The 111,787-nt window shown below is 37.0% G+C and overlaps 2 protein-coding genes across 5 annotated transcripts; one reads left to right on the forward strand and one right to left on the reverse strand.

The window, feature by feature from the left end:
• Nucleotides 1–3,651: 3,651 nt before the first annotated feature.
• Nucleotides 3,652–40,681, reverse strand: ODF2L (outer dense fiber of sperm tails 2 like). Of its 4 annotated transcripts, XM_055341147.1 has the most exons (17): nt 38,525–39,581; nt 34,128–34,300; nt 31,796–31,928; nt 30,999–31,127; nt 29,488–29,547; nt 29,312–29,383; nt 28,481–28,597; nt 25,037–25,222; nt 22,537–22,646; nt 21,451–21,586; nt 16,283–16,393; nt 14,789–14,893; nt 12,418–12,576; nt 11,039–11,124; nt 10,794–10,956; nt 7,345–7,470; nt 3,652–4,169 (listed from the first exon to the last, which is right to left on the reverse strand). In XM_055341147.1, the coding sequence occupies exons 2-17, from the start codon at nt 34,238–34,240 to the stop codon at nt 4,041–4,043; spliced, it is 1,935 nt and encodes a 644-aa protein (XP_055197122.1). In that variant the 5' UTR covers nt 34,241–34,300; nt 38,525–39,581; the 3' UTR covers nt 3,652–4,040. The 4 variants fall into 4 exon arrangements, with proteins under 4 accessions (XP_055197122.1, XP_055197119.1, XP_055197120.1 ...); XM_055341144.1 differs by lacking the exons at nt 12,418–12,576; nt 38,525–39,581 and adding an exon at nt 40,514–40,681; XM_055341145.1 differs by lacking the exon at nt 12,418–12,576 and having other exon boundaries at nt 38,525–39,580.
• A 16,712-nt stretch (nt 40,682–57,393) lies between these two features.
• CLCA2 (chloride channel accessory 2) lies at nt 57,394–96,280 on the forward strand. The gene is given in 15 exon segments (XM_055340427.1): nt 57,394–57,696; nt 58,572–58,709; nt 62,249–62,399; nt 65,455–65,563; nt 66,803–66,962; nt 68,989–69,216; nt 72,944–73,174; nt 74,208–74,385; nt 75,983–76,089; nt 78,217–78,441; nt 80,815–81,085; nt 83,934–84,104; nt 87,401–87,634; nt 95,744–96,141; nt 96,143–96,280. Coding segments are annotated over 15 exon segments (2,856 nt in total). The 5' UTR covers nt 57,394–57,486; the 3' UTR covers nt 96,188–96,280.
• Nucleotides 96,281–111,787: the final 15,507 nt, after the last annotated feature.

A 111,787-nucleotide genomic window follows, 5' to 3' on the forward strand; every position in this document is an offset into this window, starting at 1 on the left:
ATCACACAAGTAAAAAATTGCCAATTCGGAAAGAGTAGGAAGCTATGTGAATGAGGAGGATCCAGTGAGGCCAAAGTGAGGGAAAGAGTATTTCAAAAGGAAGGAAGGCATGAATTCAGTTTTCAGGGAAAGCAAGTGCAACTGGGCACGGTGGGTAAGATGAGTAAGGAGAAAGTGGTAGGAGTGAGGAAGTGGGCAGAGCCTTGAGGCCATGGACATGAGGGCCAGAACATGCAAGGCCATAAGGGTCACATTGAAGACTCTGGATTTTATTCTAAATGCAATCAGAAACAAGTAGTAGAGTACTTTGATTCTGTAGCACAGCGACCTGCTCACCTGCCCATGTTTACCCAGGATGCTTGCCCTTCACCTCTACCCCAATTCCTGACATGATAGATGGCTTTAACATCCGTGCCTTCTCAGTTACACGGCATCCTGTGTTCCAGTGACCTCCACTACACCTCAACCAGACTTCTCACTTTTTCCTTGTCCCACACTATTGCACCTGTGAAAATCCAATTTAATGTTTCCAATATTTCAGTGTCAGACCATAACCTCCTTCATTCCTTCCACTCCCTAACATGTCTACCATCCAACCTCTAAATTTTTTTTATCCGGTTAGCAAATAATTGAAAGTAATATGATCTCATTGGAATAAGTGGAATAATTACTATTTCCTCTATCCCTACACCAAGGTATGTAGGCTTCTCAACACCTTTTTCCATGCTTATGCCAACATATATGAACTTATTCACAAAGAGACGCTTGGTTTGATTACAAAAGGTGAATCATACTGAATACATAATTCTGTGACTCAGAAGGTTACAATAAAATTTTTGTAAAAATAAAAATCATGAACAAATCTCAAGCCAGGAGATACAGATTGAATTCATTAAGTTGCATTAGGTTGCATTACAAGCATTATTCTAGGTTCCCCTTCACAGGGGACCTTCACTTGTGGTTTGCTGCAACATCTTGCTGACTCCAGGACACCTTGAAATGGCGTTCAAGTGGAGTGAAAGTACTTCCAGTCTTGGTAGTAGAGAGGAACCAATGCTCGTGACTGAAAACGTTGGGAGCAGGAAGGTTTTTCACAGCCCTATAGCTGTGGGTAGCAGGTCTCAGGTCGTGAGAACTAAAGCCATCCGCCTTTCACCACCTGGCTCGCTACTGCCCAAGAAATGTGCAGGGCAGACTGCTGGCAGGTACTGAGAGAACCACAACCATGAGGAGCAAAGAAAACTAAAACTCACATGGGATTTGGAAAGAAAGATGGCTAACAGAAGGGAAACTGGAGATTCCTACTGTAGTAGAACCAATGGAAGAAACAGATGAGAATTTTAATGAAAATATAATGGAATTACAGCACTACAAACAAAAAAAAACCAAAACCCAATGCTTTCAGGAACTAAAAAACATGATTTCTTAATTAGAAATTCAATATCAAACAGAAAGAGAATGGCTGCCTTTGAGAACCACACTAGTGGTCAGAAAAATCAGGTGAAAATATCTCACAAGATACCCTGTGATAGACCCTGAGGGAAAAGGCAAGTTGTGTGGAGAGCATATCCAGGAGACAAAACAAATAGGAGGAGAAGAACATGTGGAGAGGTAATAATTGCATAAATAATGGAAAAAACCTTTTAGGACTCAAGAAAGTCTCGAGGCCCTGAATATCAGGGATAAAGAGAAAACCCTGCCAGGTTGTTGGCACCATGGGACAAAGGCTTTCTGGGATGGTGGACAGTTGGCAGTAGAGACACTGCTTAGGGACACCAGGGCACTGACACGGGGCCTCCTGAATGCTGAATTTGGTTCACACACCAAAAGAGTCCAATGTCTGTACTTCATGCTGCAGTTCTCCTAGGGTCTGGCACATTTCCTCTTGTCCTTTGTCACTAGTATCTGAGTTCAACCTCAGGGACTCTACAGTAGTCATTTCCTTCCACAGACCATGTGAAACACTGCAGGTACTAAACTACCTAGGTAAAAATTAGAAGTATAACAAAAAGAAAATATTCATAAGGGAGGTAGATGCATGATTGTTACAAGAAGCCTTTACCTTTATTTATGAAATATATATGAAGGTGGTATGGTCATAGACAAGAGCAGAGACTCTGGATGCCTGCCACTTACTAGCTCTGTAACCATGGGTAAGAAACCTTTTCTGTGTTTTGGTTTCCTGAAAAATAAATGGAATTAATCGCGGCTATCTCATTAAGTGCAAAGATTAAATGAGTTAGTACATGTGCCACATTGGGAGCTTTGGCACATAGCAAGTCCTTAGTAAATAAAAGCAATGCTGCTGTTGCCACCACTGCTTACAGGAAAACAGCACTGTACATAGAACTTTAATTTTAGAATCCGAAAAGTTGAGCTTAAATGCCAACTTTAAGATTTTAGAGTTTTATACCATAGCTATGGTAGTTATTCCTTCTATGCTTACATTTTTTATATGTAAAACAGGAAATATGAATACCTTTCTCTTTCAACATCCATCCATCTATCCACTGAGCATCTACTACGGATCAGCTATTGCATAGTGGCTGGAATAGAAATATGAATAAGATACAGTTCTGCCCTTCAAGAGCTCACAGTCTGGTGAGCAATATTCAAGAACCTTAGTTTCATTTCATCTCAGTATTTTTTTTAAATATTTTATTTATTTATTCATGAGAGACACAGAGAAGGCAGAGATATAGGCAGAGGGAGAAGCAGACTCCTCTAAGAGAGCCTGATGTGGGACTTGATCCCAGAACCCCGGGATCATGACCTGAGCCTAAGGCAGAGAGTGTTAAGATGCTTAAGTGCTGAACCACCCAGGTGTCCCCCATTTCAGTATTTCTTAAAGTTCTGTTTGCCTTAGAAGGTGAAGAAAGGACCACAAGGGTCAGCTATGTGCCATAGTAAAAAGCAAGTTCCAATTTCTGATCAGAGAAGAGGATAAAACATCTTGGGGAGACAGCTCTGTTCAGAGGTTGGACTACTAGCTCACAATTTGCTTCTCTGAATGATCTTTTGAGACCCAAGCCTGTTTGAATAAACAGCTCTCAAGCCACTGTCTGAGAGGAGCTACTCTTACCTGATTTCCTTGTTGACACATCAATCCCCTTTTAGAGTATGCTGCCTTGGCACACTGGGTAGGAGACTAGGAGGAGTAAGTTCTTGGTATCTCTTCTATGTCACTGCAATAGTAAGCACCTTATCCTAAAACTTGATATTAAAAGTGCTTATTTTGATCATCCCAAGCGAGTTGGCTATGGAAAGGGGTGGGAGAAGATGTTTGCCTTTAATCTTTTAGTTAACTCAGGGGATTTAGAATGACCATCCTGATAATAATTTAAGACAATTACCAATAAAAAATGAAATAGAAAGAGACTATGAATTTATAGGAGAGACCAAATGCCCATTCTTTATAAAGAAACAGTGTACACCAACGTGTTTCCATCTGTCACCATCAGTTGGCATTTAATAGCTATGATTTAAAACTCTATTATTAAAAGCCTCATAGAAATTAGAATGGCATCATACTTTAAACCATATTAATTTGACATTTGGTATCTTTAGAAAGTATGTAATTATACCATTATTAAAAATTAGTATCCAGAATATTTGATTTTATATATATATATTATATATATATATTATTTTTTTTTACAAAGTAAAACAAATTATATATGTTATTCAAAATCATGTATTTGGCTCATAACTGGCCTAGATTTATTACAAATTCACTTGAATGGTGGTTACAGACAGTAACAAAAAAATGATTCTGGCTTCTGTGTGTGTGAAAACCATTCTAAAAATCAATATAATTTAAATAAGTATTAAACCAGAGCTAAGTGGAAATTACCTAGCAAACAGGAATACTAACATCTGTATCTTATTTTAAAGTTGCAATTGGATAAATTGTATTTAAGAACTCTACATAAATCTACTACCACCCATAAATTAAAGTATATTTATTATTATTTTTGTACCTAATCATGTTTTAGACTTAGAGTAAAATCTTTTTGCTTATAGAAAATAAATCTGACAATTTATCCAAACATTGTTACATAAGAAGTTTTAAGAAACTGTAAATAATTCTTAATACTCTCATTTTGATTCTCCGACTTTTCAAGACTATGTTGTATTTCCTTCAAACATACTTCCTGCTGTTGTGCTTTCTAAATAAGAAAAGAAATAAAGATAATCAATAATGACATTCATATCAAAGGGTAGTCATAATGTAAAATTCATGTATACAATTAAGTACATGACTTTTAGTTTTTTAAGAGAAAGAAATTTAACATCTGATATATGCATTAACAACTTACCTTAGAGTTCATTTGTCTTTAAAATCCAGCATAACTAAAGTACATACCTGGTTGATCTCTACTGTGATATAGTTTGTTGTAATACACAGTCAACCCCATATAATTACATATTTAACATGATTAACATAACAGATTTTATTTAAAACTGCCATAATTATTTTTCATTACATTTAACATGACCTATTTTAATACTAGTTTTTGCCATTTCCTCTGCCTAAGAAATCATATTTCATACCATAAGATTTTTGCTGCCTTAAGAAGTGTCAGAATTCTAGTTTTTTTTTTTTTTTAGAATTCTAGTTTTGATAATATGGACATTTTGTTTTTAGAATCCTTTAAAAATAAAAAGAACTCTAAAAATTATATTCTTGAGACGCCTGGGTGGCTCAGTGGTTAAGCGTATGCCTTCCGGCCCAGGGCATGATCCTGGAGTCCCAGGATCGAGTCCCACGTTGGGCTCCCTGCTTGGAGCCTGCTTCTCCCTCTGTGTCTCTGCCTCTCTCTGTGTGTCTCTCATCATAAATAAATAAAATCTTTAAAAAGATAAAAATAAAAATTATATTCTTTGTTTGAGGGAAAAATTAAAAGCCCAATAATATTCTTTAAAAATACTCAGTTGCAAATAAATTCTCAAGTAGGTCTATTCACTGAAAATACTTCAGACAGATAGACAGCCTGCCGTTATCATTTAGCTTCCAATTGAAATGCAGGCACTTTAAAATGAGAAATCTTTTATTTCCTTCCTATCAGGTATATACCTGATTACTTCTGAAACTGAGTGATGCCCCTTGGGGGCAGTGGAGTGGTATGAAGCAATGTGCTAGGCTGGCTACAGGAAGTTACAGAATGAATATAGTGAATCTTTGTGGAACATCCATTTTACTCAACAGTTTGGAGAGAAAAATATTCCTAAGAACACACTTATATTGTAGGGTAGAATATAAAATGTTCATAGATTTCAGGATAATATGTTAGACTCCAAAGACATTTCAGGCTTTAGGCAGGTCGGCCTGGATTAAGGGAGTGAGGCCATGCTTCCGTCTGTGCATTCACTCTGCCCCAGCTGAAGCACTTGAACAGAAACTGTGAAGAAGCCTGCTTGTGTGGTCAGGGTGCTGAGGAAGACACTGGGATATAATCAGCTATGAGACCTGCTCTCAGGGCGCTTACAATTCAATTGGAGCTAAGATATGTATACAAAATAAATACGGACCTGCCCACGGAACTGTCCCCTGGAAGGGACAGAACACATAGACTCATTTTTCAGCAATATCGAAATCTGTGCTTATAATTCTCAATTTTTACTACTGTAAAAATTATCAGGTTTAATAGAACATTACATCTTAATTTTATTTTTAACGATTACTTAATTATTTATTCATGAGAGACACAGAGAGAGAGGCAGACACACAGGCAGAGGGAGAGGCAGGCTCCCTGCAGGGAGCCTGATGCAGGACTCTATCCCAGGATCCTGGGATCATAACCTGAGCCAAAGGCAGACCCCTCAACCACTGAGGCAAACAGGTGCCCCAATATTTTTTTTAAAGATTTTATCTATCTATTTATCTATTATCTATCTATCTATCTATCTATCTATCTATCTATCTATCTATCTAAGATTTTATTTATTTATTCATGAGAGACACAGAGGGAGAGCAGAGACATAGGGAGAAGCAGCCTCCATGCAGGGAGCCTGAGAGGGGACTCGATCCCAGGACCCAGGGATCACAACCTAACCAAAAGGCTGATGCTCAACCATGGAGCCATTCAGGTGCCCCTAAGATTTTATTTATTTATTTATTTGAGAGAGAGAGAGAGAGAGAGAGAGAGAGCGCGCAAGAGAGCCCAAGCAGGGGGAGTGGCAGGCAGAGGGAGAGGGAGGGGCAGAATCCCCGCTGAACAGGGAGTCCACCACAGGGCTGGATCCTAAGACCCTGGGATCATGACCTGCGCTGAAGGCAGACACTTAACCAACTGAGACATCCAGGTGCCCTAGAACATCACACCTTAAACTTATTTATTTTGGTAGCTTTAACCAAGCATTGGGACTATTATAGAGAAACCCAACTCATGTAAGTACTTATTTTTTCAGAAGCTTTAATTACACATATTTTACAGTATCAGAAACTCTGATGGTGAAAAAAAAATAAAAATATATAAATAAAAGAGAGAATAAAGGGAAGATCCATGTCAAATTAAAAGTGAGAAATCTTTGTTCTGATGAAGTTGCCATGGAAATTTTGATGGCGATAAAATTAAACTAATACTGCATGCCAAAAATAATCTAACTTCTGAACCTTTCACGTTTTTAACTTTTTATACATTTGGGAATGAAAAAAACAGTTTCTATGGTGTCTCCGGCTCCCAGAAAAGATAAACTATCATCATTTTCTATGTCATCAAGTATACAGTTTTGAAGTAATTTAGTCACGACTAGTGCTAGCTTCTGTAGAATCTTATGCCAATTGACGATTTTCATGAATATTTAGGAAGAGACATCAGAAGATTAATTAAACACAGCCAATTTAGGATTTTCATTTCATGGCTGAGTGGCCCACAGCACCTATCTTATATGCAGATATAACAACACTGAATATTTACTTAATACAAACTCATCACTTTCTAAAGTATAATATTCATTACTCAAGACAGATATCAAAATCTAATTCATAAGAGTTTAAATTGTGTATCTTAAAAAATGAAAAATTCATACCAGAAATTCCTGAGTAGATTATATCTGTAACTTTCATTAAGCAGCTGTCGTGTGAAAGTAATATGCAGGAAAGGGCCAGACGAGGCTTTGGGGAAATGTGCTAGGAGCTACCAAGGATGCACAGTAATAATTCTTTGGCATAACCATGACATTTTAAATTTTCATAGCTTAGATTATTTGTTATCCTTAATATTACCAGAAAAGCAAGAGTCCTGATTCCCTTCACTTCATACTTTAAGTCAACTACATGGTAAGAATGTTAAATGCTAATTTATTTTTTATGAAAATACATTAAGTCATACTAATACTTACACTGTTTATTTTGCAAACAAGTTGATTTTGTTCTTCACTTTTCTTTCTAAGCTCAGTTTCCAGATCTAATATTTTGATCTGTAAAGCCCTCTCTCTAGATGACATTTTCTCTATTTCTTCAGAAACCTGTAATTTTCATTAAAAGAGTAAAATAACTAAATATGCTTTTTTAAAAGTGTGATCTAAAACCTTGACATAGTTATAACTGTACCTCTTTCTCTGAACAGATACTTTAATTACAAGATGTTTAATGATGTTCTATCTTCAGGAAACACATAGAGCAAAAACATATGTTTACTTCTCTTTGCAGTATAAGTATCTGCAAAATTAGTTTGAGATGGAAGACGTATACATATTTGCACTGCTCTGTGACTTAGGTAGGTGTTTTGCCCAATAATATATTTTCATAAGCTACTGAGACCAGTGGGCATGTTTTACTGTATTTATATTCACCATGATGTCCAGACCGTGGTGGTACACAGAAAGTTCTCATTCAGTGCTGACTATAGACTGGATGGATGAGATTAGGCAGGGTAGGGGACATATACACTTCACTCACATACACAAAGGAGATGGCTTTTTCATTCATTCACTTCCAAAGTGATCTGAATTTGAGTTTTCTTATTTCTATGATTGCGTATTCTAGCAGAAAGTCTAGTTTAGCTATGTTCATCCAACAATTCAAATACATGGGAACCTATTTGTAAGAATGTTGTGTTGGAGCCACAAGGGTAAGTGTTGAGGCAAGGACTAGTTCAGGAGCAAGGAGCTAGTGGGAAGGACTGTCCTCTAACCACACTCCTATAAACTCAGTTCTGAGTTACTATAAAGTAATCTACAAAGATTTCTTTTGCACAAATTCCAAGGGCAGTTGTGTATAAGGGATGCTGGCAGGATCGGAAGCTGTAGGAGAAAGAGCCCTTGACGATGTCCTCAGAATGGACAATGGTGATAAGGCAATGATGGTACTCCTCACCTGGCAAGAACTAGAGACAGAGACAGCCCACATTTCAGTGCAGCAGGAGAGACAGAAGAAGGCAATCACATTTCTGGGAATTCTGAACACTTCTGAGAAGGAATCTGAGAACACCTAGCATTTCTGAAGTCCACTTAGGCTGAACCCAGGATAAAACCATTTATTTTCCTCTCAAAGGTTGATGGGGCTGAGAAATCCAGATTACATTTCTATCATTAGCAATACATTCTACTATTTAGCTTTTATTCAATGATGTATGTTTCAAAGTCAATTTAAATTGGTTTCTCAGAGTTAAAAAAAAATCAAAGTATATTATGTTTATATATATGTCAAAAAATATCAAAATATACATATGTGTGTGTATATATATATATATATATATATATATATATATATATATATGACACCAGTGATATAAGAGCTACACTTCAGGGATATCAGATTTTTTTTTAAGATTTTATTTATTAATTCATGAGAGACCGAGGGGCGGGGGCAGGGGCAGAGACACAGGCAGAAGGAGAAGCAGGCTCCACGTGGGGAGACTGACATGGGACTCAATCCCGGGTCTCTAGGATCATGCCCTGGGCTGAAGGCGGCGCTAAACTGCTGCGCCACTAGGACTGTCGGGATATCAGATTTTATCTATGTGGAATTGCCATTAACAGGCTTGAGAAAGACATGTGTGGAAGACAGTTTAGAAGGAAAGATTCAGAACTTGGTATTAGACATGTTAAGTCTGAGATGCCTATTAACAATGGAGATGTCAAATAAGTAGCAGAATATCTGAGTCTAGATTTCAGGGGAGAGAAAAGTCTGGGGCAGAGATATATATCTGAGAGTCATCATGGTAGAGACAATCTCTTTTTAGCATCATTCAATCTGATGAAGAAATTCATTATCCTCATTTCACCAATAAAGGAACTAAAGTTGAAAGAAGTTATTCAGGGCAGCCCCGGTGGAGCAGCAATTTAGCGCCGCCTGCAGCCTGGGGCGTGATCCTGGAGACCCTGGATCGAGTCCCACATCAGGCTCTCTGCATGGAGCCTACTTCTCCTTCTGCCTGTGTCTCTGCCTCTCTCTCTCTCTCTCTGTTGTCTCAATAAATAAAATCTTTGAAAAGAAAGAAAGAAAGAAAAGAAAGAAAGAAAGAAAGAAAGAAAGAAGGAAGGAAGGAAGGAAGGAAGGAAGGAAGGAAGGAAGGAAGGAAGGAAGGAAGGGAGGGAGGGAGGGAGGGAGGGATTCACTCTGGGTCAGGGTGTAATGTGTCAGAGGCAGAATTCAAATCTAGTTCCTGCTGGACTCCAAAGCCCATCTTAAGTCCTTTTAAGATTACATTTTCAAGTCATTTGATAAATTTACCTCTTCTTTAAGACTTTTCCTGAATCCTTTCCTATCACCCCCACATTAAACTAACGATGTCCTCCGGTATACCTTGTACACTCCCTCTGTTATGGCACCTACATGCTGGATGACATTTGTCTGTTCACATATTATCTTCCCACTGGACTATGAGTGTCCTGAGAACTGAAGCCAGGTATTTGGAAGAAGTTATAAAAAGACATGACCTCCGGGTGACCCACGAGCTGGACCTGGGCAACTAGAAGTTCCCCACCTTCTCCCCTGTCCTTGAGATAGGTATGTGTTCTGCTTTCCTCCTCGGTTCTCAGAAGCCGCTCCAAGTAAGGAGCCTTGAGAAAGGAATGGGGTGTTGAAGCTATTTGGACTGGGTATATGACTGAACCTAGTTAAGGGCCTGTACACAAACTTTTAAGATTCTGTCAAGTGGGTGTAGAAATCTACTCATCTTATGGTCATCCAAGACAACCCTCATGTTCCCTTGCTTATTAAACCTGTCTCCTTTCAACCTGGAGTGGTCTGCCTCTTGCTACAGTCTCTCCCTGCCCTCTGCACGCAGGTTTCTGATAACACCAGGGAAACTGCTGAGCAGCTTGTGAACTAACTAGGTCTTAATTATCTTTGCATCTCAAATACTAGAAGCGTGCCTGACACTCAGTGAGATGTTTATTAAAGGCTAGCAAAATGGATTAACTGGAATTTAATTCTTGCATGTATTCATGTAAAAACATTGGCCAAAAGAAAAGGGAGTTGAGCTCCACAGCTCACTAGGTCCTGACTAAAACCAAAATGTTTACTAATTTGCATAATTGCTTTGGTTTTATTTGAAAAAACTAAAAAACAAAAAGAAGGAGGGGGATCTCCTTCATGTTTTCCATTTCTGCCTTTTACCCTGCCACATCATCATTTACCTAGTTAAGTAACAGTACCAGTAATACAGATGTTTAGCTCCAAAAGGGAAAAGTAGTTAAAAAAACAAAAATGTAATTGCTCTCTTCACCCTGTCATCAGGATAAAAACAATAACTGTAGGTTTGGTAAGATGAGATATTGTCTGTTTAAAAAGACGACTCTTTGGTAAACTAATTAAAAAGTTTCTAAATAAAGGCCATCTGTACCTTTTGTCTTCCTTCTTCTAAAGCAGCTTCCAGCTGTCTGGCCAATGCTGTATATTCTGCAGATTTCTCTTTAAACTTAAGATTGCTATGCTTAATACATTCTTCTTGGTTTGCCAGCTTCTTTTCAAGCTCTTTATTTTCCGCATCCATCTGTTCTAATTTTCTTTTTACAGAAAACATATATTTTAAAATTATAGTGCGTAGAGAAAAATGTAACACCAATTTTAAGTCAATTTAATACTTACTGTTTAAGGTTTTCACACTTCAACTGAATAAGATAATTTTCCTCTTCCAGAGAAAGCTTTCTCAGAAGATTATGATTTGCATCAACCTAAAAGGGGAAAAGTAAAGTTTTCTTGGTTATTTCCTTTATAATCAACTTCCAAAGAAATCTATGTACTTTATTGTTAGAATAATCATAAAAAAACAAGAATACATAAATATTATTACTCCTACACAGAGACACACAAAGAAATATTACACTGTCAAAAAACAAAGTCCTAAATTCCTAGTTAATTCTAAAAACACTGCCTCATAAAAAATCACCTACTAAAATATTTTCTGGAAGATGGCAACTAAAACATTCTGAACAATGCTTTAATGAAAAAGAACATTTATCACGTGAATTTGAAGACTAACAATATTAATCTCCTTTTGATGGATTTTTAGGTACTCTTACAGTTTCCTGTTTTAACTAAAGATAGTGATTGATAATGACTACCTATGAAGTTGTAGCTATAAGTAAAAACTATATTTGTGAGAAACAAAACAAAACAAATCAACCAAAGACAATTCCTGATACCAAGAAAGAATATCTTCCCATTGCTTCAAAAGCTATTCTTATTTTAAGAAGCTTTGAAAATAAAATTTTTCTCATAATTTAATTAATTATTTAGGTTATCTATGCAGATTTGACATTTTCCTAGAAAAATCTCTTCTCAGAGATTTAAATTTACCAAAATTTTACTTGTATGCTTTTAAAAAAACAGGATGCATTTCAAAAGTAAAATCCAGATTACATTTGGAAGACAGGGAATTGTTCCTAAAATTGTTTTACAAATAACCAAAAACACATACATGCTTCTTTGAAAAAAACAAGAAACATTTATTAAGCACTTACTTTGTGCTAGGCATTGAATTGGGATGTGGCTATGTGGTGACTAACTAGGGACCCATAATCTCTATTCGGAGGGAGTAAAAAAGTATAATTTAGAAAGAAAGTAGTTGAGGATAATCCCAAATGAATTCTATGCATAATTCTAATTGAAATAAGTCATACTTTTTATAAGGTAAATTACAATAATTTAGCATATCCTGATGTCAAAAAATATATATATGAACATAGCATTGTCCTTCTCTCATGCTATTACCATGTTCTGAAATATATAAATACATATTTGTCTGAAAAAACTAAAATGAGAAATGTTAGTTACCAATTTTTCATGATAAAATAAGTATCTACAATAAACTGATAAGCTGATTTAGATGGGAGTAAAAACAAAACAAAACAAACAAAAAAACAAACCAACAACTCAACCCCTGACATGAGTGCCCTCAACTGGTGAAATCATTCCAAAGTGTTCCTTTAACATATCTAGTAGAAAGCAGAATAATGGCCGGACACCTGGCCCTGAAGCTCCCTAATGGTGCACGCCTGGTCTGCACATTTCCCCTTGTAGTGCTGCAGACTCTCCTGACACTCGTGAAGTCTCCGTTCTGCTCCCGTCAACGAATCATGGACGTGCTCTAACTCCTTCAGATGAGACTCCATCTGGCCTCTCATCTGAGTTGTAACATTAGGGAAATAAGTGCAAGGTCACACATTCAGCATTAATGTTTTTACTATCTTAAATACTAGACAGCCTCATAATATAATATGTATCTTAGGTATAAGGGTTTTAAACAAAACGATTCAACCAAATAGATACAGATAAACATTAAGTTAGACTCTGCTAACAAGAACACATACCTCAAAAAAGTAAGGTTGTACTTTAGCTTTCAAAAAGTTTGTTGAGTAACTATTATAATACTGTAAGTTAATTACATTAGAATTAAAAATATTTAAATAGTTTTTTAAAAAGTTGAGTAAGTGCATATAGTTATATTGGCCTACAGGGAGAATGTTTAACCTACTTAGGAAAGCAAACTTTTTGAATCCTGTCATTTATATTCAAGCATAGTCTTTTTTTTTTTTAAGATTTGTTTGTTTATTTATTTGAGAGAGAGCAAGAGAGAAAGAGACAGAAAGAATGAGCACAGAGTGAGCAGCAAATTCCCCACTGGGCAGGGAGCCCGATGCGGGGCTCAATCCTAGGACCCTGTGAGCATGTCCTGAGCCAAAGGCAAACGCTGAACCAACTGAGCCACCCAGGCAGCCCTGAAGCATAATTATTACTAGTAAAGCTGGTATGGCCATTTTCCACTGTCCAGCCAACAGTCTAAAGTAATTGTCACTTTGTCATTCAATCTTGTAACTCAGATATTTCAATTAGAACAGCCTTGCTGCACTCATTTTAGTCCAGATTGGTGGGGTTTACTGGGTATTATGTTAAGATAGCTAATATGATCAGTCCTCAGTAGACTGTCATTTCATCATTAATATTACTATGAACAAGTCTCTCTACTTGTACCTATATTCATCTCTTTGGCTACTGAAGTGCCTCACAGTGGCACTTTTGTGGAGATGTGACAAGAAGCAACCCTAAGAAATGTTTCACAATTAAGAAAAAATAACCAGACTTAGGGCATTTAGGAGGAAAACACAAGAGCCAGACTCTTGCCTTAAGACAGGGAACACCAAGAGCTACTTGTGCACATCTAGCATTCTTGATCACAAAAGATAGAATAAGAACAAAGCATACCTCTGGGTCCCCAAACACCCAAAAGCTCATGAGAACACCAGAAGATTTAACAGTAGAAAAGGAAAAGGAAAAAGTTCCTCTTAAAAAATGACCTTTCTGGTTTAATACCAGTTAGAAGACACTGTGACCTCACTGTATCTGAAAATCACAGGCTTGTGCCCCATCAGCCTTCTGAACAGGTTTTTTAATAGACTTTTATTTACAGTGCTGCCCAGCAAAAGAGGAGACCTTTGCGGTGGTGTGTCTCGTGAGAAAGAGAGACCAGGACACATGAAATGCTAGATGTGCTGCTAAAAATAGGTAAAAAGCAATTCTAAGAAAGTAGTAAGTTGCATGTTTGGTGGGCTATCTTTATCTCTGTTTAACCAGCAGAATGCCTGCTCTGGCTGACCTCTTCTTCACACTGTGCTTCACTCAGACTTCTCAATCCCAAGAAGTGGGGGCAATGCAGACAGTCACCTTTTTAAACTCACTTGGAAGTGCCTGGTAACATCCCATGACCTCTCCAGCCAGGAGTCAGTGTCCTACGACTTTCACTGCTTCCTTACCAAAACAACATGAGAAGACCCAAAGAGAGATGCGGTTTCATTTAAAAAGTTAAAAACATTCACAAAAACATCAAAACTTGCCAACACTGGCCTTTCCCTCATTCTGTTGCAATGGGGTGACAAAAAAGGAAATGATGCTGTTTTTTTAAAAATATTATTTTTCTTCCAAAAAGCACTTAGCAGAGAATATTTACTTTGCTTTTAGACACAAAAGATTTAGTACCAAAAACAAAAAGGTGGGATTAAAAATGAGAAATACTCAAGTTTCCATATTTATGGCTGATGAAGCCAATGATAAGTGATAACCATTTTTTTTAGATACGTGAGTCTGCTCTTATATCAGAAAAATTAAACATTTATGCTATTTTCCAAATATTAAGGAAAAAGTAAAAAAACATTCATACAAACAAACATTTCAAGCCTGGAAGAAACATTATCTCCTTAGAAAACAAACTCCTACAGAGACTTAAGACAGATAATTCCTAGGTCAAGACTAAAGAAAATGACTACAATGAAGGAATATGTATAATACTCATAAAGTACAAAAATAGAAGTATTACTTGATTGTTTAAAACATCAAACTCACCTTCTCTAATTTTTTATTTTTGTTTTTTGTAATTAGGTTATTTTCATGTAGCAAATTTCCACATCTGCTTTTCAGCATTTCAGCTGCTTCTTGCAACTTTTGTATCTGAAAATAAAATATATTAGAGTAACACATTTTATTAAGACCTTAATGTAAAATAAAAAGCAAAACATTTGAATTTTTAATTATAAACAAATCATTATTTCCTTATCAATACCCTCAGCATCTTTACCTAATGTCATTCCTCACTCAGTGCTCTACTCCAATACACAATCCTTTTATGATTTACCTGTCTTTTCCCATTAGTACTTCTAGACTCTCCTTGAGGCTGAATATTAGCGAAATCTTTATTTGCAGGTCAGTATCACTTTAAAGAAATAAAAAAAAAATCTGGAGACCAAGAAGTAATTGAAATATTGACATGTATGCAGATTTGGGAAAAGTCACATGCAGATTTGGGAAAAGTCACATTTATTAAACAAAATACATTTTTGCTTAAAAAATAAAAATCAACCTCTGGTCCAAACTAGCTCCCATACCAATTATTTTACACTCCAAAACAATGCTAAAAAAAAAAAAAATTAAAAAAATTAAAAAAAAAAAAAAAGCCTGAGCCCTTTATACAAAGCCCAGAGCCTAGAACATGCATATTATTCTTGCTAAGGATTAAACCCAAATACTCAGTTGGAGGACCTAGCTGACATTCTCAGTAACAGGGCCACAGTCCACCACAGCCTCTATCCTACCTCTGGTAAGTTCTTCATGACTGCAGTATTCTCACTGGACGTCTAAACTCCATCTTCCCATCTAAACCATCCAGATGAACTTCTTTCCTACTTATCTACAGAATGCCCTCCTTAAGCTTTAACCTTTAAAATTTACCTTTTACCTTTAATAATTCATTACGCTTAATTCAAATGCTCTCTCTGCTAGTAAAATCCAGCTCTTTATTGACCAGATTGTTACCACTGCTAAAGGAAGGACCTGGATAAGTCCCATCTTTCTCATAAAGTTTTTCTTGAATACTGTTTCCAAAACATAAGGTTTTGTATAAATTGCCATTGAACACAGCTCTATTCCACACCACATGTATTTTCATATTCTCTTCCAGGTCTTTCGTGTGAGTAAATCAGAATTTTATTTATCAGGAAAGAGAGAGTACTGAATTTTAATGACCCTAGAAGGGAGTCATTATGCTTTATAAATACCATTAAAAATATAAGATGACAAATAAATATAACTAAATTTAGCAAGATTATACAGAAGGTTCACATTATACCTATGTAACTAATTTTAGATCTACTTTTAGGAATAGCCAATACATACACAGTCAACGTCTGAATCAGGAATCAGCAGAATCATCTACTTATAATGATATATGGGACCTTAAAAAATACCTGGGACATATATTCTATCACAGCTCTATAACGTGTGTGTGTGTGTGTGTGTGTGTGTGTGTGTATAATTTAACATTAAAATCAGTGCAATAGTCACCTGAGTTTTATATACTTCAATAAGGGCTTTCTGTTGTTTTTCTACTTCTTGCAATTCTAAAAGTTCATTTTCAACAGAAACAACCTCATCCTTCAAAGCATCAAGTGTAGTCTAGCAAGGAAAATATAAACAGATTTTATAAATCATTAGTATTCATTTATACTCCAGTGCTAGCATTATAAAAACATAACTCATTTATCAAAAGGTTAATAAGATAATCACATTTATTGCATATAATTACCACTTAAATTCAAGATTTTTCAAAAATTAACAATACTTATGAATAACTATAGTAAGACTTATGTAAGACATATTTTTTAAACTTTTAAAATTTCCTGACAAAGAAAGACTTGGGAAATAGACCATGTTCTTAGATGGGAAGATTTGATACTATTGGCATACCAGTTTTTTTCCAAATGATTAACACCTTAAATGCAATTTCAACCAAAAATCTAACAGTTGGGAGTAGGGGGAAGAGGAAAAAATTAATTTTAAAACTCATACAGAGGGCAGCCCTGGTAGCGCAGCGGTTTAGCGCCGCCCGCAGTCCAGGGTGTGATCCTGGAGACCTGGGATCGAGTCCCATGTCGGGCTCCCTGCATGGAGCCTGCTTCTCCCTCTGCCTGTGTCTCTGCCTCTCTCTCTCTCTCTGTGTCTCTCATGAATAAATAAATAAAATCTTTAAAAAAATAAAAATAAAAAAAGATAAAACTCATACAGAAAAATAAATGGGAAAGACTAATTCTGAAAGGAATATTAAAGGTAGAAAATCTCAGTACTTATCATATTTTAAGAGGTACAAAGAACTAAAAATTTTAGGATACCAACATAAGAATATAAAGGTTAATGGAACAAAATCAGAAAAATACACTAAAATTATATTTAGTATATGATAAAGTTTGAATTTTTAAACCAATGAGGAAAATATGGATCACTAAATAATGGTAATGACTGTTAACTATTAGAAAGAAAATAGATTAACTACTTACCTCCAACATAATTTTTTTATATTTATTTATATTTTTAAAATAAAGTCAAAATTTTTGACAGAGGATACTGCTAAAATTTTGATTTTAGGATTGCAACCCTACTAAGCATAAAATCAAAAGAAAATATCAAACACTGTAAGGGTTTGGGATTTTGCCTTCCAAGTTGATAAATTACCTGGAACACACAGATTTGGGAATCTGTATGCTAGCAGAAGACATGAGACTCCTGAGTCAGACACACAAAACTTGATTACAGCAATAGCAGTAGCCAGTTGTCAGATTTGCATTTGTTTCCTAAGCCCCAGTTCCCCCAGGGCAACACAGTGAAGGCCAGATAACACCTGCATACATAGTGAGGTCACTGCAGAGGAGCAACCCCAAGTTTAGGGAGCCCAGATCTCGCATCAGGCAGTAAGCACGTCTACCCTTTGATAAGAAAACACTGCTGTCTTCCAAGGATGCTCGCTATACAAACATCCTTGAAAAGATAGTCTGGATTGCAGGCAGTCAGTGCTTCTACTTGTAAGATATGCAGAAATGTGACAGACATAGCAGAAGCCATAAAAGAAAAAAAATTCATCCACACATATGTGTAAATATATCTCTCCAAACTTCATTGCCTCTTCAAAATTTAAGAGGCAAACAAAATGTTAAAAATAGTAACAAATTATGACAAAGGATTAATACCCTTAATACAGAGTTCTTATGAATTAATTAGAAAAGAAGACATATAAAGGACAATGAGTAGGTAATTTATAAAGGCAGAAATGTAAATGATCAATAAATACATGAAAAAATGTTCACTAGTTATTGAAAAATGCTCTAGACACTGGATATTCTCCTATTAATGAAAAAAAGAACCAAAAAATCTTTTCCTTAATGGGGCTTATGTACTCTGCATATAGACAGACAAAAAGGGGATAGATGAACAGAAACAAGAATGTGAAGTAAGACGTATCCTACACAAAAGCTGGATATTGGGGATGGGCCGGGGAGACCTCCCGAGAAAGGGACTTCTGAGCAAACACTAAGAAGTAGTGTGGCTCTTTAGGGAAAGAGAATTCTCACAGAGAAAAGCAACTGTGGGAGACACTCTGGCCAGTTAGGGCAAAACCAGCAAGACGGTCAATGTGCAGGAAGGGAGAGAATGAAGGGGAGAATGGAAGGAGATGAAGTCAGCGGAGTACTGGAAAGCCAGATGCAACAATGCTTTCTTAGGTGTTTATTAACCAGATATCATTGGAGGGTTCTGGGTGGAGCAGTGACATGGTCTGACTTACATTTTTATGAGAACTACTCTGCTGCAGCTCTGAAACCTGACTGTAGGGGCAAGGGCAGAAGTAAAGTGGGCTCAGGAAATTACTGTAACTATGAGAGATGATGGTGGCTTAACCCAGGACAAAAGCAGTGGTGCTGGAGAGAGGCGGTCAAATCCTACATCTATGTGAAGTAGATCTGCTGACAGACTAGAAGCAGGTGGGAGAAAGGAGTCAACGATGACACCGGGTATAAGCACAGATGACTGCCGTTAACTGACATGAGGACAATTGTAGGATGAGCTAAAGGAGTTCTATTTTAAACATGCTAACTTTGAGACACCTATTAAATATCCAAGTGGAGATTTCGAGTAGGCAGTAGAATATATGTTTGGAATATGTTAGAAATATAAATTTGAGAGCCCCCAGGATACAGATGGTACTTAAAGCCCCGACACTAGTTGAGATTACCTACTGAATTTGAAGAGATTTGTTTTAAAATTGTCTACTACTGGAAAAAATATAGGGGCCCATTTTAGATGGGTAATTTGGAAATACATAACACCAACACTAAAAATGAGCCTCCCTTTTGCCCATGTAATTACAGTTCTAGAAATTTATCCTAAGAAAATAGATATGCAAAAACTCAAAGAAACTACCCATATTTTTACTGATAGTAGCAAAAACCTGGAAGTAGTCCAAAACTATATGCTAAAAATAATTTAAGTTTCAGTTGTGAGACTACAAGTGATTTTTAAGTATTTCCCTTTATGCTTTTCTAGTTTTTTTTTTCAACTCTTTATAATGAACAAATAGAACTTACAACCATCCAAATAGACTCTTGCAATTTTAAGAAAAGAGGTCACTGGGTCTTAGAAACAACATTAGCTAGATTCTTTTTTCATTTGAAACATTAAAAGTTAAAATTACCCTAAAGTCATTAAAAGTAACTAAGTACAACACCTCAGCAATTTTTACATTGCAGAAGCACATGCCAAACACACCTAGGTTTTTTTCCTTAAACAAAAATCCAGAGAATAATGCATTAAAAATACATGTCTCTGAATTATTAATAGAATATAAAATGTAAACTTTAACCCAATGATTTTTATACCTATGTAATTTAAAATTAATTCCATTTGCCATGTGATTAAAAATTAGATTTATAATTGATGAAATATTATTCTAATCCTTTCTTTCTGAAGGTTATCAAGGAAAGTGAGAAAATAAACACATAATATTGCTTCCTCTTCCAAGATAAACATTTTAAGCATTCATTCAACAAATATTCATGAAGAGCTAAATGTATGTCACACCTTCCCTGGACATTCTGGGCATACAAAGATGGAGTTTATAAGGACAAATTCATCCTAATTGAAAAGACTGGAGGGAAATAGCATTTGAGGTGAACTAACGTAGGTCTTTGATACTAGGAAAAATGATTCCAAACTGTAAATATAGTAAAACTATAGGAATAGATACAGGAAAACATGAACAAATTGCAGGAAATAAGGAGTATTCATATTTGGCGAGAGCCCAGGATCACTAGAAGACTACATTCCCTAGTCTCCCTTGTATCTAGCAGGGGTCATGCGCCTGTATAAGTAGAGGAGTAGAGTGGTATGGAACTTGTAGGAAGTCAGTCTCCCTAAGAGGAGGTGAAGGAAGGATGAGATGAAATAAAGGAGAGGGGGTAGTATAACTCATCTTTTCCCCCTTGCAATTCTATTGTTTGAAACTTGGTTATGATGGCTGGAGCTCCAGCAGTTATTTTGGGTCATGAGGGTCAAAACCCAGGAATGGCAGAGGAGAGATCTAAAAAAGAGGCTTGGTTCTCTGATGCTGTATCGGCTTCCCGCTGAGTCTGGCCTTCTTTACATAGATTCTTTTCTGTGTTCTGTTTACTATCCTCCAAAAATAGTATTAAAGAACTGAAAATGATGCCATCATCTTTAATCAAGTCTCATCCAGTTACATGTATCTCTAATTGAGAACTCAACTCAATTTCTTTTTTTTTCTCAGAAAGTACAAAAGCTTCTTCCCCATTTTTTCCTCCGGTACACATACAAACCAATCACCCCTTGGATTTGATTAAGTTGGAAAATTCTTTCTGGTTATGAAGCAGCCAGGAACATACTTTCTGGTTTCAAACAGACCAGGCCTGAGGCTATATCCTATCGTAACCATAACACCTAGAAAAAAATCTTATGCATTAAAGTTAATGTAATTTTGGATGATTCAATGGCTAAAATTGGAGAACAAATTTTTTAAAAGTCAAGACAGCTGTTCAACCTCATAAATCTTATGTAATATTACTGAAAACAACTTTATTTTTTTTTTAAATAATTTTTATTTATTTATGATAGTCACACAGTGAGAGAGAGAGAGGCAGAGACACAGGCAGAGGGAGAAGCAGGTTCCATGCACCGGGAGCCTGACGTGGGATTCGATCCCGGGTCTACAGGATCGCGCCCTGGGCCAAAGGCAAGCGCCAAACCGCTGCGCCACCCAGGGATCCCTGAAAACAACTTTAAAATGTTTCTGTGTATACATCTATAAACACTTAAAAATCTATATACAAATATGTGTGTCTATATGTATATACATAGATATATAGATATGATATATATGTAGCTTTAGAAGTTGCATATTATATTGACACTCTAATATCCTCACAAACATAAAGGACAAAATGACATAAGAGCATTATCCTAAGCATGCTATCATTTTCAGCTACCTCTACTGAACTGTCATTAGACTATACATACACATACACACATGCGAACACACATTACCTTTTTCTTTAAAGATTTTATTTTTAAGTAATCTCTATACCCGATGTGGAGTTCAAACTCACAACCCCAAGATCAAGAGTCGCATGCTGCACCAACTGAGCCAGCCTTCACCCCAGAAAACACGTTACCTTTAGTTTTGTATTCTCAAGATTCAGAGTTTCATTTTCATATTCAATTGAATGAAGTTTTCTAAGAATTTCTTCACAAGAATTTTTTCCAAGGTCTTCCACTTTCTTTAGGTCTTCCAAAAGATTAGTAATTTGCCTTTATGAGATAGAGGATATGTTTTATAAAAGTCATGGAAACTTTCATTCAAATAATGCTTTTTAAGTGCATTTCTGAAATTAGGTTGGTAGGGTACGCTTTCTCAAAAGTTAGGACAAGTCACAGAACAAGGTGAGCAGGAAGCAATTATCTACCAGGTTACTACTTCGGTAACCTTGATTAGCAATAATTACCCATTAATGATGCCAACGAAAAATTATACAACATTCTCTTTGCTATTCCAAAATGTCTGAACTGTCGTCCTTGGTACATCTGTCTCTCATTCACACATATGCACACACATATACACAATCTCAAAGCCAAGGTTAAATAAAAGGATCAAGTGAGACAGTAACTCACCTTTAGAAGCTAGCATTATCCATGCTAGCTTACAATGATAAAATTGAAGAGGATATACAGAAAATAAAACATTTAAAAACAAATGTGCAGGGTTCACAGTTTATCAATAATAAATTTCAAAGCATAAAAGATAGGCATTTTTACTCATTGATTTTCTTTGTCATGCAATTAAGGCACTTTAAGGAACAATAGTTTTTCGGATTTTGAAAGCATTTGTGTTTTTTTATTGCAAGCTCCATTATATACTCTTACTTTCACATTCTTAGTAGAGAAATATCACTTCCATTTTAAGATAAAATAGTATTAACAATTACTACAAATAACAGGTGACACAAACCCAATTCAAAATACTAACCTACAAAGTTCAAAATGTGAACACCAAGGCACTTTTTAATGGGTAATCATTTTATTGTATTTTTAGAATAGAATAAGAAAAGTTTTTAGAATTATAAATAGCAAAAACATCAAATCATACGGACAAACTTCTCCACATGTAACCCAGAAGAACCAAAACGCAAACTGCTTAAAGAGGAAAGAACAGAAAATACTTCTTACTAAACCATAAAAAGATTCTAAATTTTTTTTCTTACTTTTTCATTGTTTCAATCTGAACTTCCAATTCAGTTTTTTCTATTACAATTTTCTCATAATGACTTTTCCAGGCATTGGAAGCTGAAATTGTTTCAGACAGCTTGGCTTCCTAAAAAATACATCAAGTACTCATCTTGTAATTGAATAACACTTTGGTTTTGTGCTCTAAACACAAATACAATACAAACAAGGAAACACGTATCCTATAAAGAATGGGGCTTTTGATATAGAAAATTTTAGTGTACAACTCTGAATATAGGAAACTTTTAAAGTAAATGCTGATAAAATCTTTATATTAGTATTGTTTTATATGTGTGTAGCAGCACTAGCAACACAACATTTTAAGGGTGTTAATATAACTATTTTTTATCAACGTTTCATAATTAATGAAGATAACTTCCTTCCTATTTCCTGAACTTTTCATTTTGCATTCTATATTTGGAAAATGCTAACACTACATAAGCATCAGACAAGAAGCCCTCTATGATATATACAGAAACTTTCTGAAATTCCATAATTCCATAGCATTAAGTAATGCAGCCTTATTTATTGTAGCTATAATGATGTCAAGCTGTTTTGTAGAGGTCACCCCTGCTGACCTTCAAACACCGTTATCGTCAGCAAAGAGATGAAGATTATTGTGGTGGCTATTCCACTTTGAATGTGAGCTCCCAGAGGTAGAGATTTTTGTCTGTATTGTTCATTGCTAGGACCCTGAATAGTGCCTGACACATAGAAGACTCTCAACAAATAACTGTCAAATGAATCTACTCTTTATAACCCATCTGGTGAGCTATAGTTATTGTGTCCCTGTCTACATTCTAGAGAACAACAAACTCACTGGGAAGACAACAATATCAATAATTATTAATCAAAAGACCCAGAAGTAATAATGATAGCAGTTAGTACTTATTGGGGGCTTCTTTCTGTCCTTCCATCATTCCAATCACAGAACAAGCATTTGTTGAGCATCTACAATGTGCAAGACTTTATTGGTTTACATTTTTTTACAGTAATATTGTTGATACATTGATAAAGTCTAGTATTCTGTTTTCATATTTTATATAAAGTGAATTTTAATTTACACTATGAAGTATATAAGTTGGGCCATATATATGTGAAGCATAAGTTGGGCAATATACTATAATGTAAAAATATTTAGAAATTGGAAAGCTCCTCTGAAGAGATGTCCATTAAAAATATACCTGAATGATAAAACAAAACAAAAAACACCAGCTATTGTGAATCCAAGAAGAACACTACAGCTGGAGATAATAGCAAACAATAAAACTCTCCACATTAGAGGAATAGAAAGGAGGTTAACATGGTAAAAATGTAGGATGGCTAGGCACTGTGCTTTAACATATATTTTCTCATTTATTCACCCCTACAATCATATGAGATGGGAATATTATCTCCTATTTTATAGATGAGGAAATGGAATCTTAGAGAGGTTAAGTACCTCAACCAAAGTCACTAGATGAACAAGCAGATGGGCCTTCCTGTACCATGATCTGGGGTATGGGTGACATGATGCTATTTAAACAATAATGCCTCAAGAATGTTAATGACTCGATTAGCTTTTACCACTCAATATTTTCAGGCATTCAACTAGATCTTATGACTGCCTAGATTTTGAACTTAGTCCTCACTTCTTTTTCTCTAGTTAAATTCTTCTGAATGTAGTTCATCTTTAAGTGTTAACACTCAAACTTATAAAATATGAAGTTGTTTTGTTTACACAAGAGTTTATGCAAGTCCACTTTCATTTCTAAAAGCCTCTAATAATTCTATAAGCCTTAATATCAGATCTTAAGAGGTGGACTACTCGTGAGACATTAAAGAGAGTAAATATTTTGTTAATTGCTAATTGAATAAATATAATTCCTCAAAAACAACAAAGCACTAAGTCAAGTTTTCAACTTTGTACTACGCCCAACGATAACTTTCACATGGTGTGTTTACGTCAGTGAATGGCTTTAAGTGCATTACAGAGTTCAAATGAAGTGAATTACTGAATACAATCATATGGTCTAGTAACATAAATCAGCATTTCCCAAACTGGTGTTCCTTAGAACCAGTTCCAAGAGTTGTTTTGTGGGTAAAACAAGAGTTCTGTGGTTAAATAAGTGGTGAGAAACTCTGAGTTCAAAACTCTTGGTCATACTGCTTTACTTTTACTAAAGGCCTCCTCAGGATTTTTAATATGCGATTGTACATTGTCCATTGTCCATTTCCAAGGGAGAATATGTATTAAGTGTTACCCTTAGTTTACCCTAGATGTTTTGGGACACACTTAACAGATCCTTTAATAAAGTTCCCAAGAAAATACTGATATAATTCAATATGCAAGTGACACTTTATGTAATCTTTCAAAATAAAGTCTAAGCAAAAGAGTGTGAATAAAGTTTTTCTAGTATCAATAGCATTAAGATATTAAGCATTATGATATTAAGCATTATGATATTAACTACATTAAGAAAGAATGTATATACTTACCTGATCTCTAATTTGGGAGGTAAGGTTTTCCATGTCTCCAGTAAAGTGTTTAAGCCTTTGTCTGTAAATTTTAGATGCCTTTTTTAGAGCTATAGTTTTTTGCCTACTTGATTCTTTCATTGCTACAGCTTCATGCTTATTCTTCCTCACTTGTAAGTTCCATTCAGCTATCTTGGTTTCCAAGCTCTAAAAATATATTAGTAGTACTTAAATTATTTTAGAACTCCAATGTTTGTGTAAACATTGTAAAAATACATAAATAATCTTCCATAGATTTTATCAAAAAATTAATCATAGGATTAATAAAAAGCAAAACAGTAAAGAAACGTGGTTTCCCAATGTTTATTTATAATCAGCTATAGAATGCAAATTTAAAATATATAAGCCTACATAAAACTAATCCTACTCTTAAAGATATTAATATTGGTGATTATGGTACAAGCAATTTTTAAAAACTTTTTAATTAACTAGAACTTATTAAAATTCCAGATCTAGAATATTATATATACATCGTACTAGTTACTGAAGTTCAAAAAAACCATAATTGAACTGGAAACAATCCAAACAAAATACACAAAGCTCAAAGGAATCAGTAGCTCCCTGCATATGTTAGGACTCTTTAGTTGAAATGATAAAGGCTTAAACAACATATGACTGACATCTATAGATGACAAAAGATGTAGACTACTTCCTTACATATCTCTTTGTGACATAACTAGAAATAGAATATTAGGCTGGGTGGATGATATATGTAATTCAGTGTGATAATTTTCATGCTTTTATTTCAAATCATTTTCAGATTTTGTATTTAAAGTATTGACTCTGAAATACCTAAGAATTTAGAGACCTGAGATTTTAATACTTTTCCATTTTTTGAAAGTTGTGTAGTACTGAAAAAAAAGCTAAATTATTACAGAATTTAGGTTTTAGTTTAATATTTCTTGGACAATCATATTAATGAAAAAAAATCAAAGGAGTCACAGTAAAAGACTAGGTTTTTCTATTTAACTCCATGATCAACAAAAACTGTGTTTCTTAACTTCCATTAAAACTTAGATTTTTTTTAATTTTTATTTATTTATGATAGTCACACAGAGAGAGAGAGAGAGAGAGGCAGAGACATAGGCAGAGGGAGAAGCAGGCTCCATGCACCAGGAGCCCGACGTGGGATTCGATCCTGGGTCTCCAGGATCATGCCCTGGGCCAAAGGCAGGCGCCAAACCTCTGCGCCACCCAGGGATCCCTTAAAATTTAGATTGAGAAGTACATATTAAATAAGATTTAAGACTAGCCCTCTTTGAAAAGTGAACTCAGTAAATTAAGAGAAGCAGCAAAATACTCTTAGTCTTTAGAAATCTACTTAAACTAAAAATTCACATGAAATGTTTTAATAAGTAGTTGAGGGAAAACAAGTAAGCCCAAGAACAGTACAAGTCTACTTAAGACTCCACAGGAAATACGGCTGTCATTCCTCTATGAAACCACAGGGTGTCATCAGCACACTGTGAATAATTGCTACACTTTAAGTAATTAACCATTTTAAACACCAAAGGTAAAATAAATTTTTTGGAACAAGGTTCCAGTCAGGACTTTCTCACTAGATTTAGCCTATCCCACATTTGAGCACTGTTAGGGAGTATACTAAACTCTCCAATTATTTTTATTGTCTCAAAATAAATAACTCTTCACAGTCTTTTGCCAAATGAATGGACACCCATTTAAAGTCAACTATCTGCCTTTCCCTATTTCCAAAAAACTCTACATGCTGCATATTATGAAGATAATTATCCAGTGTCTTCTAAATAGTGAAAATATTCTATCCCTAATTGTTATATTATAAGGATCTGGAAAGAAAAATGGGTTAAAGTATCTTTGGGCTACTTTTCAGAGAACTACAATGTAATTTAAATTTTTTAGAGACCTAATATAATGAATTGACTCAATTGAGTCAATATTAAAATATTAAATGAGATTTATATTGCCAAATTGAGTTCATTATCTTTGTACTCCCAAAAGAATCTTGTGAAACCTAAATCAAAGAACTAAACTCTGACCCCCTCCAATTATTTAATGCCTTAAGTTCCAAAATTTGTGTTAAAGGGAAGGTAGATAAATCAGTAATCTAATGCAACTTCTTGTAATTATTTCTGAATAATAGGATTCTTGTAAAAGAATTTAAACTCAAAGTATTAGCAGAGTATCATGGCAAAATCTTAAGATTTTAGTCTTATATTCTTTAAATGATCATATGAAAATTGTTAACTTTAAAAAATCACTTCATTTTTAAATTGAAGAAAATACTTTCAAAAACTTCCCCAACTGCTATTTGAGGACATAATTAAAATTTGTGTAAGATAAATTGTGATAGATGATTATCTGAGGTGTTAAATTACATGTATTCTATTGTATTTACTATGGTACAGTAATGCAATATCAACTCTAGTTCATCTGTAATGCTCTAGGACACCTATGCAAAGGGCACAGGGAGTCCTTGGGGGAAGTGCTTAAGATCTTGTAGAAGACAAAGGACAAAACTTACATTCCCTGTCAGCCTGCTAAATGTCTCCTTACTGGGCAAAAGCTTTTCATCCTTGAAGGAAAAAAACAAACAAACAAACAAACATCCCCAGTGCAGTCTTGAAACATGCCATAGGTTGCAAACATCTGCTATGATTCAGGAGCGCAAAGCAAACAGAAATTTAATACAGATGTCCTCACACTTAATAGGAGTTATCTTTGTACACTTCTTTTCTCCAAGTGAGAACATTGTTTATTTTTCTTTTGGCAAAAATAATGACAATAGATCTAGTTAGCTTGTGTCATGTCATAGCAACCTCAAATTCTTATTTCAAAGTGCTAGTGAAGCTTCCAGAAGAATATTGAAACCACTGAGTTTAAACCAAAATATTCCCTTTACTTACATTGCTTAAAAAACTGCATCACAAGAATGTTACTCAGTTTTCTAAACACCAAAGCTAAGTAATTTTAAAGTTGCTACCATTAGTGACAAACACAAAAATAATAAACATATACCGAATGCCTACTAAAAGTATGTATTTATGTGTAGATTTTGCAAACAGACATTATATCCCAAGATATTAATAATGGTTTCAGTGTTTTTAAGTTATTTTAATTTTCTCTTTTATACTTAACATATTTTTCACAATAAACATCAATTAACTATATAATGAAAAAGATTTTTAAAAGCTCTATAGATCCTTCCTACTCTAGTATTAAAGAGAGAAACCATTTTTATCTTGGGATTTTAGGACCAAATCTCTAGATAGGCTAGAAATCTTAAGATTTGCCTCAAATATGTATTTCCCATGGCAACACTTAAATTGAATTCTTCCAAAACCACTGAATTCCAGAACTAAGGAAGGGCTTTATACTTGTTCATTAATTTTATCACTTAAACTATAAAAATGACTGAATATTTATAACCTTTATGTATTCTTTTAATTTATCATTCTCTGCTTCCTTTTTATGAATTTGGAACTGTAGTCGTTCATGTACTACTTTCACTGACTGTGAAAAACGGTTTGCTTTCAAAGCATTTGCCTGTAACAGAGAAAACAAACAAAAAGAAGTGTTGATATGTTTCTTCATAATCTCTAACTTTATCCATATTTAGACATGATCTAAAAAGTTGACATAAGCAAAATACCACTTTACATTAACCATGACCTCCCCCATTATAAATTTTATATAAAACCATGGGGCTATTTTCCCCATCTCCCCTTTTATTTAATGGCTCCTGATAATCTTTTAAAAATTTTTACCTATTCTAAGTAAATTATATCTAAAATGTTCCTACAAACCCTAAAATTCCTTAATTTATACTAAAATTTAAAATACAATTTTAAGATTTTATTTATTTATTCATGAGAGACATACAGAGAGAGAGAGAGCGGCAGAGACACAGGCAGAGGGAGAAGCAGGCTCCATGCAAGGAGCCTGATGTGGGGCTCGATCCTGGATCTCCAGGATCACGCCCTGGGCTGAAGGCTGCGCTAAACCGCTGAGCCACCTGGGCTGCCCAACTGAAATACAAATTTATTCATAGTTCCTATGTATAGTGATTTATGTCAATTACCCTGACTTAAATACCATAAGAATCTTTTAAAAAGAAACCTTAAGAAAACTTGTAAAATATCCAAATATAAAAACCTTTCTGTGTCTATTTCTGAGGATATGGAGGCCAGGATGGGAAAAAAGGAAAAGAGGGAGTAAATATTAAGAAAAGATGATGAATTAAGCTCAAAATTTGCTTACCTTTTCATTCTGAAACAAACAAGAAAGTTCTTGAATATAGGTCTCCTTTTCAAGTACCCTCTTCTTAAGATTCTTCAGCAAATATAATGTAAGAGTTAAAAATATCACAATATGGTTAATGTTGGCTAGTTATAAATAAAAATGTCAGAGTAGACACCAAGTATAAAAAGACTTACAGTATTTTCATTTTCATTATGAGTTAGCTTCTCTAACATGCTGGATAAACTGTCCCCTGCCTATGAAAAAAAGATGTTATAAATCAGTATTGACAAACATATTTCTCTACATAAAAAAGTAGAAAGAATAAGCATCACTTAGAAACTAATATGGACAACCATCATGCACACTTCAGATTTTTAAAAAAGTCATCAGATGGATTTTTGCCTAAGTGTTCCAAATCACTTTTTGTCCACAGGTTATGAAGTTGATTATATGCTAATTTTTAAATAATACCTCAGACAGTACAATCCAGTGACATAAAACCCACAAAAATCGCGTATACTAAGGAAGCTCATTGTGCTGTTTATAAATAGGTAAAAAATATAAAAAACCTTAACTCTATCAAGTAAGAATTTTTTTAAAGAATTACAGCATGTTAGTAAAAGAATTTTATGTAGACATTTTAAATGAGAACAAAGAAAAAATGTTTATTCATTTTGAGAGTCAGACTCCTGCTTGAGAATGTGAAAAAGCTATGAATTCCTTTCACCCAAAAACATTTATACCATGCATATATAATGTATAACTACACAAACAATTTCAGAGGGCTTATGGACTGCATGAAGCCCACTTTTGGGCTCTGCAAAGGTACAGAGTGGAATTGCTTGGCATACACAAATTTCCATTCCTCTTGGGTATAAACAACTTGTAAATAAATGTTCACAGCAATTTTATGCATAACAGCCAAAAAGCAGAAGCAACCCAAATATCCATCAGCTAAGGAATGGACAAATAAAAATGGAATAGGTCTACAATGAAATATTATTATTCAGTAATAAAGAGAAATGAAGTACTGACATGTGCTATAACATGGATGAACCTTGGAAGGCATTGTGTTAAATGAAAGGCCGGTTATGAAGAACCACATTTTATATGATTCTATGTACATGAAATGTGTAGAATCAGCAATTTGTAAAAACAGAAAGTAGATAATAGGGTAAGGAAGGATGAGTGGGGTTGGGAGGTAGGCAAACTTCTAAAGGATGTGGGGTTTCTTTTTTGTGGTGATGAAAATGCTCTAACATTGACTATGGTGATTACTGCACAGTTCTGCGAATATACTAAAAACTACTGAATTGTACACTTTAAGTGGGTGAATTGTATGGTATGTGAATTATCTCTCAACAAACTGTTACCCCCCAAAATAAATGAATGTAGGAATGCAATCATACAAAGGAACTTCAATTCTAAGAAAATTTTATTGTAATCAGCTAAAATGAAATATAACAAACAATGAAAAATTTTGGGATAGAAAATACTCAAAGTACTTATAAACATGCTGTTTTTACGTAGAACTATTTGTGAAATGTTAAGAATAAGGTTTGGTTTAATGATTGCCATTTCAAACAAAAATTCAAGAATTATTTCCATTTCAAATATGCCAGTAATTCAATTTCTACAGTTTCAGAAATAGTAAATCCTTCAAGTGAGAAATGTATCTATTAGATTAGTGCTTAGGGTTCCTTACTTGTTGGGATTCTGTCTTTCTAAGAAGATGTTCTAAAGCTTGTTTTACACGTTTGAAAGTGTCTAATTCTTTTGTTAATATTTCCTTCTGTTTAGAAATCTTCTTCAAAGAGGATGCAAAAAGATTAGCCTACCAAATATAAGAACCACATACACATTTTAAGATACAGCATTAAAAAAAATTTAAAAGATACAGCATTAAGACACTTCTAAAATACAATGCTGCTATTATCAAAGAATACTTTATTCTAGTAACAAAATCATTTTTGCATATAGTAAAAGCAAATTTTGCCAAGTTTCTTCGTAGTAAATAGGATCTTACATCATACATTAAAGTAATGAAATCAAAATAAGGACTTAAGCCCTAAGTATTTCAGGCATTTATTTAAATAAAGCTAATAGAATACAATCTATTTTTTTTGTCTCAAACTTTAGTACACTGAAATTTTAGAATACAGGTTTCTATGCCATATAACACTACAGAAGATAGATATATCCCATATCACGGAATATTTTACTTTAAATTCACTCTGGAAAATGTTGACTCTCTAGTTCAACTTCAGGGAAGTCAAGCACCACGTTATATACTTCCTAGCTTAGCCTCTTAAAAAGCGCATGCCTGAGATTATCTTTGAAGAACTGCAGTTAATGACGTAGAAATAAGGACAACTAATAAACCTGCAATTTTTAATATCAAATATCAATATGTGAGCATAACTATATTAAGACATAACACTGCAGTTAATACATTAGTATTATGCTAACTGTCCATTTTATTAGATTTTCATAAGTACTCACATTTTCAAAACTAATCTCTTCAACGGTATCCTTAAATAATGGCAAAAATAATTCTACAGAACAAGTTGCCAACTCAGCTTCCTTAAATGTTGCTTCCAGGTCAGTCTCTTCATTCAGGCTGTCTTGCTTTAGACTAATTAGATATGCACAAATAAAATTTAAGTTAAATCTGTCACATAAACTAGTTATACTTTTTATGCAAATATAGCACAGTTTAACTAAATATTACAGTTCCAAAAACTGCTTCCAAAATGTAACAATAAATTGTCACTGAAAATCTGTGAAATTTTTCCTATACTCCCCTATTTTTCTATACTTAATAAACACAGAAAAATAGTTTTTAAAATGTTTAGATATGTAAACACAAAAACCAACAGAAATACTTCACTGTGCTACTTTGTAATTATTTAATAGAATGTATTTGTCTTTTTTACTTCCCTTTCTTCTCCCTATTCCAAATCCAAAAGATTTTTCTAGACCTTATTCCCAAATGCTTTCTTGAAACTTCCTATTCTTCGCAAAAAAATTCCTCCAGAAGAACAATAAGCTAAACAAATGGGACACAAAAAACTAAAGCTCTCCAAATCTCAAAACTCCCTTTGAGTCTAAAAAATTTTTGAGAATACTCTATTTCACTTACATTTTTTATATGAACAGAGTTATTTGAAGTCAAAACCTACGTGTAACTAAGTTTGAAGGAAACTTTTCAGTATTTATAAATAAAATTCCAAGTGATAGGAAAGCATTTTGTCTTTAACAGGCAGCTTTTCTTTCTTTCTTTCTTTCTTTCTTTCTTTCTTTCTTTCTTTCTTTCTTTCTTTCTTTTTCTCTTCTCTTCTCTTTTCTCTCTCTCTCTCTCTCTCTCTCTTTCTTTCAGATTTTATTTATTCATAGAGACAGAGAGAGAGGGGCAGAGACACAGGCAGAGGGAGAACCAGGCTCCACGCAGGGAGCCCGATGTGGGACTCGATCCCGGGTCTCCAGGATCACACCCCAGGCTGCAGGCGGCGCTAAACCGCTGCACCACCAGGGCTGCCCAGCATTTTTTCTTTCTTTACAAAACGTGATATAATCACTCATCAACAGCTGATGGGAGGCTATGTCACAAAGCAGGCTGTGTTAATTACTGCTGCTTATTGTTATAGGTGTAAGATGCTGGCTATATGACAGTTATCCATTATTAAAAACGATAGGCAGACGAAAGTCAAGAATGGTTATATATGACCAAATATAACTGTCACTTTAACAAGCTAAACTAGAAGCTGGATTATACTACCAAGGTGACAATAATGGTATTTTAAGGCTGTCTTTTTATGGGGTGCCCAGATGGCTCTATTGGTTAAGCATCTGCCTTTGGCTCAGGTCATTATCCCGGGGTTCTGGGATCAGGCCTTGAGGCGGCTCCCTGCTGAGGGACCTGCTCCCCCTACTTGTGCTCTTTATCAAATAAATAAATCTTTAAAAAAATAATTTAAAAAAAGACTGTCATTTTGGTGAGCAATGAGTCATATAAATAGCAACTGTATTCCCTATTCTTTCTTTTTTTTAGAGATTTTATTTTTTTTTTTTGGGGGGGGGAGAGAAGGAGAGGGAAAGAGAGAATCTCAAGCCAACTCCCCACCAAGCATGGAGTCCAATGTGGGGCTCAAGCAAAGGAGCCTGAGATCATGACCTGACTGAAATCAAGAGTTGGACACTGAGCCACTCAGGCACTCTGTGAATACCTTATTCTAAAAAAGAAAGCAAAATGGGAGAGGTATTTGTTATATAGCAATGTTCCAAATAAACAGTGAATAAGTACTCATCAACTCCATTTCCAATATTCCATACTATTTCTATTTTCATTTACTTTAGTTATAAGGCTTATTATCCTAATAATTCTCAATAGATAAGGCATTCATTTTTTATGTTTTAAGATTCCAAAAAACTAGCCCAATTATGCTAAATTAGTACATCTGTAATCAGGTTAATTAAATATATGAACTGCTAGACTTGAAGAAGATACTCTTGAGAGAATGCTGTATTTCAGTCAAATAATTTCCAGTATGGACAAAACATAAAATGTAAAAATCAGAAAATTAGATATCTCCTGCCATTATTAAGAATACCAGCTGAGGGATCCCTGGGTGGCGCAGCGGTTTGGCGCCTGCCTTTGGCCCAGGGCGTGATTCTGGAGACCCCGGATCGAGTCCCATGTCAGGCTCCCGGTGCATGGAGCCTGCTTCTCCCTCTGCCTATGTCTCTGCCTCTTTCTCTCTCTCTGTGTGACTATCATAAAATAAATAAAAAAAAAAAAATAAAAAAAAAAAAATAAAAAAAAAAAAAAGAATACCAGCTGAGATGACTTTCACTGGCAGCCTGTGGTAAATGTTCATTCTCTGGTGTAGTTGTAAAATGAGAACATAGTTCTTCTGAATGACTTCCATCAACCGCAGGCTTCTCCATAAATTTGATAAATGGATTTAGAGTTGGCTTCCACAACGACTCCTCCTCCTAAGCTGAAAGCTAGGAAATATTTTAGTTATTAAACTTATCATTTCAGTAGGTTCTTTTTACTATCATTACCCTATAAAATAAAAATCCTAAGCATGTTAAAGAATAATATTTTAGAGGCAAAATAGAAATTACAACCGCTACTCATAGTGATACTAATTCAGAAAGTGTCAAAACTGCATTACACAACCATTCCACAATTGCCAATTCCATACAGTTTCCAAAAGGTCCATTATTTTCCATATAACCACAATATAGAAATTTTTATTAATATATTTCTTAAGTATTATAATATCTTAATCCAGTCAAACTAGAAAAGAAATATAAAAATATGGTTAACTCTGATCCTTAGTTTCATTATATCTACCCAATAGGAAATGTATGTTCTGTATGCCTAGAATAGTAGAAATTTAATATACTTTTGAGAGTATTTGGCAACAATTGCTACAATAAGATTAAATTATTCTTTTCAAAGTAGACCTTACAAAATTAATTCATTCCTATTTCCCAGCTCAATCTAGGATATTCTTTGGTGATAATGAATAGACAGATGATAATACTTGTAAGTTTTACTATTTTCATTCCAACTTAGAGATGTCATTTTTCAACTGTGAATACTCATGAATTTCTTCAGAACTGTTCCATTTTGGGACGCCTGGGTGGCTCAGTGGTTGAGCATCTGCCTTTGGCTCAGGTTGTGATCTCGGTATCCTGGGAATCAAGTTCTTGCAACAGGTTCCCCACAGGGAGCCTGCTCCTCCCTCTGCCTATGTCTCTGCCTCTCTCTGTCTCTAATGAATAATAAAGTCTTTAAAAAAAAAAAAAAGAACTGTTCCATTTTAAGTAATGAATTAGTGCTTTAGCAATCATTAAAGCTATGTTTTCACAACTCTAATATATGGTGTCTTCCTGAACTTCATTTCATATTTATACAAAATCAAATGCTATATTTAAGATCTCCCACATTTTTTCAGAGATATTTCACATCTCTGTAATTTATTTTTCTAAATCAGTATTATACATTTGTTCAAAAATTTTCAATACTGTAAGTAGATATGAAGAAATTATAGATTGAAAATTACTCGTATTTTTAAACACTTTGAAAGTATCTATAAAAATGCATTTATTTTTGTCTGAAGGTTCTATACACCACAGAAACAAATATTTAGGATAGAGACCAAAGAAAAGCATGCTCATATTTTTGAAATACCAGCAACTTATGTACAAATGAAACTGCTAACTAATCTACCGATAGTCTAAGATGATCTACTAGAATGCTGCAAGTCTGAAACATGTTAGTAGGGTGTTAACAATATTTTGAGTATTTTGAGCTATCTGAAGTCTTAAAGAATTAAAAAGATATATGGATACACAAAATCAATGAAAAACCAAACCTAAGAGTGAAGAAGAATATGATCTGGATAAGTCACTGCAATCAACAGTACTATCATCTACTGATCTGTTTGGTTCCAATAGCTACCCTACTACTCACAGAGGAACCTTTTATTCATTCACTTGTTTAAAATTTGTTGCTTTGCACATTGGAATCTCAAGAAAGAATTTTTTTTTTAAATTTACGATAGTCACGTACACACACACAGAGAGAGAGAGAGAGAGAGAGAGAGAGGCAGACATAGGCAGAGGGAGAAGCAGGCTCCATGCACCGGGAGCCCGACGTGGGATTCAATCCCGGGTCTCCAGGATCGCGCCCTAAGCCAAAGGCAGGCGCTAAACCGCTGCGCCACCCAGGGATCCCCAAGAAAGAATATCTTATTTACATTTGAATTCTTAGCACCTATAAGCCTCATAAAAGCTAAGCAATAATTGAAGGAGAGGACTCAAGGCTTAGAGCAGTTAACATGATGAATAAAGACAGTTGCTTTTCACTTACTTCACTGATTCATCTTTTAGGGGAATCATTAAAAGAAAAATGTTTCCTATATTTGAAATAAAAGTTCAAAAATATGGGCACCAGGGTGGCTCAGTGGTGGAGCATCTGCCTTGGCTCAGGTTGTGATCCTGGGGTCCTGGGATCGAGTCCCACATCAGGCTCCCCACAGGGAGCCTGCTTCTCCCTCTGCCTATTACTCTGCCTCTCTGTGTGTCTCTCACAAATAAATAAATAAAATCTTTAAAAATTTTTCAAAAATATAAGAGGATTAGGGATCTTCAATTTGTAGGCTTATTTTATAAGATTCAGTTTGGGATCAGTATTTTAAATGAATTCTTACTTGGCTCTGTGGGCTATTGGCAGCTATTTATACAAATTCTCCAAAAGTTTTATCACAAGATGAAATACATTTTTCTGCATCATCATCTGTAAGAAGTAACTATGTCTTTTCTTAAAGGGTAAACAAAATGAACACATTGTAAAAATAGAGATTCAAAAATGTTACCTTCATTATTGATTCTAAAACATAGAGAACTGTGTAAGTCAAGTCTCAGATATTTCCATAGAAATTATCAACAATTACATTCTTACAATCTAGAAATGTTTTCCGGGATAAAAATTGTTCAGAGATTCCAAGGCACTCCATTATTTTTGTGTTGTGATATTACTATAACCAAAAACATATGTATGCTCAACAATAATTTTCTTTAGCATAAAAAGTTCTACCTTTATAAAAAAAATGCTATCATTTTAGTGGGCCAAATGTATCCTTGTATGGAAAAGCAGATGTTTCACAAGAAAACATTTTCAATCACATGGAATTTACTGCCAAATGACAAATGTACTTCTGTACAACTTGGTGATGAAACAAAGACACATTCTGCATACATATTTAATAACCAAACCCCTGAAGATTAGAAATTTAAATATATTTTAATGTTCAAAGAATTAAATTTCCTGTACAGAGATGACTTTACCAGTCCCCTATCAAAAAGGCATGTACTTAAAGCTTTTTCCAGGCATGGTCATCGTTTATGCTGACCCAGCTACACTCACTAAAGTATGTTCCATTTTGGCCAACAACAAGCATTTGAGGGATGGCTGTTCAGGGACTGTAATGTTGGCCATAGTCAGAGAAAAGAAAGATCCCAGTTCATGCCCTTCCTCAGCATCTAGATTGTTCTAAGTAAACAAACCAGCTGCAGACAAATATATATTTAAAGCTAATCTATCTGAAGAGAAAAGCATAAGAACCTCACAGATTTCAATTTGTTTTGCCAAACATTAACTCTTGGAAAACGAGCTCCCATTGGCTTCACACAAAAGCACACAGCTTCTCCTGAAAAAAATCACTGAAATATTCAGCAAAAAATATAAAGTAGATATAAGAATGCTGCTCATCTCTCTGATTATTCTACACACTAGTCAAAGTCTACTAAAGAATTGCAGAATCCTGCAGAAACAATGTGTGTGTGGTAAAAATGAGGAGAAAAGGGCAATCTAGGTAGAGGGTCAAGTATAAGCAAGAGGAAGGAATCACAAAGGGACATGATTTGCCAGGGCAAGTGGCAAAGAAGGAGACTGGACACACTGAAGTGGTCACTGCACGCTAAGTTCAAAAGCTTGATTTTTTTTTCCCCAACGGTTAAGACAGACCATTAAATCATCTTAAGCAGGATCATAACAGATCAGAAGTGCATCTTTATTTTTTATTTTTTTAAAAAACATTTTATTTATTTATTCATGAGAGAGACAGGCAGAGACACAGGCAGAGGGAGAAGCAGGCTCCATTCAGGGAGCCGGATGCGGGACTCAATCTGGGTTCTCCAGGATCACGCCCTGGGCTGAAGGCAGATGCTTAACCTCTGAGCCACCCAGGCGTCCCAGAAGTGCATCTTTAAAAGATAAATCCATTGGTATTTTGGAGAATGGACCAAACCTATGGAGGGGAGAACCGTAGGAGCACTGAAATCAGTTATTAGGGTCCCAGAGAGATAAAATTCCAATATTCTCTGCCTAGAAAGTCTTGAAGAAATCGAACATTGTCTCCCCTGGTGATAAAAACATGAAAAAACAATGAAGGAATCCAAGTAGCAAGAGATCTGTACAGAAAGTGACCGAACAGAGCACCTCATGTACCTATGACCATCTGGATGGGTTGCTCCACATACCTGTTCCAGAAAACGACAGCGTATATCCCTTTAAGTACCGCATATAACTTATTAGTTTGAAGAAAATCTTCTCAAAGTCTTATTTTTTTCTTTCTCAAGAGGACAGGTAGCCTGAACAAGATTCCTTAAGGACCCAGAGCATATTAAAATGAAAGAATACTGGGCCAGACTCACCTGTTCTCAGTCCTTGGAGCCACCTGACACGGACAACTCTTAGTCACAGCAGGCCATTGTTGCCTCTTCTACACAGAGAATAACCTTTGCCAGCCAAAGCTGTGGGGAGGCTTGAAGGGCATGAAGTAGCACTTACAGGTGGGGCTGTTTGTTTGTTGTTTGTTTGTGTGTGTGTGTGTGTGTGTGTGTGTTTAACTTAGGGTCTCTTTGGCTCATTGTTGGAGCTGATTTCCCACCAGGTCTTTTTAAAATCTTTTTTACTCTTAAAAAAATCATCCTGAGGCAGTACCACCATTCCTTAAATCAATCAATCACTTGCGGGCCTGAGTTTATCTGTATGAACCAACTTCTTAAAAACAATTCTTTCAAGACCTGCTCTTCACAGGATCACTACAAATCACCTTCAAAGTAGTAACAAGGGGAGTGTCGCTAAACCAGAGCCTAAGGGAACACAACTGACTTCGAAAGGAATTGAGCCCAGCGAGTAGATAGATGCCTTGCCAACCTCATTGCTACACTCAGCTCCTTGGGTCTCACTCATTTGTACAAGATAAAGCTACTTTCTCATACCTTTGGTTTTGGATACAAAAACCGTATTGTTTGCACACAAGCAACCGTGAAAGTAGAAGAAAGAGAAACAGAAAACGGGACACCTAGCTGTTAATGAATTATGGATATGACCATGACACGCTTATTATAAGCAGAAGGAAAGCAAACTGATTATAAAAACAGGTTGGGATGCCCCGGGGGGCTCAGCGGTTTAGTATGTGCCTTGGGCCCAGGGCTGACCCTGGAGACCCGGGATCGAGTCCCATGACTGGCTCCCTGCAGGGAGCCTGCCTCTCCCCCTGCCTGTGTCTCTGCCTGTGTGTGTGTGTGTGTGTGTGTGTTCTCATGAATAAATAAAATCTTAAAAAGAAAATAAAAACAGGTTGGGACGCCCCGGTGGCTCAGCAGTTTAGCAGGTGCCTTGGGCCGAGGGCTGACCCTGGAGACCCGGGATCGAGTCCCGAGTCGGGGTCCCTGCATGGAGCCTGCCTCTCCCTCTCTCTCTCATGAATAAATAAAATCTTAAAAAAAAAAAAAAAAAAAAAACAGGTTTGTCCCTTTAACCAAGCAACTGATTTTTAAAACTACTCCAAGAACCTCATTAATTCAAAAACACCCCTAACCTTCCTATGGGTGAAGTAACAGGCAAACTCTGTTGGAACAAGGGGAGGTGGGCGGTGGCCTGGGGTGACCAGGTGACGGGCACTGAGGGGGGCACTTGGCGGGATGCGCACTGGGTGTTACGCTATATGTTGGCAAATTGAACTCCAATAAAAAAAAAATCAAAAAAAGAAAAAAGAAAAAGCAGCAGACCTAAACCGCAGAGCCGGCGTGGCGGCGGCGGCGTTCTCGACCCACAAGGGCCCCGCCACCTATACTCCAACCTGACGTCGCCTCACTCAAGGCCCTTTACGGCAGCCCCTCCAAGGGAGCCTCGTGGTCGTCATCCTGCAGGTAAGGGACGCGGGGGCCCGGCCCGAGGCCGCACACACTGGACGGGGTTTCCCACAGAGTCTGCACACCCAGAAAAACCCGGAGAAGCACTTAGGGGATTCGCCGCTAACGCAGCCGCACGCCCTGCCACAGGCTGGCAGACTCGGGGTGGTCGAGAGAACAGAAAGGCCGCCACGCCCGAGCCGGCCGGCCCCGCCAGCGAGGATCCACAGCCGCGCCGCCCTCTTCCCGCGCCGCGCAGGGCCTTCCGGGCAGTCACGCACGCGAACTAGCGGCCGAGGCCCAGCTCTCGCGGTGCACGCCGGGGCCGTCGCCCCCACCACCACCCCGCCCGCGGTCCCCGCCAACCAGCCGTCCACGCCCAAGCTCCGCCCCGCTCCCGCTGCGTCAGCACGCCGCCGTGACGTCAGCCCGTCGCGGCTCGGCTGTGGAAGGGCTGCGAAGATGACGCTCGGCGGACGTCGGTGGAAACCGCGAGCGGCGTACCTGAGCTTCCCCAGCCCTGGGTCGGCGGGGACAGAGCGGGACGCAGGGGGCAGTGCGGCAGGCGGAAGCTAGAAAGGTGGCAGCCGGCGAGTCGCTAGAACTGCTGGGGACGGAGGCGTGCCCGCCCGGTGCACCCGGAGCTGGTAACCATCGAGCGGCTTCTCTGGCAACGGCCGCCCCGCCCCTTCCGTCGGGCTGAGGCGACGCCGCCGATTGGCCGGGCTCGGGAAAGGCGGCGGCCGCGTCTGTTGCTATTGGTGCGGGCGCGGGGCGGGGCGGGGCGAGGGGCGGGGCGCCCTGCGTCTCCGGGTAAACTTTTCCCGCCCGCCCTTCAAAAGGCTGCGCTTGTGTGTAGTTACCGAAATCTTAATTGAGCTCAACCTAGAAAGGGAAGTAGGACCGACAGATTGCGAATTTTCCGGCACATGGCCTGGAAGTGCCCTTCTTTTTTTTTTTTTAATTTATTTATTCATGAGAGACAGAGAGGCAGGCTCCATGCAGGGAGCCCGACGTGGGACTCGATCCCGAGTCTCCAGGGTCACGCCCTGGGCTGAAGACAGACGCTTAACCACTGAGCCACCGGGGCTGCCCTGGAAGCGCCCTGTTTTTGCATTTAAAGGGGGCACTTGAAAAAGCCAAAGCAACAGCGGCTACAGGGAACCTGGTTTTTGAATACACGATATTGCTGTTTAACTGCGATCTTCTCTAGGCCTCTTTGCTTCTGTGAGATTGGGAGCTGGACGGTGCTCTCCAAGGCGCCTTTCAGATTTTAAATTCCTTGCATCTGTTCTGCACCCGGCTAGGATGATTTATGAACTCCTGAACACGCAAGGCGAGATTTTACTTAGAAAAGTAAAACAGGGCAGCCCGAGTGGCTCAGCGGATTAGCGCCGCCTTCAGCCCAGGGCGTGACCCTGGAGACCCGGGATCGAGTCCCACGTCGGGCTCCCTGCATGGGATGGGGCCTGCATCTCCCTCTGCCTCTCTCTCTGTCTCTCTAATAAATAAATAAAATCTAAAAAAAAAAAAAAGTAAAGTAAAACATTATCCACTTCAACTCTTAATGTTCATGTTCAGAACTGTACACCATCATGTGAAGTTCACAAATAGAGCCACTATCACCTCAGCAGTTTTAGCCCCGACGCGGCATACCTCATTATTGATTTTACTAAATATTTTCCATTGATGAGTACAGCAAAGCTTTTTTTTTTTTTTTCAGGGCTTATTGTCCAGTAAAACGTTCATGATAGTGAAAAGTTCATTCTTATCGATCATGTAACTGTTACATATATACAAATGCTTAAAAAAAAAAACCCACTGGGACTGGATTCAGCTCTTCCTGATGGATCATGACCTCTGGCAAGTCCGGTGACTTCCCTACTCTGGGCTTGTCTTCCCTTCCACTTAAATAAAAAAGGGGGGTGCGCATGTGGAGTTGGGGGAAGGAAATTAATTTTGAGGGTCTTTCCAGCACTTATCTGGGATGCTAGCTAACCTTACTAGTGTGTCATAACAAGATAAATAATTGCACACAGAAGTTAGGCTTTTCATGAAAACTATTTTAATTAAATTGCATCAGTGTCAGATGTAGCCACCTTTATAAGACATGCAAAAGGAAAAACACAAAATCTCAAGAGGATTATATTAGATTCTCAAATTGACCCTTTTAACAGAACTATTCAGGTAAACCTGCCATCTCTTATCTTCTAATCTGTTCTAATCTAAATTTGAAATCTTGTCAGATAGTGAATTTTTGGATAGAAAGATCCCTTATTGAGGTAGGCGCCTGGGTGGCTCAGTCCGTTAAGCATCTGCCTTCGGCTCAGGTCCTGATCCCAGAGTCCCAGGCTCCAGCCCTCATTCCCTGCTTAGTGGGAAGTCCGCTTCTCCCTCTGAACCCTCCTCCCTCTCATCCTCTCTTTCTCCCCCTCTAATAATAAAATCTTTTTAAAAATCCCTTATTTCATATTATTTAAATGGGAAAAAAATTCGTCCAGCCCAACTAAAAATGCCAGTCAATTTCCCCAAATATTAAATACTTGACTACCTATAAAATAATAAAGCAAGGATTTCCTCACAACTTAAAGCAGAGGCCAACACTTTTTCCGTAAAAGGACACATAGTAAATATTATAGATTTGTGGATTATACAGAATATATCATATTTAACTCTGCCATTGATGCATAAAAGATGCCATAGAGGACACATAAACACATGGTTTGGCTGTGTTCCAGTGAAACTTAATTTACAAAAATAGACACCAGGATAGATTTGGCCCACAGGACATAGTGTGCAGACCTCTGATATAAAGCATTTAAAATATCAAGTACTTCGTAAATATTAAACTCACAAGTGGTACAGTTGTGTGTAGGATTCAAGATACAATATTGATAGAATTCTGTTTTCCTTCCTCATGAGAACAAATATATACTGTGATGTAAAAATAGCAAACAATGAAATAGTTTAAAGATACTTGATGAATATAAATAAAGTTTAGCAAAATAAAAAAGCAATTTAAAAAATAGTTTGCTTGTGTAATTATTTTCATTGGGTTTATCCTCCACTCTGAGTTGCATGTGTTCTTTCCAACATGTTTTGGTTTTCTTTTGCGGTTTTAACAAACTTAGTGGTTTACAACAAGTGTTTTATTTGTTCGTGATTCTGTGGTGAGAAATTCAGGCAGGGTTCAGCTGGGTGGGGTTTTATCTCCATGCATGTGGAAATAGCTGGTGTCTCTCATCAAGCTGCAACTAGATTATTGCTGAGGCTGGAATATTCAAGATTATATGTTTGGTGACATGGTGGGCTCAACTAGAAGGCTAAGACTTCTTGCATCCTATCCATGTAGCTCTGCATGTGGCCAGCTTGAGCTTTTTTTTTTTTTTTTTAAATCATCCCTAGAGTGAGTGTCCCAGGTAGCAAAGGAAGAAACTGCATATCTAAAGCCACACAAGTGCATCACTTCTGCTGCATTTTGCTATCTAAAATATATCAGACGGCCAGCCCAAATACGAGGGAAAAAAGTAAAAGATTCCACCTCTTGATGGGACAGTGTCAAAGTCTAATTGAGTCTATGGAAACACAGTTTACCCCACAAGGCATTAAGGTATGTGCCATTTCCTGATCATCAGGTTCTATCAATACAGTATCATAAATGTAGACAAAAGTGAATGTCCCACAAGGTGATGAAATGATCATGGTCCCTACACAGGGTAGTATGACAGAGAACTAAAGACCTAACATAGCCCTTATGGAAAGCATAGTTGTATTTTCTGAAACAGTCTTTTGTGAATATTTTCTCTCATTTTGTATCTGGCCTATTCATTTTCTTTTTTTTTTTAAAGATTTTATTTATTTATTCATGATAGACACAGAGAGAGAGAGAGAGAGAGAAGCAGAGACACAGGCAGAGGGAGAAGCAGGCTCCATGCAGGGAGCCCAACGCGGGACTCCATCCCGGGGTCTCCAGGATCACGCCCTGAGCCGAAGGCGGCGCTAAACCGCTGAGCCACCCAGGGACCCCTGGCTTATTCATTTTCTTAATGATACTTTTTGGTGAGCAGAAATTTTATATTTTGATACAATCTAATAGACCAACATTTTTCCTTTTATAGTTTTGTGAATACATTGTATTTTTTCTACATGTTTTAGGAGTCTAAGCTTTTATATTTAAAGGTATGACCCATCTTTTTTTAAAGATTGTTTATTTATTAGAGAGAGAGAGTGGGAGAGAGCATGAGCAGGAGGAGAAGCAGGAGAAGCAGACTCCCTGCTGAGCAGAGAGCCCTATGCAGGGCTCCATCCTACCACTCCAATATCATGACCTGAGTCAAAGGTAGACCCTTAACTGACTGAGCCACCTAGAGCCACCCTGTATGATCCACCTTGTATTCATTTTTTTGTAAGGAATGAAGCAGGTATCAAGGTTTACTTCATTTTATATAGATTTCCAGTTGTTCTACCATCATTTATTTGAAAGACTTTGACATTGAATTAATTTATTACTTTTACTGAAAATGATTAGACCTTTCATATGCGAGTCTATGTATGGACCTTCCATTCTGTTTTAATGATGGATAATCTAAACAGATGCCAGCATTATATTCTGTTAATTACTGTAGTTTTATCTAAGTCTTACAATTAGGTAGACTCCATTTACTGTAAAGGTGGTTGTCAACAGGGTCACAGGGTAAGTCAAAGACTGAGCAAAGTCTTGGGGAACAGAAAGGCATCACTTTTCCTAGAGAGAAAATGTGTGTCTTAGTTTAGGCTCCTATGACTAAAGTACCATTAAGGGGGTGGCTTAAACAGCATAAAGTTATTGCTCACAGTTCTGGAGTCAAAGAAGTCCAAGATCAAGACAAGCTCTCTCATGTCTCTTCTTACAAGGACACTAATCCCATAATGAGGGCTCCACCTTCATGACCTAATTATCCCCACAGGTCTCACCCTGAAATACCATCACAACCAAGATTAGGGTTTTAAAATATGAATTTGGGGAGAACATAAACATTTAGTCTGTAGGAGTGGGCGACATGTTACCTGTTGTTGAAAGAAGTCCTTACCAGAAACCACTGAGACAGGCAACTGCTCCAGTTCTGCATTAACTCACTAAACCATTGTAGGTTGGGCTAGACATAAGTGTGGGGTGAGGTTGAAATGGGTTGTTATAACAACAGTGGTTAACAGCAAAAGCTTTGGAACCATACCAACCTGTATTCATGTTTTCTAGCTACAAGTCTTGGGCAAGTTACTCTACTTCTCTAAGCTGTGTTTTTCTTAAAACAAAACTAAACTAAAGAATAATTCTACCTGTCTGATACAATAGTTGTGATGATTAAGGTCATAATTGTACAACACATAGCTCTGATTAAATCCTAAGTGTCCTATAGGTGGAAAGTATTAGTAAACAATAGTTGTTTTAAGGTGTAAATTACATGATATAAAATCAAAAATGATTATTTCTCACTTAAGACTTTTTTTTTTTTTAGGGTAGTTTTAGGTTCACACCTAAATTGAGGGGAAGATTCAAAGACATGCCATATAGTTCTGGTCCACACACATACATAGTCTCCCCCACTATCAACATCTCCCACAAAACAGAACTTTTGTTATAATTGATGAAGCTGATTTGACACATCATTATCACCCAGAGTCCATACTTTATATTAGGGTTCACTCTTGTTGTTGCATATTGTATGACTTTGGACAAGGGCATAATGACATTGTATTCACTATTACAGCATCATAAAGAGTATTTTCACTGCCCTAAAAATTCTCTGTGCTCTGCCTTTTCATCTCTCCCTTTCCCCAAAACCTTTGCAACCACTGATTTTTTTTACTGTCTCTATAGTTTTGCCTTTGCCAGCATGTCATATAATTGAAATCATACAGTATGTGTCATTTTCAGATTGGTTTCTTTTACTTGGTAGCATACATCCATGTTTTCCATGGCTTGCTATCTCATTTCCATAGTATTCCATTGTCTAGATGTACCATAGTTTATTTATCCACTCACCTACCAAAAAACATCTCACTTGCTTTCAGGTTTAGGCAATTTAAGGCTGCTATAAACATCTGCATGGATGTTTTATGTGGACATATGTTTTCAATTCCTTTAGGTAAATACCAAGGAGTGGGATTGCTGGAGCTGATTATCTGTTTTCATCCAGATATTTTCCACAGAATTTGAGGCTTCGGACATGAGCCTTAAAAAAAAATAGTAGCATATGTGAATCTACTTTTCCTTCTAAACTATAAATGATTCCAGTAATTACCACAACCTGCAAAAATCTAGAATGACCAGTTAAATAAACACTGTCAAATTCAACCCAAGTTGTAGCATATGTTCAGTATTTACTCTCAATAGAATAATTTCATGTATGGAACATTTAATATATAGACAATTTTTAAATAAAAAATTTGTTTTAATATCATGCAGAAAATAACATTGCTTACCCTTACGTTGTAAGATAAGTATCCTATCTTATGGACATCATCATTTCTTTGACTGACCAAAGGAAAAATGATGCATGAGTATGAAATTTCCTTTTTAAAATATATTATTGTTTGGCTCTGATTACATAGTAAAGACTTTAAGAATAAACATAAGCAATTTAGTCTCATGGCATAAAGATGTGTGGTCATAGAGAGGATAGACACTTTTATTATTCTTGTATTGTTCGAAAATCTATTATATGGCATAAAGATGTTGTGTGGTCATAGAGAGGATAGACACTTTTATTATTCTTGTATTGTTTGAAAATCTATTATAACTACAAGCTTATTTGAGAGTTAGTTAACTATCTAAAGAATACCCAATTGCACAGCAAGGGAAACCATCAGTAACCAAAAAATGCAACCTAGTGAATGGGAAAAGTTATTTGTAAATGATATAGTCAATAAGAGGTTAACATCCAAAATATACAAAGACCTTACACAATTCAACACCAAAAGCCAAACAACCTGATTTAAAAATGGGCAGAGCTGAATAAACATTTTACAAAGAAGATACACAGCTGGCCAATAGACACATGAAGAGATGCTCAACATCACTAATCATCAGGGATGTGCACCATGAAATATCACTTCATATCTCTCAGAATGTGTACTATCAAAAATATAAGAAATAGGTGTTGGAAAGGATGTGGAGAAAAGGGAACCCTCATACACTGCTGGTGGGAATGTAAATTGGTGCAACCACTGTGTAAAACAGTATGGTTGTTTCTCAAAAAATTAATAATGGAGATACCATATGGAACTACCATATGGTAGTAATTCTTCTACTGGGCATTTACCCAGAGAAAATGAAAACACCAATCAAAAAGATACGTGCATCTCTATGTTTATTGCAGAATTATTTGCAATAGCCAAGATACGGAAGCAACACAAGTGTTTGTCAATAGATGGATGGACATAGTGCTACACACACACACACACACACACACACACACACATACACACACACAGGAATAGTAAACAGCCATAGAAAAATAATGAGATCTTGCCATTGGTGACAACATAGGTGGACCTAGAGAATATTATCCTAAATGAAATAAGTCAGAGAAGACAAATACCATAGCATTTCATTTATATGTGAAATCTAAAAAACAAAACAAATAAAGGAAAAAACAGACTCCCAGAGAGCAAAGTGGTGGTTACCTGAGAGGTGGTGAGTAAGTAGCAGGAAGGGTGAAAAAGACAAAGGAGATTAATTTCAAACTTCCAGTTATAAAATGAATAAATCATAGGGATTAATAGTACAGCATAGGGAATATAGGCAATAGTATTGTAATAATGGTATGGTGACAGATGATGACTACACTTATGAACATTGGGTAACATATAGAATCGTCAAGTCAATATGTTGTACACCTGAAAATAATGTAACATTGTATGTGTTATATCTCAATAATACAGCCATAAATAATGGTTATATTTCTATTTTTTTAAATAGAAAAAAACCCCACAAAAATATAAAGAACACTCTGAAAATGATAGATGTCAATTATGAAGAAAAATAGTCATAAGAAAACAGAACGTGATCCTTAGAGAAACAGAAGATTAATAATGCAGAGATACAATATGAAATTGGGATATTAGCACATTAGGGTCTACTTCGAGAAAAACTTAAAGCTAAAGGATGAGCTTTGTTTCTTTCTTTCTTTCTTTTTTTAAGGATTTATTTATTTATTTATTTATTTATTTATTTATTTATTTATTTATTTATTTATTTATTTATTTATTTGAGAGAGCACAAGTAGGAGGGGCAGAGAAAGAGGGAGAGAGAGAATCCCAAGCATATTCCATGCTGTGCATGGAGCTGGACATGGGACTTGAACCCAAGACCCTGAGATCATGTCCTGAGCAGAAACCAAGAGTCAGATGCTTAACCAAATGAGCCACCCAGGTGCCCCTGCTGTTTGTTTTTTTGAAAATTGTTTTCTTTTAGGGGTGCCTGGGTGGTTCAATTGGTTGAGCAGCTGATTCTTGATATTGGCTCAGGTCATGATCTCAGAGTTGTGGGATTAAGCCCCACCTTGGGCTCTGTGCTCAGCTTGGAGTCTGCTGCTTCAGGCTCTCTCTCCGTCTCCTTCCAGCTTGCATACACACACTCTCTCTCTCCCTCTCTCTCAAATAAATAAATACAATACTTTCTTTTAGGTTTGTTTACTTTGGATGGCCTTTTTTCAATGGGCCTTTGTTCCCTAGTTTATTGAAGTTCAGCATGACCCTTCTGTATGGAAGAGTAAGTTGCTTGGTCAAAATTTAATATAATATAAAACAATAATATAATAATATATAATTATATAAAAACACAATAATAATATAATATAAATATAATATAAATAATATAATATATAATATATAATATATAATTATATAAAAACACAATATAAATTACATAATAATATAATATAAAATTTTTTCATCAAAATATCACACAGTTTATATATTAAACCATGTTTCCAAATATTGATTGGCACTTTTTAGAAATTATGAATGCTATCTTTTGAAGTGCCTTTATCAGTTGTAACAGTCTGGGCTGGAAGTAATACCGAACTAATGATGGCTTAATGATACATCTCACTTCACATATTAAGATGTCTGGAGTTAGGCATTCTCCAAGTTGGCAAAGCTGTCACCAGTGCCATCAGAGACACAGGCTCTTTCTACCTTTCAGCTTTACTAACTTTCACTTTTTGGCTGCCCTCCTCACCTAAAGGCCATAGAGATTCCTTCAGCTTCTGGCACCCTAATAGGAAAAAAGGGTGGGATTTTCCTAGATATGTTTGTTGTTGTTTTTTTTTCCAGGGAGGAAAATGCCATCTGTAAACAATGTGAACATCACCATCTCTATCTCCTCCACCTCCCTCCTGCTAGCAGACTAATCCTTAGGTTCTTGGCTTGAGTCGGGTCACAGAGTTGGGCCCCAATGAAGGAGGCTTGGAAGAATGAGAATCAGATATTTTTACCTCTGTCACAGAAGGAAGGATCTTCCAGCAAGAAAGGGAAAGAGGCAAACCACTAGCTAGGCAACTAAAAGTGTCTAAGCAGGTGCCACACACACCAAAGAAAGGCCATAAATTAATACAGTTAATTCATAATTTTACATTTATTAAACTCTTACTGTGATCTGAACCCAATTTTAATCACATGTACTACTTAAATTTTACACCAATTTTACAAATGCAGAAAGTGAGACATGGAGATATTAAATAACTTACCTAAGGCCACACAGTTAGTAAAAGGCAGAGCTGGGATTTCAATCTAGTTAGTCGAACATCAAAGCCAAAAATTTAACCATTTACTCACTGCTTATACATGACCATTATAGTACAAGCTTAAAAGTGAATGCCAAAAAAAAAAATGTGTATAATTGAAAACAGAAGTGGTAGAAAATTTTATTCTTTGACTCTGGGATTTTTACTATTTTGGCTTTATCCCCTGCTTAGTAAGTAATTCACAGTGTGTGACTCATTGCTATAACCTATATTATAACTCACCAAGCGGAGATAAAACATGTATATGACATAATGACATTTAGGATAAATTATGACACTAAAAAAATTCATTCTTTTATTCTTCTTTGAAAAAGATAAAATGCTTACCAACAGTTTCTTTCTTTTTTTAAAAAAAGATTATTTAGGGATCCCTGGGTGGCGCAGCGGTTTGGCGCCTGCCTTTGGCCCAGGGCGCGATCCTGGAGACCCGGGATCGAATCCCACGTCGGGTTCCCGGTGCATGGAGCCTGCTTCTCCCTCTGCCTGTGTCTCTGCCTCTCTCTCTCTCACTGTGTGCCTATCATAAATAAATAAATAAAATCTTTTAAAAAAAAAGATTTTATTTATTCATAGAGACATACAGAGAGAGAGAGAGAGAGAGAGAGAGAGAGAGAGAGAGAGAGAGAGGCAGAGACACAGGCAGAGGGAAAAGCAGGCTCCATGCAGGGAGCCCGACGTGGGACTTGATCCATCGTCTCCAGGATCACGCCCTGGACTGCAGGCGGCGCAAAACCACTGTGCCACCGGGGCTGCCCCCAACAGTTTCTTTTTAAAAAATTGTCAGTTGCTTATAACCATTGCTTTTAAAATATTCTTTAAATTTTTATACTATGAACATCTGATCTTAGCTAAAATGTATCATCCATTGTATATTTTTAGTTCTTTAAATGATTGTATTTTAGTAACCAATTATGGCATTATATTAAAGAATTGATTGATTTTTCCTTTTCCCTAGTTATGTGACTCTAAAGAGACCCTACTCAAAAAAAGGAAAAATATTACTTTCTAATAGAGAAAAAAAAATAAAACATCTACGTAGTAAAAGGCATATAGCATCTAATCATTTCTTTAAAAGTTGCTCCCTATTCTTTTTGGAGGAGAATAGATAAAGGCAGAAGAGAAAGTATTCAAATGGGAGTCTTAATTTGTAAGTAATAAGGAAAACAGAAGGACATCAAAGATGGTCTCAGTTTAAGCAGAGCATTTACTGGGATTTTCTAGCAAGCCACAGCCAAAATTCTTGATACAAATATGCAGGTTATTTAAGAAAACAGGGATCAAAGTAGGGTGCTAGGCACTTGGGGATATGGGAAGAACCCTGAGACCTTAGCTATGCCCATTTAATTAAAGGAAAAAAAGCTTAATAACTTTAGGGAATAGAAATGATATGTCGTAAAAAAAAGAATGGGAGAATAAATATTTTAACTTCTAATTTAGAGAAGAAATAGAAATGAGCTGAAGCGGCTTTTGAAGTCATCCGGGAAGATGAGTGACTAAGCCAGAAGGATCTTTAAAAACCCTGGTTGGTCAGGATCCCTCCTGGGGAGAACACTTTATAACTGTCTGAGGTTGGAGGGGAGCCCTTCTAATATTCCCATGTTGCCTGGTTTCTGGGTTGTGCTGAGGACCTTGAGGAGCAGAGCACTCACTGGCTCTGTATGGGGCCAGGCAGGGATTTTGTTGGTGGTAGCTAGTTGGTTGCTTTCACTGTTGAAAGTAAGGAGAGGGAAAGGAGGAGAGATTATGATCCCTCAGGATAGAAAAACACTGAAACCCCTGGCGGTGGCGGGGGGGGGGGGGGGAGCGCTGGGGACCTCCACATTTGTGAAAAATTATTTCAAGAATGCTGATCCCTGGGGCACCTGGGTGGCTAAGGCAGTTAAGCAATCTGCCTTTAGCTCAGGTCATGATCCCAGGGTCCTGGGACCGAGGCCCTCATAGGGCTCTCTGCTCAGCAGGGAGTCTGCTTCTCCCTCTCCTTCTATACTCTCTCTGTCTCTCCTGCACTGTCTCTCTCTCTCTCTCTCAAGTAAATAAATAAATAAATAAATAAATAAATAAATAAATAAATAAATAAATAAATAAATAAATAAATCTTGTTAAAAAGAAACATCTTGCTTTATTTTTTGGTAACACAAATCCTTCTCTGGTTCCACCTACGAACTCTTCAATTAAGTCGAAATTGCTCACAAATAAGATACGTACCTGTTTCTTTGGAAAACTCATAACGCTGTAGTTGGAACAATGCGGCAAAGCATAGGTGCAGCCCATGTGGAACGAGAACACAGGAATTTTAAGAAATCAAGTGTGCAGGCAGGTGCTAAAATCTAGGAGGGGGACCTGTCTCCCACAGGTCATGGAGTTGACATAGATAAAAACCAGCCGTACGTATGGCTCTGAGGGGGCCCCAGCTGACAACAAGAGATAACTAATAATAGCTACTGTTTATGGAGCACCTGTGGACAAAGCATCAAGACCACAGCCTTATGCTGTAAACCTGGACTATATTTTTTATATCATTTGACTACAGATAACTTCAGATTATTTTCATGTCATTGCTTCTCATTTTATCTCTTAGCATTATACTTGGTATTTCTTGGCAGGCAAAGTATTCCTTGAGTCCTCTCTTAAAAAGCTTACAAGCTGAAAGGCTTTTTATTTCACTTTAACAGCAAAAAATATTCAATGGAGAGGAGAAAGGAAATGACTAGAAAGCTGAAGGAAGGCTAAAGGGAAACAACCAAGAGTGTTGTTTGAGCTCTGTATTCTGATGCTGTTTCTTTACAAAGAATATTTAAACAATGCTGTCACCGTAAAAATACATAATTAACACACTGTTTTAAATATCCGTAAAGACTACATAGGCCGTCTCTTTGTCGTGTAAGAGCTGTAATCACAAAGTAAATCCCTGGATATTCCCCAGGAGACTACTATAAGTGCGGATCAAGGACCAGCAGTCTCAGCATCACCTGGGAACTTGGTATACATGCCGAATGTTGGCCTCACCTTGACCTACAGGGTTGGAATCAAATTTGAACAGGTGATTCTTAGGTACACTAAAGTTTGAAAAGTACTACTCTAAATAGCTTTTGGTGTACTCTGGGAGAGAGGTCTGTACAGGTCAACTCCGCTGAGAGCTTTGCCTGGAGATTCAGAGCCCCTGGTACTTGCCCTCTGAGAACAGAAGGGGGAGCCCTAATCCCCCAAATGCCAGATCTTTCAACTGGTTGCAGCTGCTCCTGTTCTTTGCAGGCCAGGCGGGGTGAAATGGGACTATTAGAAACAGCACAAGGAGAGGAAGGAAAACTGAAAGACCTGCAGCCCCTTGCTGGGATTCGGGGCAGCAAGGGAATCTGGCAATACCTTAGAGCTTCCCAGATGGACAGAATCAGAGCAGAAAGAAAACAGGATGGGAGACTAGGGAAGAACTATGTAGTCTTTGTGCTTCTGCTTTTATTTATCATTCTCTGAGTCTCCCTGATTATTTTTCATCTCTTAAAAAAAAATTTCCACTACATGTCTGCTTTCTGCTTTTGTTCTTCCCTGGAAAATAATGATAAAAATAATGATAATATTTTACATCCACATGATGCTATATACTATCTGGTACATAATAGATACAAGAGTATTCCATAGAACACAATTTTATGCATGTTTTACAAGTGAGAAATATTCTATACCTTTTCTCCCATATTCTTTATCAGGTTATCTTAAAAAGTAGCTCTTGTTTTCCATTCATTTTGGCAAATTTTAGAGGGTTTTTTGTTTTGTTTTGTTTTGTTTTGTTTTGTTTTCCTGCACAGAGTCATCTGCAGAGTTCCTGGAATAGTGAGGATGGGGAGGAGGCTTAATAGCAAAAGTCTGGGGGGTGAAAGACTGCATAGGAAGAATTTTAAAAAGTGTAAGAGCTTCATGCTCTGACATGGTGATGACTCAACAAAACACAAATGATTTCCCGGGCTCTATCTGAATCATCCACTTCACTCATTTGCTTTGAAAATGAATATAAGTTTGAAGACAATGGGAAAAGGGAGGCATGAAATGTACAATCTGAGTCCCTGGCAAACTGTGTTTTATTCAAATTCTTAGTCTTTATAATTTGTTTCACTTCCATTTTGATTTATTTAATAAATATTGCAAAACCAAAGTGATCCATAAGCTTTGTAGCCATGCCACAGAGTGAACTTTCCTGTTCTAAATGAGATTGCTAAAGAGTTCAAACAGAAGCTTGAGAAGAAATAATTCAAAACTTCCTTGGACTCTTCAAGATGTCAGATCACCTGATTGCTCTGACACTAACTGCATATTTTACTCACTTTGACCGTGGTCTCTACCTGCAGACTGCATGAAAATAAAAAGGCCTTCTGGGGCCAAAAAGAATTTCAAATTCAGACAATGAACAAAAGATGTGCTTTAGATTCTTCAGTTACTGAAACTGAATAACTTATTTTCTTGAAAGCAAATAGAAAACAGAGCAGATTCCTAGAATTTCTTCAACTTGAAATAAATGCCTGAACATTGTATTCCCATTTTTCTTCACTTTAGGTATATTTCATTTTTGGATGTCATAAAATCCATAGACATGTGCAGTGAGTATTTTTGAATGAAAGGATAAATTGTGGGGTTTTTTGTTGACAAAGTCACACTCCACTCAGGAATGACTTTAAAGTCATTTAGCCAAGTCAGATTTTAAGAGCTTTTTACTTTTGTCTCCTGTGGGGTCAGCCTGTTCAGAGAGCAGAAGGCAGTAAGAAGAGATCTTTAGCTGGCCTGGCCCCAGGCCTACTTGCTCAGCAAAACAGAAGTGGGGAAAAAAGGCTTTCAGGAGTGAATATGATATCCCAGACACGATCAGAGAATGAGTCTGTGACCAGAGTCTTATAGGGACAGATGATAAAAGTGGATGCCAGGCAAGTGGCCAGACCTGGGGATTGGATTCTAAAACCAAGGAAGAAGAAAGCAGGTAGACAGGAATGGATGTCCTATCTGGCCTCTCAACCTAGGAGGAGCAAAACATACTCCTGATGTACTTGTTCAGGTGAAATTGGACACGAGTGTTCACATATGTCTGCTCTTTATAGAGCCACGTACAATCCCTAGCCAACATTCCACTCCACATGCTACAGGAGGCATCGCAACTGTTGTTAACAACAAGTGGAGAGAGGTCTTACATGCAAGCCCTCAAGAGCCCCTCAGCCGAAGAACAACTCACACAAGTGTGCACGATGGCAAGAAGAAACTCTTCTTCGATTGTCAGTGGAGAGCTACTCTCAGTATGACTTACAGGCTTAGTTTTTGAACATATTGTTTTACTGATGCCATAATGTTTTTCTTAATAGCACACGAGATTGGCATAAGAAAGTAAACTGCCAAGAAAAGTTGAAAGTAAAGTTCATTGTTCTGCTCAATGAGTCACAGTTACAAGCAAAGCCTTCAGAGTCACCACACCTCTGGGCTAGCACTCTGTAACACAGTGAGAGCCGGGGGGGGGGGGGGGGGGACCCACGGCTGAGAACCAGTCTGGAAAGACAAGACAGCTAAGCTGACCCCTGAGCTGTGGAGTGAGCACCTGTGGCAGCCTCCTGGCTACCAGAGACATTCCATTCTCCTACATACCCTCGGGGGAGTACCAGTTCCCCAGTGCCTTCTGACAAGACTGAACAAGAAGAAAACTGCTTTAGAACAGAAGAGATACATTTTAAAAGATACTTTTAAAGTTGGGGGGTGCATTTTCATACTATAATCCAGGGCTCTTCTGTAATCTAGCTTTCATTTCCTTCTCCTGATTTCATTCACTCAACAAGTATTTACTGATAGTTTCCTGAGCTAGGTGCTAAGGAGGTAGTGATAAAAACAGACAGAGTTAAGGCACCTGGGTGGCTCAGTGGTTAAGCATCTGCCTTGGGCTCAGGGCATGATCCCGGGGTGCTGGGATCAAGTCCCACATTGGGCTCCCTGGGCTCCTTGTGGAGAGCTTGCTCTCCTTCTGCCTATGTCCCCTGCCTTTCTCTGTGTCTCTCATGAGTGAATAAAAAAATAAAATCTTTAAAACAAAACAGACAGGGTAAGGTCTCTTCTCTCATGTGCCCTTCACTAGAAACAGAAAACCAATTACACAAAATGAATGTGACACCGTAACCATGATCACACTTCAAAGGAGAGGTATCTGATGCTATGAAAGCATGGAAGAGGGGATTTGACCTAATTAGGAAGCTCAGCTCAGGCTTCCAGGCCAGAACTTGAATTTGAAGGAAAAGCAAGTGAAAAAGCCAGAGAAGAGGTTCCACACAGAGGGACAGCAAGAGAAAAATTTCCTTCGATATCCCTCAATGTTGCAGCTCTTACCACTTTATTTCCAGTTCCCTGAGAATGCGAGACAAGGTGATATGGTGAAAAAGAAAGGAATTGGGAGCCAGTGGGCCTCATTCTAGTACTATGACAATGCTCGTACAGCCTTGAACGAGTTTATTTAGATTTTCTGAGCCTTAGTTTTGTCAACATAAAACAAGTATGATAAAACCCATCACAGGGGATCCCTGGGTGGCTCAGCGGTTTAGCGCCTGCCTTCAGCCCAGGGCCTGATCCTGGAGACCCGGGATCAAGTTCCACATCAGGCTCCCTGCATGGAGCCTGCTTCTCCTTCTGCCTGTGTCTCTGTCTCTCTCTCGGTGTGTCTCTCGTGAATAAATAAGTAAAATCTTAAAAAAAAAAAATCACACAATAAAAGTTAGTTCCTTCCTCCATTGGCTAATTTTCGATCTTTCTGAGCCTCAGCATCTTCACTGAAAAATAGAAGTAAGAATTATGCCTGCATCAGAGTTGATATTTAAATGGGTTCATTTGCAAACTCTAAAGAATTCGGTAGTTACCAGGTACTATTAATCAGTCATAAAATATTTGTGATACCTACTATGTACCAGACCTGTGATAGGTCCTTGAAAAATGGAAGGTAGACTGAAGCACAGCCTTGCCCTTAGGAGAGAGTTGCTGAAAGAGAAATTTATTCTTTCCTCTGGTCCAGGGAGAAAAGGCAGTAAGGGCAGAGGAAAAGGCCTCTGTGGTCTGCACAGGCATCTAAATTCCTGGCACTTGGCCCTCCCTGGGGGACATCTGATACCTTCCCCTCTGCCATCAGCTGAGAGTTTGCCCAGACGACCTGACCCAGGGACAGGCCTGCAGGATGGATTTCCAAATATTCCAAATAAGCACACAAGGGAATCTTACAACAAACAAAAAATGACTTGAGTGCAGTAGAAAAGTTGTTAGGCCGACCGATGAGGAAGAGGTTGTCACGAATGAGAAGGGTCACAACAGATTTCTGTGTTTTGCTGAAAGTGGAGTGAATAATCCAGATTCTCCGATTTTCAGCCCAGCCAGCCAGGCCTCTCTGCCTTTCTCTTTTGAGCTCCTTTTGTCTTATTTCCCTCTTCCTTCTGAGAAGATATACTGAATAAGGAGTAATTTCTTGCCTAACCATGATTCAAAAGGAAGCTCAGCCACAGAACAGGCAAGTGTGGGGTTGCCTAGAAAAAAAGGACATGTAGAGGCAGGTCTCAGAGAGATCCACCCAGGTTTTGCAAAAAAAGACACCTCCTTCACCACAAGTTCTAAGACCTTCCAAGTTCAGGAAGAAAGTATCAGCTTCCCCATTGATAACCAGGTGCAATGTACCCAGCAGGCCCAGTGTGAATGAACTGGAGGCTTCTCTACAACATGACCCATAGGGACAATGTGGATCCTGTTGGCAGCCTGAAGTTTGTGACTCTCTTGGTGGCCCTAATTCCAGAACTCTTATTCCTGGGAGCTGGAGTGAAGCTTCAGGACAATGGGTATGATGGATTACTCATTGCAATCAATCCTCAGGTATCTGAAGATCAGAACCTCATCCCAAACATTAAGGTAAGTGACAAGTGTGAAGTCAATACCATTATCCCATTAGGACAGGACTATATAGCCTTCTTTAAAGAGCTAACACCTTTGCCTGGTCTATATTTGAATAGTAAAGATGCCAGCATTTCTAGTAAGCACCAAAATTATAATTATGGCCAAGCCAGTTTGTTCACTTAATTCTGCACAGTCTTGGCTCATAGTGTTGATTTAGCCCTCCTTGATTTATTCTTGTTGGTGACTACTGCTTTTAGCGTTTTTGTTTTCCTAAATGACTATTTTTGGGGTAGCAGCTTAAAAATCTGGTCTTTGTGGCAACAAAGACCAGATGTTTGACTGATGAATAAGTATGATTGTACTTATCAAAATCAAGTTGTTGGATTCCATCCTGAGGCTGAAAATTCTGACAGAAAGAGAGTCTGGATGGAGTGCTGAAGAGCAAAATTCTTTTCACCTGAATGTTCTATAAAGTAATTGACTATTTTCACCTTAATGTGGTGCAGGAGGATCAGAACCCCATTACTTAAGAACCACTTGTTGGTATTGCTTTTAATAAATCAGTATTGTCATAGGTGTGGTCTCAAACATGCTAACAGGAGTGACAGGAAAGAGATTTATTTGGTAAAAGCTTAAAAGTCTTTCACAAACGTGGGAAAAATTACAAAGGCAAGCCCAGACTCACTGTTAGTGTCCTAAAATCTCTTCCAGTTTGAGTCTTATTTTGCTCCTAAGTTTTCCCAAAGTCTAAGTCCATCTCTAAAAGAAATGGGCTCCTTGAAAATATTTTCATTATCTTTTACTGCTACTTACTCAAGTATCACCAGGAAATCAAAAAACATAAAAGATCTACAAGCACCAAGATAAGCTTTTCTTTTATTTGGTTATAGGAAATGATAACCGAAGCTTCTTTTTACCTATTCAATGCTACCAAGAGAAGAGTGTTTTTCAGAAATATAAAGATTTTAATACCTGCTACATGGAAAGCTAATAATTACAGCAAAGTAAAACAAGAATTATATGAAAAGGTAAGAATCAGGATTTTCCTAAATGAGTTTAATTCTGGAGAAAAACAACCAATATAAACTCTGTTCAAACTTTAAAAGTGAGGACTTAGGCAAAAACAAGTCATTGATGTTAACATATAACTAATATTGGGAAGGTTGTTATTCACAAGATAAATGGAAATAAAATAAATGAGTACAAATTATGGAACAAAAAATACGTAAATGCCATTGCCCAAGTGGCCTCTCAGAAGACCTCCTCACTCTGTAACGTACAGTGTCCTTTCTGAAATTTTTGCTTAAAGACCCAAAGCTGGTTTTATCCTGTTGAGTATGAGCTGTGCAGGGAACAATTCCAATTATGACTACCTTCTTTTCCCATCCTGTCAGGGGCAGTAGACCTGCATGTCCAGGCAGAAACATGCTATAAAGTATGGCTGACTTTTCCTGGCAGGGTGTAAATTAACAGAATTTCACATGAGCCCAAGTCCAGGACACTGTTTTTGAGGAGTATGGTGATAAGAAGGAAGGCAGAAAGAGGGACACTAAGGGGAGGGGTTAGTTTTTCTTTTCCAACCAAAAAATAACTAAGGACTCTTGTAAGCTGCAGATCATAGTTAAGCATCCACGTCTGCGTGGTATACACAAATGTCAAATACATTTGGCAAATGACTGAAGTCACTGTGAATAAGAACCTGGGCAGCTAGCAGAAGGGGCAGGTACAGACACATTGAGCACTTAGCTTAGGACTTCAGCAGTGGAGTGGATTCTAGACCTGTAAACCACAGCTCAAACAGAAGGGCTGGGACATATGGTACAGTTTCCCCTTTTCCTCATTTGTGTCATTGGGTATGAAATTTTTTAAGATTATTTTAATTCTTAGCTTTCCATTGAAGTCCCTCTCTCAGTAATTGAATGGTACAGCAATCTGGATAGCACCCCAGTGTCCTGAAGAAGTTAAAGAGGCTCTTCAAACATTTGATTTATCGCCAGATGAAATCATTTAGCAATGCTCAGCCATGGAGCTAGGAAAGAGAGGAACTGAGATAAATTGGGAAGATAGTGTTTTGTTTTTGTTTTTAAAATTTGTTGGGATCCCTGGGTGGCACAGCGGTTTGGCGCCTGCCTTTGGCCCAGGGCGTGATCCTGGAGACCCGGGATCGAATCCCACGTCAGGCTCCTGGTGCATGGAGCCTGCTTCTCCCTCTGCCTGTGTCTCTGCCTCTCTCTCTCTCTCTGTGACTATCATAAATAATAAATAAAAAAAAAATTAAAAAAAATTATTTCTAAAAAAAAATAAAATAAAATAAAATAAAATAAAATAAAATAAAATAAAATAAAATAAAATTTGTTTCAGAAAGCAAGAGAGAGCATACAAGGAGAGGGAGGGGCAGAGAGAGAATCTCAAGCCAACTCCCCATTGAGCATGGAGCCAGGATACAGGGCTCAACGAGGGTCTCCACACGGGGCCTCAATCTCAGATCTTGAGATCATGACCTGAGCCGAAATCAAGAGTCAGATGTTTAATGGACTGAGCTACCCAGGTGCCCCTAGAAAGCCAGCATCTTTTAAAGCTTCCACTAAACACCAGGCATTTTACATATATTGTCTAGTTCTCACACACCTTAAAATTAGTTGCTATTACAAACTATTACCGTATGTTAGGAAACGGAAGTTAACGGAATAAAGTAAGGATTTTGTCCCAGTTAGTAAATTACTGAGCCATGATTTTGATCCATATCTATTTGCTTCCTAAACCCATGCTCTTTCTGCCAAGCTATGCCATCTCTAGCTATCTATATAGATGGTATTAATCATTTTGATCTTCTGTGAAATAACGAAGTATTGGAGATAATTAGTATCAAAACCAGGTCATACTCCTGATCCTAATGGAGGAGTAGGAAATAAATAATTAAAATAAAAATGATAATATTATTGAACTGAAAGATTAAAGGAAAGAATAAACATTGAGTGCTGTTTATATATCTGTTGGATACCGATTCCTTTAGCCTCATAATATCAATTAAGCAAACAGTGAATGATCATTATATACAGAGGTCATGCTAGGCACTGTAGAGGACAAAAAGAGAAGCAAGGTGGTTCTTGTCTGTGTGAATCCATAGTCAAATGCAGGTAGGAAACAGGGGAGGGTTGGGAGAGTTAGAAAAAGTAGGTAAGAGCTAGATTGCTATAGTCTATAGTAGAATGGAACCCCAACCTCTTGAGTATTCCATCCCCAGCAGAGCACTCCTTCCTTTTAGCTTCAGAACAAATTTCTAGATGTAGGAATGAGGTTTTGTCCATGATAAAACTATCCAAGGGCATGACTTTTGTAGCCCTTTTGTAAGTGCTGCCTTGCAAAGCCCCTGGCTTGAATTCTTAACTTTCTAAAATAAATGTTAATTATTATAAAAATAATTCACGCTCATTGCAAAAACAAGTCAAACACCATAGAAATAATGGAAAACAAAAATGAAAATACTACTCTCCTCTACTCCATGGTGTGCATGCACACACATATAAAACATTACACATATGGTACAGATAGTGGAAGTGTGATGTATATTTATAGGATCATATTAGATCTATAGCTCTAAAATCAACTCTGTTTAGGGGTGCCTGGGTGGCTCAGTCCCTTAAGCATCTGCCTAGGCTCAGGTGGTAATCTTGAGGTCCTGGGATCGAGCCCTGTGTCAGGCTCCCTGCTTAGGAGGGAGTCTGCTTCTCCCTCTTCCCTTCCTCCACTCGTGCTTGCTCTCTCTCTCTCAAATAAATAAAATCTTTAAATAAAATAAAATCATTTCTGTTTAAAAAAAGTTAACCACATACTTCTAAGGGCAAGTCTTGAGACAACATGTTATGTTTCTTCCTAACAATAAAAGAAACAATGTTGTATATAAAATTGTATTCTCTAGATGGTTATTTGAATAGATATTTTCTTCAGTTTTGGACTTAAACTACTGTTTTATCACTAAAAATTGAAATGGCCAGGGTACAAGATGAAATAGAACTTCATTCCGATGATCGTTTGGTGATCTATTTGATAATGGGAATGAAAGGATAAGGCTTAAAACAAACATGTCTTATTGTCCTGTACTGATGAAGTAAGCAACGGAACACTGCTCACAACAGACTGTAATACTTTACACTACAGTCTGAGTGACATTCACTGCTCTTAACATTCATCCAAATATTTTTACTATATTTTATAGTGTTTTATAATGTCAGAATTTTACAGTGTTGACTTTTGAGAAGATTTTAATCTGGAAAATGAGAAGATCAAATGGAAATAAAACTCCACGGAAAGTTGCTAAGCTTTTAAAATATTGATGTTTTTGAAAGTGCCAAATAATTTTATTGATATTTAGTTGTGCATGCATTTTAAACTCCATGTATAAGATACACATTTAAAAAAATCTGTTATTAAATTGGAATACAATTCCTACAGTAAAATGCACAGATCCTAAGAGTACAGTTCAAATTGTTTTAACAAATGTATATGTTTATGTCACCAACATCACAGTTGAGATATAGAGTATTATTAAGCATTTCTCTTAATTCAGGCAAATGTCATAGTGACTGACTGGTATGGGGCACATGGAGATGACCCATACACACTACAATACAGAGGGTGTGGAAAAGAGGGAAAATACATTCATTTCACATCTAACTTTCTACTAAATGATGACTTAACAGCTGGCTATGGACCACGAGGTAAGTGTGACCAATCCAGAAATAAACTTTGGGCAATACCATTTACAATATTCTGTGCTTGGTGCTGAAAAGCAACTCAAAGAACCTGAAACCTGCAGAGGACTTACCATCTGGATGGGGAGAGATAGGCTAATGTGCCCATGAAAAGGGAAGAGACAAAGTGAGCCAAAAAAAAAAAAAAAAGAAAAAAGTTGGACACCAGATTAGTGGCTCAGTGAGTACTATAAGAATTCAGTGAAAGGAGAGAACATTTTGCACTAAGGGTGCTCAGAAAAGGCCCACCCAGGAGAGGCTCTTCAAGTTTAATATGTTGATAAGTGGAAAGATGAGAGAGAACAGTGCAGAGTATGAATAAACAGCGGCAGCAGAGGCATCCAGAGCATATTTGAGAGATGGGAGTGGTAGCTGCTGTAATGGTGCAGAGAGAGCGTGAGGAGCGAAGTAGTGGAAAAACATGCTGAAATGCACGTGGGGATGGGTGATGGGGAGCCTCGACTGCCCAAATTAGCGAGTCACCACTGAAGGCTTATGGGCACAGGAGAGAAATCAACATAAAAGTGTTTTCAGAAGATGAATCTGGCTGTAGAATAATGATAATCTGGCTCCCTCAAATCAATGAGAGGGAAAGTGAGTATCAAGAGAATAACTAGAAGTCCAAGGAGGAGACAATAGACTTGAATAAGAATAAGGGCAGTGAGATGGGGACAGGAAAAGGTGTTGAGAACAATGAGGTTTTTTTTTTAAAAAAATATATTTATTTATTTATTTATTTATTTATTTATTTATTTATTTATTTATTTATGAGAAAGAGTGGATGAGAAAGAGAGAGAGCACCAGCAGGGGCAGAGGGAGAAACAGACTCCCTGATGTGGGGCTCAATCCCATCATGACCTGAGCTGAAAGCAGATACTTAACTGACTGAGCCACAATGAGAATTTTCTATGTGCCGGGTGCTGTGCCTTTTGTTTTTCAAATGTTACCTTATTTAATCCTAACAACTCTAAATCTTGGGAGATATTCTCCAGAGGGTAAAAAAGAGAAATAGAGGTCACACAACTACAGAGTGAAAGGCAAGAGGGGAGGGGTGTGTGGCAGCATTAAGGAGCACAGCAGGTTTATGTCACAGGTAGAAGGGACATCCACAGGTTTGGATCTAGGCAAGTTGATTGAGGGGAGCAGCAGATTGTTCTGGCGGAAAGGCTCAGCCTGTGATGGATGTGGGTGGCTGGAGTTTGGGAGAGAAGTCAGGGTCATAGATTTGGAGACTGGTGTTTAGTGGATGAATGTGAAGGAGAAACTGTACAGAGAACAGATCAACAGCTCAAAGGCTAACTATCCCATGCTTAATTTTTAGTTTTTGATTTTAACATAAAATAGTGCCTTTCAAATGATGTTTTCACTTTTAACTGCCATTTAAATCTATATAGATGTTGTTATCATCTAGATGGATAGCAGGAACTAGGGCAACACACTGTACAAAACACTTTATAAAACACTTTTTCTTTTTTTAAGATTTCATTTTATTCGACAGAGAGAGAGAAAGAGAGCACAGCAGGGGGCATGGTAGGCAGAGGGAAAGGGAGAAGCAGGCTCCCCACCGAGCAGCGAGTCCAATGTGGGAATTCATCCCAGAACACTGGGATCATGACCTGAGCTGAAAGCAGATGCTGAACAGACTGAGCCACCCAGGCACCCCTATAAAACACTTTTTATAAAAACATCTTTTTCCCAGTAACTATGGGATGCTGATATTCTCTGCCAAATAGATGACCTCACCAGCACTTCTAAATTGCATGAGTAGGCACAAACTTTCCCTTAATACCTTCAACTTATTTCCCCTCCCTTCCTTTGTCCCACGTTGCAAAACTTGCACAATAAGCTGCAGCCTCACTCAGCTCTTCAAACACTTGCTCTCAGAACTTAAAAGAATTCAGAAAAAAAGGAAAAGTGCACTTTGGGAGAGGGGTTAATCTTGAAAGCTTTTACTAGGGAATAGTTTTGATCAGAACACTGAAGGAAATGCAAGATTTAGAGAAGTAGAGATAAAGATATAAGGGATTTGATGCTGAGGATAGGCGTTTCCCTGAGCCGAGAGTTGGAGACAAAAATATAAACGTGGAGAATCAGAGATAAAATAACAGAGAAAGGATGATTTGAACTGGAGAGGAGGTTTAGGATCTTTTGTACTCCTTTGTCCCTCTCTGGCCCCAGGGTTTCAATCATTGTTCTAGAAAGGAGGATAATGTACAAGAAAAAAGTAGGCATGTGTGGATAACACAGACTAAAGAAGAGCAAATCTTTGTTTACATGTTTGGCATCTTAGTCTTTTTGGGGCTGCTATAACAGAATACCATAGACTGAGTGCCTTTTACACAACAGAAATTTATTTCTCACGTTTCAGGAGGCTGGGAAGTCCAAGACTGAGGCAATGGAAGATTTGGTGTCCAGTACCCACTTCCTGGTACATAGACAACCATTTAATGGCCTGTGTTCTTACATGGTGGGAAGATGAGGGAGCTCTCTGGGATCTCTTTATAAGGGCACTAATCCTATTCATAAGGGCCCCACCTTTGTGACCTAATCACTTCCTGAAGGCTCCACTTCCTAATACCATCACATGGGCCATTAGGATTTCAACATACAAATCTGGGGGGGACATAAGCATTCAGTCCACTCTACTTAGATATACTTCTTTCTCTTTCCCCAAATCTAGAAATGGTAGACCTGTAAGAAGCTACATAGAACTGTGCTACACAGCTTCACTGGAGAAATGAGACAATGTGGGACTCATCACTAGTTTCAAATAGGGCATGTGCCAAGTAAATCAATCACTGGTTTGCATTTACAGAACTAAATGTATTTTCAGACTGCCTCTTATATGATGGTAGGGGGTAAAGCAGGAGATGGGAATAGGTCAGGAAGAGAAAAGTGGGAGGATTACACTTCAACCCTATGTAGTGAGTATATATAGTCAAGTGATATTACATCTTCACTGGTTAGCAAAGCCCACCGCTGAGATTTCAGGAACTCAAAACAAAAAATCTCTCTTCCACAGGTAGAGTATTTGTCCATGAATGGGCCCATCTCCGTTGGGGTTTGTTTGATGAATATAACGATGAGAAACCTTTCTATATAAATGGGCAAAATCAAGTTAAAGTAACAAGGTTGGTACTTTTTCTGTTTAAAATTTTCTTTTTTTTTTTCTTTTGACGCTGACATGAAGCAGCTAATGGCAGCTAAAACCTAACTTGCAAGGAAGAAATCCTTTCATTTTACAATTTTATTTCATTTTTTTTAAAAGCTGATAAATGTTTATGTGGTTCAAATATGAAAACAGGGATGCCTGGGTGGGTCAGCCATTGAACATCTGCCTTCACAGCTCAGGGCATGATCCCATGTTCACGGGATTGAGTCCCGCATCGGGCTCCGTCATAGAGCTTCTCCCTCTGCCTCTGTCTCTGCCTCTCTCTCTGTGTCTCTCATGAATAAATAAATAAATCTTTTAAAAAATATATGAAAACAATATAAAAAGTTAACTCTAAGATATCTTGTTCCCACCCTTGTCTTCACCCATTTCCCTCTCATCCCCTCTAGGTAACCATTTTTTATTAGTTTCTTGTTTATTTTTTAGTATTTCTTCATGTAAATCTAAATAAATATGAATATATATTTTCTTTTTTTTCTTAAAAATAATTGTTTAGTGTTCCACTGTGTGGATGTACCATCTCACTTGCTTTCAACCGGTCTCCTATTGTTGGACAAGTGGGTTGTTCTCAATTTTTTGTTATTACCAATAATATTATAGTCATAATGCTACATATATGTAATTTCTCAGTATGGAGGCAGATCCATATATCTATAGAATAGCTTCCAGGAATTACTGTGCCCTCATCTATAATTTTGGTAGATAATGACCAATTATCAATTGATTATCAATTGGAAAATATTTCTCTTTTAAAGGTTGTATTGTTTTTCACTTCTATTGGAGTGTCTGAGATTGCTTATTTAGGAAAGAATCCTTTTAAATATCATTATTACATGTTCACTTTCTTCTGCTCTGATGTCCAATGGCAATGAGCTCAAAGACGCTGTGACGCAAGATACTATCAATCATGTTCCTCCTTGGGACCCCAAAAAATCATGTTGATTTCCTAGTATCTTTTTCTTTTATCCTGTTTAGTTGGTAGAACTTTTGGTAATACAGAATTCCTCATCCAGATCAAATGCTTTAACATAAAGTGGACTGCATTTCCAAATTAATGAGCTTTCTTAACAGAGTAGTTTTTTAAATGTTTTATGTGTATCTAGCAAGCTACAAGCCCTGTAACAAATTATTATATGAACCAATGAAGAAAAAACATAAGTATTTCTAAAGTAGACCCAATTTCTCTTTCTATTTTTAGGTGTTCATCTGATATCGCAGGCATTTTTGTATGTGAAAAAGGTCCTTGCCCCCAAGAAAACTGTATTATTAGTAAACTTTTCAAAGAAGGATGTATGTTTATATATAATAGCACCCAAAATGCAACAGCATCGATAATGTTCATGCAAAGTTTATCTTCTGTAAGTATAAAGACCTGACCACTTCCTACAACATGCCATCTCTTCCCAAAGTGGACTGATAATGTTTGAAGTATTTAAACAAAAAGACAATTAGCACTCACTATGTTTTAGAGCTTGGGGGCTTTACGATTTATCTAGTTTTTATTTCACAGATAAAAAACACCAAGACCCCAAAGATGATCACCAAAAAAAAAAAAAAAAAAAAAAAAAAGATTCCTTTAGAAAAGTGATTATTTGCTTTCTAGGGAAGGTAATTTAACAAGGAAGCTCTGTAGACTTCAAAATAAACTGCTCATCTGAAGGTATTGAGGAAAAGTGTATTGAGTTACTAAGAGTGATAAAATACATGATTATATGTCTTTCATTTGAAGTAGCAAACCATTTCCCAGCACCTCCAAAAAAAAAAAAAGTAAGAAGTAGCAAACCACTCTTATTTTAATTGTGTTTCCTAATTCTCTTTCCCTTGTTTTGCACAGAGCACAGAAATTAAAAGAAAAACCAGACGTTACCAAAAGAAGTCAACCAACCCTTTGTAGTTTCAGAAACTTAACCTTGTCAGTATTTTGCATTAGCAAGAGACTAGTGTATGGATCTAGAACACCATTTTTAAAAATTGTTATTTTAAAAGAGTATTCTGTCATGAAGATCCAATACTTAACATTCTCCAGCTAGTTCATTTTCTGTCTGAAGGAAGAAGCATGAAGCAGCCAAATTCTCACCAGAAGCCTGCTTTGAAGGAATAGAATCAGAAAGGAAGGAGACTGGTGATACAGAGGTTTACTGGTATCAGCCTTCATGACCTGACCTGTCCACCCATCTTCACAAAGACCTGAAACTCATGTGTGTGTGTCAAATCTCCCCTCCACAGTGCTGGAGCATGGGCGCATGCCTCTGTGAAGTTTTGCTTCCATAGATGACCAATGTTCCTTAGATTGACATACTCTTTTCTTTAAATAATTTTTTTCTTCAATCTGGTTTAGTCAAGGCTATGAGTCATTCTGCAACTTTAAAGTGATTTTTCATACTTCTTGTCTGATACATTGTTTTTAATTTATAGCTTTAATACCTAAGGCCAACTTAATTTCATGTATTTCATCCACATTGTCTGTGATCCTTTGAAAGACCTAATCACTAACATCCAGTCAAAAAAGTTTCACAATTCTCTAACCATAGTCAGGAGAGAAAAGAGTTAAAAAAATAAATAAATAACAACAAAAACGGGTTACATTCCCGTCTCCCCATGCTACTGGGAAACTCATGTCCTTAAGCAATTATCAGCCTTCTGAAGCTTTAGCCTCCCCTTCTATGAAATTAGAGATGGGACTGGGAAGTCTATCAGGTTTCTTCTAGTTCTAAGCTCCCATGGCTCTGGTAGCAGGAAGTATCTACTCTGTAGGAATATAAGCACTGGGAATAGGTGGTAACCTATTACTTTGCGATGCAAACCATACCTTAAAAAGGGGTGACATATGTTTAGTATTATTAAATGAATTATATCTCTATTTCCAAAAGGGGAGAAAGATCAGGAAGTAGATTTAAGTTGCTTTTTTGTTCATTATCCTATTCTTACAGAGATCAATATTTGAACTAGATCAATTTATGTTGACTGATCAATAAATAAAGGTGCAGCTGGGTCATTATATATAATTCGAAGGAATAGGTTGACCGAGATAACATTTTCTAGAGTGTTTTCTTTAACACACTATCATTTGAAAAAAAGTGGAACATTGTTTTGTTTTCTTAAGACGAAGATATATATACATGGTCTGCTCTCTGTTATCCAAGTGCAAATAGACTATAATAGACGGATCACAAATACCACAAGGTTGCCAGTGTTTCAAGCAAAGGGTGCGAAGATATATTTGTAAACTCAATATCATTCTTGAAGTAATAAAGGGCTGCTATAGCACTTCTGATATCTCATGTTTCAACTCACCTTTCCTTTTACCTTTAGTTGCTTGAGAAGAAGTATGTCTAATATGGGAGGAGTGCCTTTATTCTCTGATAGGCATTGTTCTTTTTTTAGGTGGTTGAATTCTGTAATGCACGTACGCACAACCAAGAAGCTCCAAACCTACAGAACCGAATGTGCAGCCTCAGAAGTGCATGGGATGTAATCACAGACTCTGCTGACTTTAATCATAGCTTTCCCATGAATGGGACTGAACTTCCACCGCCTCCCGTGTTCTCTCTTATTCAGCCTGGGGACAAAGTGGTCTGTTTAGTCCTGGATGTGTCCAGTAAGATGGCAGAGGTAATATTTTGCACCAAAGTGGCTGTAAACCATTCATTTTTTTCTATCAGTTTTCTATTCTTTTCATTTTCTAGCAGGTAAGGGCAAAGAAGGAGAGGCCAAGGTTTGGAACTGTTATGTATTTTTGTCTTTTCTTGGGGACAAGAGGAACAAACTTAGGATGTAGGCCAGAAATTGAGATAAGGCAGATAAATGAAACCCACAGATAATCCCTAACCCTGATTTTTTGCTACTAATTGCAACTTCTTTTCCAACCAAGACCCTTTCCCAAAACTCTGATGTGTAACAGAATCTCTTGTCTGGCTATATTTCACTCACTGGTAAGCTTGCTGAGGTAAGAGACATTGGATTTGCAAGAGAGTGTGATTATCCATTGTGTGTGTATTTTCCATGTCACTATGGATAGAAAACCATACTTCAGTCATCCAAGAAACTTGCAGCCTTCCAGAAATCCACTCCTGAAAACCCCAGAACTCTCAGTTAGTGGTTAAAGTCTTAGTCTCTGGAACCAAGCATATGTGCTTTAAAACCTGGCTTCTTATTTACTGTTATATAATCAGGAGCAAAATAACCTTCCCAAACTGTTTTCTCATTTGTAAAATAGGGATTTTAATGCCTACTTTTAGTGTTGTGACAGAAGCAGCTTATACTAGCTCATTAGAGTTGATTGTTAAATTTTTAGAAAATTTGCAAGCCAATAGTTAAATATAGCCATTATTAAAAATTAAACTATGTAGATTTAGAATTAAATACAGTATATTAAAACAAACATAATAAATGCTCAAAACTCATCACTTCCTGATTATTTTCCTACCTTTTTTTTTTTTTACCATTATCTATGAGCAGAATCCATAAACAACAGTTCATGGGCCAATTTGGCCCACCATCTATTTTTGCATAGCCCACAAGCAAAAATAGATTACTTTTTAAATGGATTAGAAAAAGAATCAAGAGAATGATAAGATTTCATGACTTGTGAAAATTATATGAAATTCAAATTTCAGTGCCCATCAATAAAGCTGTATTGGAACACAGCAATGTTCATTTATCATATCTATGGCCACTTTAGTGTTAAAACAACAGAGTTGAGTAATTGCAACAGAGAACATATGCCTAAAATACTTGACTAAAATACTTGACTTTCTGGCCCTTTTCTGAAAATGACTGCTGATCTCCGATCTATGCTTTTAAGATGATTTCTGGCCTACTGTATCTGTCTGGGTCTACTACTACATATTTCTTACCCAACTCTGCTTTCAGTGATGTCAAATTGACAACTTGAAATTAGCCATGGTGGGAGTATGTACCCCACAGAAATTATGAAATCAAGGTCTCTCTTTTTCTGCCAGAAAGCCAGTTTAAAAAAAAAAAAACATTTACCATCATACCATCCTCTATTTCATAAAGTTGTCAAAGGGGAATAAATGAGAAAATGAATATGAAGCTTCTGGTTCCTAAGTGGTAGTTATTATTTTATTATAGTACTTGTCCTAAGGAAGAGTTTATCCTCTTGTATTCTCTGGATCACTAGCTGTAGAAAATTTGTCTTTTTTGGCTTGTCTCTGAAACGTTAGGAGCACCACTCATACATTCAACATCTAAATAATTTTGTAATCTTGCCAACCTGCAGCTAACTAGGGCATGATCTTCTAAAATATGGTCTCCAGATGATTTATATTGGCTAGCTGCCACTATTGAAGAAGAATAGACAGAGTGAAAGTGATAGTTGGATTTGAGAGAAGATCTAAGGGATGTGGAAGAGAAATATGCCTAAAGTAACACACTCATAGCAAAGCAAATTTCCTTCCCTTTTCCTGCCAATATTGTCCTTGAAATGTCATGGTCATTCGTTCATTAGGCGCCTGTACTGTGCTGGCTTGCGGGATGCAGAAATGATAGGACATAGTCTCTGCTTCAAAATGCTCACAACTTGGGGTCCCTGCAGGGTGGCTCAGTTGGTTAAGTGTCTGACTCTCGATTTTGGCTGAGGTCATGATCTCAGGGTCATGAGATGGAGCCCCCAGACAGGGTCCAAGCTCAGCGAGGAGTCTGCTTAAGAGTCTCTCCCTCTGCTCCTCCCTCCCAACTCTCTCTCTCAAATGAATAAATAAGTCTATATGAAATGCTCACACACATGCACATGTGAATAAATACAATATAATGTGACAAGGCTTCAAAGAGGTGTGAGTTGCTTTGGGAACATTGATGAGGAAGCATCTAGTGCCATAAAAGAAAGTGACTGAGGAGGACTTCATTGAGAGGATGAACTTGGGGTTGAATCTTGAAGGATGAGAAGGTACTTGCTAGGTTGAGGGAGAAGAAGGGAAGAATTCCAGGGAAAGGAAGAATTTGTGCAGTGGCTGACAGGCAAAATTAGAAAAATCTGTGGGGAGTACATCTGTTGGTATGGCTACAACTAATATTGGGTGTGTCTAAGAAAATGGCGGATAAGATGCAGAGATGATACGAATCTGAGAGAAACTTAAGACTTTGATTTGGTAGGACCTGTTCGAGGATATGGGAGCTTATAACAGATGGGTAATGAAAGACAGCTCCACGCTTTTGGCTTAACTAGTTGGGAATGGAGATCATGATTAAGAATGGTGAATTAAAATTTTAAAACTTTAAGAAAATTAATTAGCTAATTTTAAAAAAGAATGATGACTTGATGACATGATGTTAGCAATAGCTGCTAATTACTGGGTGCTGACTATATACCCATTTTGCAGATGAGAAAACTGAAGCTAAAAAAGATAAGTAATTTCTCTATGGTCACATAATTAGCAAACTTTGAAGGCAGGATTCAAAGTCCTTGCTTCATCCACTGTACCAACTTTCTCCCCAATATTGTAAGAGAAACAATATTTGGGAAGGGAGGCAATGAATTCAAAGTGTGTTGAGTCTGAGATACCTGTGGGACATTAAATTGGTAATGTTTCCTAAGCAATGTGAAATGTAGTCCAGATATTAAGGGAGCTGTCTGGGTTAGAGATAGAGACTACAGTCATCGCTGAAGAGGTGGTCATAGAAGCTCAGTTTGCTGCTCCCATAGCCTTCAAAACAAGTGATCCTAGTGAACATCAGTACCATCACCTGTCCAAACCTGGTCACTAATACTAATTTATCATTGGTTAATGCTTCAGAGTATAACTGTACTGTCATTTATGTCTCTCAGTTGAAACTCATAGCGATTCTATTTAAATAAGTAAGAAAAATATTATTATCCTCACTTTACAGATGAAGTGCCCAGGCTAAGATGACTATGGTAACAGAGGATAGTGCCAGTACACATACCCCTAACTGCTACTTTTCTCTACTATCAGGTCTTTTTGTGGTGTTTCCTCTTACCCAGACTGGATTTTAAAAGAAACAGCTACAAATCTAATTTTAACTGGTTTCATAGAACTTGAATTCTGAGTTGGAGAGAAACAGTGTGAATAGGTATCCTTAGAGAGTGGTAAATACAAACAGCTTCTTGGAGGCACGGTTCTAAACTACTCCCCACTCTTTGAAAAGCACTTATTTTTTTTTTTTTTACAATTAATGAAATGAGGATCCAGCATTGTGTCACTCTTTACAGCTCAAAAAATTACAATCTGACATTGCTAATGATTTGCAGAAATATTTGCTGATTGAGTTGCTTAGTCATACTTTTGTCTACCAAACAAATGTAATTCTTTTTCTTTTTCTCTCTCTCTTTTTTTTTTTTTTCCTTTTTGGGACATAGGCTAACAGACTCCTTCGACTGCAACAAGCAGTAGAATTTTACTTGATGCAAATTGTTGAAATTCATACCTTTGTGGGCATCGTCAGTTTCAACAGCAAAGGGGAGATCAGAGCCCAACTACACCAAATTAACAGTGATGATGATCGAAAGCTATTGGTTTCACACCTGCCTATGACTGTGTCAGCAGAAGCAGAAACCAGCATTTGCTCAGGGCTTAAGAAGGGATTTGAGGTACAGTAGGGCACCCCAACCCTCAAATCACCCTCACTTTCCTTTTCTTCATTTTGTATCTGAGGTTCCTTCTGATTTGGGACAATCTGTTATACTGTGGTCATAACAGCTTTCAACTATAATGATGTTGATCCGTAATGATGGATTAGTTTTTTTTTTTTTAAAGACACATTTTTTAATTTTATTTATTTATTTATTTACGATAGTCATACAGAGAGAGAGAGAGAGGCAGAGACACAGGCAGAGGGAGAAGCAGGCTCCATGCACCGGGAGCCTGACGTGGGATTCGATCCCGGGTCTCCAGGATCGCGCCCTGGGCCAAAGGCAGGCGCCAAACCGCTGCGCCACCCAGGGATCCCAATGGATTAGTTTTAAGGTCAGGAATCATATCTTATTTACCATTAAACCCCATGTGCCTAGCAAAGTACCTGTCACATAATAATTGTTCAATGAATGCTTGTTGAAGGAATGAATTAATAAATAAATAAACAGCCAAGGATGGAGGACTTTAGTGACATCTAGATGATTTCTAACACTTCCTATTCATTCTGGGACTGTCCCAACTGTAGCCGTTTTTACACTTGGGTTTCCAGTCAAAATCAACATGTCTGCCTTCTGTATATAATCATTCTGGACTTGTCTAATTCTAATGTGTAGCCAAGATTGAGCCAAGAGCCAAGGCGTCTTATTGGTCATTCACTGGATGTCTGAGGCAGTGATAACACATAAGAATGTGCCGCCATATCCTCTATTATGGACCCTATTCTAAATCAGGGTCATATTGTGATGATTCAAACAGGAAGAGTCCCTCTCTACAAGCAAACCAGCAATGGCATGTAGAGTGATGCTATCAAGTCCTGTGATGAAGTGAATTGAGGCCAGAATAGAGATGGGCATAGAGGGCAGTGAGTCACAGAGGATCTGAAAGAGGCATATGCATCATGGGTGGGGATTCTGGGGTGAGTGAATTCTTCTGTTCAGTCAGACAATCTGAATTACATTTCCTTCCAAATGACTGATACTATATGTTCAGGTGGTTGAAAAGCTGAATGGAAAAGCCTATGGCTCTGTGATGATATTAGTGACCAATGGAGATGATGAGCATATTGACAATTGCTTACTCACCGCACTCAGCAGTGGTTCAACCATTCATTCCATTGCCATGGGCTCATCTGTGGTTGAAAATCTGGAGGAATTATCACGTCGTACAGGTAAACATATTTCTAAAAACTTATATTTTAGAGCATTTCCTTTAACTTGAATATTCAAAGCACAAACATGAAGCTCAGACTATGTCAACAGAATGTGTGGCTTAAGTGAAAAAAAATAGAAACAGTTATCTTAAGGAAAACAACATAAAAATTAAATTATGCCAAAATTACTTTTAATTTTTAATTTTTTCAGAGAGGGAGAAAGAGAGAGGGGCAGGGGGCAGAGGGAGAGGGAGACAGAAAATCCCAAGTAGACTCCATGCCTAGTGGAGCCTGACACAGGACTTGATCTCAAAACTTCAAGATCATGACCTCAGCCAAAATCAAGACTTGGCTGCCCAACCAACTGAGCCACCAATGTGCCCCCAAATTTTGCTGACTTTTTAAAAAAGATTTTATTTATTTGAGATAAGAGAGTGTGCGTGCAAGAGAGAGCACAATCGGTGGATAGAAAAAGAGAGAAGCAGGCTGCCCATCAAGCAGGGAGCCCAATTTGGGGCTCAATCCCAGGACCCTGGGATCATGACTTGAGCCAAAGGCAGCCGCTCTACTGACTGAGCCACACAGATGCCTCCAAAATTTTGCTGACTTTTAAACATTTTCCTTAGAAGATGCCAATTATATACATCGAATGAAAATATAATTTCATAATTTCTTTGTTAAATCACTCTGAGCATGTATAACACAAGGCTAAAAATATGTTTAATATATGATAAAGACACATACCATATTGTAAGACACATACCTTTTTTTATTCCATATGAGGCATAGAATAATTTTATCTTATATTCCTTATAGTCAATAAAAATGGGGATCCCTGGGTGGCGCAGCGGTTTGGCGCCTGCCTTTGGCCCAGGGCACGATCCTGGAGACCCGGGATCGAATCCCACGTCGGGCTCCCGGTGCATGGAGCCTGCTTCTCCCTCTGCCTGTGTCTCTGCCTCTCTCTCTCTCTCTCTCTCTCTCTCTCTGTGACTATCATAAACAAAAAAAAAATTAAAAAAAAGGAATATTGCTGACTTTAAAACTGAAAGTTAGGTTTTATGGAATTATCTTTGAAAAAATGTTTTCAGAATATGAATGTAAATGTAAATATACAGCAATGTAGACAGGTAGCAATTACCCTAGACTATCTAGGAATTACCTTAATTACAAGACTATTCAATAAATATTCATAGAGTTTTTATCCTGTGCCAGGGAGAGGTTTATTATTTTTTTTTAAGATTTTATTTATTTATTCATGAGAGACAGAGAGAGAGAGAGGCACAGACACAGGCAGAAGCAGGCTCCATGCAGGGAGACTGACATGGGACTCAATCCCAGGTCTCTAGGATCACACCCTGGTGCTGAACCGCTGAGCCACCCGGGCTGCCCCAGAGAGAAGTTTAGACCTTGACGTTACAGCTGTGAACAAAACCGACAAAACCACTCATCTCTGCTGCTTATCACATGGCTGGTAGGATGCAAAGCAGGTCAAGCATAACTCCTTTCCCCAAATTAACCCTCTTACACAAGAAAGGTTGTTGGATAAGACCTAACCTGTTATTTTTTGTTTTATTTTATACATTTTAATAGTTAACATAATCATGTATTTCAGGAGGTTTAAAGTTCTTTGTTCCAGATAAATCAAACTCCAACAGCATGATTGATGCTTTCAGTAGAATTTCCTCTGGAACTGGAGACATTTTTCAACAATGTATTCAGGTCAGGATTTCCTCAATATCATACTAACGGGTGGGGTTGGGTTTGGGGAGGTGGGGGGGGACAGAGAGAAGGAATCAAGAAAAATAGATGAATTGTGCTAACTGCCTCATTAACCTTATTTGACTATGTAATAATTCTTGCACAGAAGGCTTTTAATGAGCTTCTTGGTCTCACCAAGCCTGGATTCACTTTTACTTAATGTCTGTTCTTCACCACCTTAGGAATAATTTCCTGTAATTGCCACCTTTACCTTTAAAGGTCTGTAAGCAGAATTTGCTCCTTCCTAGTGGCTAAAATAGGTGTGGGGGTGGGGTGGAGGCAATGCCAAGGAGGAAAAGAAGAAACTGTGTCTTCAGTTTGAGTTCTATAATAACTTTCTATCAGTCATAATCCATTTTACTTTTTTTGGCTTCTTAAAAAACTTCTTCAAAGCTCCTCCCTCATATTAAAAGTATCAACTATTTCACTAAATTCTAAAAATTTTTAAGTACTCTTTCAACTACTGCAATTGACTTTGTTCAAAAAGGGCTTCCTCTACTCAAGCCATTTTTAAAAGGGCCAAATTTTTTCTAAGTAGTTTAAAGATATTTTGAACATAACTGAGTCTGGACAAAATTTCATCTGCTGTTTCCTCACAGATGGTAAGTGAAACTGCCAAGTTAATGACTTGTTGTGAACAATGAAATCAGTTAAATTATTCTTAGGAAATATTTAACATCAAGATTATATGTACACAGTAAGGCAATAACCACAGTTCCATTAGAAGTGAAAAAAGGTGAATCATAAATGAGAACATACATTATCATTAAATTACAATTGGTTGTTCCTAATAATCTTTCTATCACATAATTTCTTCTTTAATAATATGAAATAAAAACAAACATTTTAAAGTTTTTAGAAATTTAACAAAAGTTTTTAAAAATCATATGGCTCAAATTAGCCTCATGTTCCCAAACTTGGCCTCCTCTCCCCCAGTTGTATGTCATTAGCCCCGCTAGACCATGGACAGAAACTACATCTAATTCCCCTTCAACAGATCTGGCCCAGCACAGAATGTGCCCCACTAGTCAGCAGTCCACAAATGCTTGTAAAACGAATTTGAATAAATAATCCGCAGTGTTTTTGCTGTCATCTACCAAAAATTTTATATGCTTTCCAAGTTTGAGCAATATTACAGAGTGTTACACGGTGTGTTTATTTAATAAATACAAATTTTCAAAGTTATTTATTGACTTGTGTCTATTGTGAATACACAGTGATTAAATAAATGTAGGGGCTCTGGTGTCAGCCTGCTTGGGCTCTATCCCAGTTTCAGCTCCTTGCCATGTGACATTGGACAAATGACTTCTTTAAGCCACAGTCTTCTCATCTGTGAATGTGGATAACAACAGTACTCACCTCAGGGGGTTTTCATAGGATTAGTGAGATACCATATGTAAAGCATTTAACACTGTACTGTCATCTGTTTGCACTCTGTATGTATTGTATGCGCACACACGTGTGCACGTGGCTTATTGTGAATGGCTAAATAATTATTTTAATGTACCCAAGCCCCCTGAAACTCAGTGTTTTGTTTCTTATTAAAATATATAAAAAGGTAGGGGCACCTGGGTGGCTCAGTCATTTGAGAGATGACTTTTGATCTCAGCTCAGGTCTTGATCTCCAGTTTGTGAGGTCAAGCCTCACACTGGACTCTAGGCCGGGAGTGGAGCCTACTTGAAAAAAAAAATACATACAAGTATCTGGAGAGATAACATAAATCAAACCACTTACATTCACAAACAAATTTTTTTTTAAATTTGATATTATAATTGCTGATCTGAGGCTAATGTTGATTTGGATGAGAATTAGTATGAGAACAGTTAAAATTTCTCTATAAAAAATAATGAAGTGATACTTGTATTAACCATACTAGAATATTTTATATCCTCTGTAGTCCTATAATATAGAATATTTCACTTTGGTGAGGTATTTTTATAAAAAGTGATTTATATGAATATAGTTCATGTCAGAATTAAATTATTTTTTTGCCAATTTTATTTTTATTTGTCCAGAAGTAAAGGAAAAGATGGAATGTTTATGCCTACACTAGAAACTTTCACATATATGTGTGTTTTCTTGAACAGCTTGAAAGTACAGGTGAAAATGTTAAACCTCACCATCAATTGAAAAACACGGTGACAATGGATGACAGTGTGGGCAATGACACAACCTTTCTAGTCGCGTGGCAGATCAGTGGTCCCCCTGAGATTCTGTTATTTGATCCTAATGGAAGAAAATACTACACAAATAATTTTATCACCAATCCAGCTTTGCAGACTGCTCGCCTCTACATTCCAGGAACTGCTGAGGTAGGTGTTGTGAGCCTGTTCATAATGACAACATTTAGTTGAATACATAACTTTCAGTTGAATCACATAATTAAATGCACTGTATAAAGAAATCCTATTCTGATACATCAAAATTTTATTTCAAATTTATACAAAAGCATTTTGAGACTGTTAAAAATTTAAGAGAAACAACTAAGATATGTTCAAAACTTTAAATAATGGATACCAAAGTCTTCTCTCTTCAACAGTGGAAATTAGTATGTATGCAGTACAAATAATTTCTTCTTGCTTACTTTCTTTGCAAAATTCACACATAGTTATTTATACACTTGGGGGGAAAACTCTACCTAGAATTTATAATACGAATATATGCAATACATGTTTTTGAGTATCTGCTATATTCTAGGTTTTGTTCTAGGTGCTTTATATTAAAATACCATGGTAGGAACATGAACGGGGTACTCAGAGCATACAGGAGGGATGCACAGACTTCGGGGGAAGGTGACTGCTTCCTGAAAGTAAAAACATCAAAATAGAAATATGGAGGATAAAGAGGCCAGAGGTGTCAATGATATTGTGGGTGGAGGAAAAAAAATAGAATATAGCTTTTCATAGAACTACAAGGAGGTCAATATGGATGAATTACACAGCAGCATGTGAGGTGGGAGATTTAGGGGAAGGAAAGAGAGAAAGTGATGAGGCTAGACACAAATAGGAGCCATGTCAGGAAGGGTTCTGTATGTCCATAAAGGCAAAAAGAGCTTGAATCCTAAAGGGAAAGGGAACCACTAGTGGTTCCAAGCAGGGTGGTGAATTGCCTGAGTGCAGTCCTACTCTCGTGATTCTGCTGAAGCACAAATCTGATCAAACTTGTCTTCTATTCAAAACTCATTGGTGGTCTCAGGATAAAATCCATGTGGTTACTGTTACATATCAGGCTGTTTATGTTAGGGCTTTTGCCCAAGCTTTTTTCTTGACCCCCTTCCCAAACACCCTCTGCTTTGTTCCTCCTAACTTTTCTCTCAACTCATCATGTTCTTTTCACATCATGTTCTTTGCACAGGAGCCAAGAACACTTTACCTACTTTTTTCTGCCTTTGCCTGACCTCAGCCTGCACTAGGTGCCCTAGAACAGAACACATATTACACCCAAAGAGAAGTTTTTGATATGGAGATCTGTATTGTCTTTTACTAATGTTATGATTACAAAAAAAATAAATAAATAGATTATCTTGATACTTGAATTATGACTTCACAGGAATATGGCCAAGCACATGAATCCCAATGAAGAAGGTTGGGTAGGGTGTGGTGGCATCTTAACTTTCCACACTGAGTCATGACTTAACTCCTTGGTGCTTTTTCTCTTTTTCTTCCAGCTGTACTGTGTTCCTCCTGTTCTAGGGTTTAATAAGAAGCAACAGCAGGGCAACTGGATGGCCATTAGGCCATCGGCTCTTGGTTTCAGCTCAGGTCATGATCTTGCAATTGTGATAGGAGCCCTGTGTCGGGTTCTGTGCCGAATGTGAAGCCTGTATGAGATTCTCTCTCTCTCTCTCTCTCTCTCTCTCCCTTCCCCCAAACTTCTGTGTGCTCTCTTGCTCTCTAAAAAAAAAAAAAGAAGAAGAAGAAGAAGAAGAAGCAACAGCAAGGATGGGGATAAAAATAATGTATATAATCTTCTCCAAAGAACAAATTTCTGTTATTTGTAGTTTATTTTTTTTTCTTTCTGACATTCTTTTGCAGGTTTCCCCCAGACAGGCTAGACAGGCAAAAGAGAATAGTATAGAAATATTTCTATAAATTACTCAACACAGACATTGTAGAATCCTGACTTATTAAAAAAAGAGTATTTCTCTTTTTGGTCTCTTATAATGGACACGGGTTTTATTGCTTGAGATTTCTGGATATTCAGGGTGGGGACATTAAGGGAAGGAAGGATACCACTGCTTTTTATTTCATGTATTCACATAAATCATAATCATCCACTTAATTTGCTATAATTTTCTCAATTATAGAAAAGGAATATAAACGTTGAATTTTGGGGGGGGTGAAGCAGCTTAAATTAATATTATAAAATACTTTGAAGCTGGACACTTACTATCTTCAAAAATGTGAATTAAAATATGTCCTCCCCACAAATAAATTCATGGTATAATTCCCTAAAATGTTACTTAACAATAAAAGTAAGTTGTGCTGTGAAAGTCACATAAATAATAAATTGTTATCCTCTAACCCATATTAGCTTCCCTGAGATTCTTTTGTAGTTACTTTAGAAAATACAACATCAGCAAAACAAGGATTGAAACCCCTCAGAACTTAGACTTATGCTTTAAAATTAAGGGTTGATTTTTTTTTTCTTCACATTTTCCAAAACAAAAAGACTTTGTTTTGCAGCCTGGGCTCTGGACCTACACACTGAACAATACCCATCATTCTCTTCAAGCCTTGAAAATGACAGTCACCTCTCGCGCCTCCAGCTCAGCCATGCCCCCTGCTACTATAGAAGCCTTTGTGGAAAGAGACAGCACCCATTTTCCCCATCCTGTGATGATTTATGCAAATGTGAGAAAGGGGATTTATCCCATTCTGAATGCCACTGTTACTGCTACAATTGAGCCAGAGGCTGCAGATCCCATTGTGCTGAAACTTTTTGACAATGGAGCAGGTAACAGGGAATGTCATGCCATTTTTCATGTTCTCAAGAGCTGCTGTTGTGTTAGGATGCTCAATCTTAAGCTTATCTGTAAAGTTCTTTCAATTCAATTATTTTTCTCATCCAATCTTTTGAGATTCTCAAGTCCTTAGAGAGTCACTGACATACCAAGTAGCTACCAGTCACATCTACACAAAGAAAGAGAATGTAAACTTGGGAAGAGTCTCCTTGAGGTTCTTCAGTGTGGCTGTGGGGCTGTAGAGTGCATAAAAGTGGAGGAGGAAGGAACTTAACGCCTAGGTCTTGGCTCTTAGTTGGCCAGTAACACTAGCAACATGATGAGGTCACACAGAACAGGCTTATGTGTCCTTGTGACATGCCCATATTTCTCTAAGATTCACCAGCTTTATTATTCACTGAAATAATAAGATTGGACAATAAAATAGCAGATGAAAACCATAGAAGTAAGATGCAGTGGTAGTCTCCTCGACTCAGTTGTCAAAAGAAAATTGGAAATTGAACTTGTGACCCAGGAGATAACCCCAGACTATTCTTTAACCAAGTAGCAGGGTTAATAAGAGGGCAGAGCCAGTGTGTTTACATGTATGATTTGCTCACAACACAACCAGGCCAGCAATCCTAGTGGGAAGTGCTCTTTCTGCACCTAGAGTTCAGAGCCTCATCATCATACATCACAGACAGAATAGCATCAGGCCAGGAAATAGCAGCACCTAGACTCAGAATTTCTGACTAACTCTTTTTGACTTAAAAATGGACTCCTCTGGTGTTTTATCTTTCCTGTTCCATTCTTTCCCTAAACTAAATTCTCAGAATGGCAATAGACCTCAAAGTCTGTGTTGGCAGCCACAGGTGTTTGATCTACTAAAAAACTATACTCTTGCTTCAAAAATAAAAATTTTTTTCAAGAGTCTTAGGTTTGGCAACCCATTAGCATTTTGCCATGGCCATCTTACATGACATTTATGAAACAAAAGTTCTTTTAAAGGATTTTAGTTTAAATATACCTCAGAGGGACACCAAAGAAGTTCTCTCATTTTGCCTATTGGAATGGATTCAAATGAACTTCTCATGCTCTGATTGCTTATCCATGGTCACACCTTTTAGTTTTTGTATATCATCCAAAAATGCACTTTGCAGAATACTTCTCCTTTGCTTCAGCCTGTGGGCCAGCCTGGAGAATAGATCCTGTTCTCTTAGGAGAGCTCACCTGAGTTAGCTCAATAGCTTTTATGTTTATTCCCTGAAACCATTTCATTTATTTGATGTCTAAATTTATACTCTAGAGGCAACTGGTGGCTCAGTCCATTAAGCATCAGACTCTTGATTGTGGCTCAGGTTGTGATCTCAGGGTCATGAGCTCAAGCCCAGTGTTGGGCTCTGTGCTGGGAGTGGAGCCTGCTTAAGATTCTCTCACTCTAACTCTCCTAATACTAAACATATTAAATAGCCAACACTTATTTTTATAATGGAAGTAGTATTTATCTGCTGACAAATTCATGAACGGTGATAAAATGTACACTTATTAAATGCCTTATAATTTAAAATGTGCTTTCTCATGAACACTCTGAGATAATCCACACAACAGCCCTGTGAGATAACTTGTCTCGTTTTAAAGATAAGAACACTGAGGCTCAGAGAAATTGTTTTATAGCTACTGAGTGCTGAATCCAGACCTTACAATCAAGTCTTACGACTCCCAAGCTAGTATTCTTTTCCATTTCTTTCTTCCTCAAGGATTAAAAGAGATGGCAATAGTAACTGTGGCATGGAGAGAATTTCCTTCATCATTTCTTAACAAAGATAGACTTGATTAATCAGTAAATCACTAAATACCAAGATTTTATTTCTTTCCAATAGATAAAAAATGTCTAGATTTACTATAATAGCAAGTTGCTTAGCACTTTTTATTTTAATTCAGTATACTCCTACTTTTCTCATGTTAAGGAGCAGCCCTGCCTCTGTAGTGGGAATTTGAGAACATTTTCATGGTGATACAATGTTTAGAGTCCAAGGGCCAAACAGGTGGTGTGAACTGACTCTAGGATAGGATAAGCCATTTGCCCAGGATGCCCACCTGCACTTGAATAGTGAATGTATCCTGAGCTTGGGTTAAACTATACCTCCCACTGCTACCCTTGATTCTAGGCCTCCCCACTATTCAATCATGGACTTGGTTGGAATTGAACTGCTCTCTAAGGATGAGTGTAAAAGGAAAGAAGTCCAGCACTGGCCAAGCTTTCCAAATGCCTCCTGAAGCAAAGCACAATGGATAGAACCAAAGCCTGTCAAACCCCAAGTCACTAAACCCCTCAGAATCTAGAACAATAGTTTCATGTACCCTCTAATAAGGAAATTAAATAATTTCACACTACTTTATCAACTACGAGTTTTTTTTTTAATCAGGGCTGTAGGACACTTATAAATCCCTTGAAATTGCATGAAATGTATTTATGTGTATCTATGTTTATTTCCTGGGAACAGGATAGCTTTTATCTCAAAGGAGTCTATGACAATAAACAAAAAGAATATGCTTGATTTCCATGAAAAGCTTGTATTATTTTCAACGATAAGAAGGAGAGCTCTAAAGGTGATTGGTAAATGTTTTATTAGCACTGAAGTATAACTCACCTTCAGAAAATAATTTTTCAAAGGTTAAGGAACCACATGGAGAAGTTAAGGAGACATTGGATTTTAATATTAAAAGTAGTTATGACCATGACTATATTTGCTAAAATGGGAAGAATGGAGAAGAGCTTATTTCTTACTGATTTAATTAAATATTAGTAAACTGTGATGACAAGTATTGACACTGAGGTTTTTTTTTTTTTTATACATGCAGGTGCTGATATTATAAAAAATGATGGAATTTACTCGAGGTATTTTTTCTCCCTTGCTGTAAATGGTAGATATAGCTTGAAAGTGCATGTCAGTCACTCCCCCAGCATAAGCAGCCTAACCTACTCTATTCCAGGGAGTCGTGCTATGTACATACCAGGTTACATAGCAAACGGTAAGAATCATGAACACCATTATTTGAATAACACCATTTAATGTATATATCTCTGGTGTGTGTGTGTGTGTGTGTGTGTGTGTGTGTCTGTGTGTGTGTGTGTTAGAGATAGGAGTAAAAGAAAGAGAGATGGAATTTCAAAACTATGCTTAAGTCAATGTATGATTTGTTGCTATCTCTTCGATCCTCAGTGATTCATGGTAGTGAATCAGGAAGCAATAGATAATTCCCCAGATTTTGTATCTTCATTTTAGTCATTATTTTGACCTCTTTCTTGTGGCTGTTTCATCAGAATTACTAACAGATAGAGATTTCTTGAGTTTTTTCTCAGTTATAGCTCCTGTATTTCCTCTAGAGAGATTTAGGCAAGGAAAAGAGGCGAAAGTTGTTAGCAGTTGAAAGAAGGAATAAATATGAGTTTAGATGTTACAGACAACTGAGTGATTGCTGAAGAGGTCCTGTCTTCCTTCAAGAGAAAAACACCAAATAACTAGAAGATACACATATTTTCTTAACACCATTGTTATAGTTCCTGAAGGCAACTGGTGGTTAAAGTACAAAAGACAAACAAAAATATGCTATAATCATTTTAAACAATCTCAAAAACATTTCTAAATGTTATTTCCAAAACTGCAGAATCTTTATGAACACTTTTCATGAATTTTAGCAGCTACAACTGATCATTTGGACTATTTCATGACATGACTATATTTTTAGTCTTTATGCGCTTTTAAGGAGAAAATAATCAAGATGTTCCAATGAATTTGCATCTCCTGATCATTTCAGTGTTGCCTAAAACATAATTTACTCTCCTATGTATTTACTTTGGTTTACTTCAAGACCAGTATAAATCAAATTGCAAGGCAACATGGTTTTGTGGCATAGATAGGATTTCCCATCTAGCTCTAATATTTTACTTATAAATAAATATTCCTTCTTTCGTTTATACATCCAACATTTTTGAAGGCTTACTAAGTGACAGGCTTAGTCCTAGAAACTTGGGATAGCAGGTAGAAAAACACTTGATTCCTACTGAGGAGCTCAAAGTCTAGTCGACTATCTAGTCTAGTACCTCTTTAAAATCCAGGAGTTTAAAGGATACACATATCAGCATCTAGCATACAGTGAGATTAGAAAAGTAATATTCAATTGTGCTTTTCCTGAGTATTTTGTAGAGGCTCTTAGCACAGAAAGGAAAAGGTAGGTTTTCCTAGGCATGCCTACTCAGTATAACATTCACTTTAGCAGCTCACTTTTTGATGACCAACTTGAGCTCATATTTCATTAAAAAACTGGAGCTGCTCTATTTTAATACCACCAAATCTCCAGACACAGCAGTGTATGCATCCTTCTCCTCACCAAAAGCCAGCATCTGGATCTGCTCTGGATCCCATCCATAGGCCTTGAGAGCTCACCCTTGCATGATTCCACTCTACTGACCCCTCTGAGCAGCATTCAAGCATGATTTACCATCCCATATTTTAAAAAATTCTATTGTTGGTCACCCTTCAGATACTGTCCACCTCCCTGCCATCTACTTCCTTGACATTAATCTAAACCTGCTGACTGAACTTTCTCACCTCCAGTGTACAACACTGTGCACCACAGTCTGACTTCCACCCAAGTGCCTCCACTGGAATGGCTCCAGTCCTAGTCACCAATGAACACTCTGCTGTTAAATCCAAAGAACATATTTCCATCCTTGTTTTATCTGACCTCAGCAGTGTCTGACACAGCTGATTGATTTCTCCTTTGTCATTTCCTGGCTTCTAGGATTACCTCTTATGCTCTGGAATTTTTTTTGTGAGGCTCCTTTTCCGGCTCTTCCTTTTCTAACAAGTCTCTAAGTGCTGACAATCCTCAGAGATCATGCCTAACCTTCTTACCCTATCATCTGGAGCCACACTGCCTGGGTTTGGAATCTCACTCTTCAATCTACTACTAGTTGTGTGACTTTGGGCAAGTTACTTAGCTTCTGTTTGCCTCAGTTTCATCATCTTGATAATAGGAGGTGGGGGGCGGGGGAGTAATAATTGTACCCTCCTGTAGCATTGCTAAGAAAATTAAATACTCAATACATATAAGGTAGGTAAATGAGTTCCTGGCACATAGTTAACCAGGCACCCAATCAATGCTATTTATTATTATAGTTGAGATTGTTATTAGGTAACCTCATTAATCCATACGGTTTTAATAACATCTATATGCCTATAACTTCCCAATTCATAAGTTTAAAATTATTAGATCTAGATAAAAACATTTTTTGAGCTTGAAATCCATATCTAACTGGCTCCTTGTCACCTTCAATTAGACGTTTTAAAGGAATCACAAACCTTGTAACTTACATTTTTAGTCTCCTTCCCATTAAACTGCTTCTCCTCCCACGTTGCTCATTTTAGAAACTTGGGAGCTGCTTCTTTTTCTTTTCTTTTTCTTTTCTACCAACTTTATCTCCTTCACCATTCCATATTAAAATCCATCACCAGCTTTTATTGATTTTATCTCTGAATCACATCTCAAACTGCCTACTTATGCCCTCCTCCCCACTGCTGTCACCCAGCCCAACCTGCCACATTCCCTGTCTGTGGCAGTGGTTGCCTTAATGGCCTCCTGCTTGCTGCACTAGAACTCATTCTCTAACGAGAGCAGCCACAGTGACCTGTTAGGAAATAAATGTGATCATGTCACTGCCCTGCTTCCCCACAGCGTGAAAGATTAAACTCTAAAGCCATTGCAATGGCCCTCAAGGCCCTCTATGAGCTTCTCTCTCCTGTCTTATCTCAAACTGTTCTCCTCCTTGCTTTAATTAAATTTTTCTAATTTGCAAGTCTCTTTAGTACCTCAGAGTTTTTACACAACCTGTTCCCTCTGCCTGGGATAGATATTACCCCCACTCTGCCTGGCTGTCTCCTAGTCACCCTTTAGGATGCCTTTAAATGTTACTTCCTAGATACCACTAAAAATTATGAACCTGTATTATTTTTCTTCACAGCACCCCGCCTTTTTTTACTTAAGTTTATCACAACTTATAAATATAGTTTTTTAGTATGATTATAAATTCCATGATGGATACTCTTGTCTATGATTACTGGTGCAGCATATGCTCTCAAAATACTTATTTAGTGAAAGAATGGACAAATGAATGGATGAATGAATGAATGATGGAATAAACAAACTCAGCTTTCTAAAGATGTAGTAAAGCAAAGAAGGTTTTAAAACATCTTTCCATAATCTCTCAAACAAGCTATTTAGGAGATTGTAACTTGTTGTTTTGGCTGTTCTCTTCTTGGTCACAGGCAACATTCAAATGAATGCTCCAAGAAAATCAGCGGGCAGGAGTGAGGAGGAGCAAAAGTGGGGCATTAGCCGAGTCAATTCAGGAGGCTCCTTTTCAGTGCTAGGAGTTCCAGCTGGCCCCCATCCTGACATGTTCCCACCATGCAAAATTACTGACCTACAAGCCGTCAAAGTAGAAGATGAGGTGATTTTATCTTGGACAGCACCTGGAGAAGACTATGATCAGGGCCAGGGTAGGTTTCTTGGTTTCACTACCTGTTCTTCTACAAGGTAGCATTTCTAATAAATAAGTCAGGGGTTAGTTGGGTAAAAATAGCTTTAGGGGCTTAGAGCTGACAAAGCTGCAGAGGGTTATGAAAAGCTTTGAGTCGTTGATAGGGCTTTATATGCTGGAGTCTAGGAATGGGAGCTTGTGAGCTCCCCTAGAATTGAGAAGGCCCTGGTAAGAGAACTGACACTGATCATCTAGAAATCTTGATTGGAAACTTAAATAGCATATGTAAGAGGGCTCTAGTCAACAGAAATGGGTTCTGCATTACAGAGCATGGACTTCCAAATACTGGAGGCATTTAGTTTTGTGAAGATTAGATGGTGGATAGTGAACTCAAAGATTTATAAGTCAGGGTAAGGAGAATAATTCCTATGACTCATGCAAGACTTGGTGCACTTTCCACCCCCATTTCTGGCCATCACTTTTGTTAGGGAGACTAGAACCAGTTCCATTACTTGGGCTTTCTTACCCTTGTTTGGATGGACATTAATAAAATTCTTTCTTAACATTCCCTTTTTTAAGGCCTACAATAGGCTTCAGGCTTCCAGCATCATTTCTTGATCCCTGTAGCAATTCAACAAAATAACTTTCCTCAAAGAATAACTTTTCTAACATCTTTGCCATCACCAAAACATGGTTATCACTGACTATACATTCAGTAGCTTTTTTCCTGTTGCCTCTGATTGAGATTCCTGTAGGAACCAACCTTCTCTGTTGAAAGCTTATTCTGTCAATATCAGTCAATAACAGTGACCACCTTGGGCCTTTGCCAGTCTTGCTTCCAGCTTAGGTCAACGTTATTTGGCTTATAATTCTCTATTTATTATATTCACCAGAAAGCACCTCAATAACAAATAATTCTGTGCTGCTGGGGAACATCAGTTTGTAGCTTTGTCTTCCAGTTCTTTTATCAAAATCTATCTCTTCCTGTCAGAGGAGAAGGAAGTGTAATACTTTACACTCTGAATTAACGGTTTTCCTAATATAAAGATTGGAGATGTGCAATGATTAAAACTCTGGGATGGATATGTCTTTTGAATAAAGGAGAAAGCTGTAACTTACATGCCAGGAAAATATTGTTTCCACTCTGGCTTTAAGTCCTGCTTTTTGATCTTTGGCAAGTTGCTTAACCTCTATTGACCTCAGTTTCCTTATATGAAAAAATAGAACTACAGATATTTATTTCATAAGGTATTGTAAAGAGGAAATGAAATGAGACATATAAAATCAGAAAGGGGAGAGAAAGTGTGCCAAGTTTCCTGGGCTGCTAGTTTGTGTTGCTACTGCCTTCTCTAGCTTTTTTTTTTTTTTTTTTTTTTAAATCTAGAATAAGGAGCCATTATGGTTCCCATCTTTATTTAAAGGTAAGAGTGGTGCCACCTAGTGGTACCTAGTGAGAACCTAGTGTTCTCACTCTCCTCACAGCCTCAGAAACACCTAGTATTCTGAAAGAGACTAGTAAATGCAAGCTCTGGCTCCCATTACTACTGGAAATTGTTCCTTTCAAGAGCCATAAGATTTCAAGCACACTGCTGAATTAAAAGAGTAAAAAGAAAGTGTGCAGTGTTAATGGTTATTAATGGTTTGAGAAGAAGAAATACAACCATATGGGACTTTAGAATTGGTATCACAAAAGGCATTAATCAAGAGAATAAAGAGATCTTCATGCAATTTCACTGATGAGTGGTATGATTGAAGTGGATCTGATTTGTTATAATGTCAAAACCATAAACCACAAAAGATATGTAGGGGGAATGCCTGTATGTCTATTAAGTTGTTGAAATCACTGTCATAACTGATTTGATGACTCAACAATGGCAAAATTGACCAATTAGTCATGAACAGACCAACGAGCAAATAGGTACCTGTTTAATCCAGAAACGTGCTTTCATTGCCTATTTTTCCCCCACAAATTATTGTCTAGAAAGGCATCCTCACCTCTATGATCAGAGTTTAAAATAATGGGAAAACATCTCTGGCTATATAATTATAAAATGTCTCTGTGACTATTAAAAACTTTGTTAGCAATAAATGGATATCTCATATATGCCCAAGCATATCAGTATTTATCCAGGGGGCAGCTCTTTACTATACACAATATCCTAGAAAAGATGGCCAATTAGGTGGAATAAGCAAAACATTATCAGATCATTATTATGTTTGGGAATATTATGGAATTATGGAAATGGGTTACCTCCTTGGGTTTTCCTTAGAAGTCTAGGGTAATATAATTTCTAAAACTGAGAACCAAGCATGTTCTGCATCTCCTTTGTATTTATTTTTAGAAATTAGAGTGAAAATATATTTACTAAGCAAGTATTAATGCCCAGCACAGCGCTAAACATTTTATAAACATAATTTAAGACAGTCATTGCACTCCAAGAATTTATGATGGTATACTGAGGGGAAAAAAGGCATAACATGGTCAAAAATCACAGTTTAACACAGTGCCATTTATATGGTTTGGAAGCCACAGAAATGAAAAGACTGTAGAGATCAGTGTGGGTGGGAGCAGAGGAGAGGCCGGGTTCTTACACCAGGGAACCGGGCAGAGCCTTTGGAGTGGGGCCAGATTACAAAAAGCACCAATCTTGTAACTCCTTCTCTACAGTGACTACCTTCCCTTCAGCCTAACAACCTTTCACTCTGAAGAGTTTTCATCATGTTCATATATAATCATTGTTAGAATTTGTTATCCTTAAAAATTATTGAAAATGTGCTGCTTCTGAAAAAAGCCATTCAGTGACAGCAGTTGTTCTTCCCACTACCCCTTCCTCTAACCCTCAGTTATACTTCTACCCTGTAAGAATACTTAATGTAGGAGAGACCTAAAATAATCCTTAGGGGATCAACTGGATTTCTAAATGAAGAGAAGAGGTAGCACTGTTGTTGCCACCAGTGAAAACAGAGCTCCCTGAATATGGGACCAAGTCTTCAATTTCCTGTCTCCATCCTCAATAGAAACCCAGAGCTTTCCATACTATGAATTTATTGGTAAAGATGCTAATGAAGATGTAAGCTTCAGTAACTGGAAAAGTAGCAGTTATTGGGAAATAAGAAATAAGAGGGAGTATAGCCTACTGGGAGGCTGCATGGCATAGTGTTAAGGTATTGGGCTCTGGAATCAGACACATCACCTTTTACCTGTGTAACCTGAGGAAAGTTAATTTCTTTCAATTTCTGATTATTAATTTGCAGAAGCAGATAGTAAGAGTAGCTATCTCAGAGCATTGCTAAGAGATGAATGAGGTAAGGTGCAGAGAGGGATTAAAACAGTGTCTGGCCCATATTAAGTGTTCAATAAATATCAGCATTTGTAACATTTTGGAGACAGACGGGGTCTTAGAGATGTGCTAGTCTGACCCCTTTGTTTCAAATGTAAGGGAATGACCCTGAGAGTTTAAGTGTCTTGCCCAAGGCCACAGAGCTAATTTCATTGGTTAAAATATACTGTGAAAAAAGAGCTAGAGACCAAACCCAGAGCCTTACACCTAAGAGGTCAAAGATGCAGAAGCAGCCTGATTTCTCTTTCTCACAGGGAGAGGGGGGCCATAACAAGTACTGTAAATGGAAGGAGCCTCTCCATGAATGCATGAGTTGAGTTTGTTTTGAGTCTTTGAAGTTACATAGCTGTCCTGCACAAAGTTTAACAGATGCTAATAGTAGAATGTAATGGGATTTGGAATTAGAAGAAATGAGTTCATATCCAGCACTACGACTTCTTAACTGTTCACCATGCTATCACATTTAACTTCCTGAGTCCCCACCATTTTCTTTTAAAATGAGATGATCAATTTTACACAGAGAGAGCTGTGGATATGGAAACTGTAAATGCTAAGGCTTTTGAAATATTACTTGTTTCATTATCTAGAGGACTGGGAAAGCACCATGGAGAAGTCTTTCTCCGGAGAGAAAAATGGACATAGGAACAATGGATATGTTCCACTGAGAGTGTTCTGCAGATGGTCAGCCTAGCTTCTCACTCATATCTGTGCCCTTGTATTTGAACCACAGCAGGAAGCAACTCAGCTCCAAGTGGATTCACTCTGAGGGACTTGGCTGATTGATAAACTTGAATATAAAGACTATATTTTGTCTTGACAATCTTCTCTAAGGGCAACCATCTCTATTCTAATTACTCTTCAGGAGTACATATAGTCTATCAAAATTATTATAGATTTGGAAACTGCTCAAAACATAGTCATCAGAATATTTTCGTTTTTTTAATTAAAACTTGGACTGTTCTATGGTTTTCATTTCTCAGAATAAAATCCTCTTTTGAAGCTGCTCTGTTCATTGTTGAATCTATTTTTAGCCATTTTATTTATTTATTTATTTACTTATTTATTTATTTAGATTTTATTTATTTATTCATGAAAGACACACACACACACACAGAGGCAGAGACACAGGCAAAGGGAGAAGTAGGCTTCATGCAGGGAGCCCTGTGTGGGACTGGATTCCTGGACTCTAGGATCATGCCCTGGGCTGAAGGCAGGCGCTAAACTACACTGAGCCACCCAGTGATCTCCTTTTTAGCCATTTTAGAGAAGAGTTATGATATTATGAGAGTGGTCTACACGTAGTGGTACTACACGTGGCTTCCCTTTTTGCATCTAGTAATAATTTGTTATTCATAATTTTATTTTTGAATTGATAATACATTCACATGGGTTGAAAATAAAAACAGCATAACAATGTGAATGTAACACTTAAAAATGTATTGAACTATACACTGGATTGTACATGCTAAAAATGGTTAAGATGATAAACTTTATGTTATGTGTAACTTACTCCAATTTTGAAAAATTAAAACAATATAAGGAAATCAAAACAATAAAATTCCTGCCCTCAGCTTCTTCAAACTTAGCTGTTCTGTAACATGCAGTTTCTTAACCTATCAGTCTGCCATGAATTAATGTCATAGCACTTCACATATAATGTGAGAATCTTTCAAAAGTATAACTCCAAGTACCCTCTTCCATATTTTGTGGTTCTGAGGTCGTATATTGTGCTGGCTACAGTTTTATAAAGCCTACAATGTATTGTTATAGTTTCTGGGTTTTTTGTTGTTGTTGTTGTTGTTGTTATAGTCTCTGTTTTAAACAAGCAATTGTCGTTTTGATAAATTTTAAAAAGAAAAAAAATGACCCTTTTTAAGTAACCCATATAGTCACCATTTCTAGTCTTCTTCCTTCCTGTAAGTCTGAATTTTTATCTATCATCATTTCCCTTGTAGCTCAGGTCTTTAGGAGAAATTCTCTCAGGATTCAATTATGTGAAAATGTGTTCATTTCACCTTAAGTTATGAAGTACATTTTCACTAGATATAAAATTCTAGGGCAATAGATTTTCCTTTTAGTACTTTAAATATGTCATTTCATTGTCTTATGGCCCTAATTTTTTTCTGATGAGAAGTCAACTATCATTCTTACTGTTATTTTCCTGAGTATAAAGTGTCTTTCTTCACCTTTGGCTGCTTTAAATTGTTTTTATCTTTGGTGTTTAACAGATTGGCCATGATGTGCCTCAGTGTGGTTTTCCTTATACATGTTCTGTTTGGGGACTGTTGAGTTTCCTGGATCTGTAGAATATTCTTTTTGACCAAATTTGCAATATTTCCAGCTAATATATCTTCAAAAAATTTCTGTTCTATTCTTTTTTCTTCCTGGATAATGTTGATATGATACAATATGATTATATTTTATTCTACCCACATACACTAAATGGATATGTCAGTAGATCACAAAGATCAGTGAGATTCTGTTCAATTTTTCTCTTTGTCCTGAGTGCTACAGCTTGATTTTTATGGACTTGTCTTCAAGCTTACTGATTTTTTCTTCTTTTGTGTCCACAGTACTGTTAATCTTCTCAAATGAATTTTTTCATTGTTTTTTTTTCCAATTCTAGAATTTCCATTTTCTTCTTTTTTTAAGTTTCTGTATCTCTCCTCAAGTTTCCCATCTCTTCATTTACTATATCCAATGTGTTCTGTTGACTTTCAACATATTCATCATGGTTATTTTAAAGTCCTGTCTATTAATTTCTTTTTTTTTTAATATTTTATTTATTTAAGAGAGAGAAAGAGAGAGAGAAGCAGGCTCCATGCAGGGAGCCTGACGTGGGACTTGATTTCAGATCTCCAGGATCATGCCCTGGGCTGAAGGTGGTGCTAAACCACTGCGCCACCAGGGTTACCCCTGTCTATTAATTTCAAATCTCAGTCATTTGTGACTCATTTTATTTCTTGATATTTTTCTTAACTACATATCACATTTTCGACTTCTTTGCATGTTTATGGATGAGCATGTGGTAGTAAATTAGAGACTCTGGAATCTGTTAGATTCTTCTGAAGAGTTTTAAAATTTTTCTTTTCTTTCTTTCAGAGAGAGAAAGAAAGCAAGAGAGAGCATGTGCATGCAGATGAGTGGGGGAGGGGACAGAGGGAAAGAGGGAAGCAGATTCCCTGTTGACAAGGGAGATGACACAAGACTTGATCTCAGGACCCTGAGATCATGACCTGAGCCAAAGGCCGATAGATGCTCAACTGACTGAGTCAACCAGGACCGCCATGAATTTTGAAATTTTTCTAATACATAGTTTGGTTCACCTTGAATTTGAGGCGGCTTGGTTTTACTTTTGAGTAGGATTTGTCTATTTCAGTTTTACTTTTAATCCACAGTATATCCCTTAATTCTGAAATCCAATCTTTATTCCTAAAGCATGGCTCTTCCAATGTTTTAATGAATATCTCCAGATATTTACCACACTCCTCTAACCTGACAAGACTCACACTCCAAACTCTATACCTTTGGTGAGCATTAGCATAAAACTCTGCTCTGCTTTTCAGCCTTCTAGCTTTTATTTGTCCCTCTCTGGCTCCCTCAATTTTTAGCCACTCTGGCAATCCCATACTCAGTCTTCTGAATTCTCAGATCCAGAAGGTAGCTGGCTTTCAGTTCCAGCTATTCTATCTGTACGGGAGAAGGAAGTGCCTTAAGAGGAAAGGCTGTATACATATGAATCATTCCTACTTTGATTTCCTTCTTTTAAGGATTGTAACACCTCTGGTTTCTGCCGATTTTAATGTGAATCAAGTCCTTCAATAGCTTGTTTCCTTTGTTGTTTTGTTTGTCGCCTTCTTTGGAGTTCATACCTGTTACCTTCTGGAGAGTTAGTCTAATAGAAGCCACATAGCCATTCAAAGAACTCAGAACTAAACTTTTACCTTTGACTTAAGTAACACATATTTTTGTCACTTAACATTTATGCTTATATCTTGCTTAAGAGGATATTTTCCATGTGGAAGTTTTTCATTGTATGTATTCAAATTTATCAATTTTTTGTTTATGGCTTCTGAATTTTGAGTCTTAATTAGAAGGGCCTTTCCTACTTCAAGACTATACTGGAATTTATCTATCATTTCCTACTACATACTTAATATTTTACATCAAATTTCTTGATCATTGTGGAGTTTACACTGAAAAAAATTTTGTGATATGGATCCAGTTTTATTTTTCTACATCATTTTACCCAAATAGCGTTGTCACACACTATTTATCAAGAAATTTGTATTTTCCCCCCTTAATTTGTATTTTACCTCTATCATATACTTTCTGGATGTATTGTGGCCTATTTTTAGATAGTCGCTTATTCATGTACCAGTACTGCAATTTTTTAGTTATAGAGGCATTACAGTGTTCTTATATCTGATAGGCTTAGTCCTCCCACATAGCTATTTTCTTAGTCTTTATATGGCCAGCCTTGATTATTTATTTGCCATTGAAGCTGTACAATAAACTTGTTAAAAGAGAAACTAGAGGCACTTTTAATAAAATCATGTAAAATTTACAAAATAACTTAGTGGGAAAAATGACATCTTTATTATGCTGAATCTTCCTATTAAAAAAATCTAAGTTTTTCCTCTTTTCAGGTTTCAATATGAGTTCTTATATAATGCTTTAAAGTTTTGTTTATATGCAATTTTTTGTTGTTTATTTCTATTGTTGCTATTCTCATTAGTCATTTCTCATAGACTAGTAACCTTTCCATTTATATTTTTAAATTTCAGCTAACAGCTATGAAATAAGAATCAGTAAAAGTTTACAGAATATTCAAGATGACTTCAACAATGCCATTTTAGTGAATACATCAAAGCTAAATCCTCAGCAAGCTGGCACCAAGGAGGTATTTACATTCTCACCAAAGCTTTTCACAAATGGACCTGACCACCAACCTGATGGAGAGACACAAGAAAGCCACAGAATTTATGTGGCAATACGAGCAATAGATAAGAACTCCTTAAAGTCTGTTATATCTAACATTGCCCAAGCATCTCTGTTTATTTCCCCAAATTCTGCTCCTATTCTTACCAGAGACCATCTTATACTGAAAGGAGTTTTGACAGCAATGGGTTCAATAGGAATCATTTGCCTCACTATAGTTGTAACACATTGTACTTTAAACAGGAAAAAAAAAAGCAGACAAGAAAGAGAATGGAACAAAATTAATATGAGCAAATGTATAGGGTACCTTCCTTCTTAGATATAAGACACATGGCCTTTGTGCTTTAGAAAAACATACCAATAAAGTCAAATTAACATCAGAACTATTAAATATGCTTTGAGTTTTTGTATAATACAGATCAGATTTTTACATAGTAAACAGACAAAAAATCTGTTATAACGCTCATTTTTGGAAGGAAATTGGGAGAAACTTTTGAGCTTTGGCTATGCACAAAATAATAAAAATTTTTCTTTAAGGTAATGTCTTTAAAAGCAAAGGCAAGGGCAAGGTTGAACCAAAGAGTCAAGAAAGGCTTGTTTTATTGTGGAGGAAAAATAGCCCCAGGTAGAGGAAAGGAGGTTGGTATAACTGTCTATATGAAGTACTTGTTTAGTTACTTTGATTAATTTTTATTTCCCCTTATCTTTTCAGAATAGGTTGCTTGTTTATGATTAAAGATCAAGCTGCATTTTATATATGAAGCCCCTCTTGTAATGTTCTTCACCTCTTGCCATTTGGTTAACTATACTACAGATCAAATCCCATTGCTAGTGCTCAAAGAGATCTTTGTTCACTTTGAGAGTTAACGTTGAAATGTAGGTATATTACCCTAGTCCCCTGATATTAGTTTTGTAACAGAGGTGTATTGAATTTATTGCATATGAATTTGTATTGCCTTGGGTATTATTCAATAAAAATGGTTAAAATTCTCATAAGGCTTTAAGTAAAGAATGAAAGACATAGTTGTGAGCTTATTTTAATACATATACAGGCTATATAGTTTTATTTCAAACAAAGAAGAAGCCATGGTGGACCATGGGGGAGGGAGAAACTGACCTTTGTTAATGATTAACTGATTCTATCTTTTGTTTAAAGAAGATTCTAGGAATCCTTTCTCCATCAAAGTTTATTTACCTATGGGAGCCAGAATTGTGGGGTTGGTGAATAGAGGGTGAAGCATAGGTCAAAAGGAAATAAAAATCATCTTTCATCTAATTTTACTATCCTTATTTTTTTAAGATTATTGAGCAATAGAATAATTTGCCTTGTATATTAAAGAACTTTAAACCTTATTGGATAAATACAAATAATAAGGTGGAACAGATATATTTTAAAACCAGGACCTAAAAATGAAAATTAGATTAAGTTCTGGAGAAGCAGGAAGGGAATTGTGGGAAGCTGGAACAAGAGGAAAGAGAAAGAAGCATAGAACCTGTGTCAGAGATTCAGGAGAGTGCTGGGGAGTAAAATGACCAGCAAATCTCTGTACCAAGGCTGCCTCTTTGCAACTTAGACTATGTCCAAGGTCTGACCAGTTATATTCTAAGTCTCACAGTGCCTAAATGTATGCAGATGCAGACTTTAAGTCCCTAGGCAGCTCAGTCCCTCCTCCCTCTCTTGCCATTATGCCTGCTAGCCTGGGATTTGCTTCTCTGTAGCTTCAACGAGCTGATACTATACAATACTGAAGTGGGATGTGGTGAGTCTTAAGTCTTTAAATGTTTCCCTCATTTTATAGATAGGAGTATTAAAGGGTTAAGGGAGTAACCCAAAGCACTGTGCTAGTTAAGAGCAGAGGTATTTAGGTATAGAGCCAGGTTCTCATACTACTCCTTCACTCCTGTCTATTTAGGAAGGTGTGGGAAGATAGTGGGGATTATTCCTAGAAATGTTTAACTCTTTCAAAATCAGCAGAATGGTTCTAGCTTTAAGAAACTGAGTTCATTTGTTTTTCTATCTTGTGTGTATAGGAATGAATAAATGGACTTAAATCCAGAAATTGGTGAATTGAAAGAGGCAAAACTAATACAGATTAAAGATGCTAAAGTGGGGATCCCTGGGTGGCGCAGCGGTTTGGCGCCTGCCATTGGCCCGGGGTGTGATCCTGGAGACCCGGGATCGAATCCCACGTCGGGCTCCCGGTGCATGGAGCCTGCTTCTCTCTCTGCCTGTGTCTCTGCCTCTCTCTCTCTCTCTCTCTCTGTAACTATCATAAACAAATAAAAAAAATTAAAAAAAAATAAAGATGCTAAAGTGAGAAACTGAAATATATTATAGCAGGGTAGAAAGGATGAGCTCATAAAGTGGATAAAGCAGAAAAATGTTCAGTGGTTGTGAGGGAATGAAGCATTAGACAATAAGAAAGATGTAATAAACAGGGGAAAATATTGATTTAGAGATCCTAGCAATCATCAATATAACAGAGACACTGAAAAGGGAGGTGACATTGATCCTGACCAAATGGTAGAAAATAAAATAGACAAGAGTTGGGCCAAAGAGAATAAAGAACTATGAAACATTGGTTACTGGTGAACTACCACATGAATAGTGACATCATTAAAGATTTGATCTGAGATTGTAAGAGGAGGAAAAATGTGAGCCAGATACCAATTATCTGGGAGAATAAAGAGAAGTCTAGGGAATGAAGGTGACATAAGCAGGTATTATTATTATCTTCCAATACCAGGATGGTTGTTGTTATGCAATAAATAGAAATTTGTTTTAAAAACTGAGGGGAATATCCCCTCTATTTTTTGCCCTATTCTTTTAGGGCTAGCAAAAGAAGGTTAAATCTCAATGGGAGTGAGAGAGAAGTAAGAGATAGACAAATTTTAGGGGATGATGGGGCACTTGGGTGGCTCAGTCAGTTAAGTGTCTGCCTTCAGCTCCGGTCATGATCTCAAGGTCCTGGGATCAAGCCCTGCCTCAGGCTCCCTGCTCTATGGCCCTCTCACTCTGCCTGCCACTCTTCCTGCTTGTGTACTCCCCCTCCCCTCAAGTAAATAAATAAAATCTTCAAAAAGAAAAAGAAAAAAATTTAGGGATTGAGTTAATATAGCTTATGCACTAAGCAGATTGCTGATGTGTGCACTGTTCACTGCCCCAAAAATACATTTACATTTGCATGTTAGTACCAGAAAGTCTGTCAAAAAGTTATTTTATTTGCTTTAGGTTTTGTCTTCCGCTACAATATAATGATTCTTAGAAGTATTTATCCCTAAAAATATCATTCATTTAAAACTTAATGTGACAAATCCAATTGCACTAATGGCAGAGTTGCTCATATCAAACTAATCCTCTTGCATATTCTTAAAAAAATACATCCCTTTGAAGGTACTAGCTACCAGCAAAATTAGGTGAAACCGGTAGAAACCCTTGAAAAAAAGGAAGCAATCCAGGTGAGATCCACATTTAACTAGCTTTTCCCTCTGAAGGGATTCCCAATTTGATCACAGCATCTGGATAGAGCTTAAGCAGAAAGCAGCAGACTTACTGGATTGACAAGCCAGAGGTAAGAGCTCTGGGTTGCCAAAGCGTTTAGAAATTGAGGGAGGAGGGCAGCCCCAGTGGCGCAGTGGTTTAGTGCTGCCTGCAGCCCAGGGCATGATTTTGGAGACCCTGGATGAGTCCCGCATAGGGTTCTCTGCATGGAGCCTGCTTCTCTCTCTGCCCTCCCCCCTCTCTGAATAAATAAATAAAATCTTTAAAAAAAAAAGAAATTGAGGGAGGAAATCCCAAAAAGGGAGAAATCACAAAAGGCAATTCTTCAATCTGTATCCTCACAATACTTAAGTGAGTCCTAAACTGCAAAGGACTCTAATAGAAAACAAGAGCTTGGAGGTGAAAAGAGCTAACCAGAGATTTCAGCAACTGCCCAGTTCTGGGGAGAAAATGTTTAAAGTTCAACCCCACTCAAGTTAGAAAGCCCTGGTAAGAACCTTGTGTTTTCATTGAAGCTCCAGAAGGGTCCTATTAGGGGTAAGAACCACATCCTCAGACTAAGAGTTATGCCGTAGAACAAGAGCGAAACAAATAGATCTGCTCTGACAAAGCCTAAAACCAAGTCTCCACAGAATCAAGATGATTCACAATAATTAAACTACTGCTAGAACATAACTCAGAAAAAGAAAACATATAGAGTCTCTACAACACATCATGCAGTATCTAAGAAAAAACTGACATGCCAACAAGCAGGAAATGGGTCCCATAATTAATAAGAATAAAAATCTGTCAACAGAAGATGCAAAATTGATCCAGATTTGCAATTAGCAGACAGCCGACAATAAGTATTACAAATATGATAAAGAAATTATGGGAAAAGATAGGTGTAAGTAACAAATAGAGAAGACATTTCAGGAAAGATGCCAAAATTCTTTAAAAATAAGCAAATGATGGGATCCCTGGGTGGCGCAGCGGTTTGGCGCCTGCCTTTGGCCCAGGGCGTGATCCTGGAGACCCAGGATCGAATCCCACGTCGGGCTCCCAGGGCATGGAGCCTGCTTCTCCATCTGCCTGTGTCTCTGCCTCTCTCTGTCTCTCTCTCTGTCTCTCTGTGACTATCGTAAATAAATAAAAATTAAAAAATTAAAAAAATTAAAAATAAGCAAATGAAAATACTAAAATAGAAAAATAACAATGGATGAAAGAAGATTTTTGTAATGTATTAACAACAGACTGGTATGACAGTAGGAAGGATCAGATGACTTGAAAATAGGAAAATAGAAATCATGCAACTGAAGCATTTCATTTTTTAAAAATGAAAAAGTCAAAATGACCTGTGGAACATTATCAAGTAGTTTGGCATACATATAAATGCATCCCACAGATAGAGGAGGAAAAATGGAGCACAAAAATATTCAAAGAAATATTTGTTGAAATTTTTCCAAATTTGACTTAAGCTATCAACCCATGGACCTAAGATGCTCCATAAATCTAACACAGGATCTATGCAAAGAAAATAAGACCTCAGTATATCATAGGAATTGGAACTAGTTACTCATCAGAAACAACTGAGGCCAGAAGACAATGAAATAACATCTTTGATTACTGAAAGGAAAATATGGCAAAGCAGAATGCTATATTGAGCAAAAATTCCTTTCAAAATGAAGCAGACAAATAAGAGCTGAAATCATGTTCACCAGCAAGAAATACCAAATTTCTTTACTCTAAAGGAAAAATGATGTCTGGTGAAAATACAGAGCTACAGTATGGAATGAAGATCACTGGCAATGATAACTAGGTAAATGTAATATATTGTTGGTTTTCTTTACTTTTAATTCCTTTAAAAGACAATTAACTGTTTAAAGTAAAAGTAAAAACAATGTATTATTTTATTAATAACAGAATTAAGACATGACAGCTAGAACAGAATAGACAGGTGACTATTACTGCAGGTAATAGTATGGACTCATATGGTTGAAAGGTACTTAAATTGCACTTCAAGTTGTATATTAAAGTAGACTGGGATAAATTAAAGATGCATATTATAACCCCCTTGCCACTCATTAATAATAAAGATATACCTAAAATGCTAATAAATGGAAAAAAATGAAACACTAAAATTAACCAATTAACACAAAACAAGTTAAGTAGAATAAAGGAATAAAGAACAGAGGAAAATAACAGAAAGCAAATAGAAAGACAGTAGATTAAAGCCAGCTAAATTAATAATTATATTAAAAATAAATGGACCAATTGCTTCTCTCAGTCTTTTGGCTAAGATCAAGTGTAAATATAAATGGACTAAACACTTGAAAAGCAGAGATTTTCAGACTTGATTAAAAAAAAAAAGCAAGATTAAACTATATGGAATTTACAACAGGTTCATTTTAAATATAAAGACATAGAAGTTGAAAATGAAACAAAGATATGGTATATTATGCAAATTCTAAGCATAATATAGCCAGTGTTAGTATATTACTATAAGACAAAATTGGCCTTGAGAAAGGAGAGAAAAAGAGTGTAATTTTATAATGATAAAAAATAAATTCACTAAGAAGATATAGCAATCCTACATGTGCATGTGCCTATTAACAGAGCTTCAAAATACCATAAATACAAACTGGCAAAACTAAAGGGAGAATTCATGATGAATCATAGATATGAAAATGAATTAAGATACAAACTTCTAGAAAAAAATATGTTTTCACAACTATAGTACAGAAATATTTCTTAGAACAGAGAAAATCCTAAACATAGAAGAAAAAATAAGTTGGATTGCATCAAAACTAAGTATCTGGGGATCCCTGGGTGGCTCAGAGGTTTAGCGCCTGCCTTCGGCTCAGGTCGTGATCCTGGAGACCCAGAATTGAATCCCACATCAGGTTCCCTGCATAGAGCCTGCTTCTCCCTCTGCCTGTGTCTCTGCCTCTCTCTCTCTCTCTCTCTCTCTCTCTCGATGTCTCTCATGAATAAATAAGTAAAATCTTAAAAACAACAACAACAAAAACTATCTGTGCTCATGAAAGGACACTATTAATAATGAAAAGGCAATCTACAAAGTGGAAGAAATATTCACAACACATATATCTGACAAAGAAGTCATAACTAGAATATGTAAAAATGTTATAAATCAGTAATAAGGTAAAAAAAAAACAATAAAAATGGGCAAAATATTTAAACAGACACTTGACAAAAAGGACATATAAATGACCAATAAACCCATACATAGAAAGGGTATCAAGACTATCAATCATCAACACATGAAAATAATAAGTATCATGAAATACCTCTTCATTCCCACCAGAATAGTCAGTATTCTGACAAATAATATTGTCAGTATAAAGACTGACAATAAGAAATGTCAACAAGGATGTGGAGCAATTGGAAGTCTCCTACATTGGTGAGTGTGCAACCACTTTGAAATACTGCTTGGCAGTTTCTTAAAAGTTATGTATATATCTAACCTTTGACCCAGAAATTCTGCTTCAAAAGAGATGAGAAGATATCCACCAAAAGACTTCCTCAAGAATTTTTATAGCCATTTTATTCATAATAAACCCAAACAGGAAACAATCAAGTTTTTATTAATAGAATGGATACAACAAATGTTGCTATTTGTATGACTTCACAAGGTAATACCATTCAGGGACAAAAAGAAACAAACAACTGGCACATGCAACAATTAACATGAGTCTCAGAAGGATTACCTTGAGCTAAAGAAGGTCGACTCAAAGGAACACATAACTGTATGATTGTACTTATAAATTCAAGGACAATAATATTCTCTGGACACAGAAATCAATCGCTTGATTGATCTCAGCAGAAGTGTTGGAGTTGGCTGTAAAGGGCACAAGGAGGCTTTCTGGAACAATGAAAATTTATATATATATTGATTGGGGTGGTGGTTTACATGGCTGAATACATTTGTCAGCATTCATTTATCTGTGTACATTTGATCTATAAATTTTACCTCAAAAGAAAAAAAATTTACCTCAAAAGAAACAATATAAATGAATTTATTATATCCTTACCTTTATAGCAATGGTTCTCAACCAGAGGTGATTTTGCTTTTCCAGGGGACATTTGGAAATAACTGTGGACATTTTTTATTTCATAGGCAAGTTAGTTCTTTAGTGAGTAAAGGCCAGGGATGCTGCTAAACATCCTACAATGCAGAGGACAGCCCCTACAACAAAGAATGACTCAATCAAAAATGTCAATAGTTCCAAGACTGAGAAACCTTGTCTATAGAGAAGAAGTGAAAGGAGTCATTTGTAAGGATATTTGATACATTAATATAATAAAAAGTGGCCTTAGTGAGGGGGCAATGGGACACAAAACCGTGAAGCAGATTTAAGTGAAGTTGAGAGACAAGAATGAAGTAAAAAAATATTTTTTTTAAGATTTTATTTATTTATTCACAATAGAGAGAGAGAGAGGCAGAGACACAGGCAGAGGGAGAAGCAGGCTCCATGCAGGGAGCCCGATGCGGACTCGATCCCCAGTCTCCAGGAGCGCACCCCGGACCAAAGGCAGGCACCAAACTACTGCACCACCCAGGGATCCCCTGAAAAATATTTTAAATAAAATAAAGATGATCCATGTTAGAGGATCCAAATTCAAAAATTTGGCAGAAAATATAACTGATGAAAAAATTAAAAAGGTGAATGAATATAAAGTTGAGGGATGATGCATTACATATTAAGATCTGTGTGATGATTTATGAGTGTAAAATATAGGGAAATGAGGAATAGAAGCAGAGGTAAAGTCAGATAAGAGGTGGGCTCTGATGAAATGAGAATCTGGTTCATTGTGTATCTAAGGATGTAGAAAAAGCACAGATCGGGAACAGAGATGAAATAACATGGAAGTTAAGGATACTGATTATAAGAGTACATGATGATAGAAAGAGAAGCACTCAAGGATACAGAAACATATCCTCATATCCAATCCATGGAGGTAATTAGGGCCTGACTCCAAAGCTCAAAGGGAATGCCTCCCTCCATAAATCCCTCTTGCACTTAGAATATCTCTTATCAGCAAGATGCTTCTGGGTTGGGTGGAGAGTGACCCAGATGGTGGACAATTTTACTCCCCACTCCTTATCTACAGGCTAAGAGCCTTATCAAAAAAGCTGCTTCCTGAGAACAGTTGCCTCAAGGGCACCAGAAGGAGGAAGATAACCAGCACAGTGGCCAATTGCTTTCTACTTCCCTGGCTTTGTGGGGCAGAAGCAGTATAACTTAACAAATATTCAAAAGGAACTTTTCTAAAATTGACATAATCTCACTTCACTCTAATGAAGGAAAGAAGAAGCAAGATCATGAAGAAGATAAAAGGAAAAAAAAACATAGTGGAATAGAAAATTAATGAAAAAAAATTAGAAATTTAGGGTAGAGAAGACAAGACTCATGTCAATATGTTGAGATTTCAAAATAATGGACTTTATTTAGTCCAAAATTTTAATTTTTATGTGTAAATTTGTTTCAATTACAAAAGTAATACACACTATTATAAAAATACAGATGGTTAAGTAGGATATGATAAAAGAAATAGATGTGACATAAATAAATTTACTTATTTATTCCTTTATTAAAAGACATTTGAGTAATTTGGTTTCTTGCTATTATAAAGTAGGCTTTAAGGGACAAATTATATTACCCTTATACATATAATCTCATGCGCTTATGTGAGTTTATCTGTAGGGAAAAGTCCTAGGAGTGGAATTGCTATGTTAAAAGATATAGTGCCTGGGTGCTCAGTTGGTTAAGCATCTGCCTTCAGCTCAGGTCATGATCCCAAGGTCCTGAGATGGAGCCCCACATCAGGGCTTCCTGCCAAGTGGGGAGTCTATTTTTCCCTCTCCTTTTGCCCCTCCCCCTGCTTGTGCTCTCCCTCTCTCAAATAAATAAATACAATCTTACAAAAAATATACACACACATAAATTTTGATGAACATTTCCCTTCAAATCATTTGTTCCAATTTTTCTACCATCGATAAGGTATGAATGTGTTTCTTAATGGCCATAACTAAAAGAGGTAATGAACTGGGAGGTGGAGGCAGGAGTCATATTGTACTACATGACAAACAGCTTAAAATTGACTTTTAAATATCCATGTCCCTAAAATATTCCCTGGTCATTCTTGATACCATCTAATATAAAGCCCCAGCTTTCGCCAACTTGTTGGTTTCTCCCCATCTCTCCCCACAAAGCTAAGATTTGGGTAGGTGAAAGAGAAGGGGAAGTATATTATTTGTTTGTTAAGTAATTTTTTTTTTTGCTTATTAAATTTTTGTTTTGGGTTTTTTTTGTTTGTTAAATAGATTTTATGTGTCATGCATTGTGCTAGCTGCACTGTACTTATTTTGCTTTATTTTTTCAATATTCAAATAACAGTATACCACAGCTAATGTCATAGAAAGTAGATGTTATGCAAGAAATAGTATTAGAGAAAATTTACATACTATAGAAAAGATATTTTATAATGACAATGATGTAAATCTGAAATTTGTATTCACCAAATAACATAGTTTCAAATACGTAAAGCAAAGTTGACAGAACTAAAAAAAGAGAGAGAGAGAGATAAAGAAGAAAAAAAAGAAACACATTTATAATCATACTCAGAGATCTTAACACACCTCCATCACTAGCTGAAAGAACAAATGGACATGAAATTGATATGAATAAAGAAGATCTGAACACCATGATTAACCAACTTAGCCTAACATATTTAGACCACTAGACCTAACAACTACAGAATGATCATTTTTCCCAAATGCACATGAAAGATTTTATCAAAAGAGACCATAATCTGATTCAAAAAGCAAGGCTCAACAAGTTTCAAAGTATTTAAATTTTAGAGTATGTTTTCTGACTATAGTAAAATTAAACTAGAAATGTATAACTTAAAGTATCCCCAAATGTCTAGGAAATCAAGCAACACAACACACTTCTAGATGGCTCATATGTTAAAAAAAGAAAAAGAAAAAGAACTCAAAAGTTAGAAAATACTTGGGACTGAATGATAATTAAAGTGTGACACATCAAAAATTTCTTACATAGTGAAGCTAAAGCAATTGTCAGAAGGAATTTTAAGAAAGAAATAATATCTGTTTGAGGCAAACTGTTCCAGAGAGCAGAAAAATGAGGAAATTCTTTCCAACTCATTTTTGAGGCAGATAGCCTTGATACCTGGCAAGGACATTACAATAAAGGAAAAGTACACACCAATCTTTCTCAGGAACACAGATGCAAAAATCCTAAACAAAATATTAGCAAATTGAAAAGGATACTATATCATGATCAAATAGAATTTATGCAGAAATGTAAAGTTGATTTAACATTGAAAAATCAGTGTAAATCACCACATACCAGAACAAAGAAGTCACACAATCATCTCAATAGATGCATAAGAAGCATGTGATAAAATTCAACACTTATACATAACTTAGAAAAGTCAGATCAAATTAGGAATAGAAGTAGAGGGGGATCCCTGGATAGCTCAGCGGTTTAGTGCCTGCCTTCAGCCCAGGGTGTGGTCCTGGAGTCCGGGATCGAGTCCCACATCAGGCTCCCTGCATGGAGCCTGCTTCTCCCTCTGCCTGTGTCTCTGCCTCTCTGCCTCTCTCTCTCTCTCTGTGTCTCTCATGAATAAATAAATAAAATCTTAAAAAAAAAAGGAATAGAAGTAGACTTTCTTTGATAAAAGTATCTACAAAATATCTCTAGATAATACTTACGGGTGAAATATAGAATGCTTTCCCACTCAGAACTGGGAAAAAGAAAAAAGATATCCATTCTCTCCACCTGTATTCAACATTATACTGGAAATTATAGCAAGTATAATAAGTGAAAGAAACAAAATAAAGGAAGAAGTAAACAGGTGGCATTCACAGATGGCATAATTATAGACATACAAAATCCAAAAGAATCTAGAAACTACTAAAAATAATAGGAATTTAGCAAGCTCACTGAATATAAGGTCAATACATAAAAACCTATTATATTTCTATATACCAACATTGAACAATTAGGAAATGAAAATTTATAAAAATATCATTTATAATAGCACCCCCCAAAAAAAAAACCCTAGAAGTAAATCTAATGAAAGACCTCCACCCTGAAAATGGTAAGACATGGTTGAGATCAATTAAATAAAATCTAAAATGAGATATGTCATGTCCATGGATTAAAAGACTCAGTATTATAAAGGTGTCAATTCTCCTCAAAGTGATATATAAATTCAATGCAATCCTATGAAACCCAGCAGATTTTTTTTTAGTGGAATTGAAAAGTTGATCCTAAATTTTATATTGAAATTGCAAAGGACTTAAAATATCCCCAAATAATCTTGAAGAAAAACAAATCTGGAGTCATACCAGGTATCAAGACATACAAAACAGCAATAATTAAGACTATATGCTTCTGAGATAAGGATAGTCACATATACCAATGAAACATAAAAGAGACCTGCACATTTGCAGCCACTTCATTCACAACAAAGGCACAACTGCATTCAGCGGGGGGGAAAGTATGGTCTTTTCAATAAATGGTCTGGGTCTACTAGCCATCCATAAAGGAAAACAAAACAATACAAAAATCTTGAATCTTACCTTACACTACATACAAAAAACAACTTGAGATAGGTCACAGACCCAAATATGAAAGGTAGAACAAAATAGCAGAACAGAACACTGTATAATGTTTTCATGAACTTGAAAAAGCTGTCCTAAATATGATGCAAAAAAACAACTACTCATAAAGAAAAGATTAAATTAGACTCCATTAAAATTAAGACTCTTTTTTCATCCAAGGGCACCATTAAGGCAAACAACAAACTGGAAAAAGTTATTTACAATACATAAATCCAACAAAGGATTCAGTATCTAGAACATATAAAGTACTATAAATCAATAAGAAAAAGGCAACCTTATTAAAAATTGGGCAAAAAAGACTTTCATAGGCACTTTATAACAGAGGACATCCAAATGACCAAAAGTATATGAAAAGGTGCTTAACAACATTAGTCATCAGGGAAAATGCAAATTAAAAACAGAGTGCATGCGGCACCTGGATGGCTGTCAATTAAGTGTCCGCCTTTGATTCAGGTCATGATCTCAGGGTCCTGGGAGTGAGCCCCATGTCAGGCTCTCTGCTCAGCAGGGAGTTTGCTTTTCCCTCTCATTTTTCCCTCTGTGCTTTCTCCTCCCCCCCCCCACCGAAATAAATAAACAGAATCCTTAAAAAATATATTAAAGCCATAGTACAATATGATTACATTCCCACTAGAGTAGCTAAAATCATAAGGACTGACAGTACCACATACTGGCAGAAATGTGTAACAGCCAGTAAAACCACTTGGGAAAGTGTTTGGCAGATTAACTAAATAAAACTAGATATAATGTATACCCTGTGACCCCGCAATTCCACTCTGGTGTATACTCAACTAAATTAATGCTTATAGTTTTATTTGTAATAGTTCTAAACAGGAAATAATCCAAATATTCATCAACAGCAGTTGGTAAGCAAACCGTGCTCTATTTTTAAAATGGAATACACTGGATAAAGAAATATGTTGCTGCTGCATGCAACATGACTGAATTTCATGCAGCAAATGCTATATGAAAGTAGCCAAACACAAGAGGATGTGCTGTGCGTTTCTATTTACACAAAATCTAAAAACAGGTATAATTAATCTATGTGGCAATGGAAGTCAGAATAGTGATGACTATTTGGGGGTTTCTGACTAGAAGGGAGCACAAAAGACACTTCTGGGATGCTGGAAATACTTTACAACTTTGGCACAATTTGTCACTCAGGGTGCTAACTCCTGCACCTCTGGTTTGTGTCAAATGGCCCATCTGGGCTGCCTCTAACAAAGCCAGATCCCACGTGCCATGCTACAATGCTTTATCTGAGCCAAAGCCTTTGTGTATCTGTTGAGGCTGGACACCAGAGAGTGGAGCTGCCACTCTAGCCCAGTAGAGGCCATGCTAAACTAGGCCCTCTCCCTGAGGCAGAGAAGATGAGACGAAGATGAGGATGAGGCAGTCATGGCAGCAGCATGGACTCTCCACTGAGCAAGCAGGTAAGGCCCAGTCAGCAGGGAAGGTCAGGTAAATCTGAAAAGTGCCTAAACTGGGTCTGTCACACCTCTGTCACAGACAACAGCAGAAGCCACGATCCAATAAGGGCAGGGCAGCTAAGGGCTCAGACCCCTCACGAATGAAGGCTGTGGTTACACCAAAAGGCAAGCAAACAATACAGATCAGCCAAAATGCTGGCTAAAAGTGAGGAAAATTGGTGATAAAGAAAGGAGATAAACATCTATAATGGCTATGAAAATTAATATAGGACAATTTTACTAAAGCAGAATTGGGAGGCTAGAGGGGGGAACCATACCATTAAACATCAATTACGGGAAGAACTGTCAATTATAGACCCCAACGGAGAATCATCAAAGGAAAGAATCATCCATTACAGGTCTCAACAAGAAATCAACTACCCCGCAACTCAGTTTCTCCAATGGATGGATTTTCCTTCAAAACGGTCCCTCCCAATTTCCTCAAATAATATTCCCTTCCCCTTTTTTGTGGGGGGTCTTGCCTATGGTTTTGCCATAGCTTGCATGCCCCAAATTATAGTTCTCTATTACTCCTGAATGAATCATTTGCTGACAAAATAACTGACTCTTATTTTAAGATCAAGATGGTCAAAAAAAAAAAAAAGATCAAGATGGTCTTGAGATCAGCTCCAGCAGCAGACACTAATTTATTTCAATAACTGTCTTGTTTTAGGTATTTTAGGAGAGTGCAATTGGCCACCACTTTGGAGGAGATTCTATGAATGATGGGACTTCTGCTTCCTCTCAAAGAAAAAGCAAAATAGCTTGTGCTCACACACACACAAATGCAAACTCTACACTCTAATATTGGAGGTAAATATTATGAAAGGACAACAGTGGTTCTGCATCGTTGAAGGGGATTAATCTCTCAGAACCCTCTTAGATTTTCTTGGCTCCATCTGTGCACTGGACCTCAGTTACTCCTCCTCCTCCTATTTTCCCTTTCCCTTATTCTCACTGCTTTAGGGTTAAATTCTCCAATTACTAGCACATAAGCTTGCCTTAGGCTCTGTTTTTTTAGGGAACTCAGGAAAGACATATATTTAGTTGGGAGTGTGAGATGTTTTAGATCTAAAATTTTTATGTATAATAAATACATACATTTATTTGAGTAAGTTATTTTTGTGTAAAAGCATACTTAGATCATCAGGATACCCACTTTATAATTGAGTATTTCCACTCTGTTTCAATACTTCACTTTGGATTACTTAAAGATTAGGTACTTTAAGCAGTAAGTTCTATTTATTGGCTACAAGTACTAATCTAATTTTCACGAACCAATGTCAAAGAAAGGGGACAGACAAGGTGAAATTGATGCTTACTACAATGGAAAGACAAAATGAAGTCAAGGGATAAAGGGATATTTCAAGTAATAAATGGTGGATCAGACCAGCCCCCGGTGGCTCAGCGGTTTAGCGCCACCTTCAGCCTGGGGCGTGATCCTGGAGTCCCAGGATCGAGTCCCACATCGGGCTCCCACATCGGGCTCCCTGTATGGAGCCTGCTTCTCCCTCTGCCTGTGTCTCCGCCTCTGCCTCTCTCTCTCTCTGTCTGTCATGAATAAATAAATAAAATCTTTTAAAAAAATGGCGGATCAATTTGAGTTTCCATCTGAGGGTTGGCAAACTTAAAAGAGTCTGAGCAGTAACTGGCAGTCCATAATTCATATTCTAAGAGACATTTAGTTTCAATAAAATGTTTTAATGTTGCTAATTTTAATTATATTGACCAATGGGAGCTACAGAATAGAGAAATAGAGGTCTGATGGGGAAACTGGAGGGAGTTTGCTTTGCACAGGATATGAATTTTGTCTTTTCTCTCCATTATAAAATATTCAATAATATCTATGTTGTTTTCTAATGTTTTTTAGATGTAAGTGGATGATTGTTTAAGAGAGCACCAAGAAGTAATGAAGCTATGTCCAGATCAATGAGGATTACAAAAAAAAAAAAAAAAGACCACTATGAAGGATAACTGGGTATACAGTTTACGCTTAATGAATGCTCACTGAATATGCAGAACAATCAGGCCTCCATGGGCAGGTGAGGGTTGAAGGGTGGTGTTGGGTGGGTCAGTATCCCTGGTCAGCAAACATTTGTAATAAGTAAACATCTTTCAATGGCCAAGCTGCTTGTCACCTGTGAGTCCCTCCAGGGAACAGGATGTGGGCTCCACACCCTCATTCCCAGCATCTGGCACAGGTGAAGGCAAGGTTAATAATCCTTTCAAAATGAAATATTTGTAAGTACACAGAATTTGAGAC

This window comes from Nyctereutes procyonoides, unplaced genomic scaffold (genome assembly GCF_905146905.1).
Source record: "Nyctereutes procyonoides isolate TBG_1078 unplaced genomic scaffold, NYPRO_anot_genome, whole genome shotgun sequence".
NCBI lineage: Eukaryota > Metazoa > Chordata > Mammalia > Carnivora > Canidae > Nyctereutes > Nyctereutes procyonoides.

What these genes read in the sequence shown, in the direction of transcription:
- ODF2L (XM_055341147.1), bottom strand. Translation starts at nt 34,240, where the DNA reads ATGGAGAAGCCTGCGGTTGATGGAAGTCATTCAGAAGAACTATGTTCT. An exon ending in GAAAGACAGAATCCCAACAA is followed by an intron (nt 29,548 to 30,998) that starts GTAAGGAACCCT and finishes TTTTTTTCATAG; the next exon opens with GCAGGGGACAGTTTATCCAG. An exon ending in AATTAAAAGAATACATAAAG is followed by an intron (nt 25,223 to 28,480) that starts GTTATAAATATT and finishes ATATATTTTTAG; the next exon opens with AGCTTGGAAACCAAGATAGC.